Consider the following 140,000-nt stretch of genomic DNA (forward strand, 5'->3'; position numbering starts at 1 on the left):
ACATGTCTCTTTCGCAGTGAGGTTCAAGACCATTTAATCTTGTTGTATGGGTCCGAATGAGAATGTAAATCCGGGGAGCGAGAGGGAAGAGTGGTACAGGCTGCTCACGCCCCACCAGCATCAAGCTGGAGAGCTGAAGTGCAGCTTGGGAAATAAAGATCCCCCCCCCCCCCAGAATCGTGCCTGTGCTGTCTTTGATTATCCACATCCATCCCCCCCACCACCACCCTCCCACCCCACGCCCAGCTCTCTTCCCTGCAGGTTCCCCCCCCCCCCCCCCCCCCCCCCCCCCCCCCCAAGTGTTTGATCAATTCCTTTTGAAAGTTGCGATTGAATCTGCCCTTTTCGGGCGACGGGTTCCAGATTGCGACTCGGTGCCGTCTTCACCACTATTTTCCTCTTTCAGATTGTCTTTGAAGCGATCCGCGGTGGGTCGATACACAGCGACATCGCGATAGACGACGTGTTATTTCAAAGCGGACCGTGTGAAGGTACACTGTGGAAACTGTATTCGCCAATTTAATCTGTGCAAGCCTTTTGATGTTGAGGGTTCACAAACCCCAACGATCGTTGTGGGTGGGAGGTGATCGGCAACCGAGATCACAGAATTTACAGTGCAGAAGGAGGCCATTCGGCCCATCGAGTCTGCACCGGCTCCTGGAAAGAGCACCCTACCCAAGGTCAACACCTCCACCCCATCCCCATAACCCAGTAACCCCACCCAACACTAAGGGCAATTTTGGACATTAACGGCAATTTATCATGGCCAATCCACCTAACCTGCACATCTTTGGACTGCGGGAGGAAACCGGAGCACCCGGAGGAAACCCATGCACACACGGGGAGGATGTGCAGACTCCGCACAGACAGTGACCCAGCCGGGAATCGAACCTGGGACCCTGGAGCTGTGAAGCCATTGTGCTATCCACAATGCTACCGGGCTGCATAGGGCGTCAGTTCCTGAAGGGAAAATGCTTAACAGGGGTGCGGAGGGAGGTGGGTGGGTGGGAGGGGGGGGGGGGGGGGGGGGCTGCTGAGGAAAGAGCAGCTGGGGAAGGGATTAATTGGGGCCAGTGTAGGCACAGTGGACTCAATGGCTTCCTCCTGTGCTGTGAGTTCCATGATTGACCTGCTTCTCAAATCCATCCAACTGCTTTGGTTCCTAACACTGAATCCCCCCCCACCCCCAACACAAATCCATCGCTCTCAGCCTTGACGTTCTCAATTGACCCTCAGCCTCGACAGCTTCTTGTGGGGGGAGGGGGGGGGGGGGGGGGGGGGTCGCGAGAGTTTCAGATTTCCATTCCCCTTGGCGTGAGCATGGGTGACATCAATCCCCAGCTCCTCTTTGCGTGTAAGGTCGCCTCTGGGTTTGGGAAGCCATTCTGTGTTAGGGGTGGGGGGGGGGGGGGGGGGGGGGGGGGCAGGGGAAACACATCAGGCATTGGTTTAAAAAGCACATTTCTTTGGACTTGCCCACGGACAGGCGATGGCCAATTTGGGGAGGAAAGTGGAGCCTTTGATTCCTGCAGGATTTCAGCCTTGGCTTTGCTTGTGGTGAATGTGCTGGGTCTTTACCAGCGATACTCTGCACTGAGGTGTGAGGCTGCAAACACACTTAGTCAGCTGTTACTTTTATGCCCGGGAAAGACACTGGGTCAGAGCTTTCCAGATTGGGGGGGGGGGGGGGGGGGGGGGGGGGGCGCAGATGTGGGGGGGATAGAGAGTAGCGATTCCTGCTGCTTGGGGATCTAGGACGAGGAGGCTACATCAGAAATGAGAGCTAGATCTTCCAGAGTGATACGAAAGTATAGTGGGCAGCACAGTAGCATAGTGGCTGGCATTGTTGCCTCACAGCTCCAGGGTCCCAGGTTTGCTTCCCGGCTTGGGTCACTGTCTGTGCGGAGTCTGCACATTCTCCCCGTGTCTGCGTGGGTTCCCTCCGGGTGCTCCGGTTTCCTCCCACAGTCCAAAGATGTGCAGGGGTAGGTGGATTGGCCACAATAAATTGCCCCTTAGTGTCCAAAAAGGTTAGGTGGGGTTACTGGGTTACGGAGAGAGGGTGGAGGTGTGGGCTTGGGTAGGGTGCTCTTTCCAAGGGCCGGCGCGGACTCGATGGGCCGAGTGGCCTCCTTCTGCACTGTATGTTCTATAACTGGAAATGGGATCAGATTTATACTGTTATTGGGGGTGAGGGGTGGAGCGCTGGGGCTGGATAGGGGGCCAGCGATAGGTAGAGATTGTCGTGGACAGAAAGACAAAAGGAATATAAATGGTGGTGATCAAGTCTAAGACGGGAGCTGATAGTGACACATAACGAGATTAGAATGTGTGAATGGCAGAACAAAGGTAATCAGTGTGTCAAAGAACAACAGGAGTCTGATGGCCCGGGGTGGGGGGTGTGTGTGTGGGGGGGTGGGGGGGGGTGTTGGGGGGGGGGGGGGGGGGGTGGGGGGGGGGTGTGGGGGGGGGGGAGACAGTAGTGAGGGGAAAAGCGGATCGATGGAAGAAATGAAAATGAATTGATAGAGATACAAATGGGGTGAAGGTGGAGGAGAGAGTTCACAGTCGGGAGTTGTCGAACTCGATGTTAAGTCTGGAAGGCTGTATAGTGCCGAAACCCATTGCTGGGATTGTCCAGCGATCCGAGACTCCACTAAGAGAATTCAACAGACTAACGACACCCCAAGGGATAATATTTCTCCGTCTCTTCGCTGTGTCCTCGAGGTCAGGATTTTGTTGATCCAATTATATCCTGAATTTGTTCAAGGCTGGGTTAGACAGATTTTGGATTGACAAGGGAGTCGAAGGTTATGGAGATAGACAGTCCATTTGCCTACGTCAGATCAGCTGTCAAATGGCCAGGCGGGCTGAAGGGGCCGAATGGCCAACTCCTGCTCCTATCCCATGTATTCTACAGATGATCAAACCGAATTGGACACTGTGCTCGGGAGGCGTGAACTGCAGCGATCTCAGAGGGTGATGAGGTTGGAGGACATTGCAGGCATAGGGAGGGGAAGAGTCATGGAGTGATTCGAAAACAAGAATGAGAATTTTAAACTGAAATTTGAATATAGATCGTGCCAACTTATGTGGATTTAATTGGCAAGGAAGGTCGATACAAACCAAAACGCTGTCTCACACTTGGCTGGGTCTTGCAAAGGTCCAATAAATAATTAAAATGACAGATAATAGGAGAACGCACAGTGTCGAAATCCCACATTTTTAATCCCTGCATTATTCAGTGAAAGAAAGACATGTTTGCATTTACATAGTGTCTCTCACAACCCTAAGATGCCCCAAAGCGTTGTCAGCCACTGAATTGCTTTTTGAAGTGTGGACGCTGCTGTAATGCAGGAAGCACTGCAACCAATTCATGCACAGCAAGATCCCACGAGCAGCAATGCGATAATGACGAGATCAATATTGGCCGCAGGGAAAATTCCCCGGGCTCATCTTCACAATAGGGGGACCTTCCTTCTATATCCTTCTGAAAGGGCAGAATGTTTTATCCCATCTATGGCCCCTCTGACAGGGCAGCACTCCCTCAGTACTGCCCTGGAGGGTCAGCTTTGAACGCATGCCCAAGCGCTGACGCAAGGTCAAAGCCACAACTTTCTGGCTCAACGACAAGTGCGCTCTGTGCTGGCCCACAGCTGGCTAAACATGTGCGATAGGCCTGTGGTGCATTGCAAGCTCCGCGTTCCTCCAAAGCTGGCCTCTGGCAGATTGCCTGAGTATAATCGCTCTTATCCTTATCCTTATCCTTATCCTTGGTGACTGTGTCTTCAGCTGCCTGGGCCCTAGATTCTGGAACTTAACCCCCACCCACATACCTCTTCTCGACTTGAAGAAGCTCCTTTTAAAACCGGCCTCTTCAGTCCAGCTTTGTGCTTACCTGCCCTAATGTGTCCTGGTGTATCTCGGTGTTCGGTGTTGTCTGACCGGCGCAGCGCCTTGGGATGTTTGACCGTGAAAAAGGTGCTGCATAAATGCAGGTTTGTTGTTGTTACGATGGGGGTGGGGGGGGGGGGGGGGGGGGAGGGAGCTGTCATTAACTGGGGAAAACAGGAATACCGAGAGAGAGGGAGACGGAAATAGAGAATTTCCCTTCGACACGAAGAGGCGAAAAGAGATTGGATGGGGAAGTGTCCGATTGAAGTGGTTCTCCCGTCTAAGGACAATCGATGAATTGCCTCGAGTGCCCAGGCAGCATCTGGACTCCCTCTAAACATTTACCAGGCTCCTGCTGGGGTTGATACGTTGCTGTCAAACCCGCCGTCCACTGCTACAATTGATGCATTTTCTAAGTTGGATGTACAGGGGCTGGTTTAGCACAGGGCTAAATCGCTGGCTTTGAAAGCAGACCAAGGCAGGCCAGCAGCACGGTTCAATTCCCGTAACAGCCTCCCCGAACGGGCGCCGGAATGTGGCGACTAGGGGCTTTTCACAGTAACTTCATTTGAAGCCTACTCGTGACAATAAACAATATTTTTTTCATTTCAGCATAAGAATCTGATGCATTAAAAAGATGAAAGCTTCTGCAATTGATTTTTAATCTAGAGTCTGTGAGCGTAAATGATGATCTGGTGGCTTCAAACTTTAAATTTCAAGGCGTCAGCAATATAAGGAGGCTGTGATTCTCCTTTGGCAAAGCCAGCAAACATCACGGCATTTGACAAACCATTTACGCCAAGGAAGCAGACCATTCGGCCCCTACCAGTCCATGCTGGGGTTTTCTGCTTCATCACAAACCTCCTCCCGCCCTACTTCACCTCACCCCACCAGCACATCCTTCCAGTCCTGTCTCCCTCATGTGTTTATCCAGCTTCCCCTCAAATATATCTGCATGTTTCATCTCAACCCCATATGGGAACGAGCTCCACATTCTCTCTGCTCTCTGGGTGCAGAACTCTTTTTTTTTTATCCTGAACTCCCTTTTGGATTTATCAGTGACTGTATTATATTGAGCTGTGTTGCCAACCTGGTAAATCTTTTCTGCACCTTCCTCGCTTCCTGCTTGAAGTGTCGTCCATGAGATTCTCGACCCTTGTTTTAATTGTGCCAAAAAGAGGCCAGAACGGTTGAGCTGCTTTGGCCCGCAGTTTCCCACCTTCACCAGCAGAGGCTGCTAAAGCTCCACCAGAAGAGTCTGCATCCAGAGAACCGCGTTTCGATCGAATCGCCCACATCTGTTGGCATCTCTCTGGAGTGCGCTGTATTTATTTTGCTGCCACTTGTTCCTGATTCTTGGGGTCTGGGTTTCTGTATCACAGCAGGAAAGACTCGGAACGATTCTCACTCGCCCCCCAGCACATTCAGACCAGAAAGTATGAACCCGCCCCCCCTCCCGCCCCTACAAACTCCAACCAGAGCTGACATCAGCAACTTGAAGGGCTAGATTCAACTAAATGGGAACAAAGTCCCATGGCGAGCACTTTTAGCTGCGTGTTTCCCGGCGACCCGCGTTGTATAAGGGGCCTCAGCGGGTAACGTGTGGCCGAGGTTGCATACACCACTGGAACTCCCCCAGTGTAGCAAGAGAAATGGCGTCCCAATCTCTGGGACCCCTGATGCAATCCTCAACCCCCCACAGCCTAAACCCACCCCCCCCCGCGCCCTTCCCAACACCCATGCAGGGTATCCCCGTCTTGGTCACGTGCACCCAAAACATGGACACATTGGCTGTTGCCAGAGTGCTCAGGTGGCACCAGCAGTCCAGGGTACCACCCTGCCCCACCACCCTGCTCAAAGGGAGATCCCCTGGGAGACTCCCACTAGTGCCGTTCCGTCCGGCCCCCGTTTGTGGGGGGGCCAGTGCTGAACGGCGCTCGCCCGAGGTCTCACAGCCTCAGGTACCTCGGGAACCTGCACATTACAGTGAGACTAGCTGTCTCGCCCAAATATGCAGAATTGCCACAAAGTGATCCCATCCACAATGGGCAGGATTTATACCGCAATGTCTCAGGAGATCGCGTTGGATCTCGCGAGGCATTGAGAGCTGAGTAGATCCCGGGAGTGAGGTCTCCCGGCTTCTACCGCCCATGCTGCGACGCAGCGAGCTGCTTTTCTGGCACTGCGTGGCCTTTCGAACGCGGCCGAAGTCTCTGTCTCCGGGAATGTTTACTTACACCTCCGTAAAGATATAGGGTGGGATTCTCCGCCCCCCACGACGTTGGGTGGGAGAATAGCGGGAGGGCCTCCCGACATTTTTCACGCCATCCTGCTATTCTCCCCCCCCCCCCCCCCCCCCCCCACGCCACGAATCGCCGCTCTACGTTTTTTGCAGCGAGTGGCGATTTTCCGAGGCCGATGGGCCGAGCAGCCGGGCCTTTACGCCCGTTTCAACACGGCAGCAAACACACCTGCTCGCTGCCGTCGTGAAACGGGCGGCAGATGCCCGTTTGGGGCATCTGGGGGCCCGATTTGCACGGCAGTGCCACGGCCCGTGATTGGTGCCCACCGATCGTGGGCCGTGCGTCCGCAACGGACGCACTCTTTTCCCTCCGCCGCCCCGCAAGATCAAGCCGCCACGTCTTGCGGGGTGGCTGAGGGAAAAGACGCCAACTCCGCATGCGCGGGTTGGCGTTGTCCAACCTGCGCATGCGCGGCTGACGTCATCGGCCGTGTCAGCCGGCGTGACGCTTGGCGTGCGGCCTTGACGACCGTCGTCAAGGCCGCACCGCCGTGACGCACGGGGCCGCGCTCCTAGCCCCACCCGGGGGGGGAGAATCGGCCCCGGAAGTGGGCGTGAAGGCTGCCGTGGGTCACGGCCTGTCCCACGGCAGCCTTTACTGCGGAGAATCTCGCCCATAGCGTGGGATTCTCTCACCGCAGAGCGGAGAATTGCCACCATTGGCGTCGGCACGGTTGGCGCGGCGCCGGCCGGAGGCAGCTCTATGGGGCTCCCCCCGGCTATTCCGCCGTGGCCTGGCCCGCGATTGGGGCCCACCAATCGGCGGGCCGGACTCTCGTGCTGGGGGCCTCCTTTGTTTCGCGCCGGCCCCTGTAGCCCTACTCCATGTTGCGTTGGGGCCGGCGCTCATGCACGGAAATTGCGCCACTCCCACCGCGCATGCGCGGACCGGCGGCGTCCATCTGATGCCGGGACTGGCAGCAGTGCTGTGCCGGCCCCCTGATGGGGCCAGAATTGCTGATCCTGAGGCCATGTTGACCCCAACGGGAAACACGACGGCGTTTCTGACAGCGTCAACACTTAGCCTCAGGATCAGAGATTACCGCCCATGCAGAGGAACCGGTAATATTGATGAAGCAGGCAGGCTGCAGAAGGACGTGGACAGGCTGGGAGGGGGGGGGGGGGCAATGAAGTGGCGGATGGATTACAATGTGGAAAGGTGTGAGGCTATGCACTTTGGCAGGAAGAATGGAGACACAGACTATTTTTTAAATGGGAAAAGGCTTTGGAAATCTGAATTACGGAGGGACTTAGGAGTCCTAGCTGAAGATTCTATAGAAGAATAGAATAGAATCCCTGCAGTGCAGAAGGAGGCCATTTGGCCCATCGAGTCTGCGCCGACCCTCTGAAAGAGCACCCTACCCAGGCCCAGTTCCCTGCCCTGTAACCCCATCCCTGGACACTTAGGGCAGTTTATCATGGCCAATCCACCTAACCCGCACATCTTTGGGCTGTGGGAGGAAACCGGAGCACCCGGAGGAAACCCACGCAGACACGGGGAGAACGTGCAAACTCAACCCAGACAGTCCCTCAAGGCTGGAATTGAACCCGGGTCTCTGGCGCTGTGAGGCAGCAGTGCTAACCACTGTGCCACCATGCCGGCCATAAGGTTAACGTGCAGGTTCAGTCAGCAGCTAGGAAGGCAAATGCAATGTTAACATTCATGTCAAGAGGGCGAGAATACAAGAGCAGGGATGCACTTCTGAGGATGTATAAGGCTCTGGTCAGACCCCATTTGGAGTATTGTGAGCAGTTTTGGGCCCCGTATCTAAGGAAGGATGTGCTGAGGCCTTGGAAAGGCTCCAGAGGAGGTTCACAAGAATGATCCCTGGAATGAAGAGCTTGTCGTATGAGGAATGGTTGAGCACTCTGGGTCTGTACTCGTTGGAGTTTAGAAGGATGAGGTGGGATCTTATTGAAACTTACAGGATACTGTGAGGCCTGGATAGAGTGGACGTGGAGAGGATGTTTCCACTAGTAGGAAAAACTAAACCAGAGGGCACAATCTCAGACTAAAGGGACGATCCTTTAAAACAGAGATGAGGAGGAATTTCTTCAGCCAGAGGGTGGTGAATGTGTGGAACTCTTTGCCGCAGGAGGCTGTGGAAGCCAAATCACTGAGTGTCGTTAAGACAGAGATAGATAGGTTCTTGATCAATAAGGAGATCAGGGGTTATGGGGAGAAGGCAGGAGAATGGGGATGAGAAAAATATCAGCCATGATTGAATGGCGGAGAAGAGTCGATGGGCCAAATGGCCTAACCCATGTCTTAGGGTCTAAAGCGACGGAGGGATTTGAACACGAGGATTTGAATTTTGAAGTTGAGGCACTGCTGTGGGGGCATTGGAAGGTGATGGGTGACGGGGACTTGGTGTGAGTTGGAATTAGGGACAGCAGGGTGTTGGATGGGCTGAAGGCTCAGGAGGGTGGAATGTGGAAGGCTGTGGCGCAGTGGTTAGCACTGTTACCTCACGGTGCTGAGGTCCCGGGTTCGATCCCGGCCCTGGGTCACTGTCCGTGTGGAGTTTGCACATTCTCCCCGTGTCTGTGTGGGTTTCACCCCCACAACCCAAAGATGTGCAGGGTAGGTGGATTGGCCACGCTAAATTGCCCCTTAATTGGAAAACATGTTTGAAACTGAATCTGGAAGGCTGGCCGGGAGTACAGGGCAGATTCAGAACACCAGCCACTGTAAGGCATTGGGAAATTGTCAAAACAATTTGCCAACATAAGCATACCATGAACTTGCCGAATTTGCAAACACCTTTGCGACTGTGTCAGATTGTTAAGTGTGCTGTCTCAATCTGTGTGTGCTGGATAATTGCAATGTGGAAAGTGACTAACGAGTGACACCTCTGACAGGCAATGCCTCAGCAACCGTCGCCTTGACCTCCAAACCCTTTTAGCGTCGGTGAGGTGAGAACGAGCTGTCACGCTGTTGGTTTGGTTGTGCACTTCCCAGGCACCGTTCTCACACCTCACATCACTGCTTCACTAACTCAACTCCATGCCAGTGAAATTCCATCACGGTTTGATTCTCCCTAACCAGACATAACCGCGATTGAAGTGACATCATGCGCGTGCTTGCAAATACGTTGTACTGTTGTTCGTCACGGTGAACTTGTACCTTGTGTTCTGTTCACTGCTTGTTTCACCTTTAATTAACCTCACCTTTACTGGGATCACACTTATACACTTGGGGGGTGGGGGAATTGACGCTCAAATATTTAAATGTCCTGCATATTGTCCCCCGTCAATTCTGAGTGCTGACATGGACCCTTGCTACTCTGTGATCGGAGAGGGGAAACGACACACTGGCTAATGTGGATCATAAACGGATGTTGGGAGGGAAACCGGGATTGGACGAGGGGGGGGATAACCCGCAGCCTTGATCTACCCCTCCCTTGCCCTGACCTTGGGCTATCCCGACAGAGATTGTACCTCTCCACCCGCAGTGTTCCCGCTCTGCGCACCAGTGCCAGACTCCTCCCCCTCAAACTCACAGGAACAGGAGGAGGCCATTCAGCCCTTCAGCCCTGTTCCACCATTCAATTAGAAGTCTGACAACAGCAGGTTAAAGCCCAACAGGTTTGTTTCGAATCACTAGCTTTCGGAGCGCGGCTCCTTCCTCAGGTGAATGGTCTGTTTGGAATCACTCACCTGAGGAAGGAGCAGTGCTCGAAAAGCTAGTGATTCGAAACAAACCTGTTGGACTTTAACCTGGTGTTGTAGGACGTCTTACTGTGCCCACCCCAGTCCAACGCCGGCATCTCCACATCATGGCTACCATCCGATTAAGTTAGACCTCATCTATACTGGTTTAGCACACTGGGCTAAATAGCTGGCTTTGAAAGCAGACCAGGGCAGGCCAGCAGCACGGTTCCGTTCCCGTACCAGCCTCCCCGAACATGCGCTGGAATGTGGTGACTAGGGGCTTTTCACAGTTACTTCATTTGAAGCCTACTTGTGACAATAAGCGACTTTCATTTCATTTCATAACATAACGCCAGTACAGACACGATGGGCTGGCTGAATGGACGTTCTATAATTCTGCGTGGTGCATTCTTTCATTCTAATACCCTTATCAAAGACACAGCAATGTTGTCTTGACAACGGCGGAGTTTAAGCTCCCTGTTACCACAGTTACGAGGAACCTCCAACAGTGCTCACCAGCCGCCAGTTCTCTTCCCTTCCCACTCAATTCTCCCGAGCCTAACTGTGTTTTCAGTTCCACTTTGGGAAACCTCCAGTTTTGCAGATGCAATCGGACAAATCCAGGAAGGGACAATTATCCGGGAGGCTTTGCCACTGAAATCAATGTAAAAACCACTTACCCTCAAAAACCGAACAGGGATTTTCACCCCCAGAGCCCAAAGATGTGTGGGGTAGGTGGATTGGCCGCGCTAAAATTGCCCCTTAATTGGGGAAAAAAAAAAATTGGGTACTCTCAATTAAAGAACATACACAGAACATAGAATGTACAGTGCAGAAGGAGGCCATTCGGCCCATCGAGGCTGCGCCGACCCACTTAAGCCTATCTCTGTAACCCTATCCCTGTAACCCAATAACTCCTCCTAACCTTTTTTTTGGTCACTAAGGGCAATTTGCCATGGCCAATCCACCTAACCTGCACATCTTTGGACTGTGGGAGGAAACCGGAGCACCCGGAGGAAACTCACGCAGACACGGGGAGAACGTGCAGACTCCGCACAGACAGTAACCCAGTGGGGAATCGAACCTGGGACCAATAACTCCTGACTTGAACCTTGTGGATGGTGGACAGGTTCTGGGGAGTCGGGAGGTGGGTTACTTGCCCCAAGAATTGCAGCCAATGACCCGCTCTGGTAGCCACAGTATTTATATGGCTAGTCCAGTTGTTTCTGGTCAAAGGTGGATGTGGGGTTTCAGTGATGATAATTCCATTGAATATCAAGGGGGAAATGATTAAATTCTATTTTGTTGGGGATGGGCATTGCTTCGACCACCCTTTCAGGTGGCAAGTTCCAGATTCTCGAGGTGAAAACACTTCTCCTCAACCATCCTCTAATCCTGCAACCAATGACTTTAAATCTGTACTCTCTTTGTTATCGTCCGCTCTGCTATTGATCTCTCTGCTTAGGGAGTTGATCCCTCGAAATGGTGTACACCTCAATTAAATCTCTCCTCTGTTCTCATGAAAACACTCCTCCAGTCTACCCAATCTTTCCTCGTAGCTAAAATTCTCCAGCCCGGGCATACACATCCTCATAAATCTCCTCTGTACCCTCTCTAGTGCGAAGCGAGTAACTCTCTCATGTGCTTTACTCTTGTTTAACCGCTATTTACCGTTTGTTACATCTGTCACTATGCAATGATCTCAATCTCTTCCGTCTTGTGTGAAACTGGAGCTGTCTGGCTTGAGGACAACGGGGCGGACATTAGTTATTCCCAATGCCCAACTACACACAAACAATAAATAGTGTTTCAGTAGCGTCTGTTGGCGCAGTATAAATTCCCAAGTGTGTTGCGCAGGAAGGCTAGCAAACAAAAATGTTAGACTAAGCCACGTAAAGAGCACAAGTGGCCTGAGGTTTGGGGAATGGCCACTGTCAATCTTTGGGTCGAGCAGATGACTGACTGGCTTCACTTAATGATTTTATTCCCCTTATATATGATATATGAGGACAGGGGAAGAATAACTTTTGTTGCGTTTTCTTCTTTCCTTGTTTATTTACAGATACGAGAAAAACGTTACCACATGACCCAGAATCTTCCAACCAACCAGATTGGTACAGCCTTTATGCCTGAATTGGGATTCGCCCGGGACAGACTGTGGAGAGATGGGGGACGATTGCATCAACGAGGAGCTTGACTTGGATCTCGTAGAAGTTGTAAATGATTTTTGACCTTCATCAGTCGGAAGTGTTCAATTGATTTGAATGACTCTTTGCTGAATGTTAAAACAGATATATGTGTCAATCCTGTTAGTGAAGATGTAGTAGCCACAGGCTCCTTAGTGTCTGCTTTAGTAGATGGAAATGTCCAACATTCGTAAGTACTGAAGTATTGTAAATATTCAACATTTCGAAATGATAGAAGATGGATCATTAGCACTGTTTGAGTTTTTTTTAATTATGAATGCGTTTAGCAATCCCTTCTTGGCAACACACCGTGAGGTCACGTGCCAATTGTGTTGTATATTTATCCAGTTCAAATAAAGATGTGAGAAAAACTTACAAAGCAATTTGTGAATGCCTGCCGCTCGGTGGTGAATCTGCAGAGTGACAACCAGCAACCTGTGCAGCATCTTCATGGTCCTAAAGCATCGTAAAGCGCTTCACAGGAGCGCGAGCGACCAACATTAGACATGGAGCAACATACAGGACAGGCTTTAAAAATGTCTTACAGTGGGGCAGGGGCTAGAGAGGTGGAGAGGTTTAATGAGGGAATTCCGCAACATAGAGCTCAGGCAGCTGAAGGCCCAGTCGCCCTTTGAGGAGTGATTACATTTGGCGATGTGTACCCAGCAAGTCTCTGCCTCTCCCTTGACTTATTCCCAATCTTGGGTGTGCCATTGGTTGTTAACTGTGCAGGCGTCTACACAAATGGGCAAATGTACCTCCTAGCAAATGCGACCAAAGGGAGCCTTGGGAACTAGTTGGCACTGGGCAATGGAGAGTTAGCACTGGATCACCCCCATCTCTGCTGCTTTGTTGCACAGCTGTATAATCCTGCAGCCAATGCTGAACCTAACACGCATTTCATTTCTCCCGTGGAGCAAACATGTCTGTAGAGCTGGACGCTCCGCGGTCTCCTACTTTCCTCTGGATGTATGTTAGCGACATGTGGAAAATACCTGTGAAACGTGAATGCAAATCACCATCAACGTTTGCCACAAATTAGAAAGTTCTAGATGTGCCGTTACTAGGCGGGAAAGCCAGTTGAACAATTAACAGATAACTCTTTGGGCGTGAGCTGCCCAAAGGGGAACAAAGTCCCCGGGCGAGCGCGTTTAACCGCGTGTTTCCCGGCACTCGCAGCGCTGAGAAACACGTGGCTATTCAACGTGACCCGTGTTGAATCAGGGGCCCTGAACGGGGAACGCATGGCCTGGGCCGCACATAGATCCATTTTGTACACTGGGGGGCTCCGCTCGCTGGAACTCCCCGTTGTAGCGAGAGATCTCTGAGGCCCCCCAAAAAATCCTCAAGCTCCACCCCCCCACCCCCCCCCCCCCCCCCCCCCCACCCCCTCAGCCCGAACACATATGGGTGGCCAAACCCCTATCGGCAACCCTGGCCCAATCACGCACTCGGGATGCCAGCTTGGCCGTGCCACCCAGGCACTGCCAGGGTGTTAAGGTGGCACCAGCAGTCCAGGGCATCACCCTGCCCAAAGGGCATGCAGCTGGGGGCCGGCAATCCGCTAGAGGCCCCCACATGTGGAAGCTTTGGAACGGGTGCAGAGGAGATTTACCAGGATGTTGCCTGGTATGGAGGGAAAATCTTATGAGGAAAGGCTGATGGACTTGAGGTTGTTTTCGTTAGAGAGAAGAAGGTTAAGAGGTGACTTAATAGAGGCATACAAAATGATCAGAGGGTTAGGTAGGGTGGACAGTGAGAGCCTTCTCCCGCGGATGGAGGTGGCTAGCACGAGGGGACATAGCCTTAAATTGAGGGGTAATAGATATAGGACAGAGGTCAGAGGTAGGTTTTTTACGCAAAGAGTGGTGAGGCCGTGGAATGCCCTACCTGCAACAGTAGTGAACTCGCCAACATTGAGGGCATTTAAAAGTTTATTGGATAAGCATATGGATGATAAGGGCATAGTGTAGGTTAGATGGCCTTTAGTTTTTGACTTCCCATGTCGGTGCAACATCGTGGGCCGAAGGGCCTGTACTGCGCTGTATCGTTCTATGTCCTATGTGCCATTCTGTCTGGTCCCCATTCATGGGGTGCAGTACCAAACAGTGTTCTCCCGAGCACCCCCAGGCAAAGGGATTGAATCCCAGAGCCTCAGGTACCTCGGGAATCTGCACGTTAGAGTGAGGCTGACTGACTCGCTTTAATACACAGATTTGCCAAAAAGTGATCAAGCCCGTTGTGGGCGGGCTTCACATCACAACGTCTCACGAGACTGCGTTGAATCCCGCGAGGTGCTGCGAGCCAGGTAGATCCCGAGAGCGGGGTCTCCCGGCTTTCACCGGCCACACTGCGCCGGGGCGAGCAGCTTTAGCGCCCAGACGATCGCGCCCGTTAGCTATTCCACCATAGCCCCCTGACCCTGGTGGGGGAGGTGGGGGGATGGAAGGAGAGAAAGAAATCTTAATTATTGAGCGGCTTTACCTGTGATTGAGGGAAAACAAGCAGGTTCCGTCAACTCAGAATGAGGAAACCTAAAGGGTAAAAGCCAATTTGGAAACGATGCCCTGTTGTAAACCAATCAGCGTCTTCTGCTAAAAATGGGAGATCATTTGAATTTTGTTAAAAGATTTGGAACTAGGAGCGGATGGGAACGAAAGCATCGGAGGGACTATTTCCCTTTGCAAAGAGGTCAGTAACCAGGAGGCTTTAAACTACACAATAATTACAGCAGCACATAAACCAGCCATTCGGCCAGACAGACCCATGCTGGTGTTGGTACTTGACGTGCACCTTTAACACACTGACAAATCCCAAGTAGGCTATTAAACAATAATTCAACATTGGGCCACATGAGATTTATGGGCAGGATTTAAAGGGTCTCACTGGAGGGGAGGGGGGTAGAGAGATTTAAGGAGGGAACTGCAGAGCTCAGGACCCAGGCAAGCTGAAGGCACGGCCATCCGGATAGAAATCAAGGATACAGACATACGATTGTACAGCGCAGAAGGAGGCCATTTGACCCATTGCGCCTGTTCTGGCTCTTCCAAAAAGCTGTCCAGTTAGCATCTCCCTCCCACCCACCCCTCACTCAATCGCCAAGGTCCTGCCAGCATCTCCCTCCCACCCACCCCTCACTCAATCGCCAAGGTCCTGCCAGCATCTCCCTCCCACCCACCCCTCACTCAATCGCCAAGGTCCTGCCAGCATCTCCCTCCCACCCACCCCTCACTCAATCGGCAGCATCTCCTGCACGGTGTGGCGCAGGAGCCAAGTTACCGAGAGAGAGAAAACCAATCAGCAAATGGGCTCCCGCTTTCCACTGTAGGGCGGCAGGGTAGCACAGTGGTAAGCACTGTCACTTCACAGCTCCAGGGTCCCAGGTTCGATTCCCGGCTTGGGTCACTGTCTGTGCGGAGTCTGCACGTTCTCCCCGTGTCTGCGTGGGTTTCCTCCGGGTGCTCCGGTTTCCTCCCACATTCCAAAGATGTGCAGATTAGGTGGATTGGCCGTGATAAATTGTCCCTTGGTGTCATAAAAGGTTAGATGGGGTTACGGAAATAGGGTGGCGGTGTGGGCTGAAGTAGGGACCTCTTTCCAAGGGCCCGTGCAGACTTGATGGGCCGAATGGCCTCCTTCTGCACTGAAATTCCATGATTGATTGATTGATTCTGTCGTTGGCTTAGACACGAAACAATGCAGACATCGTCCTCTTCTGATAAGTTTTACTAATTATGATTTCCCTTCTGTCCCAATATTTCCACAAAATTAACAAAGGTGAACGCCACAATTGCATTTTCAGCAAAATCGCATTTGTATAGCACCTTTCACAACCTCAATGTCCCAAAACACTTTACAGCCAATAAAGTAGGTGCTGAAGTCTGATCGCTGATGTCATGTAAGAAACCAATTTGCACACAAACATGCGCCCACAAACACCAATGAAATCAATCTTTTGGGCCATTGGTTGAGGAGGGACGAATGTTGGCCAGGACAATAGTAACAAGAATGTGTCTCAAAATGCGCTTTTAACACTGGGGCCACATGAGCAGATATTAGGACAGGTGACCAAAAGCCCAGTCAAAGAGGTGGGATTTGGGGAAGGTCTTGAAGGAAGTTCGGGGGGGGGGGGGGGGGGCGTTCTTGAGCTTAGAACCCAGGCCACTGAAAACACGACGGCCAATGGAAAGAGATAGAAAGTGAGGTAGAACGTTTAATTGGGGATGCTCCAAACACCGGACTCTGGAGGAGAGGTGATAATTTGGATTCACCCCCACAACTCAAAGATGTTCAGGTTAGGTGGATTGGCCACGCTAAATGGATTGGATTGGATTGGATTTGTTTATTGTCACGTGTACCGAGGTACAGTGAAAAGTATTTTTCTGCGAGCAGCTCAACAGATCATTCAGTACATGGAAGAAAAGGGAATTAATCAAAATTCAAGAAAATACATGAGAATACATAATAGGGCAACACAATATATACAATGTAACTACATAAGCATTGGCATTGGTTGAAGCATACAGGGCGCGATTCTCCGCAAATGCGGAGAGTCATGAAGGCTGCCATGAAAACGGCCGTGTTTTACGGCGGCCTCCCTGCCCCCGCTCGGGACCCAATTCAGCTCCCCGGTCGGGGCTAGCATCGCAGCCCCGTGAACTATGGCATCGCGGGCTTAACGAATTTCGCTAAGCCCGCGCGCCAAAGTTAGCGACGGCTGTCGCATATGATGACGTCAGCCGCGCATGCGCGGATTGGACGACTCCAACCCGCGCATGACGTCATCCGCGCATATGCGTCAGACCTGCGCATGCGCGGTCCGTAATGCCCCTCAGCCTCCCCGCGGACTGATCCAGCGGGGCGGCGGAGTAACAAAGAGTGCGCGGGGTAAGTACCCGCTGCCCGCGATCGGTGCCCACCGATCACGGGCCCATGCCACCCTTGGCACGGCCGTGCCAATCGGTGGCATGGTTGTGCAGAACGGCACTTTGACGCCATTTTCACGAACTTGAATAGCAGGTGTATTCAAATTCGTGAAAACGGCCGTAAATGCCTTGGAAATCGGCCCATCGGCCAGGGGAGAATCGCTGCTCGCCGTAAAAAAACGGCGAGCAGCGATTCGTGTCGGGGGTGCGGGCGTGGGGGGGGGGGGAGAATAGCGGGAGGGCGTCGGACCAGCGTCGCCGTAAAAATTTGCGCTGCCTGCTATTCTCGGCCCCGTCGTGAGTGCGGAGAATCGCGCCCACAGGGTGTAGTGTTAATGAGGTCAGTCAGTAAGAGGGTCATTTAGGAGTCTGGTGACAGTGGGGAAGAAGCTGTTTTTGAGTCTGTTCGTGAGTCTGTTTGCCCCTTAATTGGCAAAATACGAATTGGGTACTCGAAAGAAAAAAAAGCCATTGAGAAGGGGGATTGGATGGTGGTCCTGTAGCAGCTCAGAGAAGATTGATACCTGGGCTGGGGGCGGGACTATCTCTATGGGGCGGGGCCGAGCACCGGCTGCTTGGCGGGACGAGAGGGCACGTCGACCGCCGTGATGACGCACGCCGCCCGACGTGATGACGCAAACCCCCCTCGCGCGCGGGAAGGAGCCCTGGCAACCGTCAAGATGGCGGCGCCGAAGCGCAAACTCTCCGGCGGGCAGCGGGAAGCGAGCGGGAAGCGGGGAGCCAGCGGCCGGCCGGCTGCGCAGGAGGCGGCCGGGGGCTCCGCAGGGGAGCGGCCCGGCAACCAGTTCGTGGAGGGCTCGATCGTCCGGATCAAGATGGAGAATTTCCTGTGAGTGAGTGAGGCCCCGGGGGGAGGGAGAGGCCCCGGAGGGAGGGAGAGGCCGAGGCCCCCGGAGGGAGGGAGAGGCCGAGGCCCCCGGAGGGAGGGAGAGGCCGAGGCCCCCGGAGGGAGGGAGAGGCCCGGGGTTACAGAGTCTCTGCTCCTCCAGCGAGAGACTGCAGCTGTTCACTGGCACCCAATGGGGCTCAATGTTCAGAAGGGGCTGCACGCAATCCACAGGCCGTTCGGCCCGTCTGCTCCATGTTGTTTGAACTCCACACACACCTCATGCACAAAGCCTCCTGTCCTCTCTCCCTCCTGTGTTTATCCAGCCTCCCCTTCAATGCATATCTCTCTCTCGTGTGATTATTGATTTATTGTCACATGTACCGAAGTTGCGTGAAAAGCAATTTTAGCAGCCAGAGGAACGTACACAGTAGACACGAGAATTATCAACAGAGAACATTGACAAATGGCACATTGACAAACAGGGCAGAACAAGGGGCCAAACAAAACAAATACATGAGCAAGAGCAGCATAGAGTGTCGTGAATAGTGTTCTTACAGAGAACAGATCAGTCCGAGGGGGAGTCTTGTAGCTGTGTGGAAGAAGCTGTTCTGATGTTTGGAAGTTCGGGTCTTCAGACTTCTGTACCTTCTGCCTGATGGAAAGGTCAGGAAGTGGGCAAAGTCTGGGAGGGAGGGGTCTCTGATAATCCTGATTGTCTTCCTGAGGCAGCGGGAGGTGTATACAGAATCACCTGAGGAAGGAACAGTGCTCCGAAAGCTCGTGTTTGAAACAAACCTGTTGGACTTTAACCTGGTGTTGTAAGACTTCTTACTATACAGAATCAATGGGAGGATGGCAAGCTTGTATGATGTGTTGGGTTGAGTTCACCACACACTGCAGTTTCTTGCGATCTTGGACCGAGCAGTTGTCATACCAGGCTGTGATGCAGCCGGATAGGATGCTCTCTATGGCACACCTGTAGAAGCTTGTGAGAGTTGATGCAGACATGCCAAATTTCTTTAGCTTCTGTAGGATGTGTGTGGTGTTTGTGAAAGGGACTCTGCTCTCATATTTCTACTGTATGTCGCCATGACCACATCTGTAACATAACATTTTATTAAAATGTTCACCTGAGGAAGGAGCAGTGCTCCGAAAGCTAGTGATTCGAAACAAACCTGTTGGACTTTAACTTGGTGTTGTAAGACTTACTGATTTTAATAAAAAGGCTGTAGATGGGCTTCACCTGCATCCAGGAGTCCCTATTGAGCGAGGCTGAAAAGGTGGCTCAGCTATCGGGTTACACAGCCACCGAGATTGCCAGATGGTTCAGTTTGGAGTCCCATTAATCCCAAAAGGACTGTACTCACTGATTTCTCAGCCCACCCAAAGGAAGGAATGACAGGCGCAGGTTTCAGCTCCCATGAGACATATCAAAGCTCTTCACTAACTTAATCTGTGGAGAGAGAGCATACTTTGTTCTAATACCAAATCCAAGTACAGTGGGTGCTGGAAATACTCAGCTCATCTGTGGAGAGAGAAAACAGTTAACATTTTGACTCAATATTTCAGAATTAGAAAAGTTAAGAGATGTAACTGGTTTTAAGCAAATTCAGAGGCGTGGAGGGGAGAAAAGAACAAAAGGGAAGATCTGTGGTAAAGTGGAAGACGGGTGAGATTAAATGGCATGATGGTGTGAGGTCAGAGGAGATGGTAATGGGACAAGTAAAGAAACAAAAGATGCATCTGGAGGAGATATGCATAACAAAAGCAGAACCATTAACAACAACTGCTGTGTAGAAAAAATGGGAGCAGTGATTGTGAGCTGAAATTGTTGAATTTGGATGTTGAAGTACCTGATGGAAGCTTGGGGTCACAGTTGAGGCCTGAACAGGAGTGTTCCACAGAATGACTGCCAATCTGTCTTTAGTCTCAGTGAATACAATGTACTATATTTGGAGGTCTGTGAGGAAAAGGTAGGGGAGTGGCACCAGGTGAGCTGCTATTGCAGAGTGCCTGCATGGACATGGCAGGCTGACTACCTATGGTACTAAATTGAAAGAAGTACAATTGAATTGCTGTTTTGCAGAAAAGTGTTAAACTGGTAGGTGTTGTAGGGGAAGGTGCTTTGAGCTGGGGAGCGGTTGTTGAAAGTGATCAAAGAGTGGACCGGGATGTTGTGGAGCATCCATTCAGAATGCTCCTGCATTCTAATTTTGAATTCTTTCTAGATTCTGAGTTTTCCTCTATATGACTCTGCAGAGCAATGAATACTGAAATATGAAGTAAAAACAAAAGTGAAGGAAATACATAACAGGATTAACAGCATCTTATCGAGAGAACCGGATAAAATTTGAGGTCAAGCACCTTCCTCCGTTCTGTTATGTGAAAGTCTTTCTCAGACATTATCCTATTCTTCCAAGTGCTGATAGATCTGTCAGTTTTCTGCATTCTCTGTCTTTCTACTGAAATCATTTACACCTTAAATGTATATGTTTGCTGCAAATTAGTTCTATTTTTATCAATATGGTATCACTTTGGTTTATCTGTACCATGTGATTTAAAAAGCAGCTCGTTTTTTTGTCTTTTACCATGCCCTTGCTGTATGTTTCTGTGAGTGAGAGTAGAGCAGTTTGCATAGAGAAGTTTAACACATGAGCATGGAGGACAAATATGGTCCAGAATATTGTCTGAATATATTCAAAGAATTATATAGCGTGTGCAGCGTAGGAAACTGGCCCTTCGAACACACTGGTTCATGCGCCCCACAGGCCTCCTCTACCACCTGTAGCATATCCTCCGATTCCTTTCTCCTTCGTGTTGATCTCGCCTTTCCTTTATATATACTTGGGTATTCCCTGAGGTTCCAAGTTCCATCATCTTGCATAATCTCCTTAAATTGCTACTATTTTAAGAAAATAATTTTAGGTCAAAGAAAATTTATGATGAAAAAAGACAGATCCATCTGATCATCTACCATTCTGAAAGAGGCTTGATACATTGATAACAAGTTATGGTCATTAACTTCGATGAACTAGTGGTGAGGAAAACCTACAACGGTGGAAAGCTTTGGGGATCATGGGTCCTAAGTCACCTCCTTCCGAGCATGTTGCAATTAGCATAACACTTGTCTCAAATTACTCATATTGTATCTCATCTTTTGGAAGATAGCTAGTAAATTTGCATTTGATTTTGCATTACTTGTGCCGGTCCAAGAGGCATCTAATGTTGCATATATTTATTTGCTTGTTTGGGTTTTGTTTTGTTAAAACTTGCTCCAGAATGAACCAAGCTTGGGACGTTATTGAAAACAGCTGTAAACTGGCTTTATTGTAATTCTCTCCTCCCTCTTCCCCCCCTCCCCCCATCTTTGCAAATAAAACCTTCCACGTGTGTCTACTTGTAGTAACTGAGCCACATAATGGCCCAGCAATTGTAATATGACAAATCTGGCAGCATTTGTTGTCATTACCGTGTAAAATTGACAGCAACTTCTGGTGTCTGCACCTGCACGGTTAAATACGGAAATCTAGATGTCACTGCCAATGATACCACAGGAAGCACTGTTGCAGACTTTACAGTGAACCTCAGCTTTTTACACATTATTTTCATTGTAGAAATCATTGAAAATATGAAGTCATAAGTATTGTTGAACAGCTTCTCTGACCCCGAAGTCTGGAGGGTTGTTCCCTCCATTCCATAATAAAAATTGCATTGATTTTTAAAATAGTAAAAGTGAATTTTTGGTTACTTTTTAAAGTTTGAATCTGATATTTCAGTATGTGCCTTAATCCCATGTGGTCTGTGCCGATCTTAATTTTGCTTTCTGTAAACTGACTGGTTTCTGTCTGAGCAGAGCTAAGCGATTCCACAGCTCAAACATCAGATCTAAGCTCTTGCAGTCCTGCCACATCCAGCCGTCAATGGTGGTGACAATTAAACAACTCATTGGAGCAGGAGGCTCCACTAATATCCCCATCCTCAACGATGGAGGAGCCCAGCACATATATGCAAAAGACAAGGCTGAAGCATTTGTAACAACCTTCAGCAAGAAGTGCAGAGTGGATAATCCATCTCGGTCTCTTCTGGAGGTCGCCAGCAACACAGATGTTGGTCTTCAGTCAATACGATTCACTCCATGTGATATCAAGAAACGGCTGAAGGCACTGAATACTGCAAAGGCTATGGGCTCTGACAATATTCCGGCAGTAGTACTGAAGACCTGTGCTCCAGAACGTGCCGCACCTCTAGCCAAGCTGTTCCAATACAGCTACAACACTGGCATCTACCCGGCAATGTGGAAAATTGCCCAAGTGTGTCCTGTACACGAGAATCAGGACAAATCCAACCCAGCTACTTGCCGCTCTACCAGTCTACTCCATCATCAGCAAAGTCATGGAAGGAGTCTTCAACAGTGATATCAAGCGGCACTTACTCAGCAATAACCTGCTCACGGATGCTCAGGGTCACTCAGCTCCTGACCTCATTGCAGCCTTGGTTTAAACATGGACAAAAGAGCTGAATGCCAGAGGTGAGAGTGACCTCCCTTGACATCAAGGCAGCATTTTACCGAGTATGGCATCAAGGAGCCCTATCTAAACTGGAGTCAATGGGAATCAGAGGGAAAACTTTGCTGGTTGGAGTCATATCCGGCACAAAGAAAGATGGTTGTGGTGGTTGGAAGTCAATCATCTCGGCTCCAGGGCATCACTGCAGGACCTCCTCGGGGTCATGTCCTAGGCCCAGCCATCTTCAGCTGCCTTATCAATTATCCCCCTTCCATCATAAGCTCAGAAGTGGGGATGTTTGTGGATGACTGCACAATGTTCAGCACCATTTGCGATTCTTGAGATAATGAAGCAGTCCATGTCCAAATACAGCAAGACCTGGACAATATCCGGGCTTGGGTTGAGAAATGGCAAGTTACATTCACGCCACACAAGTGCCAGGCAATGACCATCCTCTACAAGAGAGGATCTAACCATCTTCCCTTGACATTCAAAGACATTACCATTGCTGAATCCCCCACAGTCAGCATCCTGGGGGTACCATTCATCAGTAACTGAACTGGACTAGCCATATTAATACTGCCGGCACCAGAGCAAAACCAGACTAGGAATCCTATCACGAGTAATGCCTATCCTGACCCCACCCAATGCCTGTCCCCCATCCACAGGGCACCGGTCAGGCATGTAATAGAATACTCCTCCATGTGCCTGGATGAGTGCAGCTCCAACAACACTCAAGAAGCTAAACATCATCCAGGGCAAAGCAGCTCCGCTTGATTGCTCCTCCTTCCACAAACATTCCGAACCTCCACCATCGACGAACAGTCGCACTGCAGTAACTCACCAAGGTTCCTTAGACAGCAACTTCCAAACCCACTACCACCTAGAAGGACAAGAGCAGCAGATACTTGGGGACCCCACCACCTGGAGGCTTCCCTCCAAGTCACTCACCACCCTGACTTGGAAATATATCGCCGTTCCTTGACTGTCGCTGGGTCAAAATCCTGGAACTCCAGCCCTAGTAGCAATCACCTCAAGGACTGCAGCTGTTCAAGATTGGCAACTCGGGTTAGGCAATAAATGCTGGCCGAACCAGCGACGCCCATGTCCTGTAAATTAATTTTTAAAAATCTTCAATCTGAATTGCTGATGAATCTATTTGATGACCCCACTTTTCCTGGACATTTTACAGATCCACTAAAATGGCACCAGATTGAAACTGATGTGATAGAGGAAATCGCACCACAGAACCCGCTCGATTTTTGTGGGCAACTTCCCTTCAGATTGGTGACGCGTGTTGCTTCTTGACTGCTGACTGTAAAACCCAGGTCAATGCATTGTATATGTGCCTTTTTGCTAGAATCACTTCTCCAGTTACTGCCTTAATAACGCACTACAGCTTATTATTGTTCACTGAACAGTATTCACTATTGTAGCATTGCCCGGTTAAACCGTAAGATATAATACTTCCGTTCAAATCCCAGATTTCATTGTGAGAGTTCGTCAAACATCTGTGTTAGGCAAGGAGAAATGAATGTAAACAATGTTTGGATTATGTTAAATTATAATGTTATAAGGCATTTAGTACATCTCGAGCTTCACACCTGCTAGTTATTCTCTTGTAACTCAATATGTAGTCTTTCGGAGGTGAAGGGATAAACACTGGGTATTGCAATGTGCAGAAACATTAGTGAATGATATTTCCTTTTAGAATACTTCTCGTATTTGCTGTGAAGTATTTTGCTTATAATAGCTGCTAATTTTTGCGCCTTTGATCTGTGAAGTAACTAATTGCAAATTCCTTAAAGAGCTGAGATACTTCCATGGAACAGAAAGTTAAAGGATGATCCAGCAATTTTCAAAATTATTAAAAGATTGGATAGGATAGATGTGGAGAAGATGTTTCTGCTTATGGGGTTGATGTAAACTAGGTGCCATAAACATGTGACAGTACCTACTAAATCCACTAGGGAATTCAGGTGAAAGGTCTTTACCCAGAGAGTGATGAGAATGTGGAACTCACTACTAATAGTTGAGGTGAGCAACATTGATGTGCTTGAAAGTGTAAGCGAGATAAGCATTTGATGGAGAAAGGAATGGGTGGGCATGTTGTTCTGGTTGTATAAAGTACGGTGGGAGCAGGTTATTGTGGAGAGAAGACACTAGCATAGACCAGGGTCTTTCAAACTCCAGGTCGTGACCTGCAGGTGGGTGTCGGGAGGGTCGCGGAAACATCGGTTGTGACATTAAGTGTCTCAACGACTGCATCCGGCATTTTAAGATTACTGGCGACGACCGGCTTCTCAGTTGAGAATGCTGTCTGTGACCAGCCTTTAAATGCAAACAATGCAGTCTACCCGCCAGAAGCGGTGCCATAGAACAGATCACGCACTGTATCTCTGTGCTTTTGGAGCAAAATCACCATTTTCTAGCTGTCAGCAAACAAGGCAACAGGACTGTAAGAACTGAAGATGGATCATTTTGTTACAAGAAAGAGAGGGCCAGAGTGAGCTGTTTTCAGACCTTGAGGGCCTCTGGTGAACAACTTACTAAGAAGAAATTGCAATTGGGAACAAAGCAGTATAAAGCTGATTTTTTTTAAGGTTTGGCTTTGTTAATTGTGCCAATGCAAATCATGATGCAAAGCCCATGTGTGTCATATGCAAAGAAATACTGGCAAATGAGAGTTGGATGCTCACTATGTCTACCTTACCGACATCTTTTCAATTCTAAACAAACTGAACCTCAAATTGCAAGGGAAGGATGATGATTGCTTTTGACGCTGAAGAAATAAATGCTTTCCAAAAGTCATCGAAAGTTTGGCAGTGCGAGTACAAAGCCAAAACTACTACTTGTTCTGCAACTACAGGGTGGCACCGTGGTTAGCATTGCTGCCTCACTGCCTGGGTTCAATTCTGGCCTCGGCAGTCTGTCTGTGTGGTGTTAGTATTTTCCCTCTGTGGGCGTGGGTTTGCTCCGGTTTCCTCCCACGGTCCAAAGATGTACAGTTAGACTGGGTTTGAGGGGCTGTTTGTCGCGGGGGAGGGGTGGGTCAAAAAGAAGAAAAATCTGTACAGACTGTATAGTTGATTGTAGGGAAGCATGTTTCCCAGGGTGTTTGTTCGCTGTAACCTGTTTTGATACATGTTTGTAATAAAATATATATTTTTTTAAATGTGCACGGCAGGTGGATTGGCCATGCTAAATTGCCGCTTAGTATCCAAAAGGTTAGGTGGGTTTACTGGATTACGGGGATCGGGTTGGGTTGTGGGCCTAGGTAGGGTGCTCTTTCCAAGGGTTGGATGGTCTCCTACACTAGGGATCTTATGATTCCCCAGTCTGCAACGACACATCAAAGAGAATAGTATCTGACGGAACTGTCATCAGACTGGCAAGCCCTTATTCAGTCGCATCTGGCTGCGCAATTAACCGTTTTTGTCACTACTTTCTGGTGAAGTTACCACAACCACCTTCCTTTGTGCCAAGTGTGAGACCACCCAAAGGAGAGTTTCCCCTCTTATCTCCAATTACCTTGGGTTTAGTGAAGGTTCTTTTTCCTCGTTTCATCACATTCTGAAATAAAAACAATGTGCTGGAAAACCGCAGCAGTCGAGCAGCATCTGTGGAGGGAGAAACTAGAGTTAATGTTTCAAGTCCAACATGATGACTCTTTGGAGATGCTTTTATTTGGTCAAATGCTGCCTTGATGTCAAGGGAAGTCGCGCATCTTCATTCAGAAATTCTAACTCTTGTCCATGTTTGCACCAAACCTGCAATGGGATCTTGAGCTGAGTGTTTTTGGTGGAACCCAAACTCAGCATTGTATCACCCATCGCACTGTTAACTTCACCTTCCGTCCCTTTGCCAAAGATTGAGGTTGACCAATGAGGTGATAATTGACCAGATTAGATTTGTCCGGCATGTTCCTGGGCAATTTTCCACAGTGTCAAGTCGGTGCCAGTCTTGTAGCTGTACTGAGGAAGAGGCTCAGCTTTCTCTGAGGCAGCAAGTCTTCAGCAGGACAGCCAGGATCTTGTCTGGACTCATTGCCGTTGCTGTATCTTTCAACAACAGCAACATAAGCAGCTTGTATTTATTTAGCACTCTGAATGTAATGAAACAGCCCAAGCTGCTTCACAGCGCTATCAGAGAAAAGTTAACTTTCACATCCTCGGAAGATCTCCGAGTGCTTCATTGACAATTAATTACTTATAAAGTGGAGTCACTGTTGAAAGTATTTTAAGCAGGTGTTTTTTTTTTAATGATGTGGAGATGCCGGCGTTGGACTGGGGTGAGCACAGTAAGATGTCTTACACCAGGTTAAAGTCCAACAGGCTTGTTTTGAATCACTAGCTTTCGGAGTGCAGCTACTTCATCAGGTGATACACCTGAGGAAGGAGCAGTGCTCCGAAAGCTAGTGATCCGAAACAAACCTGTTGGACTTTAACCTGGCGTTGTAAGACTTACTTTTTTAAAAATGTCATCTTAGTACATGAGGAGACTTTCAGATGTGCTGCTTGCTTTATTCTCGCTTGCTGTTTGTCTGCACTTTGAAATAATTCATTAGATATGAAATATTTTAGAGGACGCCCTGAGGATTTGATGAGGTGCTATCGGAGAATCGAGTTCAATGTAGATCCAAGATTTCATTGACATTGAATTTTTGCACCCTTTTCTGGATTGAATTTGATGTGTTAGCATAATAACCTGACCGTAACAATGTCCAAAGCTAGCTGTATAAAAGTTTCCTGGCATGGTGCTTGAATTTTTATCCAGTTTCCAATAAATATAAAGAGAGACAGCAGACAGCGACTTGTTTTAGCATCACAACCTGGTTGCTTTAACTCCTGGCTCTGTTTTTTTTTGAAAAGGTCAATTAAATTGTGGAACATTTTCCTTAAAGTATCCATTTGAAACACTTATCTGCATTGAGTGTCAGAACTGCTCAACAGCCTGTACATAGGAGATTATCAAAATACGTTTAAAATAATTTGTCATAGTTGCAATGACTGAAAAAGTTGGACAAATGACACAATAGTTTAGATTTTAGTGCACTGATTTATAATTGATCAGTGCAGTGCACTGATTAAGCAAATAATCCATTCTATGGATTTGTAATTTCAATTGTTAAAGATAATTTTAAATTGAAACCACGTTTCCTTCTGGATTTGTTTTCTATTTTCTGAATTGAATAGTTGTCCTCATGATAACTATGTACAATATGAAATTATTTTTATTTTCCTTGCTTAAAAAAGAAAATCACTGCTGTACACGTGTTTCTCGGAATAATTGATTTTTCCACTTAATGCAAACTGTAAATGATGGAAACCTGACCTTGTACCAATTCTGGGTTGTGCAATGCAAGATGGTGCATTGGTTATACTGTAGTGGCCTGGACTCAGTGGTGTGTAGATGGTCTGACCTGTGACAGCAACATTTCTAGCGTTGCCTTAAGTTGAATCTTACTTCTGGATTAATTGGAAACCATGGATGTTGACAGGGAGAAATATCCTCTTGGGTAGTTAACTGAGACATAATGAAGCAATATAATAGGAAATAGTTAGGATGCAAAATATGTTTTCCATAGAAAAACTTATAGTTTTCCAGGTATTCCGTTTGAATTAGGTAAGATCACTGGACGTGAGCAGAGAGCTACAGCAGATTTCAAATTTTGATGACATTAAACTATACAATCTTAATTATTGTCATTTACAACAGTGGGACTTCTCAATCTTTCTACACATTGATACGCTGTTGGGCTTCGCTGATTCACGATTATGCGAATGAGCCTCCTCATCAGAACCCAGAATTAAGCTCTTGGAACTCTGATTATAACATTTGTATTGTTTGATATGACAAACCTGGCAGAACTGCTTCGGTTGCAAGTGACAAGGTTGAGCTTTTGTTTGAATTTAGTGAATATGTTGCTTTTCAGAACTTACGATTCCTGTGAGATTTTCCCTGGGGCCAATTTGAACATGATAGTGGGGGCCAATGGCACTGGAAAGTCCAGCATCGTCTGCGCAATTTGTCTGGGCTTGGCAGGAAAAACCTCCTTTATTGGCAGAGGGGACAAGGTGAGTGCTGATACTGTTTTGTGTATTTAGTCTGCCTTGATTTTACACCAGGTTCTGTTTTGGTAAATTGGACAATTATATATCGAGAAGATTCCTTGTAATATTGTTTTAGTCTGGAGTATACTTTCTGATCAGCTGCTTAATGCCAGTTGTGGCTCAATTTGTAGCCCTCTTGATGTAGAGTCAGATAGTCATGGGTTCAAGTTCAGATGATGGGATTTAAGCAGGCGATATAAGCTGTTACTCCAGCGTGGCACCGAGGGAGGTGCCAACGTTTGGGTGAGGCATTTATCCGAGGCCCTGGCTGCCATCTCAGCTGGGCACTGTTTTGAAGGAGAGCAGGGGAATTCTCTCTGTTACGGCCAAAACTGGGCAAAAAGTGGCTGAGAGGTTCTGTGGGACATTCTGGGGTTGTGAAAGGAGCAACGTAAATGCAAGTTGTTTCTTTACTCCTTGTCCTGATGTTCAAGTCAGCCCTATTTCGCAACAGACCCTTTATCTCAAACAAAACTGCCATATCAATTATTTTAATTTATTAGTTTAAATGGTACCGTTGGGTCGGCATGGTAGCACAGTGGTTAGCACAATTGCTTCACAGCTCCAGGTCCCAGGTTCAATTCCCGGCTTGGGTCACTCTCTGTGCGGAGTCTACGCGTTCCTCCCGTGTCTGCGTGGGCTTCCCCTGGGTGCTCCGGTTTCCTCCCACTGTCCAAAGATGTGCAGGTTAGGTGGATTGGCCATGATCAATTGCCCTTGCGTTAGGTGGGCATGATTTGATTACCTGCTGTAATTTGATTTTGCTGAAAGAAGAGTTTGCTTCAAGGCTGACCTCTGTATGACCTTCCCTTGGCAATCGTATAGTAATGTTTCTGTGTAGGGAGCCCTGCAAAGGTCTAACTTTGTTATTCATTCAACTTCAAGTGAAGCTATAATGGGCTGGATTTTGCAGTCGGTGTAACGGTGAGGCTAACAACGCTCACCATCATTCACCTGAAAATTGGGCAGTAACTTCCAGTGATTGCGCATGTACAGTTAAATGCACAAATCAGGCATTTGCGGTCCCGAGGTGCTGTACACCTCCAAATGCTTTGCTGTAATATTTCACTGAGACACTCTCCATTCAGATGCAGAAAATCCACATCATTTAATGTACTTGCCTCGTATGTAAGCACTAACCATTGTCTGTTTTAGTGCAAGTATCTTTTTAAAGGAGTGATCAGCCTGAATTAATCTTTCTGACGGATAAATTAACTTAAACAAATGTGGAGACTCATTCCTTCAAAAACAATATAATTATTTAAATATCTGTAATTAACATTTTAAGAAAAGTGACTCCAAACTTGTTAAAGATGATTTACCTGCCAGGGCGATTGTTTGGCAGTAATTCATCTTTTGGGTTGGGCAGGGTGGTTAGCACTGCTGCCTGTGGTGCTGAGGACCCGGGTTTGAATCTCAGAAGGGTAGGTGAATTGGCCATGCTAAATGAAATGAAAATCACTTATTGTCACGAGTAGGCTTCAAATGAAGTTACTGTGAAAAGCTCCTAGTCGCCACATTCCGGCGCCTGTTCGGGGAGGCTGTTACGGGAATCGAACCGTGCTGCTGGCCTGCCTTGGTCTGCTTTCAAAGCCAGCGATTTAGCTCAGTGAGCTAAACAGCCCCTGATTGCCCCTTAATTGGAAAAAAAAGTAATTGGTACTCAAATTTAAAAAAAAAATTAATCTTTTGGGTCGTTTTCATATTTCATTTGTAAGGGCAGTGTAAAAAAGCCTTTTTAATTTTTTTACAGGTTGGCCTTTATGTGAAGCGAGGATATAACAAAGGATATATTGAACTTGAACTGTAAGTATGATCTAATGAAAACTATCCATGTAAGCCTGTTTTATGAACTCCGGTAGTTCTAAATCTGTTCTAATTCCTCCTCCAGTACTGTATGGAACTCCGAAACACCAAACAACCCTACTCCCCAAGCTCCCATCAATTTTGTATTTAAGCAGTGCTTTAAAGCAGTACACCTACAGAAACTTCTGCAGGATTGCTGGAAAGTTTTGTGCAGAATCTGTGACGTGGTTTTATTCATCTCTGGTCTGTGGTTGCTAAAATAGATTGTAGCACTTCAATCTACGATAAGCAAAACATTTTTGAGACACTTTTAAAGAGAGACCTTCATGGCTCCATCCACCCCAGCAATTGGCTCACATTGATGTTTGCTCATACGTACAAATCAAAAATGCTAGAAATTACTGAATATGATGGAAAATGTTAAAAGCGCAAACTTTCCCATGAAAGCAGGCAAGCTATTTGATATACATGCAGATAGGAAATGAAATCCAAAATACTGGAAATGATGTCTATTTGAAGGGCAGAGTCAGTTAGCAGCAACATAACCTGTAGAGTAACAAGGAATTGTTTTGGGTTGCAGATGGTAGTGCCATTATTCCTGTCCAGAATGGAGATGGTGATGATGAATGGGTCATTTCTCTGTCAGTTGCAACTGGAGGACTGCACTGTGGTCTTGTGTAGCTATCCTCCATTTGTGGCATTTTGCTGGAGAAGTTCCCCCTTTTTCAGGAGGATTTGCTCCCGTTTTGGTGTCGGAGACTCTTTTCAAATAGACTTTGTGTGGCTTAAAATAAATTGCTTGCTGTGTATCCTGCCTCCAACTCCAGTGCACCTTAGACCCCATGGCTAACACATTGGCTGATGCAGAGGTAACAGTAGACACTTTGTTCTGATGTGTTGTAGCCTCCCATCAAATTATAATCCTGTTCCTCAGTTCTGTTTACCTGCCTGATTCCATTTTGTGACATTGCAATGTGCTATCTGAACCGTGCACCATGTTGCATTCATTAAACAAATAAAACCGCCAAGATTCTGTGTTCTGTTATAATGTTACAGAGAAGTTTAAATATTGTGCAAGTCAAATGTACTGCTATATTGTTTTATTTCTGTGAGCTTGGCAGATGTGATCTTGGTATGTTGTGTTCAGCCATTCGGGTTGCAGTATGTATTGGGTGACTAGGGTGAATCTCGTGATACTTAGAACAGATATTTGGATGATTCTTCATCCCCTAGCACAGAACCGACCTGTGGTATGTGTTTCATATAGATTTGAGTCCGCTATTGGAAACTGTTATCTACATTGAAGACAGAGAATTGGGAGACATCCCTAGTGCAACGCCCCTCGTCCCAAAATCAAATGTATGCAGCACTGACAAGTAGCTGAACCTGGGATCTCTCGTTGGGGGAGCCTCTAAATAACAACTTCTCAATTTTAAAGTTTTTGCACCTCATAAGTTTCAAAATAGTTAAACTTGTGTTTTTTTGAGCATCGAAGATTAAGGAGTGATTTAATTGAGGTGATTACGATGAGTAATGGCAGGCTTTTTCAAAGCGCGGATTGCAACCCATGGGTGGGTTGTGATCAGGTATCTTGAGGGTTGCGCTCTGCACTTCTGTTTAACAGGGAAGTTCATAGGGGAGTTGGAGAGAAACTGTTTCCTCTGCTGGGAACTGTGCCGAAAAAAGGGCATAATCTTAAAATTTGAGAGGGTCTATTTAGGTCCCTTGTCAGGACGCATTTTTCAGAGTAAAATAGAAATCTGGAATTTTTCCATCGAGCTGTTGAGGCTGAGGATCAATTATACATTTCAAAACTGAGATTGATAGATTGCGAACCAAGACGGGTAAATGAAGTTGTCATGGATCGGGCGTGGTCTAATTGACTGGAGGAACACGTTCAAGGAGCTGGATGGTCACTTGTGTGTAAGAATGAGCCAGTTGAAGCAACATTGGCTCCTGTTTATTTTCTAAATGTTGTCATTCAATTTTTTAGTGATTAAATTTGTGTGACGTAAATAATTGGCCTCTTACAGCTACCGACGTCCGCGCAACCTTATTGTTAGCCGAGAGATTTCGGTGTTAAACAATCAATCTGTCTGGCAAATAAATGAAGAACATGCAACCCAGAAAATGGTTGAAGAACAGACTTCTGCTTTGAACATCCAAGTGGGGAATCTCTGCCAGTTTTTACCTCAGGTGTGTAATAAATGGAAGAATTGATGTACTAAGTTTTAATCTGGGTGAACATTGTTCAAGTTCCTTATTTAACCCTCGGAATCACGACCAAGATTGGTTGCAATCCTACTTTAAGAAATATACGTTTTACCATAGGCTATTTGTATTCCAGGAGTGTACTGAACAATAATATTTAATTTTTTTAAAATTTAGAGTACCCAAGTAATTTTTTCCAATTAAGGGGCAATTTAGCGTGGCCAATCCATGTAGCCTGCACATTTTTGGGTTGTGGGGGCGAAACCCACACAAACACGGGGAGAATGTGCAAACTCCACACGGACAGTGATCCAGAGCCGGGATCAAACCTGGGATCTCGGCGCATGAGGCAGCAGTGCTAACCACTGCGCCACCGTGCTGTCCTCTGAACAATAATATTAACTTGCATTTTAGATCAATAACCATTCCTCTAAACTAATGCTGGCATTGGTTGACATCACGCTCAAACCTTTCATTTAACGGGGTATGCATGTTAGTGCGTAAAGTAATATTTTCTCTGAAAATGTTGGATATTTTCACTAGTTCATCCCTGATTAACAATTTGGGCCATTGATATGTTCTATGTGTGAAGTCCTGTACACTGAGCCAGCATGATTGCTTGGTTTCTCATTGAAGTTTCCAAGCTGCCTTCTGTCTGAAAGGCAGACACTAGGGGCTTGAAATAATTCGCTACAGCTTTGGCATGTTGTTAGGAAACTAGGTCACATCAAGATGGTTTGAACTTCTTTTTTAAACGCCTTATTGTTTTAGATGTCTATCACTTGTACCGTCTCCTGCCTTCTTACTATTGTCTTTTTTTCTGTGTCACAATCTTCCTGTGTTTCTTTATTTTTCTGTTCACTCACCCTTTGTCAGCCCAGAGGCACAGAGAGCAGCAGGTGCCATGTACAAAGGAAGAACTAGAGGAGGGAGGGTGAAAAGTAGCTGAAGATAAACTCTGGAGATTGCGAGGAATGCAATTATTTTATGTGTGGCTTTGCATGACACGCGTACATTTCTTTACATCATATCTTTTGATGTTGAGTTTGAGGTGGACCTGACTGACTATGTAGGACTGTGAGCGAGTCTGGTACTAGATTTGATGGAGCGAATGGCCTCCTTCTGCACTGTAAATTCTATTATTCTGCATAATGGATATTGCCAAAGTTGTGGCTGTTAATATTTCTCTTTTTTTAGTACAATGCTGGAGTGCTTTTTGGTACGGAGGTGGGTGGTAGTGAGATACTCACATAGTACCCAAAAGCACTGAAGGATGTAAAGATTGGGACATAGAGTTGTAGAACTTTGCTTTGGCAGGATGAGACTAAACCATGGACGAATTTGTAAACAACGATGAGGCTTTTGAATTCCGTACAATTCTAGAAAGCAGAAGTTGACAACGTCGTGAGTGATCAAGGTTTCCTCAGCTGCTCTTTTCCATTGATCTCCTTCCACATGATCTGTACTGCACTAGCTGGCTAAAAGACCATGTGTAGAGTAGCATTAAAGGGCAGCTGTTCAGGGTGGCAGAAGGTGGGAAGTGGGGTCACCCAAGGATCAGTACTGATCACTGCAGTATTTGCAATTTATATTAACAATTTTGACTAAAGGAATTCACCTAGGAGTTTTGATATAAACTTTGATTCCTGGGTGAAGCTCGCCCAGGATCGATGCATGGCCAGACTGAAAGTGGTGCAGCCTCCTTCGAAAGCAAGTGCATATCAGAGAAAGAGAGAAAATGCAAGGAGAGGAAATCCCAAATTCATTCATCTGCAGTGTCCTGCCCTACTTACAGCTGAACCTTCCAGGCGCCGATCACAGTCTTAGGAGTCTCCTACATACACTCCTGGACCCTACCAAACACCCCAGATGCTCAACAGCTCAAAACGATGAACAGAGATATTAACATTTTAATTAAAAGCACAATTTCCATATTTGTAAATCCACCAAATTACAGGTTTGTGGGGAAAACTGTCAATACTCAGGAGGACATTATCAAAAGACATGATAAACTTGTAGAATGGGCATGTAACTGGGATATGAATTTCAACACTGGGAAGTATGAGGTATTAACATTTTAATCAGAAAAACAAGATCACGTGCTACTTGGATATTGGGAAAGGCAGAGTAAAGGGATCGGGAAGTATAAATGCAAAAGTCGCTAAATTTAGTGAGACTGGCTAGTAAAGACATAAAAAAAGGCAAACTAAGCATTATGGTTTATTTCAAATGAAAGATAATTGATGAGTGGAGAACTTATGCTGAACTTGTATTGAAACTTGGTCAGACCACATTTGGAGCACCATGTACAGTTTTGGTCACTATATTGTGAAAATAATGTTGGTAGAGAGGATACAAGAAAGGTTGACACAGATAATGCCAAACTTTATACCTGTCGGGTCGATGAACCGGTTGGGAAAAGATTGGTTGAGGTAATAGAGGTTTCTCAAATTATGAAAGGTTTTGATTGAATAGAGAGAGGGAGATACTTTCAACTGGTATGCAAGAGCAGAGCTATAGGCCTTTAATTTAAGATAATCATCAAGAAATCAAATGGGAAATGCCCCCCCCTCCCCACCCACCACCACCACCTCCTGATATAAAGCTCTCTGGGCAATTAGTAATTCAGGTTATTGTGGAATCAATCTGAAAGGACAGGATAGAAATTGTCTTTGTCAGCTTTGACAAAGTCATCGGACTCGAAACGTTAGCTTTTATCTGTCCCTACAGATGCTGCCAGACCTGCTGAGATTTTCCAGCATTTTCTCTTTCGTGTAGAGATTGTGGTGGATTCTGATTAATTGAAAGGGCATTGTTTGTTGATTCTACAATTTACATGTGAGAAAAGATTGCAATTGTGCATTTTGCATTCGCAAGATTTTTGATGGTCTAGGTCAGTGCATCTCAAACTATCTGATGCGGCGGACCGGCAGTTTTTTTTTTCAATGTGCCAGGGACCGGTGAGCGAAACATGCCAATCCAGGATTACTGTCTCTTTCTTTTCTGGAAACACCCCAAGTACCGGCAGACGATGGCGGTACGCGTACCACACTTTGAGAAGGACTGGTCTAGGTTACAGTGCGCATGGGAGAGAAATGCTCGATATTGTGAGTGCCTCACCGTAGAATAATCTTATTTTCTAGCTGCCCGTCAATGCTCCCCCACCTCCCCACACACTAATTGTCAACTGATTTTTAACTTTGGAAACTCTTGAATGAAACCCATATTCAAAGGGTAATTTAAAACATGGCACACCCAAAGAGCTGGTCAGTTTAGTCAAAGTTATGCTGCCAGAAGAGGGAGAATTGTAGGGGCATGGGCCAGTCGAGTGAAGAAACTATTACTGAGCTTTTAATTATATTTAAATGAGGATCCTGGAATGCCTCAACTTTCCGAATGGAGGGGTAAAGAACAGATCTAAAAAAAAGAGCCATTCAGGATTTCGGCGAGGAAGGATAAATGCAATCATTCCTACGCCGTTCTCCAAATCCTGCACTTCATCTCACTAAATTAGCGACTAAGATGATTAACAGCTGCTTAGAACCCCTTGCTAGGAAGGAGTACATCAGCTGTAGATTATCTCAAAACGGACAGGAGGATTACTTGACCACTTTTCAAGAGCGAAAAACTATTCACGTTACACAAAAATGTTGCAGAATTAGTGCCAAATATACTTTCCTTTTTATTGTTCCTCTTCAGAAATGTTAATAAATCTCTGAGCAAGCACGGTACTTTTGTATAAAATTGCCGAATGGAATAGTTTAATCTTTATGTATCTATTATCATTTCTTTTTTTTTTTCGGCGAGTTTATGACTGGTGTTTCCTTTTACAGGAGAAAGTTGGGGAGTTTGCAAAAATGTCCAAAATTGAGCTGCTGGAAGCTACTGAAAAATCAGTTGGCCCGCCAGAAATGTACAAGTTTCACAGCGATTTAAAGAATTATCGCGAAAAGGAGAAGGAACTTGAGGTATGCGGAGATGTATCTTTGTCATTGCGAGCACTGTCTGGCTCCTTCCTGGCAGCGTCCAAAATGATTTTTTTTTAATGCATTTGTAGAATACGTGTAAAGAAAAATCGGCTGCCTTGGAGAAAATGAAGCAAAGGAATGAACGCAATGAGCAGGATGTGCAGCGCTACTATGAACGACAGCGACATTTAGATAAAATAAAGATGTTGGAAAGAAAGAGGCCGTGGGTGGTAAGTTATGATGCTTAGATGACGTGAGAAAGCGTTTTACTTTGGTGCTGCAGGATTGACCAAAATTCCGAGTCATAAAACAATTGTGGAGCTGTTGGTTTACAGTGAATGTAAATTCCTTTGAAACCACACGATGGATAGAGAACATCTGAATGTGCCAACCTGTTTCTGTTGGCATCTTTTTACTGGGGTACACTGGATAACCATCTGGCAGCTGCCTCAAGCAATTACATTTTAATTTAGGTTATTAAATCCCTATCAATAGGCTGCCAATTCCACTTTACGATTCGAACAGAGCTGAGCATATGATATGTAGGTTGCACCCAGTATAAATTGCCGATCCAGCTGAGGGGGCAGCAAAGGCAAGTCCTCATTTATTTCAGATGGGGTTGAGAGGAGCTGCAGAGGACCAGGCTACGCAGAATTATCCTGAGATGCTACTTGAAGTTGCAGTAATAGGTGCCCTGACCAAAGCACCAGAGGGGAGTGGGGTTACCGAAAGAGGAAATTATTGCTTCAAAGTGATCATTTTATAAAAATTCTTGCTAGGCCAGCATTTGTTGACCATCCCTAATTGCCCTTGAGAAGGTGGTGGTGAGCTGCCTTCTTGAACCGCTGCAATCCTTGTAGTGTAGGTGCACCCACAGTGCTGTTAAGGAGTTCCAGGATTTTGACTGAGCCACAGTGAAGGAACGACAATATATTTCCAAGTCAGAATGGCGTGTGGCTTGGAGGGGGTGGGCTTTGTGGGAACACTTTTAATGACTCAAACCCCTGTAGTTCCTGGTTGGATGTTGAACTTTGAAAGAATAAAGTAAGCTCCAGTAAGATCTGTATTATCCAGATTAATCAAAAATGTTGGTCAACTGAGATAGCCATTTATCAACAGAATCCAGCACTGCACTTGTAGCATGAATTAATAGACAAATATTTATGAAATAAAGAACAGTATTCTTTTTACTTCTGATCTTCAACAGTACATTAAAACACAAAGTATGCAATAATACAGTATACAGGTATGGGATCTGGATAACTTTGTAATTGCTTCCAGTTGGTAAAGTTCTTATTAAGGGAGCATGAGAAGTTGCGGCTGTAGAGAATTCTGGACGGTTGAGTGCCAGTTTACGGTCCTTAGTTTGTAGATAATCTAGCATTTTTATCGTTATTGTTTTGAAACCTACTTGCTTTATTAAACGTCTGACTGTTGCCCTTTTTTTTGGAGGAATACGAGGTTGCTCGACAGGAGCACGAGGAAGTGAAGGGTGTCCGTGACCAGCTAAAGCAAGAACTGAAAGTACTGAAAGAAGCCCAGGCTCCCATGACCAGGAAGATTCAAGCAGTTGAAAGGCAATGTAGGGAGCAGGAAGCAAAGACAAAAGAAAAGGTTAGAAGATCGCTTGGTTCCGGAAAGAGTTTCTGATTTTAGACAGAGAGCAGCTATAAATAGCATTTCATGGAGTTGTGTGAGTGTTGTGTGCATCTGAGCTTTAACTTTGGGTATCAATTAGGATGCTTAATTATGGAGGACCGGAGCAGAATTGGTCAAACTGCTATGTTATCATTTGTTGAGAATTTGTTCTTCAAGTGTCTGGTGGTTGTTTGCCTCATTTGGGCAGCACGGTAGCATGGTGGTTAGCATAAATGCTTCACAGCTCCAGGGTCCCAGGTTCAATTCCCGGCTGGGTCACTGTCTGTGCGGAGTCTGCACGTCCTCCCTGTGTGTGCATGGGTTTCCTCCGGGTGCTCCGGTTTCCTCCCACAGTCCAAAGATGTGCGGGTTAGGTGGATTGGCCATGCTAAATTGCCCTTAGTGTCCTAAATAAATACGGTTAATTGTGGGGTGGGGGGTTACTGGTATAGGGTGGATATGTTGGCTTGAGTAGGGTGATCATTGTTCGGCACAACATCGAGGGCCGCAGGGCCTTTTCTGTGCTGTACTGTTCTATGTTTCTAGTTCACTCACCCAGCAGCACCAACCCCAATCATGACTTCTAAAAGTTTAGCAAATGATGAGCCACGGGCACGATAGATTAAATTGCCTCCTTCGGTCAACTATCACTCTACTGTTGCAGGGTTTTGTCTCCATTTCACCCTGGGAATTCTATTCAAGTGGCTATCCCTCTTAAATCCTAAATTTGGCTTTTACTAGTTGTTTAGAACGTTTGATCTTGCTAATTTCCTCTTCCCCTGCTTTCCCGGTGGTGCTGACTATTGTTTGTAATTTAGTCGCACAAACCCACCCCCACCCAAACCAGACTGTCACCTGGAGGCTGTCTCCATTTCGTTGGCAGTCTGCTTGCATGCCAGGGGTCAGTCCACTATCAGCAAAATGCCAACGGCATAGTAAAATCACCCTTAATTGGGCGCATATATTTGTCAAACTCCCCGCCAGAGGGACGTGGTCGGAAGCTGATCTATCGCAGCTCCTCGCAATTTTACCGACCCTGTACCTCCGTCTCCTCTTTCCTCACCCTCTCCTGAGGGTTGGTAAAGTTCAGCCCAGGAGTGTTGCTTGAGATCAGTCATGTCAGCAGGGAAATAATTGACAGGAATGTGGAGAAATCACAGGGGAGTGGGATTGGATAGTTTTACCAAAAAGGCGGCACAGGCACAAAGGGCAACGCAGCCTCCTACCATGCTGTATGATCCCACGAATGACTGTCTTTGTGCTGTAAACTCGAGATAATAACAGCAGTCTTGATATTATAGCACTAATTTGGAATAAGCTTGCATTGACTTTTTGTGCTTTATGCTTGCGTGAATGAAGGGAGAGAGTTCCGGGGAAGGTTTTTCTCCCACGATATGGGAAGTTGTGTAATGAAGTGTTGGAGAGATTGTCCCATACTTTCTTCACTTGCGTATGCCAGAATGATGTCCATAAAAGTCTTAAAGTAATCAGCAATGCCCGCTGTGGCATCCACCGGTCCTAATTTGATGAACATACCCTGTCCTTACACTGTAAGGTTTTTCTGTATTAACAGACTCAATGGAGTGATTGTAGTTGCCTGTTTTTGTAGGGGACAGAAATGAAGAAAATCATTCAAGAATGCAAACAAAAGCAAGATTATTTGGAACGGAAGGACAAAGAGGTTGGTATTACTGTACCTTTAAACATTTTTGCATTCTTTCTGGTCCTCGATTTGAGAAATAGTATTGCAGAAGAAATGAAAACACCTCTTCATTAGCAATGAATTGCCGATATCAAACACTTTTAAGGCCAACTATCACACAATCCGACAAATTGAAATGACTTCTCCAACCTGTGTTATCAGAATGACTTGTATGCAAAAAATTGATATTGGCAACTTGGTGGCACAGTGGTTAGCACTGCTGCCTCGCAGTGCCGGGGACCCGGGTTTGATTCCGGCCTTGGGTGACTGTGTGGAGTTTGTACGTTCTCCCCGTGTCTGCGTGGGTTTCCTCTGGGTGCTCCGGTTTCCTCCCACAGTCCAAAGATGTGCAGGTTAGATGGATTGGCCATGATAAATTGCCCCTTAGTGTCCAGGAATATGAAGATTAGGTTTTGGCTTTGGGGTGGAGTGGAATTGGGTGGAGTACTCTTTCGGAGGGTCAGTGCAGACTCGTTGGGCCGAATATCCTCCATCCTGCACTGTAGGAATTCTGTGATTCTAACACCAAACGCCTCCTCAGCCATTCTGAAAATTGTGCTTCTCTAATAAATTTAGCTGCATTTCAGACTCACCAGAGCTGTATTGGAGCTATATTAAAAAAAACCACAGGCTCCACAGCCTCGGATTAAAGTCCATTGAGTACAGAAGTTTAAGGAATGATCCAACTAAACAGTTTAAGATAGTTTAAAAAGCTGTTAGAATAATTAGAACATGGTTCACATGGTGGGCTGGAGGAATCCAGAACAAGGAGCCATGACCTTGAAATTGGAGCAAGGCCATTTTGGGATGATGTCAGGAAGCAGTTCTTAATTTAAAATGTAGAACACTTCTGCCCAAGTTAGCTGAACTTAGTCAGAATTGTTTTTAATTCTCTTATGAGATGTGGGCGTTGCTGAAAAGTCTGGCATTTATGGCCTGTCCCTAACTGCCCTTGAGAAGGTATTGGAGAGCTGCCTCCTTCATGCGTAGGTACACCCACACAGTGCTGTTAGGGAGGGAGTTCCAGGATTTTGACCCAGTGACAGTGATGGAACGGTAATACATTTCCAAGTCAGGATGATGAGTGACTTGAAGAAGAAATTTCAGATAGTGAGGTTCCTATGTGTCTGCTGCCCTTGTCCTTCCAGGGGTTAGAGGTCGCGGATTTGGAAGGTGCTGTCAAAGGAGCCTTGGTGAGTTGGTGCAGTGCATCCGGTAGATTGTATACACAGCTGTCACTGTGTGTCAGTGGTGGAAGGAGTGAATGTTTAGGTTTGTGGATGGGATGCCAATCAAACTGCTTTGACCTGGATGATGTCAAATGTGTTGTACGTTATTGAAATTACACTCACCCAGGCGAGTGGAGATTATTCCATCACACTCCTGACTTGTGGATGGTGGACAGGCTTTGATGGCCATAAGAACTAGAAACTGGAGTAGGCCATTCAGATGGTAGACGGGAGGCAAGTTATTCATCGTTTAAGTCCCAGCGTCTGACTTGTGCTTGTAGACATGGCTGATCCAGTTCAGCTTTTGGTCAATGCTAGTCCCCTAGCAGGTTGATAGTGGGCAATTCAGCATTGTTTAATTGCATTCATTGTCCAGTGGAGATGGTTGGAACTTCACTTGTTGGAGATGGTTATTGCGTGCTACTTGTGTGGCATGAATGTCATTTGGCCCTTATCAACCCGAGCTTGAATGTTGTCCGAGTCTTGCTGCACAAGTACACAGACTGCTTCAGTATCTGAGGTGTCGTGAATAGCACTGAACACTGCAATCATCAGCCAAAATCTCCACTTCTAACCTTATGATGGAAGGAGGATTATTGATGAAGCAACTGAAGAGGTTGGGACTAGGAGAATCTGAGGAACTCCTGCAGCGATGTCCTGATGCTGAGATGATTGACCTCCAACAACCATCCTCCTTTTATACAAGGCGTGAATCCGACCAGTGGAGAGTTTCTGCCAGGGCTCCTTGATGTACTTTCACCTTGCTTCTGGAATTCAGCTATTTTGTCCATACTTTGGCCAAGGCTGTAATGAGGCCATGAGCCGAATGGTCCTGGCAACCTGGCAGTAGAAATGTTGGAAGTGGTATCGAATCACTGGATTAAGAAGAGAAGATCAGGCAGGAATCCTCACTCCTGACTAACGTTGGTTAGGCATCAGTTAGAATACTATGTGCAGTTTTGAGAGTCTCAGTTAAAAACGGATATTATGACACGCGCTCTGGCTTTAGATTCACCTGGTGAGGTCAAATGCCAATGTAGGAAATAGCAATTATAAAGAAAGATTTGAGACACTGGATTATTTCTATTGGAGCAGGAAGAGCTACGGGTGAACTAAATTGAGTTTTTGTAATTGAATCCAGTAAACCTCATATGGTTCACAATAAGAACTTTGCTCCTTGAAGCTAACTTGACCGTAGCGATACAATTAATTGTTGCACATTATTTTTTATTTGACTACAATTATTACATTTCTAGTGTCCATAAATTAATGCAATATTGATGATGTGAAGCAGTTTTCAAGTTGGAGAAGATCTAATTCTGTTTTTTAAATTTGGCTATTATTTTGGTTTAATTGAGTTAAGGACTCTTTTTCTTCAAGGTCGAAGAAGTTCAGCAGCGCTTAAGAATGAAAAATGATGAGGAAATTGACCGCCAGAAAAGAATAAGCAACACCAAGAAAATGATCGAAGATTTGCAGAACGAGCTGAATGCAACCATGAATTATGACCACGTGCAACCGGAAATAGAACAAATCAGCAGTGCCCTCCGTAAAGTTCAACAAGATAAGGGAGCTGTTGACAGTGAAAAAATAGACTTGCGAAGGGAGAAGGAAAATCTGGAGAAAGAGAAGAAGAGTGAGTGCGTTCTGGAAAGATTGTAAATTCCACCGATTAAAGATGTAGGGGCAGGAGCTTCAAAATCTCATGAGCCTGGATCAAGCGATTATAATAATCTTTATTATTGTCACAAGTAGGCTTACCTTGACTCTGCAATGAAGTTACTGTGAAAATCTCCTGGTCGCCATATTCCGGCGCCTGTTCGGGTACATGAGGAAGAATTCAGGATGTCCTCTTAACCTAACAAGCACGTCTTTAGGGACCTGTGGCAGGAAACCGGAGCACCCGGAGGAAACCCACGCAGACATGGGGATAACCTGCAGACCCCACACAGCCAATGACCCAAGTGGGAATCAAACCCGGGTCCCTGGTGCTGTGAAGCAACAGTACTAACCACTGTGCTATGGTGCTGCCCCATTTAAACTGGCGTCACAATGCCTGTCACTATAGAAATCTTTCAGATTGCAGCAAAATAGATCCAGTTAAACAGGTTTTTCTAATAATAACTAGCCAGAATTTAATCAGAGAATTTAAAGGAGGCAAGGGTGGTACTTTATACAGAACGAAGAATAAAATGGTTCAAATGCCTTAAGGCCATAAGAACTAGAAACTAGAGTGGGCCATTCAGTCCTCAAAATTGTTCCGACATTCACTAGGATCATGGCTGATCTGACGTTCCTGCCTCCACTTTCTGTCCTTTCCCCATAACTATTGATTCCCTTACTGATGGATCTTTGTGTCTATTCGGAACCTGGATATCCGTTAACCCTTCTCAGGGAGGTCAAGTCTGTGCTTTTTGGCAAAGTCCACTGGAACTTTATTAGTCAGCTGTAGTGTCCACTGGTAACTTTATTTGTCAATGTAAGATTAGGTCAGATTGATTGTTTTTAGTGAATACAGTGGTTGAGTTTTAAAATACAGATCGTGGTAATTCTTCAAATCATAATTCACAATATAAAATGACTCAGTGATTTAAACAAAAGAAAGATGGCTGTAGCAAAGGCAGCAGCAAAGACATAGGTTTCAGAAAGAGAGAGAGTGTGATTCTGGAATGGATTTTTCCATCCCGGCAAGTGATTCTTAAGAATATTACTATCTTATGGTTTTCCTTCTTTACAGCTGTGATTGGCTTTAACTAATTTATAATCCACTCAATTCGGCCAATCTGTCTGTCAATTTAAGCGAGATATGTATTTAAATATATTGATACAGGGCAGCACGGTGGCGCAGTAGATTAGCCCTGCTGCCTCATTGCGCCGAGGTCCCGGGTTCGATCCCGGCTCTGGGTCACTGTTCGTGTGGAGTTTGCACATTCTCCCCATGTTTGCGTGGGTTTCGCCCCCACAACCCAAAGATGTTGTGGGGCTGGTTTAGCACACTGGGCTAAATCACTGGCTTTGAAAGCAGACCAAGGCAGGCCAGCAGCACGGTTCAATTCCCGTACCAGCCTCCCCGAACAGGCGCCAGAATGTGGCGACTAGGGGCTTTTCACAGTAACTTCAGTTTGAAGCCTACTCGTGACAATAAGCGATTTTCTTTTCATTTTTTCATTTCATGTGCAGGATAAGTGGATTGAACACGCTAAATTGCCCTTTAATTGGGAAAAAAAGAATTGGATACACTAAATTTATTTTTTAAAATTAAAATATATTGGTACAAACTTTCCCATACCATCGCCTGACAATTCGCTAGGACATATCACCCTAGACTGGTTGTTACCATAGAAACGGTACTGGGACATCAGCCCAGTTCTTTACAACGCAATGGGGTCTTTTAGCTATTTGACGCATTGACCTTCAGTCCCTAAAGTCTCAAGCAATTTGCAAAATGTTCCCAGCTATTAGGCTTTCCTCACTCTCATGGTTAATATGATTTAGTTAATTACTCAATGAGTTATCAATTAAACCTTTTACCTATATCATCCATAGCTAACTAGAAAGCCAATTTCGATCACTGATCAACAATCTATCTATCTCAGCCTTAAATATGCCCAAGGGCCCTGTCCCCACAACTCTCTGTGGCAAGGAGTTTCAAAGGTACTCAACCCTCTTAAGAAAAGAAATTCCTCTTAAATGGGTACCCATTTATTCTGAGAGTATGCCTTCTGGTCCGAGACTGTCCCACGAGGGGGAACATCCATTCCGCATTTACCCTGTCAAGCCCCTTGAGACTGCTATATGTTTCAATGAGATCACCTCTCATTCTTCTACGTTCCAATGAGTAAAGTCCCAACCTGTTTAACCTTTGCTCATAAGACAATCCCTCCACACTGGGGATCATCCTTGTGAATCTTCTTTGAACCATCTCCAATGAAATACCTTTCCTTAAATAGGGGACCAAAACTGCTCACGGTACTTCAGATGTAGTCTCGCGAATACCTTGTACAGTTGCAGCAAGACTTCCTTACTCTTGTACTCCAACCCCCTTGAAATAAGGGCCAACATTCCATGAGCCTTCCTAGAATCCCTTCAATGCACGAGGGGGCTTTTCAGCCTATTGAGTCTGCACCGCTCCTGCGAAAGAGCACCTCACCAGGCCCACTCCCAATCCTTGTAACTCCACCTAACCTGGACATCTTTGGTGACTAAGAAATTTAACATGGCCAATCCACTTAACCTGCACATCTTTGGACTATGGGAAGAAACCGGGGCACCCGGAGGAAACCCATGCAGACACAGGGCGAATGTGCAAACTCCACACAGTCACCCAGCCAGAGTCCCTCGCACTGTGAGGCAGCGCTGCTAACCACTGAGCCACCGTGCCGCCCTGATTACCTGCTGAACATGTGTGCTAACTTTCTGTATTTTGTGCACAAACACCCCAAGTCCCTTTGTCTTGAAGCTTTCTACAGTTTTTCTCCATTTAAGTAATACTCTGGTCTTTTGTTCTTCTTTCCAGAATGAACAACACATTTTCCAACATTATGCTCCATTTGCCATCTTTTTCCCCGCTTAATCAATATCTCTTTGCAAACTGTTTGTATCCCTCCCGCAACTTTTCTTTTCACCTATATTTAATGCTGTCTGCAAACGTGGCTGCAGCACATTTGCTTCCTTCCTCTAAGTCATCAATACACATTGTAAACAGTTACGGTCCCAGCATTGATCCCTGTGGATTGCCACTGGCTACAGGTCGCCAACCTGAAAAAGGACACCATGTCCCCACTCGCTGTTTCCTGCCCACTAGCCAGTTCTCTATCCATTTCAGTGTACGGGCTCCAACACCATGGGCTCATGTGACTTGACCTTTGGTGAGGTACCTTGTCTGACACCTTCTTGAAGTCCAAATACAGCACATCTACTGGTTCTCCTCTATCCACTCTGGTTGAGATTTCCTCCAAAAACTCTGATGAATCAGTCAGACACGATTTCCCTCTAATGAAGCTATGCTGACTCTGCATGATTAAATTGATTTTCCAAATGTGCTGCTATTACTTCCTTAATTGATCTAACCATTTTCCAACAATAGATGTTACGCTAATCGGCCTATAATCACCTGCTTTGTGCCACCGTCCCTTTTCGAATAGAGGTGTGACAATGGCAGTTTTCCAATCCTCCGGTTCTTCTCCAGAATCCAAGGGCTTTTGGAAAGTTGCAAACGATGCCTCCACTATCTATCTACATCTTTTAGGATCCTAGGTTGCAAACCGTCAGGGCCAAGGGACCTATCTGCTTTTAACCCCGTGAATTTGTTGAATACTACTTCTCTAGTGATGGAATTTAATTCCTCCACCATATTCTTTAGTTATAATGGAATGTTCAAAGTATCTTCCACCGTAAAGACTGATGCAAAATATCTGTTTAACTCCTCTGCCATTTCTATGTTCCCCATAACTTTCCCCAGATTCATTTTCTAACGGGCCTATGTTCACAAAAGCACATGGTCAGATTTAAATTACATGATGAAAAAGATATAATTTAGGAACCTTTTTGTTAATTTGTAATGGGACAAATATTTTGGTAGGGCTGTTTCCAATAATTCCTGCCGATTGACATTTGTATTAATGTTATACTCAGCTTATGGCATCATGTAGCAGCTATTTATGCTCACTTACAACCACTGTGGTGACCCATTGAATAATGTACCGTTATTTGAAACACAGATGTTATGGCTAATATCAAGAGACTTGAAGACATGATGCACATTAAAGAAGCGAGTCTTCGGAATAGGTTCAAAGATACATACAATGCTGTCTTGTGGTTGAGGCAGAACAGGAATCGATTCCGTGGACACATTTATGAGCCAATTATGCTTGAGGTAAGTTTCTCTTTTCAAATAGCTACGGGTGAATTGGCGATGCCATTATTTTCAGTTGGTCAGAGAAAGTGATATATACTTTAGTTGTGTTTGTGTTCCTGCTTTGTTTATGCACTGTTGTCCAGAGCGTCCATTAATAGCAGGTTAAGGGATTGCAGCAGGACACAGAGCAAAGCATCAAATTTGCATGAAAGCACAGTTTAATTCTTCCACTGTCTGTTTAAGCATTGGACTGCAGCAACCAGTTAATATTGAGGGTCTCTTGTGAGGAAGTGTAACCAAAAGAACTCGTGACTGAAACTGCCGCGATCTTTGTAAAAGCAGGGTGATCTTTGCAGCAAAATGCAATGAGTGAAGGATAGTTAGACAAGTTATAACAACATGTCTTTATAAGCATCTTTAACATTAATAAAATGTTATGAGACTCTTCAACGGAACACCGTCAAACAGAATTTGACACCAATCTAAATAGGGAGATACTGGAACAAATGACCAAAACGTGGTTAAAAAGGGTCATTTTTGTCTTCGGTCTTGGGAGTGAGGCAGGAGGGAATTCAGGAGCTTATGATCCAAACAGCTGAAGGCATTGCTGCCAATGATGGAGCAATTAAAATTGGGGATGGTTGAGGCGCTAGAATGGGAGGAGTGCAGAGATCTCTGAAGGGTTTTTGGTTGGAAAAGACTATAAAGATAAGGGAGGTTAGGATGCCTGAAGGCATTTGAAAACAAGGATGAGAATTTTAAATTGAGGCATTTTTTAACTGGGAGAAAATCTAAGTGAGGAAACACTAGGTCTCTGGGACTTGATGCAAGTTAGAATCGGGCAGTAGAATTTTGCATGATCTCAAGTTAACAGGGGATGGAAGTTGGAAGACCTGCCTGGATTGCGTTGGTGGTCTGGAGCCAACAAAGACACGGATGAGAGGTTCAAAAGCACATGACCTGAGGCAGAACCGGGCAATGTTGGAGGAGTGAGTAGGTGATCTTAATGGTGGATATGTGGTCAGAATCTCAACTCTATGTCCAGTAATAACACCAAGGTTGCAAACAGTGGTCCAGCCTCGAGCGGACGGATGAAGAAGAGTTTTAGTGGCGACTGAAGACTGTGGTTTCAGTCTTCCCAACATTTAACTGGAGTAAATTTCTCTTTATCCAGCACTGGATGTCGGATAAGCAGTGAGAGACGTTGAGCTGACTGGAATCTGGCTTTTTGTTTGGCTGATTTCACCAAGGGTGTTAAGGATAGATCCACCTGACGTATCTGTGCAGGAATGGAAAAAGGAGTCATTAATGGTGATTCACCAGTTACATTTATGTAGATATGAATGAAACCAGGTGGCTATCGCCCCACCCTGCTGGACAACAGTGGAGAGGTGTTGGAGAAGGATAGCGTGAAAAGCTGTCAAAAGCTGCAAATAGATCTCTAAGGACGATGGGGGGTAGTTTGCTTTTGTGCCCATCAAATCTGTGCTGGCTCTTTTGAAGTTAGTCTCACTCTTCCACTCTTACCCTTCCACTCTTTCCCTGCGCCCCTGCAGCGTTTTCTTCCTTCTTCCAAGAATTTATTTCATTCCGTTTTGAAAGGCTCTATTGAGTCTTTATCCTCCACTCTTGAGGCTATGCATTGCAAATCATAACAACCTCCCTTCATGCTGCTTCTGGTTCTTTTGCTGATCACTTTAAATCTGTACTGTCTGGTTTTTGACTGTCACTTAAGGTGGGAGGGGGCTGTTGTGGAGCATGAATATTGGCCTGTTCCTGTGCCTGTAATTCTTTATTTTGCTGCTTGTTTAATTATGCTGTTTAACGATTGCTGTTTTTGTTTATCATACAAGCTTTATAAAGCTCCCCCCACACTCTACTGCCTATTCCCTGCATCCTCTCCACATTAGGAGTTATTGCACTGTCACCTACTATATTTGGGGCAGCACGGTGGCATAGTGGTTAGCATTGCTGCCTACGGCGCTGAGGACCCGGGTTTGAATCCCGGCCATGGGTCACTGTCCGTGTGGAGTTTGCACATTCTCCCCGTGTCTGCGTGGGTTTCGCCCCCACAACCCAAAGATGTGCAGGATAGGTGGATTGGGCACGCTAAATTGCCCCTTAATTGGAAAAAAAATTGGGTACTCTGAAGGAGCAAGCTCATTTGCAATCCATTCAACAAAAACAAAAGGGCAGTGGATGTTGTTTGTACGGACTTCAGTAAGGCCTTTCACAAGGTCCCTCATGGTAGACTGGTACAAAAGGTGAAGTCACACATGATCAGGGGTGAGCTGGCAAGGTAGATACAGAACTGGCTTGGTCACAGAAGGCAGAGAGTAGCAATGAAAGGTTGCTTTTCTAATTGGAGGGCTGTGACTAGTGGTGTTCCGCAGGGATCAGTGCTGGGACCTATGTTGTTTGTAGTGTATATAAATGATTTGGAGGCAAATGTAACTGGTCTGATTAGTAAGTTTGCAGACGACTCAAAGGTAGGTGGAATTGCAGATAGCGATGAGGACTGTCAGAGGACACAGCAGGATTTAGATCGTTTGGAGACTTGGGCAGAGAGATGGCAGATGGAGTTTAATACGGACAAATGTGAGGTAATGCATTTTGGAAGGTCTAATGCAGGTAGGAAATATACAGTGAATGGTAGAACCCTTGAGTATTGAAAGTCAGAGAGATCTAGGTGTACAGGTCCACAGGTCACTGAAAGGGGCAACACAGGTGGAGAAGGTAGTCAAGAAGGCATACGGCATGCTTGCATTCATTGGCCGGGGCATTGAGTATAAGAATTGGCAAGTCATGTTGCAGCTGTATAGAACCTTAGTTAGGCCACACTAATTTTTGTGTTCAATTCTGGTCGCCACGCTACCAGAAGGATGTGGACGTTTTAGAGAGGGTGCAGAAGAGATTTACCAGGATGTTGCCTGGTATGGAGGGCATTAGCTATGAGGAGCAGTTGAATAAACTCTGTTTGTTCTCACTGGAACGACAGAGGTTGAGGGACGACCTGATAGAGGTCTAAAAAATTATGAGGGGCATAGACAGAATGGATAGTCAGAGGCTTTTCCCCAGGGTAGAGGGGTCAATTACTAGGGGGCATAGGTTTAAGGTGCGAGGGGCAAGGTTTAGAGGAGATGTACGAGGCAAGTTGTTTACACAGAGGGTAGTGGATGCCTGGAACTCTCTGCCGGAGGAGGTGGTGGAAGCAGGGACGATAGTGACATTTAAGGGGCATCTTGACAAATACATGAATAGGATGGGAATAGAGGGATACAGACCCTGGAAGTGTAGAAGATTTGAGTTTAGACGGGCAGCATGGTCGGCGCAGGCTTGGAGGGCCGAAGGGCCTGTTCCTGTGCTGTACTTTTCTTTGTATATTCATAATCGTAGTTGCAAATATGCCTTCAAACGGTCGTCTTCCTACAATCTTCCAAGAAACCAAAATTTGGTGACATGTAGTCGTCTTGTTTCCTACGGTGCAGAAGGAGGCCATTCAGCCCATCGATTGCACCTTCGAAAGAACACCCTACTTAGTCCCAATCCCCATTCTAGCCCTGTAGCCCCACCCAACCTTTAGATATTAAGGGGCAATTGATCATGGCCAATCCACCTAACCTGCACATCTTTGGACTGTGGGAGAAAACCGGAGCACCCGGAGGAAACCCACGCAGACACGGGGAGAAAGTGCAAACTCCACACAGTCACCTGAACCCGTGTCCCTGGCGCTGCGAAGCAGCAGTGCTAACGGCTGTGCCACCATGCCGCACCTATTTTGCGGTCCTGTTGGTGGTACTGTACCTTGCTAAACTTGACCCTTCAACTTTGCTTTCCAATGTTTCAAAATAATGACCCACCTTTTTGGAAGTGCAATGCCATGAAATGCATAAAAGTTACTTGCAACGCCAAAAAAGTAAGAACTTGAGGATTATCCGTGTGCCCTCCTTTAGCAGCAAAAATTGTAGAAAAGTGTTTTACCCATTTTTACCTTTGTTCTTAATTTTTGTTTGTCTTTTTATAGCTTAATATGAAGGATTCGAGAAATGCCAAGTACATTGAAAACCACATTCCAATGAACGATATGAGGGCTTTTGTTTGTGTGAACATGGATGATATGGGTGTGTTCCTTAGTGAGGTCAGTACAAGCACGCACTTCTACAGGCTGCATTGGCTTTAGTTTTCACAAGCAGATTTAAGAAAGGAATCGAAAGGAATTGTCTCCATGCTGTTTTAGTTAAAGTGAGTTAAACCTGTTAATTTTCTCAACTGTACTCTTTCAATCCTCTTTTGTGGGCCCACACCATGCACCTGTTCATTTCATAATGCTCTTGTTTATCTGCCACCCAATCTGTGACCAGAGCTCTGCTGATCTCTGCAGTCATCCAAACCTGAATTGGTACCCGGGCAATCAAATTACATCCTTTACTTTATATTTCTTTTATAATTAGAAGAGTACCTCATTTACTCTCATCGAAGAATAAGTAATTAATCAAATAGTTAATAAAAGTCGCATTTTATCTATTACTGTATTTTTGTGCTAACCTTCCTATCTGTATTTTAAACCATGCTGTGAGAAAGGAACTGCACTATCCAGTTGAGACCTTGATCAAAAACAAACTGTCCTTGACTAGTCCAGTACTAGGCCTAATCAATAGCACGCTTGTGCAGTATTGACATAAAGAATACATATTAAAATTATTTATTAGAATAATTTTTATTAGTGTCACAAGTAGGCTTACATTAACACTACAATAAAGTTACTGTGAAATTCCCCTAGCCGCCACACTCCGGCGCCTGTGCGGGTACACTGAGAATTCAGAATGTCCAGTTCACCTAACAGCACGTCTTTCGGGACTTATGCGAGGAAACCGGAGCACCCGGAGGAAACCCACACAGACACGGGTAGACCGTGCAGACTCCGCACAGACAGTGACCCATGCCGGGAATCAAACCTGGGACCCTGGCACACCTCAGAGGGAAGTAAGAGACTGCTGTGTGCTCTGTTTCACAGAGACATGGCTCACCCCTGCCTCACCGGACTGCCATACAACCTGAAGGCTTCTCAATTCACCAGGCGGACCGCACGGCGTCATCAGGCAAAGCAAAGGGTGGAGGGGTTTGCCTGCTCATCAACTCCTCCTGGTGCTTGGATGTGGTGACCCTGGCAACCTACTGCTCCCCGGACTTGGAATACCTGACCGTGAAATGCTGCCCATACTATCTTCCACGTGAGTTCACTTCAGCCATTATCACAGCGGTCTACATCCCACCCCAGGCAGAAATGAGGAAGGCGCTAGACGAACTGTACACAGCTATAAACAGCTACGAAACAGAACACCCGGAGGCCTTGTTCATCGTGGTCGGAGGCTTCAACAAGCCCAACCTCGAGTGCACTGCCAAAATTCCACCAGCACATCTCCTGTCCCACCCAGGGCGACAACACTCTTGACCACTGCTACTCAATAATCAAGGGCGCATACCGTTCCATCCCCCCACTACACTTTGGGAAATCAGACCAAAAGATGGTGCTCCTTCTCCCGGCATAAAAGCAGATAGTCAAGTGGGAGAATCCAGCTAAGAAGGTCATGCAGTGCTGGTCCGAGGAAACAGAAGAGCTCTCACGTGACTGTTTGGAGACAGTGGACTGGTCCATATTTAAGAACTCAGCGACCAACTTAAATGAGTATGCCACCACCGTCACAGACTTCATCAGCAAATGTGTGGACAATGGCGTGCCAAAGAAAGCAGTGCGTACGTTCCCCAACCGGAAACCACGGCTCTATCGGGAGATTGACTCCCTACAAGGTCAGGTCTGAGGTGTTCAAGTCAGAAGATCCTGACCTATACAAGAAATCCAGGTACGACCTCCGCAAAACCATCTGAGGTGCCAAGAGAGAATATCAAACCAAGCTGGAGTCACAGACCGACTCTTGGTGGTTGTGGCAAAGACTAAACAACATAACGGGCTACAAAGCGAAGCCGAGCAGTATCTCCAGCAGCAGCGCACCCCTCCCCGATGAACTCAATGCATTCTATGCTCGATTCGAGCAGGAAGCCAATAATCCGCTGTAAAGTGCCCCAGAAGACTGAGAACACACATGAACTGACTCAAAAACAGCTTCTTCCCCACTGTCACCAGACTCCTAAAGGACCTCCTTATGGACTGACCTCATTAACACTACACCCCTGTATGCTTCATCCGATGCCGGTGCTTATGTAGTTACATTGTATACCTTGTGTTGCCCTATTATGTATTTTCTTTTATTCCGTTTTCTTCCCATGTACTTAATGATCTGTTGAGCTGCTTCCAGAAAAATACTTTTCACTGTACCTTGGTACACATGACAATAAACAAATCCAATCCAATGAAGCCACAGTTCTAATCACTGTGCTACCGTGTCTTCATGTTTAAGGCATTGTGTGCAGATAGACAAATCTAATTAAATTAATTCTTACAACGTTATTGACCAATTGTTAACAGCTTACGGCGAGGGAATGCCAGAATTCAATATACAATAGGATTTTGGGAGCCACTTTGTCGGTGTACACAGTGTAGGGAGACTGGGTGTATTGTGCATTCTCAGGGAGGAAAGTAGAATTCTTATTGGCACAGGAACAGGTGATGTATCATCGGGCCCAAGGACAGAGACTGAATTCCTATTGGCCTGCACCCTGGATAGTGCAGTTTTCCTCCGAGACGGGCAGAATTCCTTTTGGCTGGAAGCATGGAGGTAATTTTCGACGTCTGGACTGGCCATCCATTTGAAGTTGTCAAGTCTGTAGTATTATTGATAAGTATACCTTTTGCTGATTTAGTTAATTGATAAGTATTATTGTTTTATTTTATCTTGTGTGCAATAAACTTTGATATTATTTGCGAATTTAGAGTGAGTTTTTGCATCTGAAGCTAAAACAATTGGAAGGGTTAATTTGGGAATCAAGTAATCAGGTCGTGCACAGTTAAATTAAACAATCTAAATTTGTCAAAATATCCTTTTTAAACTTACAGCAGGCAGAAATCCAGGTTCTTCCTGTCCACTGAGGCGTGTGTGCATGCATTCGATAAAGAGGGAATTGGCAAATGTTGGAAAGATTTTGTGGGAGGCAGGAGTTGAGGAAACCGGAGGCAACGTAAACTGAAATGATTTTCCCAAATAGGTTGATTGACACAAATGTTCCACATGCAGGTTCGTGATAAACAAAGGCTAAAAGTGAATGCAGTGTGTGCTCCTTCCACCTCAGCTGCAGGGAGACAACCTACCAGACCAATTCAAGAACTTCAGTAAGTAATTAACATTTTTAATTCCACCTGCTTAAAATTATTTACTTTTCAATTGTGAAATAATAACGAAGCTAAGTATGTTCATTTACAAATTTGGCATTTCTGCAGTCTTGTCCTTGACATATGGCAGAAATAAGTTCTCGCTCAAGAAGAACTATCAGCTAACCATTAAAAAAAGTTTGTGGGCGGCACTCTCTAACCCGACGCCAAAGTTGTGTTCTACGATCGGACAGAGAATGCACTCCGATGCCGGAATCGGGGTCGGTGCCGGTTTGACGCCAGTCTGCCATAGTCCACCCCCTCCAAAATCATCATCGTGACGTGCACCGTTTCAGCACTGTTGCCACAACTTCGGCCGGCCACCCACTATGCTCCGCCCCTGATGGGCCAAATTCCCGACGCAGTGGGGCACCTGCGGTCTGAGCCGACGTGCCGGCTGCAGGCTGTGTCCAGCGCCATCACACTCAGCCAGGATCCATGCCGCTGGCCGGGGAGGGGGCGTCTGCTAGGGCTCGGGACTGGTGGGGGGTGGGCTGTGGGGGTTTGCGAGTTAGGTTACGTTAACGGCCGGCGCCATGTTGTACGCCGCGAACGGTGCAGGTGGTCAGCCGTGCACATGCATGGCCCGGGACCCACCATTCTCTGCCCGTTTTCGGCGCGGGCAGTGGGTGTTTCTGTCAATGTCGGTGCTAGCCCCTCGCCGGTACCGGAATTGGTGAGGGGTCGACGTCGAATTTCCTGTTGTGAAAGCCGACACATTCTATTCTAGCACTTAGTCTCCAGAACGGGGAATCCAGCCCTGTGTTTTTTTACATTCTGCCTTGTTTGTTGTACTCGGCTAGTTTTAGAAAAGGGCTGAGAGATTTGCCCTACTACTTTGTGCCACATACCCTGAATGCTTATGTCTTTATCTGTATATGTGCATAATTCTATTAATGGATTTGCAATTTTCCAACACTACTGCTATTTTGCATAAACTTCTTTCCATAATAATCAAAAATGGCAGCTTATTTTATTTATCCATTTAATGTTTTAATAGATCTATTTTTGATCATCTGATTTGCAAGCAATGCATGCAGGCAAAAATAGCCTGAATTTAGACCTGTGCACCGTCTTTGCACCATTACGTTCTCTGCATGGGATCTTGCAATATTAATAATGTTCGTCTTGTTTTGTATATACGTCTTAGAACATTTCACTCTTGACTCACACCACATTACAATATGAGTTTCATTGTATGTGTGAGTGGGTGTGATTTGCTTTGTTTTACTTTCCATTTTGCTTTCATTCATTTCATAATCTTGTTTAATAGTCAAAGTAACTAACAGCTTTTTTTTTTTAGCCTTTATACTGTTTAAAAACATATTAATGTGGACTGTTAACACGGCAGCAATCCTTACTACTCATTAGGTGGATTTTGTTTCCCTTTAGTGACAAGTAATTTGCACAATTGAGTTCCCTCACTCCTTTGTAAACGTTACTTTTCAATTTTTTGCTTTAAGGTACCCATTTAACAATAACCTGCCTTTTATTTTAAACAGAACGTATGGCTTTGTATCCTATTTGCGAGAGCTGATTGATGCACCAGAACCTGTAATGAGCTATCTATGCGATCAACACAGAGTTTACGATGTTCCCATAGGGACATCAAAGACCAAAATGATGATCGAAAAGGTAGGCCTTTTGAATTGTTTATTATTTTGATTTATTTATTTTGAAAGGATATGAAAATAGTTGGTCCATTGAGACTGTCCCGTTTAGCCGAGGCATCGTGATGCTCCACGCCACCCGCTGGCTAGGGGCAACGTTGCTCCTTGGGGGAGGAAGTAATGAAAGAGTTTTTGAAAAATCTTAGTCTAGTTCAAAGAGAGAATTCTGGTTAATTCCGCTTTCAACCCATGATTAAAACCAAGTTTCGGGGTAGCGGTGATGGCACCGAGTTTACATTGAGCCTGTTCCAACTACCTACTGCAGAAGCTGCTAACCTATTGCAAAGCAAGTGATCCTGTGAGGAAAGATATACCTGCTGACATCAAACTCTATTCTATCTGGCGTAACTAGCCCACATGTCCGTTTGCTCTGCTAATCTATCTAATTCAATTAATCTGTTTTTGTGTGCACAGTCTGGATTCTTTGTCGTTTGAAATCATAGAATAGAAATGCAGCCGATTTCCCCCTCCAACCCAGGATCTGCCCTCTGCACCCACAGGATTGTCTTGTGTTGGAACTTGTATGGTACCTTATCAAAACATTTCTGAAATCAAATGGCATTTAGAATTCAACCCAGTAGCACCATTGCACAGTTCAACCAGGTTGGTCAGAAAATACATTTTTCCAGCTATAGCGTTGCTCCGACAGCACGCTTTCTATATAGATGGTTATGCAGCGTATCAGGACCTCTTCTAGCAACTTTTCCTGTAACTGATGTCCTGCTGATGGGTCTATAATTTGCCAGTTCAGACCTGCTTCACGTCTTTAATATCAGCAGGACATTCAGCCAGTCTTCAGAAACAATCCTACACTCCCAGTGAGTTATTAAATATGCAAGAAAGGGGTTGAATTACCTCAGCTCCCATTTCTTTAAGTAACATCAGATAAATGCAAAAGTTAAATACTACATTCGCTGGAAGTCTGGAATAAAAATAGGAAATGCTGGGACTACTCACCAGCTCTGGCAGCCTCTGGGATTATTGCCTCAGGTCAAATTATGTTTGGTCAAACCCGAGGAAGGTTAGAGATGTAGCAGCTGTCATGCAAGAACGGACTCCGTGAAAGGCAGGAGGAGGAAAAGAATAAAAGGGAAGGTCTGCTGAGGTGGAAGCCAGGTGTGATTAAATGACAAAGTGTGAGGCAAATGGAGATGGTAATGGGGCAAGTAAAAAAAAACCTAAGATTCCATTTGCCTTCTTAATTACTTGCTGTACCTGGAAATCAATCTTTTGCGATTCATGCACAAGAACACCCAGGTCCCTCTGCACAGCAGTATGCTGCAATTTTTTACCATTTAAATGATAAGTCCATTTTGCTGTTATTGTTACCAAAATGGATGACCTCACATTTATCAACATTGAGCTCCATCTGCCAGACCCTTGCCCACTCACTTATTTGCCACACCTGAATTCCCTCTTGGATGTATCAGTAACTATTTCGTATTTCTGACCCCTCGTTTGATCGCCCACAAATGGAAACATCTGCCGTAATGCATTCATAAGTGGAACTCTTACGATCAGCTGATGTACTCGTGATTATATCTGGTAGACTATCTGTAATCAAATTAAGTAAATTGGAGATAATGAAAAAGCGAATGCTTTTGGCAGCAAATTTATTTAGTTAAGAGTCAAGGCTTTCCAATCGATGTAAGAATAGATTTTACGAAATGGCTACTTAGCTTTTTGCACTGACCCATTTTTACAGTCATGAAGCACGTTACTTTGAGATGTTGAAGGGATTTTGTGATGATTGATAGTTGTGGTTGCACAATTCCATTTAGTCATGTACAGGTTTGATGTAAACCATGCTAAAACATATATGTTGAATTTCAGGAAGACCATACTGGTCCACGGTTTATTTTCACCAACATTCTTTGCTGTTTTGTTTAAAGCAGAATGTTGCTATACGTGGAGCCCAGAACGTCACGGTGAAAGTGGAGCAATCTGTACCACAGCACTCACCAACGGCATTGTTGATTTTCTGCAGGTAATAAACGAAACACAACTGCGCCAGATCTACACAGGAGAAGAACGCTACACCGTAAAGAAATCCGTTTATTCGAATAAAATTATCTCGAGCAATACGCAGCTGAGGGATGCAAGGTTCCTCACTGTTAAGGTGGATGCCGAGGGAAGACGACGGTTGGAGGATCAAGCAAAAGTAAAAATTTTGTACAATTATATTGTTTTTTGGTATGCCTGTGGAAGGAGGAAAAAGTCATTCTTGTTCTGTGTTTAGGGTAATGGGTCCCATGCACTTTGTGCTCTAATTACTTGATCTTGGTGTGTCGGCATTGTAGAGGGCTTAACAGGGTTGATGCTGAGGGGCTGTTTTCCTCGGCTAGAAAGTCTAGCCCTTTTTGTGTGGTATGTTTGCTGCAGAAAAAGGTGGCTTATTTGGGTAAAATTAAAATCCTGTTCCCTTCCATTGCTACTAATTGATTCCTTATTTTGGCAAATGATTCAAGATTGTTTGGACCTGAATGTTCTCCCCAGGAGTTGGGTGTGGGTGGGGGGCTGTTGTGGCCCCTTAGGCATCCATGAGCAGGTTTCAAGGGTTCTGCCAAAAGTAACATTATGAATTGTGTACAGTGCATTGCTGGTGTCTCCCCTGAGTAGATACAATTCTTTCAAAGCTGCATTTTCTGATCTTTGCTTTTTAAAAATACTTTCGGAGTTGAATTTGAATTGCAAAGACATTTCCTTTCAGATAAGAGTTTGCAAGATAAAAATATCTTCTCCTTGCCTCCCGGGTGTCACTGAAAGATATCTACTTCAAACAGTTGACCAGCTGTGCAGAGCAACACTTGTGTGAACCAACGAGACTGGGGTGGTCAGATTTGAATACGCACAGTGGCTCGGGGTAAGGAGTTTGGGTCCCCCCGGAGATCAGATTGATGATACTGAGGCAATTGGGTAGGAGATGTGTGATCAAGGTGGGCCCCCTGACTCCCCTCACTGTCTCTTGGCCGTTTGTTTCACCCTCGCAGCTCAAGGCCTCCAAGCCCTTCCCATTTACATCGGTTTTTGCTGCTTCACTTTTTTCCCTTAAGCGAGCGTTAGGTGTATCACCTTGTCTCTTAAAGGATCCTTTTCAACCTGTATCAACCTGATATGGAACTACCCTGGTTAGCACTACTGCCTCACGGTGCTGAGGACCTGGGTTCGATCCCAGCCCCGGGTCACTGTTCGTGGGAGTTCTCAGATTCTCCCCGTGGCTGCGTGGGTCTCACCCCCACAACCCAAAAAGATGTGCATGGTAGGTGAATTGGCCAGGCTAAATTGCCCCTTAATTGGGAAAAAAACAATTGGCTACTCTAAATTAAAACAAAACCCTGCCCTGTCCCATTCACTATACCGTAAACAAGAAGGTCTCTTCAGGTGCGCTGGAAACACGCTAATGGTTAAAGCTGGGGTGTGAGGCCAGTCGAGGTGTTGTTGGTTAATGTGGAAATGCTGTAAAAGAGGGATTTCACTCGAGATCCACTATTGTTCAAACTCCGCAGATTGTGCTTGGCGACTCATCCAAAACTCTGCTGTCTGTATATTATCCCACACCAACTCCTGCTTGCCTTCACTGATTTTCTGTCGCCCCTGCTCCTCATCCTCATGCTTAAATCACATTGTACCCCAGCGCTCATCCCCACCCTCCTGTCTACTTACCTGTTTCCTCACCTCCAAATGAAGGAAGCAAAATGGGCAAGAGACCAGAGTTGGAGGAATGCAGGGTTTCTGGTGAGTTGTAAAGCTGGGAGACTGTGACGAGCACTGGAGGGCGAAGCCATGAAAAGATTTTAAAAGATAATTTTAGACGTGATGTGGTGTTGAACATGCACCCTCAGGGGGACCACAAGAAGATTCTGGGGAGTTTGCTCATAACGTATGGAATACAAGCCCCACACAATCCATACATGCCCCCCCTCTAATCAATTCTTAAACTCATGATTGAGTGCCATGACTATTCGATTCAGCTAATGATCTGTAACTGAGCTTTGCCGTCCACGCAGGTACAAGAGCTGCAGCACGTTACAACACCCCCTCGCTTAAGCCTCGCTCAGCTGCCCATGTTCCACACGTGATTCTCAACCTGGTGCTCAGCACCAGCGACAAGTTTCACATTTAAGTAGGGCAGCATGGTGGCGCAGTGGTTAGCACTGCCGCCACACAGCACTGAGGTCCCAGGTTCGATCCCGACTCTGGGTCACTGTCCTTGTGGAGTTTGCAATTTCTCCCTGTGTCTGTGTGTGTCTCACCCCCACAACCCAAAGATGCGCAGGTTCGCTGGATTGGCCACACTAAATTGCCCCTTAATTGGAAAAAACAATTGGGTACTCTGAATTTATTTTTTAAAAGTTTCACATTTAAGTAAAACAAAAATAATAAATATACGGTTAATTTTGGAGCTTTGTTTTACATAAAACAGTGCTCGTGTTACAGGAAGTTTGTGGGGGTTTTATAACATCGATAGGGGATATCAGACGCAGAAATCTTGAGAACCCCCGTGTTAGACATTTGAACAAATCCAGAATGTGAAACGACTGCTCATCTCTAGCATTCTGGCTCACTTAGCCTTGCGCCCAATCGCAGTTCGAGCTCTGCTAATGCTTTTGACTCTGTCACCACCTTACTTTGTGGATAGTGCAGAATATTTAGTTCTTCATGAGTAAAATGCCTGTTGCCTCGATGTGGCAATTTGAATTTTACCTGAGTTGCCCGAGTTAGATTTTTAACACCATATTTGTCACGCCACATTCAGAATGTGATTTGTTTCTCAGCAGTAGAGTTACGAAGCCGGTGAGAGTGACAAATTAGAACGTTACTGAGCTCGTTACTCTGAGACGATCAGTACAGTTAACCTCAAAATGTTTTGGGTGATTGTGAGAAGGTGGCATCTTGTCACACCTGAGGGCTTGAGTGTCAATCCATTTTGCTGGCTAAATCCTGCTGGTGGGGGCATCTCTGGGTACATACCATCAGTTAGACTTTTTTTAAATTCACCCTTCAACTCGAATATCATTTGCACCGTAACTGGCTGAAGAGCTTGTCCACAGGGAGCCAAGTATGTGTTGAGGGTGACTACAAACGAGCTGTGCTCTAATGAAACAGTGTCACTGTTCTTTCCTCCAGTTAGACGGCTGCCTTTAATTTGAATGGGAAGGTTAAACATACAAAGAACAATAAATCAAAAGTAGTTACATAAGACTGTGGAATATAATGAATGGGTCTTGTGTCCCATTCACAGGAAGTAACCACAAATCTGCATGAAGTGGAGACACGCCTTGATGAATTTTCCGAGAAACAGAGGCAGCTTGAGCGTAAAGATAATGAGCTGAGGACAAAGAAGAAAGAACTTTTGGAGATGAAGAGTAGGAGAAGGCAACTGGAACAGAAAATCAGCACAAAAAATGATAGGTATGGGCTCGCTGCTTCCAGATTAGTTACCCTAACCTAGTGACAACCATTCATCGCTATGTAACCGAGATACCAATGATGTCCATTCACATCATTGAACAGAAAGAAGAAAGCAACCGTACAAAGTTTGAAACTATAATTTTTTTTAACTGCTCTGTAAACCGACCCCAGCCCAACAAAGCAAACCAAATGAGGTGTGCAGATATCTGGCTAGGTGTTTTTGACGGGACCGGTTTCGGAGAAGGATGTTTTATTACCCTGGTGTAATTTAGTGCTGGATAAGTGGTAGGGGTTTATAAAATATTACAATATGAGGTAATGCTCTTTGTGTGTAAAATCAAATAACATTTTATGAAACAATTTAGTTAAAAGAATTTGCTACCTTACGCACAGCATGGTAGCACAGTGGTTAGCACAGTTGCTTCACAGCTCCAGAGTCCCAGGTTTGATTCCGGCTTGGGTCACTGTCTGTGCGGAGTCTGTGGGTTTCCTCCTGGTGCTCCGGTTTCCTCCCACAGTCCAAAGATGTGCAGGTTAGATGGATTGTCCATGATAAATTGCCCTTCACAGTAACTGCATTGCAGGATTCATGTAAGCTTACTTGTGACAATAAAGATTATAAATATATAAAAAGGTTAGGTGGGGTTGCTGAGTTATAGGAATAGGGTGGAAGTGTTTGCTTAGGTAGGGTGCGCTTTCCAAGGGCCTGTGTAGACTCATAGAGCCGAATGGCCTCCTTCTGCACTGTAAATTCTATGTGGAAAATATACACATTTCATAAGATTTTTTATATTGAGGTTGGACACACTAACATTTGAATATTCCTTGACTTTACCCTTCAAGTGGCTGCTTAATTACATTTCAAGGAACACTTTCAATTACAAAATTGCTAGCAGTAATGTGACGACTTCGCTGCTGTCATTTAAAATCAAAGATGATCTTAAAAATCTGGAGTTCCACTTGCATGTGAATTTCTATTTTCTATTCATTTGTCACATGCACTGCTTAACTGAGGTTTTTACTCTCAATTCTGGTTGGCCACTCTTTGATACAAGACTGCCTCCAAATACAATTGTATGGCTTATGACCCTACCTTGAATTATCCAAAATCCACCCCAACTAAACCTCAAATTGCATAATATCCAATGTAAAATAAACCTTGAATTGTACACACTATGGCATCAGACTGTATTGTTGGAAGCAAACACTGCCCAAAGCTGGCATCTGAGGGGTGCACATCTCCAAAAATCTGTCCTGGTCCACCCACGTCGACGCTACCACCAAGAAAGCACAACAGCGCCTATACTTCCTCAGGAAACTAAGGAAATTCAGCATGTCCACATTAACCCTTACCAACTTTTACCGATGCACCATAGAAAGGATCCTATCCGGCTGCATCACAGCCTGGTATGGCAAATGCTCGGCCCAGGACCGCAAGAAACTTCAGAGAGTCGTGAATACCGCCCAGTCCATCACACAAACCTGCCTCCCATCCATTGACTCCATCTACTCCTCCCGCTGCCTGGGGAAAGCCGGCAGCATAATCAAAGACCCCTCCCACCCAGCTTACTCACTCTTCCAACTTCTTCCATCGGGCAGGAGATACAGAAGACTGAGAACACGCACAAACAGACTCAAAAACAGCTTCTTCCCCAATGTCACCAGACTCCTAAACGACCCTCTTATGGACTGACCTCATTAACACTACACCCCTGCATGCTTCATCCGATGCCGGTGCTTATGTAGTTACATTGTATACCTTGTGTTACCCTATTATGTATTTTTTTCTATTCCCCTTTCTTCCCATGTACTTAATGATCCGTTGAGCTGCTCACAGAAAAATACTTTTCACTGTACGTCGGTACACGTGACCGTAAACAAATCCAATCGTTAGCCAAACATTTTCTGTTTTTGAATACGCTATCAGGCCTGAAATCTGCTTTATTAGCTTTATATGCCTTCAGAAGGAGGACTTGTTACAGCTTCAGATAATGGATTCAACAGAGGCAGTGCCGACATAGGAATCAGTAACAATTGAAATGGGAGGCGTAGTGGTTAGCACTGCTGCCTCACGGTGCCGAGGAGTCCATGTTTAGGGGTTGTTTAGCACAGGGCTAAATCGCTGACTTTGAAAGCAGGCCAGCAGCACGGTTCGATTTCCGTAACAGCCTCCTCGAACAGGCGCCGGAATATGGCGACTAGGGGCTTTTCACAGTAACTTCATTTGAAGCCTACTCGTGACAATAAGCGATTTTCATTTCATTTCATGTCCACCCAAAGATGTGCAGGCTAGGTTGATTGGCCACGCTAAATTGGGTACTCTAAGTAACAATTGAAACAGCATCTAAATTTCGGCTTGATAATTCTGCATTGACTTTGACCTTTTTTCAGTAACTTATGTCAGATATGAACTTGAAATGGATGAATAGACTATAAAAACCATTGGTCTGGGAGACTGAGTTGGCAACTTTAATCAGGCACTAGGGTTGCAATTGTTATTTTAGTTATCAGTGCATAATGCATGAGCATACTGTAATTACTTGATAACACTGTTAAGTAACAAAACATTTTGCTGAGGCGAAGATAGCCTTGGTATTGGAAGCACTTGAATATTAACAGATGATCTACTCTTCCTCCCCACCCCCCATTTAACGACTTGTTCTCAGTCTGAAACAGATGGAGATGGATGCTATCAATCTTGAAGTGGAAGAACGAAAAGCTAATGTAAAAATGAAAGCAATCTATGCTCAAAAAGCCAAACTAGTTTCGGAATTAACGCAGCTTATTAGGGTGAGTCTTTAAGTAATTTTTTTTTTGTCGCTCAGTATTTCCACAAACCACATTGTCCTGATCTCTCCTCAGTTCAATTGAATAAGCTCTCTCCAGCAAAATGTGCTGGAATATTTTTTTTATTTGTGAAATTATTTTTGTAAAGAGAAAAATCACTGCCTTGCAAAATATTCAGCAATATGTGCAAATCGCAACCTGTACTGTTTAAATGAAAGAATATACAAGATCCTAAAGGAGCTCTGTATGCAGAAATATGGATTTAGTTTTAAACTTTAAAAAAAAAACACTTTAAAATTACGCCTGGGATGCTCGCTTCTAAATGCTACGCCTCGACTTTAAAATTCTCGTCCTCCAAATATTTATATATTTCCTTTTGAAAGTTATTGTTGAATCTGTGTCCACAATCCTTTCAGGAGCACGTTTCAAATCACAGCCACTCGTCCTTTTAAACAAAAATCTTTTTTGTCTCCTTTTCTTCATTCGTCGATTGATTTAAATTTTCTAATCACTCCAAGGCCTCCCCGTTTCTGTAACCTCCTCCAGTTCACAACCGTCTGAGTATCTCTGTTCTCCTCCAGTTCTAGCCTCTTGTACATTCTAGATTTTCAACACTTCATCTTCAACTGCCTAAACTTTGAAATTCATTCCCTGAACCTCTCCAACCCCCTCTCCTATTTTAAGATGCTTCTGAAAGGATGAGGTTTTAAATGGATTTCCTTTTCACCTCAGTGAGTTAAGAGAACAAGAAGGAGGGCAGCACGGTGGCGCAGTGGTTAGCATTGCTGCCTCACGTCGCTGAAGTCCTGGGTTCGATCCCGGCTCTGGGTCACTGTCCGTGTGGAGTTTGCACATTCTCCCCGTGTCAGCGTGGGTTTCGCCCCCACAACACAAAGATGTACAGGGTAGGTGGATTGGCCACGCTAAATTGCCCCTTAATTGGAAAATCTGAATTGGGTACTTTAAATTTATTTTTAAAAAGAGAACAAGAAGGAACAATCAGATGGTGTTGCTCGCGTGCTAACTGTCGTGTCAGGTTTGGAATCATTTTAAGAGGAGCTTTGTAAGAGCAACTAGTTGGCCTTCACCTCCCAGGTCAAATTATCTACCAAGATCAGCATGCTGGGGGCCACTGTTGACAAGAGCTTAACTGGACCAGTCACATACAGATCTTAACTGGACTAGTCACGTACAGAACGTAACAGGACTAGTCACGTACAGAACGTAACAGGACTAGTCATGTACAGAACTTAACTGGACGAGTAACGTACAGTTCTTAACTGGACTAGTCACGTACAGAGCTTAACTGGACTAGTCACGCACAGTTCTTAACTGGACTAGTCACGCACAGTTCTTAACTGGACTAGTCACGTACAGAGCTTAACTGGACTAGTCACGCACAGAGCTTAACTGGACTAGTCGCGTATGGAGCTTAACTGGACTAGTCACGTACAGAGCTTAACTGGACTAGTCACGTACGGAGCTTAACTGGACTAGTCACGTACAGAGCTTAACTGGACTAGTCGCGTATGGAGCTTAACTGGACTAGTCACGTACAGAGCTTAACTGGACTAGTCACGTACGGAGCTTAACTGGACTAGTCACGTACAGAGGTGTACTGGACTAGTCACGTACAGTTCTTAACTGGACTAGTCACGTACAGAGATGTACTGGACTAGTCACGTACAGAGGTGTACTGGACTAGTCACGTACAGTTCTTAACTGGACTAGTCACGTACAGAGCTTAACTGGACTAGTCACGTACAGAGCTTAACTGGACTAGTCACGTACAGTTCTTAACTGGACTAGTCACGTACGGAGCTTAACTGGACTAGTCAGGTACAGAGCTTAACTGGACTAGTCACGTACGGAGCTTAACTGGACTAGTCACGTACGGAGCTTAACTGGACTAGTCACGTACGGAGCTTAACTGGACTAGTCAGGTACAGAGCTTAACTGGACTAGTCAGGTATATACTGTGGCCACGAGCAGGTCAGCGGCTGGGTTTCGGCACAAGTACCTCACGCCTTGACTCCCCATAGCCTGACTGTCATCTATGTGGCACAAATCTGGAGAGAGATGAAATTCTCCTCATTTGCCTGTTACAGCTCCAACAACACTCGAGAAGCTCAACACCAATCAGGGTGGAGCTGCCCATCTGATTAGCACCCCATCTACTTATTAAACATTCACTCCCTCCAACAGCAGTGGCAGCAGTGCGCACCATGAGCAAGCTGCCAAGGCTCCTTCAACAGCATCAATTCTAACCCTTAAAGAACAAGGGCAGCAGGCAATGGGGTCATCAAATCCAGGTTTCCCTCCAAGTCTCACTGAGTCAAAATCCTCCCTAATAGCATTATGGGTGCAACTACACCACATGGACTAGTGCTTCAAGAAGGCAGCTCACTACCACCTCTTCCAGGGTAATTAGAGATGGACAATAAATGCTGATCTTCCAGTGACGCCAACATCCCATGAGCAAATACAAAGAAAGCATTTTATTTATTTTTTTTTTTTTTTTATAAATTTAGATTACCCAATTATTTTTTCCAATTAAGGGGCAATTTAGCGTGGCCAATCCACCTACTCTGCACATTTTTGGGTTGTGGGGGCGAAACCCACGCAGACACGGGGAGAATGTGCAAACTCCACACGGACAGTGACCCAGAGCCGGGATTGAACCTGGGACCTCAGCGCCGTGAGGCGGTTGTGCTAACCACTAGGCCACCATGCTGCCCCTAGAAAGCATTTTATAAAGGTTTAATGTAATTTCCTGGATTATGTACTCTCTCTCATGATAAAGCCTGGGATGCTTTAATAACACAGAATCTTTTTTGCATTTCATTTTATTGTTTACTTCCTCCCCTCCATTTCACTTTTCCAGTGAACAGGCTGGAGAGGTAGGACATTGAAATAACTGTTGCACAGGTTGCTCATGTAAATTAGTTAAGATTAGGGGTTACACATCAACAGCTAACATTTCATAACACTACCACGGAAATATTATTTCCATGCCTTGCTGTGGAAATTCGAAACACCATGGAATACAATGTTGACAAATGTGAGGTTATCCATTTTGGTAGGAATAACAGCAAACAGGATTATTATTTAAATGATAAAATATTAAAGCATGCCGCTGTTCAGAGAGACTTGGGTGTGCTAGTGCATGAGTCACAGAAGGTTGGTTTACAAGTGCAACAGGTGATTAAGAAGGCAAATGGAATTTTGTCCTTCATTGCTAGAGGGATGGAGTTTAAGACTAGGGAGGTTATGTTGCAATTGTATAAGGTGTTAGTGCGGCCACACCTGGAGTATTGTGTTCAGTTTTGGTCTCCTTACTTGAGAAAGGACGTACTGGCGCTGGAGGGTGTGCAGAGGAGATTCTCTAGGTTAATCCCAGAGCTGAAGGGGTTGGATTATGAGGAGAGGTTGAGTAGACTGGGACTGTACTCGTTGGAATTTAGAAGGATGAGGGGGGATCTTATAGAAACATTTAAAATTATGAAGGGAATAGGTAGGATCGATGCGGGCAGGTTGTTTCCACTGGCGGGTGACAGCAGAACTAGGGGGCATAGCCTCAAAATAATGGGAAGTAGATTTAGGACTGAGTTTAGGAGGAACTTCTTCACCCAAAGGGTTGTGAATCTATGGAATTCCTTGCCCAGTGAAGCAGTTGAGGCTCCTTCATTACATGTTTTTAAGGTAAAGATAGATAGTTTTTTGAAGAATAAAGGGATTAAGGGTTATGGTGTTCGGGCCGGAAAGCGGAGCTGAGTCCACAAAAGATCAGCCATGATCTAATTGAATGGCGGAGCAGGCTTGAGGGGCCAGATGGCCTACTCCTCCTAGTTCTTATGTTCTTATGTTCTTATGTCCTATGAGGGTGTTGTTTATTTAATTTGCCATAGCTGTTCTCACGAGCGGCCAATTGGTGGAAGTTTGGTGCTAGGGAAGAATAGAAGAATTGGAACCTTTCCGGTCTAAAAGTTGCAGCATTTTCTTTCCAGAGCTGCCTGACACTGAACATGGAGAAAGTTGGCCTTGTTCTTGAAAACACATCATTAACTTATCAGAAGAACCGACTGGAAACAGAATGCAAAGAATCAGCTGCAGAACAAAAGATGAAAGAGGTATCGTCTTCAATTCTGTTACATATTCAGCTCCGCGACAGAGCATTTGGTTCAAATGGTCCATATCAGTGTGTATGTGCCAACTGAGCCTCCTCCCACCTTACTTCATCAGCTCGCTCTGTCAGCATAATCGTCTAGTCCTTCCTCCAGCTTCTCCTTCAATGCATTTGAACTTGCAGTTCAAGTTAAGTATGTATATTGAATGGATATAATCCATTCCTCCCAGTGTTTTAACTGAACTGGATCAAGCACTCCCTTAGCCTTTTACTCAAATGAAAATCGGTCCAGTCCCGCAAACGTCTTTTCATAACCAAGAACTCTGTCTAATTGCTCTTTGAGCCAAATCCAAACCACGAAGCTTCCTTTCAGACCAAGGTGCCTGACAATGTAAAAAGTATGTGGCATTATTAATAAGCATTGATACTAGTGGAAGAACATTGGATTCATTTATTAGCATGTAACATGCATGTACTTTGTGAGATGTGCATGTTGTTATGTGGGTTATAAATCTAAGAAAAAACACACATTTGTCTGTGAAATATGTTGATTAATAGCATGTGCAGAAGTTTGCGTTCCAATTGTTTGAGCTTGATTTCAGATTCTTGTGCTTCTCCGCATCCATAATTGTAATTCAGTATTTCAGTAATTCAGTATTTCTAAATTTTATATACGCTCGCCAGTGTGGGTTTAGCACATGGCTAAATCGCTGGCTTTGAAAGCAGGCCAGCAGCACGGTTCAATTCCCGTACCAGCCTCCCTGAACAGGTGCCGGAATGTGGCGACTAGGGGCTTTTCACAGTAACTTCATTTGAAGCCTACTTGTGACAATAAGCGATTTTCATTTCATTTCAGCAAAATAAAGTAGTACGGTTAGTCGTGTATTCAGGAGAAAATATAGTGCTGGAAATTCATGGGGGAAGAAAGATGAATTGCTAATAACATATAACATAACAAATAACATAAAGTGTAAGAGTACTTGGTGTGTTTGGTTTAAAGTGCTCATTAGTGGAAGAATCGTGTAATTGTTTTTGTAGTCCCGTGAGCTAAAATCTGAGATTGAGCATTGGCGAATTCTTGCACTCGATAATTACTGGACTAGTAACTTCGTGCATTGCTGCTTTATTTTCAACTGAAATAATTTTGTTGTGGACCGCAGAAACAATATGCAGAGCTGGATGAGAAAAAACGCAGGCTCCTAAATATGTGTAAAGAGCGCATGAAAGCAGCCAGGCAGACCTGTGGCCTGGATCCGAATCAAAATGATATCCCTCCAGAACTGATGACAGTAAGTAGAAAAGAACTGCTGGATTATAACAGAAATGTGGCCATGGCTTTAATCTGTCTGAAATGGTATTTGTATGACCACGTTTGCCATAATTTATAGATACAATCTGCATTTGTTAATGGAATTTCAAGAATTGCAGGCATAAATATCAACAGTAATGAATCTTGTTGACTGGTGTTGCTGATGCACATAATGTAGTATTGATTGTTATACGGGGTGGGAAAGTGTTGCTAAATGGATTAACTCCAGTTTAAACTGAATGATGTGCAAATCCAGTGGTTCCCAGAACGTACAGCCCTAATTAACTTTCTTTATTGATAATGAAAGGTGCAGTGAAGGGCAGCACGGTGGCACAGTGGGTTAGCACTGCTTCCTCACAGCGCCAAGGATCCGGGTTTGATCCTGGCCCCGGGTCAATGTCCCTGTGTCTGTGGGTCTCACCCCCAGAACCCAAAGTTGTGCAGGGTAGGTAAGTTAGCCATGCTAAATTTCCCCTTAATTTGAAAAAATTAATTAAATGAAAGGCGCAGTGGTTATTTGACTGGACAAGTTAAAGTTTAGCCAAAAGATGTAAAAATAGTTCATTTTCAAAATTTGTGCAGGTGCTGCCTCAATATTAAAATTGCAGAGTACTTGGAGAAGGTGGGTATCAATTTCAGTTCGTAGTATGCACGTGCTAACGATTTGGGAAATTACTACAAATTAAATTTTCTAATCTTGTGTAAGGATAAATTAATTGGGTGAACTGGAGTAAAACCATGATTTCTTGACATGAACATTTCTTGGAAATAATAGTTGTCGTGCAAATGGAAAGGAAGTTGTCGGGTGAGCACCGTTCAGTACTGGTCTCCATAAACGGGGACTAGATGGAACGGCACTCGTGGGGGTCTCCCAGGGGATCGGAAACACCCAGGTGCATGCCCTTTGGGCAGGGTGGTACCCAGGCATGGCTGGTGCCACCTGAGCACCTAGGAACGGCCAGCCTCGCACCCTGGCAGTGCTGCCTGGGTGGCATTGCCAGCTGGCATGGGCACTGTCAGGGTGCCAAGCTGGCATTTTTTGTGGGGACCCCTCCCATAGTCCACGGGGCGGGGTGGGGGGGGCAGCCGTGGATCGCTTTGGAGGTTCCAGAAATTGGGATGCCATTTAGAAATGGTGTCCCGGTCTCTCGCTGCGCTGCAGAGACCCGGTGGGCAGAGTATGCCACACGGCAGCACAGTGGTTAGCACAGTTGCTTCACAGCTTCAAGGTCCCAGGTTTGAATCCCGGCTTGGATCACTGTCAGTGCAGTGTCCGCACGTTCTCCCCCTGTCTGCGTGGGTTTCCTACCACAGTCCAAAGATGTGCAGGTTAGGTGTATTAGCCATGATAAATTGCCCTTAGTGTCCAAAAAGGTTAGGTGAGGTTACGGCGATAGGGTGGAGGCATGGGCTTAAGTAGGGTGCTCTTTTCAAGGGCCAGTGCAGACTCGATGGGTTGAATGGCCTCTTTCTGCATTGTAAATTCTATGATTCTGTCGCGTACAGTGACATTTACGGTTGCATGCACAACAGCAACTATACTCTCTGAAGTGTATGGATGGGACAGAGCGAAGGAAGGTCAGCACGACTCCTTTGAGGAGGGTGGCATGCCACTGCATGGGGTAAATGGGGTGGCTATTTCCCTGGCTACCAAAGTGGCCCTGGCTAAAACTGCCCTTTGTTTTTGTCCTGTGAGTACTCTAGGATAAAAGCTGTAGTCTTGGATTGCAAATACGCATCATTGTAACTGACTGCTCGATCTATTATTGAACACTAGTGCTTGTTTTTAAATTGCCTTGAGTCGGAATGAGCCATTTCAATTCCTATGATCTTATAATTTGATTGTTTGTTCTCTCAGGCATTTCAAAGTCTTCCAAATACACTGGATGAAATAGATGCTTCGCTTAATGAGGAAAAATCAAGAGCATCCTGTTTCACAGGCTTGAATTCTTCGGTAAGAACAGTTTTTTTCGAAACCACCAAATGAATCATAAATGAACTCAGCCAATGTAATTAACCCAAGTACGCCTTTGCGATTCTCCTGAACTTGGGGCAAAAACGTAACATTGGTGTTCCTGTGCGTATCTGTAGTGGGGACAGAACAGGTTCCAATCCTAATTTAAGGTGTAGGTGTCGAAAGAATTTGGAAAGAGTCAGTGTTTTTATAGCATCCACTGTTCATGGCCTTGGGGTGCCCTGAAGTACTTCACAGACAATTAACTACTTTTTCAAGTGTTGGCAGAGTTGAAATACAGAAGTACTAACTTGTAAATAGCAAGGCCCCACAAACAGGATTAAAATAATTGACAAAATAATCTGTTTTAGGTATTGGCTGAAAATTGTAGTCAAAAATATGTAGTTCAGTTTATTTTTTAATTTATTCATGGGATGTGGGTGCCTCTGGCTAAGCTGACAATTTTTGCCCATCCCTAATTGCCCTTGAGAAGGTGGTGGCGAACTGTCATCTTGAACTGCTGCAGTCTTTGTGGTGTAAGTACACCCACGGTGCTGTTAGGGAGGGAGTTTCCGGATTCTGACCCAGCGATAGTGAAGGAATGGTGATATATTTCCAAGTCAGGATGGTGTATGGATTGGAGGGGAACCTCCAGGTGGCGATTTTCCCATGTGTCCACAGGCCTGCCATTCTAGATGGTAGAACTCGTGGGTTTGGAAGGTGCTGTCTAAGGAGCGTTGGTGAGTTGCTGCAGTGCATCTTGTAGACGGTACATACTGCTGCTACAGTGCGTCGGTGGAGGGCATGAATGTTCATGTGTGGGGTGTCAATCAAGCAGGGCTGCTTTGTCCTGGAAGCTGTCAAGCTTTGAGGGTTGTTGGAGCTGCACTCATCCAGGCAAGGGGAGAGTATTCCACGAAAGAGAAAATGCTGGAAAATCTCAGCAGATCTGGCAGCATGTGTCGGGAGAGAAAAGAGCTAACGTTTTGAGTCCGATGACTCTTTGTCAAAGCATCCACAGTAATTTGCTTTTATGGAGAGTATTGCACCACGCTCCTGACTTGTGCCTTTCTAGGTGGGGGGCAGGCTTTGGTGTATCGGGAGGTGAGTTACTCGCTGCAGGTTTCCCAGCCTCTGATCTGCTCTTGTAGCCACAGTACCTTTCTGGCTAGTCCAGTTGAGTTTCTGGTCAATGTTAACTCCCAGGATGTTGATAGTGGGGATTCAGCGATGTGACTGTCAAGAGGTAATAGTCAGTGCCTGACACTTGTGTGACGCAATGTTACTTTTCATTTGTCAACTCAAGCCTGGATATTGTCCAGGTCTTTGCTGCATTTTGACATGGACTGCTTCAAACATCTGAGGAGTCGCGAATGGTGCTGAACATTGTGCAATCATCAATGAACATCCCCAATTCTGACCTTGCGTTGGAAGGTCATTGATGAAGCAGCTGAAGATGGTTGGGCCTAGGACACTACCTTGAGAAACTCCTGCAGTAATATCCTGGAATTGAGATGTTTGACCTCCAACAATCAGAACCATCTTCCTTTGTGCTAGGTATGAGGTCCAATCAGCGGAGTGTTTTTCCCCCATTCCCATTGCCTGCAGTTTTGCTCGGGCTCCTTGATGCCATATTCGGTCAAATACTCCGTTGGAGTCAAGTTGAGTGCACTATTATTACATTTCTGGTGACCAAAGGGAACTACTGTCATTAGCTGTGCTAAATATCTGTCTTACTGGATGTGAATGTACTGCGTAGTAACTTCATTAGAAACACTTAAAGATAGTTCTTTATCAGATCCAGGGGGAAATGCACAGTTATTAACGTATCGCTGCATTATGATTCTGAAGGAGCTGAACAGGGTAGATGCTGAGAAGCTGTTTCCCCTTGTAAGAGGAACCTAGAACTCGTAGGGCCAGTTTCAGAATAAGGGGCCTCCCATTTAACAATGGGATGAGGAGGAATTTCCTCTCTGTGAGGATCTTTAGTCTTTTTCTTCGTGAGCAGTGGTGGCTGGACCGTTGAAAATATTCGAGGCCGGTGAGTTTTCCAACATTTTCTGTTTTATTTCGGACATCTGCCGTACTTTACTTTTATATTAGATTCATGATAGTCAGAGGGAGTTGCAGGTTGAGGGGGCACAGGTGGGAAAGCTGTGTTCAGAATACATTCAGCCAATCTTATTGAATGGCAGAATAAGCAAGACGGGCCGAATGGCCTACTGCTGCTCCTATCTCTTGTGTTTGTTGTGTCTTTGCAAAATGATAGTTGCGTGTTGATGTATCCATTATAATTGATGTGCTCCATAAAATAACTTCTCTTTTAGGTTGTGGATGAATACAAGAGGAGGAAACAAGAAATAGAAAATTTATCTGAAGAGCTGAATAGAAAAAAAAGTGAATTGGAAAATTATAAGCTGAATATCTCACAGGTAGATGAAGAACTGTTTTATTTGAAACTGTAAACGTTCACTCCAACATTTAAATTTGACATTCTTAGAATCGTAGCATCTCGGCAGCATGGTGGCGCAGTGGTTAGCGCTGCTGCCTCACTGCGCCGAGGTCCCGGGTTCGATCCTGGCTCTGGATAACTGTCCGTGTGGAGTTTGCACATTCTCCGCCTGATGCATGGGTTTCACCCCCCCGACCCAAAGATGTGCTGGGTAGGTGGATTGGCCAGGCTAAATTGCCCTTTAGTTTAATGAATTGGGTACTCTAAATTTATTTTAAAAAAAGAATAATAGAATCTCTGAAGTGCAGAAGGAGGCCATTCGGCCCATTGAGTCTGCACCGATCCTTGGAAACAATATCCTACCTAGTAAACCCTTTTTGGACACTAAACGACAATTTAACATGGCCAATCCACCTAACCTGCACGTCTTTGGACTGTGGGAGGAAACCGGAGCATCCGGAGGAAACCCACGCAGCCATGGGGAGAACGTGCAGACTCCGCACAGAGGCAGTCACCCGAGGTCAGAATCAAACCCGGGTCCCTGGCGTTGAGGCAGCAGTGCTGACCATCTTGCCGCCCACTAGGTGTCAGTGTGACTCAATTGTGTTTTTCTGTGATAAATTTATTTTCCACTTCCAATAGGTGAAAGAAAGGTGGCTAAATCCTTTGAAACAACTTGTCGAACAGATCAATGAGAAGTTTAGCGAGTATTTCCGCTCGATGCAGTGCGCTGGAGAAATTGACCTGCACACAGATAATGAGGTACGGTGTTTTCCAGCTACATTCGGACATTGACATTTACGCCAATAATCTCCCCAGTGCTACTTGTCCGATGGTTCTACTCCCAACTGAGTCATCAGTAAGTTGTTCCCTTCACCCCAGCACCCCAGATGGAAACTGTTGACTGTAGATCATTGTTGACCTGGCTTTATGGAGTTCACTAGGCCTCTAAGTGAGCTAGAACTTGCATTAACCACAATTCCAGAACTTTTAGACACTGGTGATAAAACTTGCTTTATCCTAAGAAGTCTCCACTATATTTGACCCCAGTCTGACAATTCGAATCTGACATACTTAATATGGAATCCAATGTATCCACTTGTCGTTTATGACCCAAGTCCTTGAAATGCCTTGCGCAGTAGACATACAAAGATACAATGCAATTCCCCCATTGTTCCCTGGGTAGAAGTATACGGTTCTTTTGATTGTTTCGGATCTTGACTTTCTACAAATTGTTAAGGAAAGCTTAAGCTTGTTAGGAACCCAAATCGATGCGCACTGTCTTGCTGAATCAGTACGATATGGCAGCTGTTGTTGTGAACGGGACCACCAGAATTGAGAGATTTCCTACAAGACATCAGGTCCCAATTTGTTTACTGTCCTTTCCTAATGTCCGACCTCAAGACTGCTTTAGTTATCTCATTTCACAATGTGGCCACAAAACAATAAGTGACACATGTCAGTCAGACACGGGGAGAACGTGCAGACTCGATACAGACAGTGACCCAAGCGGGAATGGAACCTGGGACCCTGGCGCTGTGAAGCAACAGTTCTAACCACTGTGCTACCGTGCCGCCCTCACAATGAAAAGCATAACCATAAATCCGTAAGCCATTTATAAGCATAAATGAGACCCAATCAAATTCTCAACCAATATAAATATATATGCATGACTTGTGTATCTTGTGCAACCTCCTTGCTGGAATGGGACCAGTCCCTGAATCTACTGTTGCCTGTTTAAATACTGCTCGTGTATTTTGCATGACACCGCAGTGGAATCACTGTCTATTTACTCTGAGATTTGTTCTGCAATTCCTTTCCTTTCATTGAAGCTACGGCTAGTGGCATTATACTTTATGCACCTTTCAAATCCTTGTCATTCATGCTGTACGTCTTTCCACCTGAGCGAAGAAACTTTTTAAACAATGGACCTTGCCTTGAACTCCTTCGCTGAATTTAAATAATCTGTGGATTCTGTAAATGTGGGTTTGTTTCTCTAGTTAATGCTGGGTTCCTTTCTATTTATCAAAGAGAATCAAGGTGTACACCTTTTCATTCAGAACAGCAGCAGTAGGAAGAGGAGTCAATGTAGGGTGATGTGCAACGGTTTTACTGGTTCCTCATCAGCTATCCTAATATCTCCTTATGCAGCTCCGTGTCAAGTTGTGTTTGCAAATGCTCCTGTGAAATGCCTTGTGACATTTTCCAACCAACATCCCCACCGACTTTGGATGGTGGGAAGCTAGATCGTGTCATGTGAAACGTTTAGACCCATGAGTCAATTAACGTAAGCATGGGAATCGAAAACTATTTTGAAGTAACCAGATTAGACTCGCCAAATCAAAGAATGAAGAATAAGTGATGAATCGAACTAGATGGGCTGAATGGCCACCTCATCATTCTGTCCATTATTGTATCCTACAGGAAGAATATGATAAATACGGTATCCGAATTAGAGTGAAGTTTCGCAGCAGCACTCAGCTCCATGAACTCACCCCACATCACCAGAGTGGCGGGGAACGAAGTGTTTCGACAATGCTGTATTTAATGGCTCTGCAGGAATTAAATAGATGTCCATTTCGAGTTGTGGATGAAATCAATCAGGTACTTTTATCATTGCAGCCTTTGGGGAATTGGTGTGTAATGAGGCAGACTTGATTAGGGATCTTAAGGTGAAGGAACCCTTCAAGAGCAGTGACCACAATATGATAGAATTTACCCTGCAGTTTGAGAGGGAGAAGCTGGAGTCAGATGTGACGGTATTACAATTAAATAAAGGTAATTACAAAGACATGAGAGAGGAGCTGGCCAGAGTTGATTGGAAAAGGAGCCTTGCAGGAAAGGCAGTGGAACAGAAATGGCAGGGAATTTTGGGGATTATTCGGGAGGCACAGCAGAAATTCATCCCAAGGAGGAGGAAACCTGTTAAGGGCAGGACAAGGCATCCATGGTTGAAAAGGGAAGTCAAGGGCAGCATAAAAGCAAAAGAAAAAACATATAAAGTGACAAGGATTAGTGGGAAGCCAGAGGATTGGGAATCATTTAAAAGCGAGCGGAGGACAACTAAAAAAGCAATAAGGGGAGAGAAGATGAAATATGAGTGCAAGTTAGCTAGTAATGTAAAAGAAGACAGGAAGAGTTTCTTTCAATATATAAAAGTTAAGAGAGAGAAAAAAATAGACATTGGACCACTGGAAAACGTGGCTGGAGAAGTAATAATAGGGAACAAAGAAATGGCAGACGAACTGGATAGTTACTTTGCATTAGTGTTCATGGTGGAAGACACCAGTGGGATGCCGGAGCTCCAGGAGAATCGGGACGGAGGTGAGTGCAATGGCCATCACTAAGGAGAAGGTTCTGGGGAAACTGAAAGGTCTGAAGGTGGATAAGTCACCTGGACCGGATGGACGACACCCCAGGGGTCTAAATGAGATAGCTGAGGAGATTGTGGAGGCATTGGTGGTGATCTTTCAGGAATCACTGGAAGCAGGAAGGGTCCCAGAGGGCTGGAAGGTGGCTAATGAAACACCACTGTCTAAGAAGGGAGAGAGGCAGAAGAGGGGAAATTATAGGCCGGTTAACCTGACTTTGATCATTGGTAAGAATTTAGAGTCCATTTTTAAAGATGACATCGCAAAGTCCTTGGAAGTACATGGTAAAGTAGGACTGAGTCAGCACGGCTTTGTCAAAAAGAGGTAATGTCTGACAAATCTGTTAGAGTTCTTTGAGGCTGTAACAAGGAAGTTAGACAAAGGAGAACCAGTGGACGTGATTTATTTAGATTTCCAGAAGGCCTTTGACAAGGTGCCGCATAGGAGACTGTTAAATAAATTAAGAGTTCATGGTGTTCAGGGTAAGATCCTGGCATGGATAGAGGATTGGCAGAAGGCAGAGAATGGGGATAAAGGGGTCTTTTTCAGGATGGAAGCCGGTGACTAGTGGTATACCTCAGGGGTCGGTACTGGGACCACAACTTTTCACAATATACATTAATGATCTGGAAGAAGGAACTGAAGGCACTGTTGCTAAGTTTGCAGATCATACAAAGATCTGTAGAGGGACAGGTAGTATTGAGGAAGCAAGGGGGCTGCAGAAGGATTGGAGAAGCTAGGAGAGCGGGCAATGAAGTGGCAAATGAAATACAATGTGGAAAAGTGCGTGATTATGCACTTTGGAAGGAGAAATTTAGGCACAGACTATTTTCTAAATGGGGAACTGCTTCGGAAATCAGAGGGACTTGGGAGTCCTTCACGACTCTCTTAAGGTTAACGTGCAGGTTCAGACAGCAATTAAGAGGGCAAATGCAATGTTAGCATTCATGTCAAGAGGGCTAGAATACAAGACCAGGGAGGTACTTCTGAGGCTGTATACGGCTCTGGTCAGCCCCCATTTGGAGTATTGTGAGCAATTTTGGGCCCTGTATCCAAGGAAGGATGTGCTGGCCTTGGAAAGGGTCCAGAAGAGGTTCACAAGAATGATCCCTGGAATGAAGAACTTGTATGAGGAACGGTTGAGGACTCTGGGTCTGTACTTGTTGGAGTTTGGAATGATATGAGGGGATCTTATTGAAACTTACAGGATACTGTGAGACCTGGATAGAGTGGACGTGGAGAGGATGTTTCTACTTGTTTGAAAAACTAGAACCAGAGGACACCAACTCAGACTAAAGGGACAATCCTTTAAACAGAGATGAGGAGGAATTTCTTCAGCCAGAATTTGGTGAATCTGTGGAACTCTTTGCCGCAGAAGGTTGTGGAGGCCAAATCACTGAGTGTCTTTAAGACAGAGATAGATAGGTTCTTGATTAATAAGGGGATCGGGGTTATGTGGAGAAGGCAGGAGAATGGCGATGAGAAAATATCAGCCATGATTGAATGGCAGGGCAGACTCGATGGGCCGAGTGGCCTAATTCTGCTCCTATGTCTTATGGTATTTTCCGATAATGCTGTACAGTTTACTTGGCATTACAAAAGAAGCAAATTCTCCCTTCAGGAATTGTCTTTTGTTTAACTTTGCAGAACTTGGTCTATAAATTAAATATTTCAATATGGGAAAAAGGTTAGGGTTTATGTGAGAAATGTGAGACTTTAGTTTCTTTTGTCATTGCAGGGAATGGACCCAACCAATGAGAGGAGGGTTTTTGAAATGGTGGTACGCGCAGCTTGCAAGGAGAACACCTCTCAGTATTTCTTTATCACGCCCAAGGTACACGGCTAACCATTCAGTCAAATGATACTCTAACTTTGATTAAATGTTGAGCGGATCTTCCAGTATGAAGGTGCATTTGAATTGCTGATTTTCTATTTGTGGTTTAGCTGCAGCTGTGATACCATATAGTTCATCACAACAGCATGTAGTTTTGGAGTACAAGGAGATTAAAGGTAGTGGAGGAAATGGAGGCCATCTTAAATGGCACATTGCTGTTTGATAGTAAATGGTCAAGAGAGGAGGAATTATACAGTTGCTGTCTGGCCTTCAGACTTGCAGAGGTCTCTGCACCACAACAAAATAAACACACATCCTGTTGGCCACAGGAGTGGTCACATGAGCTTCCCTTCCCTACTTGGCTCGTCTTTATTGACAGTGACTCAGAGCCAGACCAATCAGGCTTATTACCTGATTAACTGTGGCCAATGGGATTGTTGGAAAGCGAGTGTGGCCGCCTGATCATGGGCCAATGGAATTGCTGGAATGCTGCCTTCGGTCACATGGCCACCTGCACTCCAATCCTGTACAAGATTTGAAATTAGGCCATGGAGCGAAACAAGTTGAAACCAGCACTAAACGAATTAGCTGCGCCAACCTCTTGAATCTGGTGTCATATTAACGGAAAGTAAACCTTGAATGTGTAATTGGCCCATGAAGAGTTTGTGAAAGGCGTACAAAGGATTGAGCAGTAAAAGCTCAAGTGCGTGAAATTTGTCATTGTGTGTGAATGAAAGTAAGAGCGTTTTAAAAGAGTTTCGACTTCTTTGTAGTACAAGACTGACCATGTTCGATTATTGCTGACGTGCTACAATTTGGTTTTCCGTAGCTATTGCAGAACCTGACTTATGCCAACAACATGACGGTGCTGTGTGTTTACAATGGACCACACATGCTGCCACCAGGCAAGTGGAATCTGAAGGCCTTTTTCCGGAGACGGCGCAGAGTACAAGTGCATAACTGAGGAACTTGAGGACAGTTCACTCTTGGTTACTGATCATATGTTTACGTGTAAAGCACCGATTCCCGGCATCTTAGGACCATTTCCTTTATTGCTTCAACTTGCAACTTGGGAGTCTTTTTAAAACAAGAAAAGAACCACCAGTGCTTTTGGATGGGTTGGGGTGGAATTAGAAGGAACCTCCATGCCACGGTGTATGTGCCTGGGAGTGCACCTTGCGTCCAATTTCTGAAACTGGTGATTAACCAAGAGTTATCAGAATCTTGTAATTCATGATGGCCTTTGTGCAGGAGGCTCCTGTGGCCTTTCACACATTTGACTTCAGAATGCTTATTATATGAGCAGAGAAATGGCAACACATTATTGCAAGAGCGATATCAACTACGGTAAACTTATTTTTTGCCAGATATCACTCCCATATGTGCAACCCACAGCGCTCGGATAGTGGTATGGTTTGGTAACTGAACTGTTGTACAGAGCTGTAAAATAATGGGGAGTCTTGTTTGTATTACTATAAAGATAGATTGTTGTCTGCTGGGCAAATACCTAATACCTGCTCTTCTAAGGAAATCGTTATCAATATATTGCTGCAGAATGTCGTATTTCTGTGATGTGTGATTTGTCGTGACAGATTATTGTGAAGTTGGCGCATCCTGTGCCGTTCTGACCCCCCCCCCCCCCCCCTAAAACAGGAGAGCAAAGACTACTGTTTCTCAAATTCCGTCATTGCTTTTTTAAAAGCTGTCGACTATCCGCCAGAGCAGTTAGACAGAGCACAGATGAGTTGTGATTAAGGTGGGTGGAAAGGAAAGCCTTTCTGCAACCAGACAGCCAGCTGTAAACAAAGGTGGGGAGCCCTCGAATCATTCGGCATCTGAGGAGAGAGAAAAAAAGGGCTCGTTTGGGTTAGCCACCCAACCCATGATAAGCGGAGGGTAATGTGTTAACAGGAATCATTATTCTTGTAGTCCGCTGTACTTGCATTTTGTCTAGTGTGCATAGCACACTGTTTTTAACGAATCACCACGTGTCCTTTGCGCCAGTGTCTCGAGGTGGGTGGGGTGATTTCCTGGCCCCACCTCTGTCAATGTCACCTGGTCTGTCTGTTTGAACACGACGTTCCACGAGCCGAGGTGAGCACCTCCACTTGCACTTTGGCTCTGTGGGCTCCTGTGAAATAGAAATTGTAATTTTAACCCATTCCACGCCGTTGTTCGGATTTATGTTGGGGGGGGGGGGGGTGGTTAAAGGGATGGCTCTGTAAAAGGCTGTGCTGCTCTGCTTTATTTTTGTGAGATAACAAAATGGTTTGTGCTCTTGTGTCAAGTTTTTTATTATTATTGCAAAAGCCGTGAAAGGACTTGCAGTTTTCACAATGCAACTTGGGAGACTGCATCCTTTTGTGGGGGGGGGGGGGGGGGGTGTCCATATTCAACAGAGGCTTCTAGAATCCTGTCTTCCCATAGCCAACATCTTGACCCATTATCACTTTGAAAGGAATGTGATACGCTGCCATATTTATATCTCTTACTAATTCCTTGCTACGGTGATATTTGGAATATTATCGTTGGACCTGTGCACTGTAATTGAACCAGTTTAATTCATCATCATCATCCCCCCCCCAGGGCATTGGCTTTTAATTAAATGTCTGAGAAATCAATATATTTCCAATTGCGTTTTTGTAAAACTTTTATTCAAAAAGTTTTGGTTTTATTATTTGAAAACTTGGTCTTTGTTTTGTATCGCTGACTATTTTCTAATGGGCATTCTCGTTATTTTGTTAAAAAAGAGTAAAAATAAAATCACCTATTGAGATGCTCTATCTAACTCTGGGTAAGTTTATTGCTGTTTCTTTGTGAATTGAAATAAATAATCTTTCATTTTAAAACATAACTCATTTTTGTGCACCGTAGAGTTTCGTTTTGTGATAATTGCATCAGTGTCATCGGGACCTAAAGCAGGGGGGTGGACAATAACTTTCACGGGTGGGGGGGGGGGGGGGGGGGGGGGGCACATGAGAATGGTATGTCATCAAGGTCCACGTATCTGTTGTAATGAAAATTCCTCGCCATCTGAAAGTCTTCTGTGGGCATCAATTAAGGAGGTGAAGTCAGGTGTCATCTCTGATGGTGGATCTGTTCTTTGATTCGTTGAATTTCATGACAGAAAATATCTGCGCTGACATAAGTTGACCGCAACAGTGCGCCCATCTTTTGATCTTCAGAACGTGATGCCCACTGAGAGATGCATAAAACGTCTTGAAGTTACATTGATTTGAATCGTACTGTAAGTGAATAAGCCCGGGTTGCAGATGACTTGGAGCGTTGTCTACATTGCATGTGAAAGAGGAGATCAAAGCCATGTCATCTTCTATCCTAAAACCCTTGAGGTGGCGAGTAAATTCAACAGGCAAATCTACCAGCTGGATCTGATTAGATATTGTAATTGTCGCAAAGTGGGGGAGTGTGTGGACTTATTATCACTTTGACAGGAGTGTGAGTGTCTGGATCTGATTAGATATTGTAATTGTCGCAAAGTGGGGGAGTGTGTGGACTTCGTACCTTCAGTTTGACAGGGGGACAAAAGAGCAACTTTGTCACAAAGGTCTTGTCAAGAATGTACATGTCATGAGCAAAAAGCCCCCTTGTAGGTTAGAATTCAGTTAATTCATGTAATTCGTGACATCAATGGCAAACACGAAATCGGCCAGCCAGTTCACGTCATTCAATTGAGGAAATTCCATGTCTCCCTTTCATTTGCACCCTCCTTTCAGAACTTTTCCCAAACTAAGCCATCTTAACATTTGTACGGTAGAGAACATCCCTTCACTGAGACTCCAAGTCCTCTAACAGAGAAAAAAAAACACCTCTGGTTTAATGCTCTGGCTCTAATAAAGTTGACAAGTTTTGTAACTCTGTCCCACAACGTTGCTTAGTTTCAGAACAATTCTGCAAAGAACCTCGTGGTGAATAATGCAACAAAAATGATTTGTCTGTTGGGATTTGTTCCTTCCACTTGGTCCTGAATTCTTCACCAGTCGTTGTGATTTTCATTGACTGCAGCGAAGCCCGTACTTCGGTAAACTCAAAAGTTTGTGGCAATGCCTCGTCCGTCTGAAAATCGACAATTGGGCTGTGTCTTTTGTGTCACAGCTCTCATCGAGTGCCAGAGCGAAGTAAGAAAAATCATTTGCCTGACTTTTCAGTTGTTGGTCCAGGTTCTCCCAAGATTTATTCTACCCACCTATACACAGTTCACCTTGATGGTGAAACTTTTTCAAACTGTTTTCTCCTCTGGACACAGTATTGCAACAGAGTCAACAAAGCATTCCTTGGTGAATTCTCCCTCGTGTGACTGGCTTGCTGCTTTTATGTGCAATCGTGTGGCTTGTATTATGGGCCAGGGTTTAGAGAGCCCCAAAGTGTATCGTGGAGTTCACCTGACCCACAACTTTGAATAGATTGTGGTGTAGCCACCTGGTTTGGCCACTTCCCGACTTTAAAATGGAGATCCGCTAAGAATGCAGGGAGAAATGGCCAAACGCAGGAAAACAAGCAGGTGCAAAATCTCCTGAACATAGAACATTACAGCGCAGCACAGACCCTTCGGCCCACGATGTTGCACCGTCCTGTGAAACCCCTCTAAAGTCCATCTACACTTCCCTTATCGTCCATATGCCTATCCAATGACCATTTGAATGTGTTTAGTGTTGGCGAGTCCACTACTGTTGCAGGCAGGGCACTCCACGCCCTTACTACTTTCTGAGTAAAGAACCTACCTCTGACATCTGTCCTATATCTATCTCCCCTCAATTTAAAGCTATGTCCCCTCGTGCTGGACATCACCATCCGAGGAAAAAGGCTCTCGCTGTCCACCCTATCTAATCCTCTGATCATCTTGTATGCCTCAGTTAAGTCCCCCCTTAACCTTCTTTACTCTAACGAAAACAGCCTCAAGTCCTTCAGCCTTTCCTCATATGATCTTCCCTCCATACCAGGCAACATTCTTGTAAATCTCCTCTGTATCCTTTCCAATGCTTCCACATCCTTCCTATAATGTGGCGACCAGAACTGCACACAATACTACAAATGTGGCCGCACCAGAGTTTTGTACAACTGCAACATGACCTCATGGCTCCAAAGCTCAATTCCTCTACCAATAAAAGCTAACACACCGTACGCCTTCTTAACAACCCTCTCAACCTGGGTGGCATCTTTCAGGGATCTATGGACATGGACACCGAGATCTCTGCTCGTCCACACTACCAAGAATCTTGCCATTAGCCCAGTACTCTGCCTTCCTGTTATTCCTTCCAAAATGAATCACCTCACACTTTTCTGCATTAAACTCCATTTGCCACCTGTCAGCCCAGCTCTGCAGCTTATCTATGTCCCTCTGTAACTTGTAACATCCTTCTGCACTGCCCACAACTCCACCGACTTTAGTGTCATCTGCAAATTTACTCACCCATCCTTCTACGCCCTCCTTCAGGTCATTTATAAAAATGACAAACAGCAACGGCCCCAAAACAGATCCTTGTGGCACACCACTAGTAACTGGACACCAGTCAGAGCATTTCCCATCAACCACCACTCTTTGTCTTCTATCAGCTAGCCAATTTCTGATCCAAACTGCTAAATCACCCTGAATCCCATGCCTCTGTATTTTCTGCAATAGCCTACCGTGGGGAACCTTATCAAACGCTTTACTGAAATCCGTATAAACCACATCAACTGCTTTACCCTCATCCACCTGTTTGGTCACCTTCTTGAAGAACTCAATGAGGTTTGTGAAGCACGACCTACCCTTCACAAAACCATGTTGACTATCTCTAATCAAATTATTCCTTTCCAGATGATTATACATCCTATCTCTTATAAACCTTTCCAAGACTTTTCCCACAACAGAAGTAAGGCTCACTGGTCTATAGTTACTGGGGTTATCTCTACTCCCCTTCTTGTACAAGGGGACAATATTTGCTACCCTCCAGTCCTCTGGCACTATTCCTGTAGACAAAGATGACTTAAAGATCAAAGCCAAAGGCTCAGCAATCTCCTCCCTAGCTTCCCAGAGAATCCTAGGATAAATCCCATCCGGCCCAGGGGACTTATCTATTTTCACACTTTCCAGAATCGCTAACACCTCCTCCTTATGAACCTCAAGCCCTTCTAGTCTATTAGCCTGTATCTCTGTATTCTCCTCGACAACTTTGTCTTTTTCCTGTGTGAATACTGATGAAAAATACTCATTTAGCACCTCTCCTATCTCCTCGGACTATACGCACAACTTCCCACTACTGTCCTTGACTGGCCCTACTCTTACCTTAGTCCTTCTTTTATTCCTGACATACCTATAGAAAGCTTTAGAACTTGCAGAAACCCAGACAGCACTGAAACTGACGACCATCTATATATTGATGAGTGATCCCTGGGAACAATTGAAACAGTTAAGAGCCAAACGAGACTCCTCGGCGCCAGCGGGAGCCAAAACAAAGGAAGGCCAACGGACACTTAGGAACCGCCCAGCGATCAAGGAACAGCTCCAGTATTGGAGAAATCGATCCAAGTGATCAGAACTCAGTCCAATCACTTGGAACCAGGAACGGGGCCCGCCCAAAAGGGCGCGAAGGCCCTGGGGACTATAAAGTAGAATCCCCAAGTTCAAGTCATCCTTCTTGGCAGGGTCTCTCAGCAGCTCGAAACAACTCTTGACCGTGACCTGCCTAGCAGCTGCACCAACCAAGTCAGTGTCCAATCAACGCACGCTACGAGATGGGCGCTCCTAACCATTAGTCCATACCAGCTGGAAGCCTGCAGACTCTGGATCGAACGAGAGGCCAATTGTTCCCCTGACCTAGTGGGTCCCTTTTCCAAAGTATTGGCCTGTTAGTGTTAGAAATAGTCTAGTGAGTAGTATTTTATGCATGAGTAGCGATTGACTGTGGATATAATAAATATGTTTTGATTTGAACCTTACTAACTGGTGTATTGAGTTATTGATCAGCACTTGAACTTGAACCTCGTGGTGGTATCATAAAGATACCTGGCGACTCTAGAGCAAGGTGATTAAACAGAGCAAATTAAGTGTAAAGCACACTTAGCAACATTTAGCAACAGTGGTTATGGGGAGCACACGGCTTACTCTACAGGTGTGATGCAACACAACTCAACAGTACTTTTAAATTAAAACAATGTTTATTTATGAAACCAGTTACCACTTTATAAACCCACAGTAAACATCTTAACGACTATCAACACCAATAAATCCCCCAAAAGAATACAGTATTTCTAACTCTAAATCTTTCCTTGCAACATCCATAAGACTAAAAGAACCCTCTTTACAGAAAGACATCAGGTTTAACTTTGCTACTGAGAACAATTACCACTTTGAAATCACCAAACGGACATTCATAAGCTTGCAGAGATTCATACACATCTTGCTGTGACTGCAGCTTCTCCAAAACTAAACACGCCCAAAGCGAAAGTAAAAGCAGACAGCCCAGCTCCACCCACACTCTGACATCACTGATAAACACCCATTTCTTAAAGGTACTCATGTGACACTTGCTCTGGTAATTCCGTGGTGTGTATATAATGTGCTTTTTTAATTTGAGCAACCATCTCATGTCATTATCTAGCTTTCCCTTCCTCGGGCATGTCCTTATGTTGCGTGTTTGCTCTCAAAGTTGTTGGTTCAAGTTGTATTTGAATACAGCGACACATTATTTGCAAACTGCGCACACAGCATTCCCTGCTACATTCGTAAAGAAATATTTGGAAGTCCACTCCTTGTTCTCAACACTCGGCATCCAGTGCCTACTCTTCTTCAACAAACTCATGTTTGGATTGTATTCCTCCACTGAAGTGGGCCAAATTTGGATTGCTGTAAAACTGGAAACGGTATCTAACTTTTGTGCAGCTCCCATTGGTTGCTGTGATTGGCAACATGATCGTAGCGACCAATCATAGGCTCTTCCTGTCCCTTGCGTGCAGACATTGCATTGTTTCCTGCTGTACAATGTTTGCAATAAAGTAAATTTTGATGAAAACACAAGGATCTATGTTTTTGTTTTGCCTGGTCTTGCAATCATGGCGGGCCAGACAGAAGCAATATACTGCCTGTATCCAGTCCACTGGCTGTATTTTTGCTCACCTCAGCCTTAAGGTCAGCATTTGAGTATTGCTTAAAAAAATAATTGGTTTGGATTTTACAGTCAACAGTGAATGAGCACTCATTGTTCCTTACAATAGCACAGTGGGGGGGCAGCACGGTGGCCTAGTGGTTAGCATAACCGCCTCACGGCGCTGAGGTCCCAGGTTCGATCCCGGCTCTGGGTCACTGTCCGTGTGGAGTTTGCACATTCTCCCCGTGTCTGCGTGGGTTTCGCCCCCACAACCCAAAAATGTGCAGAGTAGGTGGATTGGCCACGCTAAATTGCCCCTTAATAGAAAAAATAATTGGGTAATCTAAATTTTAAAAAAAAAAAAAATAAAAAAAAAACAATAGCACAGTGGTTAGCACCATTGCTTCACAGCTCCAGGGTCCCAGGTTCGACTCTGGCTTGGGTCACTGTCTGTGGAGTCTGCATGTTCTCCCCGTGTCTGTGTGGGGTCCTCCCACAAGTCCTGAAAAACATGCTGGTAGGTGAATTGGACATTCTGAATTCTTCCTCGGTGTACCCGAATAGGTGCCGGAATGTGGAGACCTGGGTCTTTTCACAGTAACTTGATTGCAGTGTTTAATGTAAACTTACTTGTGACAATAAAGATGATTATTTGCTGTGGACGGCTACACCAGAAACTGCAGTAATTCGAGAGCTGATCTTATACAGGGCGTCTTGCTTCTGTGAATGGAGCAAGCAACGTCATAACCCTTCAACCTATCAGATTGAAGAGTTGGTACTGAAGCTAAACCAGTGTATGGAAAAATGGCTAACCAGCAAGTAACATTCAGAAACAAAATTGGTGAAAGATTTGGTTGAAGAAAAGAGGAAAAAATTTAAAGAAAATTACATATTTTAAATATCCAACAATAATTCATAGCTGAATTTTCTTTCACACAAGTGAGTTGTGATCTGGAATGTGCTGTCTGAAAGGGTGGCGGAAGCTAATTGAATAAGAACAATCTAAAGGCAATTGGGTGGGATTGCGGGAATAGGGTGGATGGGGAGTGAGCTTGGGTAGGGTACTCTTTCAGAGGGTGGGTGCAGACTCGACGGGCTGAATGGCATCCTTCACTGTTGGGATTGTATTGAAGGGGGGGGGGAGTATTTCAGGGTGGGGGAAAATGGGGACATTCAGGGTTATGGGGGAAAATGTACGGACAGTGGCACTAACCGGATCGTGTTTTTTTTTAAAGGGTGAGCACAGACTCGATGGGCCGAATGGCCTCCACTGTCAGCATTTTATGGATTGAAGAGGGGTGGGGTGGAATTCAGGGCCATGGAGAAAATGTAGGGATACTGGGACTAACCAGTTGGTTTTTCAATTGGCCAGTAGAGACTCAATGGGCCAAATGGGCTCCTTCTGCCCTTTAGGGATTCTGTGGATTGAAGAGGAGGGGAATTCAGAGTCATGGGGAACATGTAGGGACCGTGGGACTAACCAGATAGGTTTTTCAAAGGGCCACTACAAACTCGATGGGCTGAATGGCCTGCTCTGCAGTAGCCTTGCCCCAGACAGTGACTCTCCCTCCTGCCCGGGCGGCTGCTGCACGATCGGGCGGCTGGAGATGGAGAGCAGGCTCTGGGCGGCCCGGTAGGCAGCGGCTGACATGCCTCTGGCTGGGAGTGGGCTGACTGGACCGGCAGCGGCCTCCCTCCCCAGACTGCTCCATGGGGACTCTGCTCCCTTCCACAATCTCACCAACACGTGGCGGGTTAAGATCTCACTCCCACACGGCAACACCAAACGCTAATGGTAAAAATGAACAATGTTTATCCCTGTGAAACACAAGGTGGCTGAGTTTGGACAAGAGGGTAAACACTGACCCTTTCCAATCCAGAAATAAACAAGCCAATTGGGGGTGATGCAGATGAGTTCAGATTACTTTGAGGAAGGCGGGCGCACAGTGCCCTGGTTCTGAATGGTGAGAGTGATCCTGGCTGGAGACAATATCAGGGATATAGTACCAGGGTTGGATACAGTATCAGGGTTGGATACAGTATCAGGGTTGGATACAGTATCAGGGTTGGATACAGTATCAGGGTTGGGTACAGTGTCAGGGTTGAATACGGTATCAGGGTTGGGTACAGTGTCATGGTTGGATACAGTACCAGGGTTGGATACAGTATCAGGGTTGGATCAGTATTAGGGTTGGATACAGTATCAAGGTTGGATACAGTATCAGGGTTGGGTACAGTGTCAGGGTTGGATACGGTATCAGGGTTGGGTACAGTGTCATGGTTGGATACAGTACCAGGGTTGGATACAGTATCAGGGTTGGATCAGTATTAGGGTTGGATACAGTACGGGTTGGATACAGTATCAGGGTTGGATACAAGTATCAGGGTTGGATATGGTATCAAACCCTGATACTGTATCCAACTCTGATACTGTATCCAACCCTGATGCCGTATCCAACCCTGATACCGTATCCAACCCTAATACTGTATCCAACCCTGATGCTGTATCCAAACCTGATACTGTATCAAACTCTGATACTGTATCCAACATTCTGTTTATGCCGTGATTACGTTAGTTAAAAGTGTTGTCTCTGCATGGACTTCAAAGTGTATGCTTGTGTTTTCAGTAGAAAGCTTTGTTCACTTGCAACACTGTGAAACCCAAGAAATAAATTCTGCCCAGAGTGTGGGGGTTGGGGAGATTTAGGGACTTTCAACTCGATCTTGAGTCGTGTCCCTTTTAAGTAGGAGTGGGTGTGTGAAGTTGTGCCGATGTGTAGAATATGTCAGTGCATAATAGTTCAATGAGGGCATGTTGTTATTGAGCAGTCCCATCGCTGGGTATAAGCCATTCTCTTCCATGAACTGCAATTTAACCTTCAGCTCTACAGTTCGGGGAACAAAGCTCTTTGAAAACAAGACACTTTCTTTATTAATTGGGCCAGTAAGCCCATGTACAAACGCTTTAAGCACACGTTTATTAACCCTCTGGTCCCAGGAAAAGTAATTACAGTTGCATGTGCACTAGAGGTTGTATTTTTATGCAGGTATAAACTGTTAATGGGTCAAAATAGTTTGCCGTAACACTGCAAAAATATGGTTGGAAGCTTTAAAAAACCATGAGCAAATTGTTCATATCAGAGCTTAAGTCAGCTCAATGGAATGGAACAGAGACTGAGCACTGTAGCAGGTATAATATAATAATCTTTATTAGTGTCACAAGTTGGCTTACATTAACACGGCAATGAAGTTACTGTGAAAAGCCCCTAGTCGCCACATTCCAGCGCCTGGTCGGGTACACCGAGGGAGAATTCAGAATGTCCAAATTACCCAGCAGCACGGGCTGGATTGTCCAATTTGGAGACTATGTCCCCACGCTGGCGTGGCAACGGCAGGAAAACTGGCGCAAAACGGCCACCAATTCCCCGTTTTGCTGGGGGTTAGCAGGGAGGCAGCGTAGATCACCCGGCTCTAGCTGCCGATACGCCCCGGAGAAATGCTGGGTCCGTTGCCGCGCATGCGCACTGTGGCGGCCTGCAGTGGCCGCGCTGTGCTTCATGGCAGATGCCGCTTGCTGACCTAGCCCACAAAATAGTCCCTCTCTTCGGCTGGCCCATGCGCCCCATTCCACCCTGTGGTGATCTGCATCACTGTAAATACACAAGGGGTTAATGCAAATGCACTAAGACTAAATAAACACTAGAGGGAGCACCAGAGACATCATGACACGCATACATTCAACCAATAGGTCAGTAAGATAGGGTACGACCAATGGGCAGTCAAGACACACCCAGAGGTGAGACTACCACAAGGGGGCTACCCATATAAAAGGACAGGGCACACATGCTCTTTCTCTTTTCCACAGGTGACACTCAGAGAGAAGGGCAGATCGGAAGCATCACACGCACCACGTGGCTTAGAGCAGACTGGTTAGTTAGACTGAGTTACTATAGTTAGATCAGCAGGAGAGTCGAACTCAAGTAGGAGAATTGTTAACTGTTCAATAAATGTGTGAAACCTATCTCCAAGTCTGAACCTTCCTTTGTCAGAGCAGACATCATGGAAGCAGCTTATGCTACATGAAGAAGCATAACACAACACACCCGACCACAGTGCCCCCAGCCCCAGATAATATCCCTCCTGCCCACAGACTGGCCCTCCCCCGACTGTGGCGGCGCTGGACTGAGTCCGCAGCCGCCATGCCAAGTTCCCGACAGGTGAGACCATGAGAGACCCACACTGTGGGGAACTCGGCCAGTCGGGGGCGGAGCATTGGAGGAGGGGGGCGAGACTCAGGCAATGACCTGAGGCCGGGGATACGTAGCGAGTATGCCACTTTGGAGGGGGCGGCACATCGCGGAAGCGGTGCCACCCCCCGGATTCTGTCGAGATTTGGATTCTCCGGCCCGTCACCGAATGCGATTTGGGCGTCGGCGACCGGAGAATCCAGCCCCATGTCTTTCGGGTTGTTGAGCTCTTTGGTAACAAGAACATGGAAAATCCTTTTGAAATAAAGAAAAATGCTGTATTTATAGCGTCTTCGGTACAGTATGCATCGGGTGGGTGGCAAATTCACGTCAAATTGGTGAACAATTGAGGGACATGCCAGATGTGTTCAGGGAAGATTATCTCTCAACCCTCCCATTCTCCACCAATACACACACATATGCCGAGTTACCCTTTGATGTCCTAATCCAGGCTGACAACTCCCGATGCAGCGCCGTAGGGAGGGAGTGTTGCACTGTTGGAGGTGCTGTCTTTCGAGTGAGACGTTATCCCTCTCTGGTGGATACTCAGTGCTTCTATTCCGGAGTTCTCCCTGGTGTCCTGCAGCCAATATTTATCCCTCCATCAATGCTATGAAAACACAGACGATCTGGCCATTCTCACGTCGCAAATTGTGGGGTCTTGCTGTGCGCAAAGTGGCCCCTGCGTATCCTACGTTACAACAGTTACTACACTTCCAAAAGGTGGCTCTCAAGTGCTTTGGGATTTGCTTTGGGTGGTGGAGGACGTTATAGAAATACTAGTTGTTAATTATTTGGATTGAGGGGTGCAGCTTTGTGTCGGTATTTATATTGCCAACTGTGAGGAGGTAGGTATTCAAAGGCCTAGATGGGTTGGTGGAATGGGTAGACAAGTGGCAATGAAATTTAATGTAGAGAATTGCGAAGTGATTCATTTTGGTAGGACGAACACGGAGAGACAATATAAAATGGAAGGTACGGTTCTAGAAGTGGTGCAAGAAATCTGGGTGTGTATTATTCATAAATCACTGAAGGTGGTCGGACAGGCTGAGAGAGTGGCTCATGAAGGATATGGGACCCTGAGCTTTATTTGGGGGGGGGGGGGGGGGGGGGGGGGTGGCGAGCACCAAAGCAAGGTGGGTGTGATGAAATGAAAATCGCTTATTGTCACGAGTAGGCTTCAAATGAAGTTACTGTGAAAAGCCCCTAGTCGCCACATTCCGGCGCCTGTTCGGGGAGGCTGTTACGGGAATCGAACCGTGCTGCTGGCTTGCCTTGGTCTGCTTTCAAAGCCAGCGATTTAGCTCAGTGAGCTAAACAGCCCCTTGAACCTTCATCAAACACTGGTTCAGCCTCAGCTGCAATATCGCATCAGGTTCTTCGCACTTTAGGAAGGATATGAACGTGTTAAGAGAGCGTGCAGAAAGGATTCACAGCAATGATCCCCAGGGATGGGGGTCTTCAGTTATGTGGATAGGTTGCAGAAACTGGGGCCGTTGCCCTTGGAGATGTACTTAGTCGATTATTCTTTTTCTCTACTGAGTACGTACGTGCCCTTGGCCGCTGGAAAATACTTTTCACTGTACTTTGGTGCCTGTGACAATAACTCAATCAGTCAATGGAGAAGAGAAGGTTGAGCGGAGATTTGAAAGCGAGATTCTGCCCATTGTGCCTGTCCTGGTTTTTTGAAAGTGCGATCCAATTAGGCCCAAACAATAACCCCCCCCCCCCCCCCCCCCCCCCCCCGCCCCGCAATTCAAGTATTTATGCAACTTCCCCTTGAACATGACTATTGAAACAGCTCCAACCGTCCTTTCAAGCAGCGGGTTCCACATCACAACAGTCCATTTCAAAAAATTGTCATCTTTGTTGTTTCTGTGTCGATGACCTTTAACCTGTGTGATCCAGTTATGGACCCTCCTGCCACTGTAAACCAGGGATGGGGGTATTCAGTTATGTGGATAGGTTGCAGAAACTGGAGATGTACTTGGAGATGTACTTAGTCGATTATTCTTTTTGTCTACTGAGTACGAATCAATCCCACCCCACAGCGATGACCCATCAATCGTTTGATTGCTGAATGGTGACCATCAACATGTCTGTCAACCGTAAACATTGGGTTCACACCAGATGGGACACAATAAGGAATTCTAAACAACGGTCCCTTTCATTTCAATGCTCCATCTTGGGTGAATCGTTTGCAATAAATATGTCAAAGCATTTTCCCTGAGGATAAAGTTGAATAACCCATAAGACCATAAGACATAGGAGCAGAATTAGGTTACTCGACCCATCGAGTCTGCTCCGCCACTCAGTCTGAGTCTGAGATGGTGCCCTTAGGTTCTAGTTTTTCCTACAAGTGGAAACATCCTCTCCATGTCCGCTCTATCCAGGCCTCTCAGTATCCTGTAAGTTTCAATACGATTCCCCCTCATCCTTCTAAACTCCAACGAGTACAGATCCAGAGTCCTCAACCGTTCCTCATATAACAAGCTCATCATTCCAGGGATCAATCCTGTGACGCTCCTCTGGACCCTTTCCAAGGCCAACACATCCTTGCTTAGATACGGAATACAAAACTACTCACTCTACTCCAAATGGGGTCTGACCAGAGCCTTATACAACCTCAGAAGTACATCCCCGCTCTTGTATTCTAGCCCTCTCGACATGAATGCTAACATTGCATTTGCCTTGTTGTAAAACCTTTACTGTGTTTAGTTCAATGATCCATATAGGACTAATTAGGCAGCTCTTCCAAAGAGCTGACCCAGCGAGATGGATCGAATGGCCTCTTTCTGTGGTGTAGGATTTTCTGATTGAATGCCTAATGGTCCCTAACGGTGATAGTACAATACTTGGGAAACCCTGGGTGGGATTTTGTGGCCTTGCACGCTGGCGGGCTCTTACTGTGCTCCCGACGGCGTACCCCCCGCCGCAGGTTTCGCGGCAGCGAGGGGTGCGTTCAACGGGAAACCCCGTTGACAATAACAGGATGAGAAGACCCCGCTGCCGGCCCCTGGCGAGCCACGCTCCGCCGCCGCGGAACGCTCCGCGGAGGGAGGGGAAGATCCCGCCCCCTGTGTGATATCCCCAGACCATTGAAACTATTTTCGGAAAACTATTGCAATGGGTGAACAGGATAGACAGAGAGAGAAACTGTTCCTGATGGGGGAAGAATGAAGAACCAGAGGGCAGAGATTTAAGGTGATTGGCAAAGGAAGCAATCAAGCCAGGAGGACAGTCATTTCCACACGGCGAATGGTTGGGATCTGGAACGTTCTGCCTGGAAGTGTCTCGGAGACAGATCAATAATGGCTTAAAATTGGCTCGTAATCTGAAGAGAAGGAAAATGAAGGTTGCCAGGAAAAGGCAGGAGAGTGGGGCTAACCGATTTACTTGCTCAGGGAGCCAGCACAGATTGGACAGGCCGAACGGCCTTCTTCTGTGCTGTCGCCACCCTATGATTTGACAGCTGACTGACTTGTTCACTGTGCATTAATTTAACTCCGGTAACATTGCCAGTAACAGGGGCTGGTTTAGCTCACTGGGCTAATCGCTGGCTTTTAAAGCAGACCAAGCAGGCCAGCAGCACGGTTCGATTCCCGTAACCAGCCTCCCCGGACAGGCGCCGGAATGTGGCAACTAGGGGCTTTTCACAGTAACTTCATTGAAGCCTACACGTGGCAATAAGCGATTTTCATTTTTCATTGCCATGAAAGCGGCGGTCAATAAAACCTTAAGTGACCATTGGCTGAAGTCGAGGTTTATTCGCTGTGCAATTCAGGTCTGAGAAAGTGCTAAATAATAGAGAAGGTGGCACGTCAGGCTGTCAGGCACAGCAACAGATGGTTTTCAGTCCAAGATTTCTTTCCCTTAGCAGCTTGTGCCTCTATTCAACTAGCCTCGTTTCAACGGTAGCAGCAGAGGTTTTTTGGATGGGCTCAGTGGGGAACACTGACACCTCTCAAGCAGGAGGCTGTGGGTTCAAATCTCCATTGGAAATCTAAGCAACAACCCGCGCGGAACGAGCATGGCGCAGGTGGAGGTGTCATCGGCTGGGGGGGGGGGGGTGGATTTTAACCTGAGGTCCCACCTGTCCTGTCAGGTGAACCTGCGGCCACTATTTTGAAAAAGAAAGATTGAACAAAAAATCATACAGCACAGGAACAGGCCCTTCGGCCCTCCAAGCCTGCGCCGACCATGCTGCCCGACTAAACTACAATCTTCTACACTTCCGGGGTCCGTATCCCTCTATTCCCATCCTACTCATGTATTTGTCAAAATCCCCCTTAATTGTCACTATCGTCCCTGCTTCCACCACCTCCTCCGGCAGCGAGTTCCAGGCACCCACTAACCTCTGTGTAAAAAAACCTGCCTCGTACATCTCCTCTAAACCTTGCCCCTCGCACCTTAAACCTATGCCCCCTAGTAATTGACCCCTCTACCCTGGGGAAAAGCCTCTGACTATCCACTCTGTCTATGCCCCTCATAATATTGTAGACCTCTATCAGGTCGCCCCTCAACCTCCGTCGTTCCAGTGAGAACAAACCGAGTTTACTCAACCTCTCCTCATAGCTAATGCCCTCCACACCAGGCAAAATCCTGGTAAATCTCTTCTGCACCCTTCCTAAAGCCTCCACATCCTTCTGGTAGTGTGGCGACCAGAATTGAACACTATACTCCAAGTGTGGCCTAACTAAGGTTCTATACAGCTGCAACATGACTTGCCAACTCTTATACTCAATGCCCCGGCCAATGAAGGCGAGCATGCCGTATGCCTTCTTGACTACCTTCTCCACCTGTGTTGCCCCTTTCAGTGACCTGTGGACCTGTGCACCTAGATCTCTCTGACTGTCAATACTCAAGGGTTCTACCATTCACTGTATATTCCCTACCTGCATTAGACCTTCCAAAATGCATAACGTCATTGGGGAGTTGATCCTGGAGTCCTGAACAATATTGATCCCTAACCCAATATCACTAATTAAAACAGATTATCTGGTCACTATCGCATTGCAGTGTGTGGGTGCTTGCTGCGTGCAACTCACTGAGTTTCCTACATTAATAATAATAATATTTATTAATAACCTATTGCGTTGGAGCACGCACTCTTCATAATATCGCCTGACCTACCCCTCATAATCAAATAACAATTAATGCGCACTCTATAAAGAGTGAATAATTCACCTCATTTGGTTAATGCCTGGGTAGTGGAGATGAAAGTCTCCCCCTATTTGTTTATCGAGCATGTACATGAGATTTATTGCTATGCCTCATATTACAGCGATTTACAGTGGCACACACCCTACCTGGGCACAGGGCCCAGACCAATGGGGCAGAGGCTGTCCGGCCAGTGTCTGTGGGCACCAGTCAGAGCCCGGTAACTTATAGGCTCTTCGGTCGAGTCCCCCTTCGAGTGTAAAAACCAGACTGGTCTGAACGTTGAGGCGCGAGTGCGAGGAACGGGAGGCGACTAGACGAGGAGGGAGAGAGGCAGAGGCAGAAGTTTCTGACAAAAGGTTTCTAAGTGTGGTAGCGAGCGGGCGGGGGCTGCCGCGAGCGTGCCGGCTCTCGGCCCGGTGAGACTGTCACCGCACTACATCGTTAATTGGACCACTTAACGATGCCCCACAGGCTTCGCGCCATAAACTAAAGTTCGCCAGTCCCCCCTACCAAGGTAGAGCAGCACTTGCCAACCCCACTCAGCTCATAGCCGTGGCATGTGACGACCGGCCCCACGATTTGGGGATGAAGACCTGGGGAGGCTCAGAGAGGCGGTCGAGGCCAGAAGGGATCTCCTGTCCCCTCCGGGGGTCCCGGAGGGTAAGCCACATGGCAACCAGTGCTGCCTGGGAGGAAGTGGCAGTGGTACCCATGCCGCCCACGCTGCCCCCTCCCCAAACCCCTACCCAAAATCTTCCCCCCCCACACCAAACCCTCTCACCAACCAACGGCCACCCCCCTGGGCTGAATCATGCACGCGGCAAACAATGCCCTCCCTGTGTCTCCACAGGAGACGTTGTCCCACAATCGCTGTGAGAGGTGCCCTGACTGACGGTGGGGTGCCGGACATCCTCACCACCTGGAGGTTACGGAGGTGACCGAGGACAGAGCGGCCACCAATGCGGAGGTCGGCGCCTGCAGCAGAGGTGACGATGCACCGGGCCCCACCCGGATGGACTGTCACATGTGAGTTGTTATTGCCATACTGAACGATCCATCCCTCCCATTGACCACATGACAATTCTCCAACAGGCCCTCTAGCTGATGGCATCGACCCATCCGGGGTTGTCCCAAGGTGAACCCCAGGGCCCTATGGGCATTGACCAGAAGGAGGGAGCACTGGGTGCCAAGCTGGACCCGTCACATGGAGTGGAGATGGTGGCCACCAGCTCCCCCCCCCCCCCCCCCCCCCCCCCCGAGTTCCACCCCTCTGGCGAAGCTGGGCCTCGCAGCCTGCACACGGAACAGGGCGGCTTGCCTGTGCATGTCGCAGCCAGCACACGGAACAGGGCGGCTTGCCTGTGCATGTCGCAGCCAGCACACGGAACAGGGCGGCTTGCCTGTGCATGTCGCAGTCAGCACACGGAACAGGGCAGCTTGCCTGTGCATGTCGCAGTCAGCACATGGAACAGGGCGGCTTGCCTGTGCATGTCGCAGTCAGCACACGGAACAGGGCAGCTTGCCTGTGCATGTCGCAGCCAGCACACGGAACAGGGCGGCTTGCCTGTGCATGTCGCAGCCAGCACACGGAACAGGGCGGCTTGCCTGTGCATGTCGCAGTCAGCACACGGAACAGGGCGGCTTGCCTGTGCATGTCGCAGCCAGCACACGGAACAGGGCGGCTTGCCTGTGCATGTCGCAGCCAGCACATGGAACAGGGCGGCTTGCCTGTGCATGTCGCAGCCAGCACACGGAACAGGGCGGCTTGCCTGTGCATGTCTCAGCCAGCACACGGAACAGGGCGGCTTGCCTGTGCATGTCTCAGCCAGCACATGGAACAGGGCGGCTTGCCTGTGCATGTGCCGTCGTCAAGGGCTGAATCGTTACCCCCAATGTTTTACTTTGGTGAAGAAAGGCACAGCCAGCAGGTTTTGTGAGTCAGGGCTGAGGGCAGGCCAGACAGCAACAGCGAGGTGCGAGGGCACTGAACCAATCCTTACCAGCACGAGGAGATGATGAGTGAGGCAGGAGGTTCCCTTGAAGACCCCAGACATGTGAGGTTAATGAGATTGTGAAAGTGTGAGTGGTGGGGGAGGGGGGGGGGGGGGGGGGGGCGACTGTTAGTGGTGGAGGGACTGGGGGGATTGGGGGAGGAGGGCATGTAGGGGTGGGGTTAGCCAGGGTTGCAGACTTGCACTAAAATAATAATCACTTATTGTCACAAGTAGGCTTCAATGAAGTTACTGTGAAAAGCCCCTAGTCGCCCATTCCGGCGCCTGTTTGTGGAGGCTAGTACGGGAATTGGACCGTGCTGCTGGCCTTGTTCTGCATTACAAGCCAGCTGTTTAGCCCACTGTGCTAAACCAGCCCCTCATTAAATGAATGATAATTTGTGTATTTTTGTATCTTACGCCTTTGAGATCTGTGGGGGAGGATGAACAGGGCGGGAGGGGTATGACACCATGGGGGGGGGGGGGGGGGGGGGGGGGGCAGAAATAAAGGTGAGCACGGGCCCTACGAAGTGTAAATCCGCCTCTGTTTATATTCATTGGGTCCTGTGCTATGGGTCTCCACTTTAATTTCTCTACATGTATAAAGAAGCAATTGTATTGGAATACTCTCCAGTTACCTGGACGAGTGCGGCTCCAACAATCCTCAGGAAGCTCAACATTATCCAGGACAAAGTAGTCCACACGATCAACACCGCATCACCCACCTTAAACATTCACACCATGACCGGCTGCAGCGGCAGCCGTCTGCACCATCTACAAGATGCAGCAACGCACCAACGCTCCTTCAACAGCACCTTCCAAACCCGTGACCTCTGTCTCCTAGAAGCACAAGGCCAACAGATACATGGGGATGCCACCACCTGCAAGTTCCCCTCCAAGCCACTCACCATCCTGACTTACAGATATGTCATAGTTCCTTCATCATAACAACATTAAAATGCTGGAGCTCCCTTCCTAACAGCGCTGTGTGCGCGCCTACACCGCATGGACTGCAGCGGCTCAAGAAGGCGGCTCACCACCGTCTTCTCAAGGGCAATTTGGGATGAGCAATGAATGCTGGCCTAGCCAGCGATGCCCGTACGAACGAAAGAATTAGGGGAAGGAGTAGGCCCAGATCCAATGAACAAATAAAGAAAGAAAATTCACCCATTCATTCAGCAAGTATGCTTATGGCCCTCTTTCATTCTGTTTTCTTAAAGTTCAGCTTGGCGGGGAATAAATTAGAAAAACACATTCAATTTTGATCAAAATGCATCTTTTAAAAAAGATTTGCTCTGCAGAAATATTCCATTGAATCAATAGTTTCATAGAATTTACAGTGCAGAAGGAGGCCATTCGGCCCATCGAGCCTGCACCGGCCCTTGGAAAGAGCACCCTACCCAAGCCCACACCTCCACCCTATCCCCATAACCCAGTAACCCCACCCAACACTAAGGGCAATTTAGGACACTAAGGGCAATTTAGCACGGCCAATCCACCTAACCTGCACATCTTTGGACTGTGGGAGGAAACCGGAGCACCCGGAGGAAACCCACGCACACACGGGGAGGATGTGCAGACTCCGCATAGACAGTGACCCAGCCGGGAATCGAACCTGGGACCCTGGAGCTGTGAAGCAATTGTGCTATCCACAATGCTGCCGTGCTTGCAATAGTATTCCAAAAATAGTTTCAATCATTTTAGGATTTCGCACAAGGGGGCGAGGTCTTTCTCTCCTTCAGGGTGTTCTGCTGAAGCGGGATCTTCAGCTCCTGCCGTTGCCAATGGGGAGTCCCGTTGAACAGTTTGCGGTGAGGGTGTGCCGCCCGGAGCACAGTAAGATCCCGGCAGCGTGAACGGCCATAAAATCCCGCCCAGGGTTCCAGCAGTATTGTCCTATCAGCGTTAGGGACCTGCACTGAATCACAAAATCTTACACCACGGAAAGAGGCCATTCGTCCCGTCTTGCCTGTGTCAGTTCTTTGAAAGAGATACCCAATTAGTCCCATATAGATCAATGAACGAGACACGCAGGTAAAAGTTTTGTACCATGGCAATTTACAGGTTATTCAACTTTATCCTCAGGGAAAATGCTTTGACATATTTATTGCAAATGATTCACCCAGGATGGAGCATTGAAATGAAAGGGACCATTGTTTAGAATTCCTTATTATGTCCCATCTGGTGTGAATCCAGTGTTTACGTTTCACAGACATTTTGTTGGGCGTTCAGCAATCAAACTATTGATGGGGCATCGCTGTGGGAGGGGTTTGATTCAAAATGAGGTGAAATTGTTTACAATACCAGGAGGGTCCAATACTAGATCACACAGGTTAAAGGTCATCGATACAAAAACAACAAAGATTCTATTTAAATTTAGAGTACCCAATTATTTTTTTTCCCCCAATTAAGGGGCAATTTAGCGTGGCCAATCCACCTACCCTGCACATCTTTGGGTTGTGGGGGCGAAACCCACGCAGACACGGGGAGAATGTGCAAACTCCACACGGACAGTGACCCAGGGCCGGGATTCGAACCCGGGTCCTCAGCACCGCAATCCCAGTGCTAGCCACTGCGCCACATGCCGCCCTCCAAAAAAACAACAAAGATGACATTTTTATGAAATGAACTGTTGTGATTTGGAACCCGCTGCCTGCAAGGGCAGTAGGAGCTGTTTCAATAGTAACGTTCAAGGGGGTAAATGTATAAATACTTAATAAAGGTGAGCCCCGTGCTCACCTTTATTACTTCCAACCCAAAAGATTGCAGTGCGGTGGGAAAGGAGCAGGGAGACCAGGCCTAATTGGGTAGCACTATCAAAAAGCCAACAAAGCGGCAATGGGCTGAATGGCCTCTGTGCTGTGTGGCTGTACGACTCGACACGGTTCTACGTTTCTGCGATAATAGCCTCCAGTCTATTACGCTCACAAATGGAGCACTCTACTGAGGAATCAACTCTGAGCAAATGGAGTTTGGCTTTTGAGGTGAATTATGAATAAATGAGGATGACATTTGAGCTGAAACTATCTGCAAGCGAAACAGCATTATAAACTGCGTCAGATTACAATTAACAGGTCAAACATATGAGGTGAAACATCAAATAAATTAGACAATTATGTTTAGAGATGATGCCGATGATTGGCTATAAGCTTTCTATTTTTCATCAGAACCATTATCTAAGGATGACAGATTTCTGTTCGATCCCATTTTATATTTTCCCAGTAAATACATTCTCAGAGCTACCAAATTGTGGATTTTTGGCGCAGATCAGTGCGCCTGTGTTGGGAATGGTTCAATGTACAACACCATCTTGTTATATCCGGGGAGGTGGTGGCGTAGTGGTATTGCCGCTGGTTTAGTAAACCAGAGAACCATTGTAATGGGCGTCCGGCTTCACTGCAATTGGTGAAATTTACATTCAATAAAAATCTGGAATTAAAGTCTAATGATGACCATGAAACCATTGTTGATTGTCGTAAAAACCCACCTGGTTCGCTAATGTCCTTTAGGGAAGGAAATCTGCCGTCCTTACCCGATCTGGCCTACATGTGACTCCAAAGCCACAGCAGGTTGACTCTTAACTGCCCCTCAAGGACAATTAGGGATGGGCAATAAATGCGGGCACAGCCTGCAACACCCATGTCCCATTAACAACTTTAATGCCATAAAACCTTCCGAGGAGCGTTACCAAACAAAGGGCTAAATCTTCCGGTCTTACCCGCCGCGGGATTCGTTGCGGGTGGGACGGACAATTTGACAGACCAATTTGAAGCAGCATTGACCTCGGGCAGGAAGTTCCAGTCTCGGGGTGGGCGTGACTGGAAATTCCCGCCCAAAATCTTTGACACCAAGGAATGTGCGGGGATATTGGAACAGGTGACCAAAAGTTCAGTCAAAGAGTTTGGTTTTAAGGAGCATCTTAAAAGGGAAGTGAGAGAGTGGGTAGCACGGTAACGCAGTGGTTAGCACTGCTGTCTCACGGCGCCGAGGTCCCGGGTTCAATCCCGGCTCTGGGTCACTGTCCGTGTGGAGTTGGCACATTCTCCCCGTGTCTGTGTGGGTCTCGCCCCCACAACCTAAAGATGTGCCGGATAGGTGGACTGGCCACGCTAAATTGCCCCTTAATTTGAAAAGAAATGAATTGGGTACGCTAAATTTATATTTAAAAAAAAGAATTCTCTGATTCTCAAATTCTGGCCTCTCCCGTATCTCCAGTTTTACTCGCTCCACAATTGGCGGCCATGCCATCAGCTGCCCGGGGCCTAAGCTCTAGAATTTCCTTCACAAATCCATCACGCATATGTACGTGCTCATGCCGACACATAAGGACATACGCACACACGGCCACACGCTGATCATTGTGTTCTCAAGACGCGAAAATGAAAATCGCTTATTGTCACGAGTAGGCTTCAATGAAGTTACTGTGAAAAGCTCCTAGTCACCACATTCCGGCCCCTGTTTAGGGAGGCTGGAATGGGAATTGAACCCTGCTGTTGGTCTGCTTTAAAAGCCACCTATTTAGCCCAGTGTGCTAAACCAGTCCCTGGGAAGATGAGGGAAGTGTTGCTGCAAATTAAGTCCCTTTGTCTTAAATTTTGGGGAAAAAAAATCTTCCAAAGGCAGTGCAGAGTCCCAGATGACCAGAGGCTGTTTTCCCCTCTGAGGGGGGAGAGCTGACCGGTGGTGATTTAACCCGAGGGTCACCACACCTCAGGCGAGGGGCAAGGCTGGGAAGGCGTGAATAACCTCAGCCGGTACGGGAATCGAACCCACGCTGCTGGCTTTGCTCTGCATCACCAACCAGCTGTCTCGGCAACTTTGAATTTGGAGGTTCCACTCGTATTTCCCCCTGGATCCCAGTGCAGTTGGTCAAATCTGCATCAAAGGCTGAGGTACGACAAAACCAATTAAGTGCGTTTGGTCCCTGATGCTTTACACTGGTTCCAAATCCTGTTCATCATGATCAGGCCCCACGCAGTCAAAGATGGGCAGGAAATGTTGGCTTTGCCAACCACGCCTATTTCCTGTGAAAGAAGTGTTTAAAAAAATTTTTTAAGTACCCAATTATTTTTTTTTCCCAATTAAGGGTCAGGTTAGTGTGGCCAATCCACCTACCCCACACATCTTTGGGTTGTGGGGGTGAAACCCACGCAGACACGGGGAGAATGTGCAAACTCCACATGGACAGTGACCCGGGGCCGGGATTGAACCCGGGTCCTCAGCGCCGTAGCCAGCAGTGCTAACCACTGCGCCACCGTGTTGCCTTAAGAATAAGTGTGTTTATAAAGCAGGAAACTGGGCACACCCTCCAGCTTGACATTGCTAAATTCCACTGAATCCATTGGTTTGGGACCAGTCTTCTAACCATATTCAGCTTCTTACGGGCGCCAGGAGGCACAATTTTAAAGTCTTTTCATATCAAAGATATTGAATTTCTTAAGAAACTGACTAGTTCGCACCGATTAAACTATGAAGTGGTTCAATGTGGTTGTGCGAAGTGGAGTTCAGTGATTTTAAATCAGGTTACTCACAGCTGGTAGGCTGGACGCCCAGACTGAAAATGCCTATCTTTGTGATAAACAACCGCGTGTTCAGCTGCATTCATAAAACCGCACCAGGTTACCGCTCTTGACCACATCACGCAAAAGGTTTTAATGCTGATTAAATTCATCAAAATGCTTTATCACATTTGCTTTATTGTGTTCCCTGTCTATGGTTTATGGAAGATTTTAGGGCTGTGAGTGTAGGAAAATACATTTTGGAGAAAACCTGAAATGTTTTCACCAGCACGGTAGCATGGTGGTTAGCATAAATGCTTCACAGCTCCAGGATCCCAGGTTCGATTCCTGGCTGGGTCACTGTCTGTGCGGAGTCTGCACATCCTCCCCGTGTGTGCGTGGGTTTCCTCCGGGTGCTCCGGTTTCCTCCCACGGTCCAAAGATGTGCAGGTTAGGTGGATTGGCCATGATAAATTGCCCGTAGTGTTCTAAAAAGTAAGGTTAAGGGGGGGTTGTTGGGTTACGGGTATAGGGTGGATACGTGGGTTTGAGTAGGGTGATCATGGCTCGGCACAACATCGAGGGCCGAAGGGCCTGTTCTGTGCTGTACTGTTCTATGTAACCTAACCACTGAACAATGGGTGAAATTTCCCTGTGGAAAATCTACATCCGGAATTCCTACTTTATCAAGGAATTGTAAAACAACACACAGTTTTGATGTGTTAGGCAGGTTGCTTCGATGTGGACTCGTTGCAGGGAAGTTAGAAACAGACGTCTAACACTGGAGAAGATCCAACACTGTTTTATTCAACTATAGAACTGCTAACATGTTCAGCTGTGGGTCGACACTATACTGACCTGACAGGTGACCTTGTAGTAGCCTGACCAGACTTACTAGCTACCGCATGGTGTTTGCACTGGCTAGCTCATGGACTCTGACTGTCTCAGTAGCTGGGTCCCGAGAGAGGTAGCCTGACCAGACTTACTAGCTACCGCATGGTGTTTGCACTTGCTAGCTCATGGACTCTGACTGTCTCAGTAGCTGTGTCCCGAGAGAGCGGGAAACCTAGTGCCCTCTGGCTTTATAGTGGTAGTGTCCTGTCTGGTGATTGGCTGTACTGTGTTGTCTGCTTACTAGTCACCCGATGTGTCAATCACTGCCTGTCTGCATCTCGTTATATACATGAGTGCATATTATGACAAGGCACTACAAAAAAGACAAGATGGAGGCAAGGTATTGGATGTAAAATCTTTCCCTTTAATTGGCATTAATATTATCTAGTGCGATAATACGACATAGCATTGTTTTAAAATATATACCATGGACAAATAAAATTGGATTTGTTCCCACAGTGTTTACAATCAATCGGCTGCACAAAAGGACACATTTTCTCAGTCAAAGCGACCATTTTGTTATTGGTGGACAGGGGGAATCTCATATAAAGTTCATGCCTATTTCTCATACACATGTCCTTAAATTGTATCAGGACACACATTTGTAACTCTTCAGCCCCATGACCAGGAGCTTGAAGAAATCATTTTCAAACTTTGCATCGTTACATTAATGTTAAACTCAAATCATCTTCCAAGGGTAACAGTACGAAAGGATCTACTCCTTTTGAAATGGCCAAAATAGACCTTTTGCTGTTACACGGTGCTGCGGGAACATCCAAGATACCTGATGTTGGCAGAGGCTGGGGGAAATTCAGCGACAAATGCTGATCAACGCATTCATTTGGGCAAAATACCCCATTGCGTTTGCACTGTATTGCCAAAATGACCACTTAACCAGTGGATTTTGGCATTGCAGTAGGTAAGTATTGCACTTTGAGAATACAACATCTTTATACCCTCCGGTTAACACATTCGCTATCAGTAAGAGAACACTGTATTAACATTTTCATATCAAGTGGCTGCATGAGCGGGGATTATATTCAGACTTTGACAAATCTACTTGACTGGACACAGGCAACCCAAGTTTGATGATTTTCTGTTGTGTGAATCAGCAGCGTGTTGAAGATCTGATTGGCAACCTTTAATTTACTGGCATTTCGAATAAGGAAGGAGCGTTGTGTTTCAAACTTACTGTTTCTATCAGTTTTGAGTTTTAATTTTAGCCAGTCAAGCTTCCTGAATGACCGTAAATGAGGGAGGAATCAGTGAGGACCAGCTTGAAGAGACTGACTGTGTTGTTATATATCCAACTCCAATTCTTGGTTGGGTCGAGACATGGGTGGATTTCAAGGTAGGCTTTCCCCTTTGGTCAGCTGGCTCATAGGGATGGACGGAAGGTGATAACAAACCCCCCTTTCTCGTGGGTGCAGATACAGGTAAGATGCAAGGTCAGGTGGTGAACTTGAGGGGGCTCCAAGGAAAATGGCAACTGCCCCTTGCATCTATTCCACCTGCACGGAGGTTGCAAAATGATGTTTGGGGGGTGAGCGAATGTACTCAAGACTAGCTGTCAAACACATGTTTACTTGCGAGGGGTGGGGTTGGGGGGGGGGGGGGGGGTGTGCCTGTTGCCAGTGGGTGGGGGAAACATGCTGGTTTGTGCAAGTTTTGCTCAACTTTCGAATGTTGCTTGTGGGAGAGGAAAGTGGATCCCTAACCTTTTTAAAAGTTACATTTGAAAGGAACTTACTTTCCAACCATACCATGTGTTCTGCTCCATAAGTAGTTTGGATGACTGTGTAAAGTACAGTGCACTAGAATTGGAGATAGTTTATTCCACTCCCTGTTCTCAGGACTCTGTGACACAAGTAGGTTTAATACTGTACTTGTCTCGACTTGACCGGTTAGTATCTGGTGACGGGACAGTCGGCAAGTAGAGGACACAGAGTTAATGCAATTGTTTTTTTTCACTCAATGAGCTGTCGCGATCTGGAAGGCGCTGGCTGAAAGGGCGGTGGAAGCAGATTCGATAGGAACTTTCAAAAAGGGAACTGGATAAATAGTTGAAGGGGGGAACATTTGCAGGTTTACGGGGAAAGAGCAGGGGAGTGGCACTAATTGGATAGCACTTTCGAACACGAGTAGCTGGGGCGAAATGGGTTCCTTCTGTGCCGGATAACCCAATGAAACTTAGAGGCTGGCCTTTGAAAACCAATGTGCTTGTTATCTGGTGACTGTGGGCGGGATTCTCTGGCCACGCTTGCCCGCCGACTGGGAATTCCTGCCCGACGTCAATGGACCATCACATGGTCCATGTCCTGTCCGTGACGATCTTGCGGTGGGCGCGGCCGAAGAATTCAGCCCCGTGTCTTGCAAGGATCATGGGCTCAACCCTTAAGACCCAACTAACTTGGACGTAAAAGCCCAAAAGAACCAATGGCCGTTGCTATGGCTACCATCCATTTGCATTTGACACATGTAACACTAGTCCAGGGCGACCACTGACGTTCCCCAATCATGCCCAGTACATTTCAGCAAAAGCAGCCTTATTTTAAATGCATGCGATGCGAGAGTGTTAAACTTAAGTTTGGACCAAGGGATTGACATAATTATTTACATCCTTATTGCAACAGTGCACATGCTTTAAAAATAAGAGCCAGCAAATAGATTTTCAGCGACAATATAAACACTCGATGAAGAATCGGACTCAGAATCACAAAACTACAGATACTTGCAAATTATTTTTAAAAAATACTGTACAATCCTTCCTTAAAAGGCTATCAAATATTAACAAACAGCAGTTAAGACAAAATTCACCAGTGTTTGGTATCAAAATTATTTCTCCCCTTTGTGCTGTTAATCTCACTGTGTTGTGATCGTGTTTACCGACTATCCTTTCAATTCAATCTTTGAAAAATGAACAAAGGGGGCCATGTCACCTGGAGTTTAGGCTTAGAGCGTCTCCTTTTCTAGCGCCTGTTTGTGATAAACTCGCAGAAGGACCGGCCATTATTCTACCATTGATCGCTGTTGATCGTGCAGCATCCAATCCAACAGGGTCAAAGGTTATTGTGAAGCATGCAAGTTTGTCAAAATGTTGACCCTACTTTTCTTCAAACCGGTTTCGGAAGCGTAACCATTCGGATCACAGGAACAGGAGGAGGCCATTCAGCCCCCTCCCAGCCTGTTCTGTCATTCAATTCGATTTGATTACGGCACGGTGGCACAGTGGTTCGCACCGCTGCCTCACAGCGCCAGGGGCCCGGGTTCGATTCCGCCTTCGGGTGACTGTCTGTGTGGAGTTTGCACACGCCCCCCCCCCCCCCCCCCCCCCAGTGTCTGCGTGGGCTTCCTCCGGGTCCTCCGGTTTCCTCCCGCAGTCCAAAGATGTGCGGGTTAGGTGGATCGGCCAGGCTAAATCGCCTCGAGGTGAGGTTGTGGGGATAGGGTGGGGGATTGGGCCTAGTTAGGGTGCTCCATCAGAGGGTGGGTGCACAGTCGATGGGCCGAATGGCCTCCCTCGGCACTGGAGGGATTCTATGAATCTGTGATCTTGAAATGTTCATTTGATTTCGCAGAAACCGTTTTACTTTCTTTTAGAGCCCGGGACACCTGGGGTTGACCTCCTGGGAACGGAGATAAGGGGAGGTCCACAATAATGAAGGATTTCAATGGCGTAAATGAGGAAAAACTGTTAAAACTGTTCCCATTGACTGAAAGGTCACCAAATTTAAGGTAAGCGTAAAGAATCTGAGGAAAATCTTTCCAGTTGAGTTGCTGGAACGCGCTGCCTGAAAAGACGGCAGAAGCAGATTCCAGAGTAACTTTCAAAAGGGCAATTGGATAAGTACTTGGAAAGAATAAAAACTTGCAGGGTTACAGGGGAAAGGACAGGGTAGTGGGACTAGTTGGATAATTCTTTCAAAGAGCCAGGCACAGGCACGGTGGGCCGAATGGCCTCCCTCTGCGGCTGTATTTCAATAATTCAACGATTCTGACCTTCGAAACCCTCGAATGATCTATTTTTCCAATCATTGCCACTGTTGACGGCACGGTTCCAGAGATCTGTGGGGTCGAAGGGGTCCAGCATGTTGGCATGCCAACTTGCCCAATGTCAAGGAGGGCAGCACGGTAGCATTGTGGATAGCACAATGGCTTCACAGCTCCAGGGTCCCAGGTTCGATTCCCGGCTGGGTCACTGTCTGTGCGGAGTCTGCACATCCTCCCCGTGTCTGCGTGGGTTTCCTCCGGGTGCTCCGGTTTCCTCCCACAGTCCAAAGATGTGCAGGTTAGGTGGATTGGCCATGCTAAATTGCCCTTAGTGTCCAAAATTGCCCTTAGTGTTGGGTGGGGTTACTGGGTTATGGGGATAGGGGGAGGTGTTGACCTTGGGTAGGGTGCTCTTTCCAAGAGCCGTGCAGACTCGATGGGCCGAATGGCCTCCTTCTGCACTGTAAATCCTATGATCTATGATTACCATTGAGAAAGAGTTTTTGTCGGGCAGGGCATGTCGTCCGTACTCCTGGCGCAAGATTCCCAAAGTAATTCCCTGCTCCGAACTCAGGAGACTCCCAAGAGGGCCGCTGGAACGCTTTGGGAATGTCCCGGACGAGGTCAAACTTACTCGCCGACTCAAGGGGAACCCTGCTCGCGACCGCCCGACACGGAGACGGTTCGTTTGGGAAAGTACGGAACCCATCGAGAGACTTTATTGGGAGAGGTACAGGGGCAAAGCCAGAGGGAGTCACAAACCTCTGAACGGACCACACCCCCCCCCCCTTGCCCCACCCACCCAACCCTTTGAGCATCACCTGCCCCACACGTGGCACAGTCTGCAGATCGTGCTGTGGACCAATCAACCATCTCGGAACCCTCGAATCATCCTCGATCCCGGGGGGCTGCCTAAAGAGAGAGGACCCCCCCCCCCCTCCCCCCACCCCCAGCCCAGACGCGAATTGGAAGTATTTTGACGTGAGGGTAATGGAGAGGGCAGTCCTCAGGAGCAGGCGCCCCACCATCACCTGGGACTATTGGCTGCATGGACAATACTCTACTGACCCTACCGCAGCCGTGTGCTGTCACAGACCCTTTAATATCTGTGATGTGGAGATGCCGGCGTTGGACTGGGGTGAGCACAGTAAGAGGCCTTACAACACCAGGTTAAAGTCCAACAGGTTTGTTTCAAACACGAGCTTTCGGAGCGCAGCTCCTTCCTCAGGTGAATGAGTTCTTTCAAAGAGCCAGGCACAGGCACGGTGGGCCGAATGGCCTTCTTCTGCGGCTGTATTTCAATAATTCAATGATTCTGACTTTCGAAACCCTCGAACGATCTATTTTTCCAATCATTGCCACTGTTGACGGCACGGCTCCAGAGATCTGTGGGGTCGAAGGGGCCTTCCTCAGGTTCACCTGAGGAAGGAGCAGTGCTCCGAAAGCTCGTGGCTGAAACAAACCTGTTGGACTTTAACCTGGTGTTGTCAGACTTCCTACTTTAATATCTGAACAAGGAAGATAACTGTGCCAAGGAATACCGACACCTGGAGAGTGTTTCAAAGACGGTGGCTAGACAAAGATTACAAACTCGGTGCCAATAAATCACACACACAAAAAAAGAAACAAGCACACATTTTGGTCCACAGTAAGGGATGGAGAGGAGGCAGTGGTATTATTATGTGAAGCTGTGTTTGCTGCTGTCAAAGCTCCTAAAAGCTGTCGTTCTTGCCAAAGTTTTCAAGGAGATGCCGCCGTCCGGCCGGGAGGAGAGGCCTCGCTGGAATGGAGACTGGAAAGCTGGAGAATTCCGCTGCCTGTCCAGCTTGTCGCTGATGGAGCAGCTCTTCCTGGTGTGCGGGCCCAGCGCGTTGGGCTCCGAGGCCGTGTAGCTGTTTGCCCTCTCCAGCCGGCAGAGGGGAGACGGCTGGTTGGGGCCGCCCAGCAGGATGCTGACCACCTCCGGCCCCTTGTCCGGCTGCCTCTCGCCTTCCTTCTCGTCGTTGTCCGAGCTGGGGTGGCTGAGCTCGGCCTCCCTCTCCGGGTGAGAGGCGGAGACTTCGTCCAGGCCGCTGGAGGGCTCGCCGTGGGAGCCGCTGGACAAGGGCGAGTGCTCAATGTTGAGCGGGGGGGCAGAGACACAGCGGGTGTCAATGCAGTCAGTGATGCTGGTGTACTCGGCCGATTTCACTGGAACCCCCAGGCAGCCGTAATAACCCCTGGAGGGGAAGACAAAACTGTGCGATTTCACCATTGAACACTCGTCTGAGTAAAGGCTGGAGGTGGCCAGATACCGGCTGCTCTTCGAGCGCTCCAAGGTATGGTACATGGGAGGGTCTGTGTCCCATTGCTGAAGACATTCAGCTGTCTGCAAAGTCTCCGGGCCTGAGGCCTCCTGGGCTGTTGTTGAAGTCCCCGGGGCTGCCATCAGCCCATTGGAGATGAACATCTCCTCGTATGCCCCGTTCCCCTCTGGCCACTGACCAGGAGGCAGGGCTGACCCTTGGCTGCCCAGCATGACCACCATCATTTCGGACGGGCCAGCAGCGGCGGGAACTTTCAGGCTGCTCTCGGCTACCTCCTCCTCCTTCCCCATTGCTGAGACGTAGATGTCGATGCAAGACGACGGTCTCTTCTCGTCTGGCAGGGCGGGAGAAGGGGCAGGCGCTGGGCCAGGCTTTAAGTCCTTCGCCAGTGCCATCATTTGCGAGCTGCTTGTCCTCTGCAAGCTCAGGGACCTTTCCTTGAAGGTGAACTCAGTTCGCTCCGTGCCTGCCTTCAGCTTTGGGCTCACTGCGTAGAAGGAGTGGCTTCTCATCCTTGGTGTGATGTTGGGTGAGGTGGGAGAGATGGACTCCTCTCCTGCCTGCTCCCCACACTCCGGGAGTTTGTAACTGTTGCCTTCCTGGCTGTTGAAGCTGCTCTGTCTCAGAATGTAAGCTGTATCCGTGCAGTCGGAGGAGGTCCTCGATCTTACCTTGCCCGCCTCTCCCTTCTCCATGCCAGCCAGCTTTTCCAAGGCGGATGCCATGCGTCCCGTCACCTCCTCCAGCTGCGCCAACCTGACGTCCATGGTCTGAAGGGAGGCCTTCATGAAATGTTCCCTCTCATTCACTTCCTCAAGCCTCATCGACATGTTATCGACCCTACTCGAAAGAAAATGGAGAAGAAACTGAACAAAAGCTCTACAGAGTCAAATTATTGAAGCTTTCTGTCTTGTAATCGCGAGGGCAAATGTAAGAATGCAAAATATCAAACGATCACAGCGATTTATAGGACAGGAACCTGGGGCGGAATTCTCCGGCCCCCCCGCAGGGTCGGGGAATCGCCCGGGGCCTTCGTGAATCCCGCCCCCGCCATGGCCGGAATTCTCCGCCACCCGGGAATCGGCGGGGGCGGGAATCACGCCGCACCGGTCGACGGGCCTCCTGTGGCGATTCTCCGGCCCGCGATGGGCCGAAGTCCCGCCGCTGTCAGGCCCCTCCCGCCTCTGGTGCCAGCGGGAGCAGGCGGCGCGAGCGGGCACCGGGGTCCTGGGGGGGGGGGGGGGCGCGGGGCAATCTGACCCCGGGGAGTGCCCCCATGGTGGCCTGGCCCACAATCGGGACCCACCGATCGGCGAGCGGGCCTGTGCCGTGGGAGCACTCTTTTTCTTCTGCCGCCGCCACGGCCTCCACCATGGCGGAGGGGGAAGAGACCCCCTACACAGCGCATGCGCCGGTGGTGATGTCAGCAGCCGCTGACGCTCCGGCACATGCGCGGACTCACGCCGACCGGCGAAGGCCTTTCGGCCAGCTCCGATGCCGGTTGGCGGGGCGCCAAAGGCCGTTGGCGCGGGTCGGCGGAGCGGGAGCCACTCCGGCGCGGGCCTAGCCCCTAAAAGTGTTGAGAATTCCGCACCTTTGGGGAGGCCCGACGCCGGAGTGGTTCCCCCCACTCCGGTACGCCAGGACTCCCGCCCCGCCAGGTAGGGGAGAATCCCGGCCCTGGTCTCTGCAAACAAAAGGAACATGTTCAAGCCTCGTGCTTTTTTTGAATTACCCAGAAGCTTAGGGAGCCTATAGTCCCTAATCGCTTTCTCCACAGCAATGCCTTGGCCAATCAGAGTCAACTTGACAACCAATCCGCACTCTTTTCTCCTGTAGTATTGTAAGAGTCCTTCCTGTTTTTTTTTCACTTTGTACCCATTTATTTTATTTTATTATTTTGGTTTATGGACCTATAATGAGGATGTACCTTTAAGCAGAAGACTCGAGATTGAAGCAGGCTGCTTGCCAGGACACTGTGCTCCCAGGTTTCATATCCTGGAAAGGAGAAACCAGACTCCTCGGCACTGAGTGAATTTAGGAACCAGGTTGTGGAGGGAGTCGGTCCTATTAAAAAAAAATTTAGAGTACCTAATTTATTTTTCTAATTAAGGGGCAATTTAGCGTGGCCAATCCACCTACCCTGCACATCTTTGGGTTGTGGGGGCGAAACCCACGCAGACATGGGGAGAATGTGCAAACTCCACACGGACAGTGACCCAGAGCCGGGATCGAACCCGGGACCTCGGCGCCGTGAGGCTGCAGTGCTGAGTGAGTCAGTCCTATTGGTTGACTGGCAACCAGTGAGCTGGCCGGGGGCCGTCCTTACCACGGGTCAGCGATTGGTTCCTGCGTGATGCTTTCGGAGAGAACTTGGCAGAAGTTTTTAGACCTTGGAAGTGAAAGGAAGTCTCTCTCTCTCCCCGCTGGCTGAAGTGAAAGAACTGTTCAATTGTTCTGAAAGCAGTGAGTGTCTAATACTCTTCGCTGTAAATCTGAAATGGTGCCGAGTCTGCAGAGAAAGTAGACAACCTTGCCAGAGAAAACCCCCTCAAGCCTAGAAGGAAATACCAAACCAAAAGCCTGAACTTTGTGTCGTGACAGTATAAGTCATTGTGATTGCTTGAAATTTGCCATTCTTGTGTTTGCCCTGATGGGTACAAGACAAAAAGCTCCAGCAACATGTCTCACTTTCCATATTTCTGGTACCCGAACCCCATTAGAAACATTTCCAATCTTTCTGCAAAGGAAATACATATGAATCCGAATTGAAGGATGGTAATTGGGAAAAAACCCCAGTGAATTGTGAGCTGGAAGATGCGGCCAGAAAGGCCGGTGGAAGCAGATTCAATAGTGACGTTCAGCAGGGAGGTGGCTAAACACCTGAAAGGGAAACGAGCGGCGGGACTGTGGGGGAAGAGTAGGGGAGTGGCACTAATTGAATACCAGGATCAGGAATAGAAGCAAGGGCTGGAACAGGAACTAGATTGGGATCGAGAGCAGGATCGGGAGCAGGTTCAGGATGAAGGGGGTTCGGCTCAAGCCCTCCGAAGCTCAGAGCAGCAGAAGCACTGCCAGGGTGGGTAGTGCCAGGCTGGCATTGCCAAGGCTCAGGGTCTGAAAGAGGCCATGCCCATGAAAGGAATGTTGAGGGCTGGTATTAAGGGTGGGGGTGGGTGGGATGCAGGGTGGGTATGAAGGAGCCTCTGGAAGGTTGGCGAGGGGTGAAGTGTGGGGTCCTGGAAGGGGCTGGCCTGTAAGGGAGTGTGGGAAGACATGAAAAGGGGTTAGGCCCTCAGCGACCCATAGCGGGGTGTCCTCACTGGGGAGGGTGTGGGGTAATGCCCATGTGTGTGTGTGTGTGTGTGGGGGGGGGGAGGGTAACATTGCCTGAGGGGTGGGGTATGGGGGACTGATGCACTATCAATTACCACAAAGACGATAGTGGAATAATCAAGGCTTTATTGAGCAAGATGTGGTGCCTCCTGTAGCTGGAACCAGAATGGCTGCAGCACCGGCGAGCACACACATTTATACTCCACCTACTGGGCGGAGCCAGCAGGCAGGGATGTACCCATGTACCTCTATTATATGTGTCTTACCGTAATACATATAATACTGCTAGTGGTGACTACCACAGGGACCCTCAAGCCCACTTAGAGATCAAGGCATCCTTTCAAAATGGCGGCCCGATCTCTGAGGAGCTAGTCTGACCAGCGAGTTTCGCTCCCCAGCGACGTTAAAATTCTGAGTGTGGTTCCAGCCCGGGGAGAAACTCCCCACAGCCCGAAAAAGTGACCAGGTGCGGTTAGATAGCGGTGGGGAATTCACCGACAGAACCAGGGAGACACTGTCAGCCGAACCCGCCTGAAGTGACACTTGGAAACCTTTCCGTTCGATCACACCCGCTGGCTAAAGAGCCCAAACACAGCCTTGAAATATCACTGAGTCTGAACTGAAAATTCCGTTTAAAAATAAGGCAGAAATGGTGATAACGCACCGTTCAGCGGTAACTCTGATTCTTTCATCATTTGAGGAGTTGAACATATCGTCCTTTTCTCGAAAATACTCCTCTATGCACTGTTCCTCAAAGTCATGGAGCTTCTTTAGTTCGTCTTCAGTGATGAAGAGCTCTAATCAACAAGGAAAGGGGGGAAAAAAAGGAGGAACAATTAATGGATTTTATTGCAGAAATATCATCAAATTGTAACATGGGGCAAAATTCTCCACCTCGTGTTGCCGTAAACGGGAACCGCGATCGAGTGTCTCCCTCGAGATGGGGGTGACCTGGCTCAGACCGTCATTGCTGCAGGATGTCTTTTAAACCCCTTTGGTGCTACATACAGGCTCCTGGCTGCTCACACTGCTGAGTGCTGCCTGTGTCCCTTAAATGCTCAGAAGGCCTTCTGGTCATCTGGGAGCCCACCCAGGCTGCCCCTCTGGACACCCTCCTACCCCAGCCGTATCTTCAAGGACCAATCTCAATCCAGACCCACCAGCTGTTGGCACGCCGCAGAAGCGCTGCCCCATTGCAGAGGAAGCAGGTGATCAACAGAGCTCACCCCAACCAGAGGACAGCTGCACTAAGCCATTGGAACCCTCCCTGGTTCTCTCCTCACCAGTGACCCCCCCCCCCCCCCCCCCCCCCCCCCAACCCTCCGGCTCACCGGCTGTGTCCTCCTGGTGAGACTGGCAGTGCTGACTGCCTCTGACCCCCCCCCCCCCAGGCAGTGTTCAGGAGAGAGGGTTGGGTCTGTGGCCCATGCTGGGGAAGAGGGTATCCCTCTGCTCCTCACTGGCATGGATCTGTAGACCCACCTCGGACTCCCCTCAGTGGGGGGGGGGGGGGGGGGGGGGGGGGAGAGTGTGTGGTAAGTGGAGCTCCAGCTGCCAGGCACTAACTCCGACCCCAGCGGTTAGAATGCCCACGGGGCTGGAAATAATGCCCCCAAAACGAACGCAAATCAGCCCTGATACCGACACTACAATTGGAGAATTTCAGCCCGGTCTAATACAAATTTAATTTCAACCAAATGTCCTTAGCAGCACCCAATGAGTTGGAGGCAGTGCAGTACTGAGGACAGAACACATAGTAAACTATCTAATTAACAGCAAAGTAAGTCCATTTGAACTGCATGCTACAGCAAACAGCACCTACCCACTCAGCAAACAGAGTCTATTTAAACAGAGTGACTACAAACTACAGTGATTGCTTATACTACAGCAAATCTCCCAATAAAAGCAGGATTATTTTTTCAGTGAAGTGAAATAAAAAGATTGTTACATAATTCAAACCGGGGTGTGAAATCAATCGCGGTCACTTACCGCCGTGATTGACCGGCTACTTTACCCAATCATCTCCATGGTGAAGTCAGGTCTTGTGGGCTAATATGTAGCCTAATTTAAATGTATTATTTTGGTTGGGCACATTTTTTAACCTGGTCCACTTTTTTGTAGCAGGTTTCCTGCTGGTAAGATTGTGAGTTTGAATCCTGCTCCAGGGGCTTGAGCACAAACTCTAGGCCGACGCTGCCACTGCAGTCCTGAGGGGACGCTTCACGGGCAGATGGGCTGTCCTTGACATGGGACATTTAACCGAGACTCTGCCTGCCCTCTAAGGTGGATGTAATAGATGAGCAGGTGAATTCTCCCCGTGTCCTGGCCAATATTTATCCCTCAATAGCACGGTATCACAGTGGTTAGCACTGTGGCTTCAGGGTCCCAGGTTCGATTCCCCGCTGGGTCACTATCTGTGTGCAGTCTGCACATTCTCCCCGTGTCTGCGTGGGTTTCCTCCTGGTGCTCCGGCTTCCTCCCACAGTCCAAAGACGTGCAGGTTAGGTGGATTGGCCAGGATAAATTGCCCTTAGTGACTAAAAAGGGTAGGAGGGGTTATTGGGTTACGGGGATAGGGTGGAAGTGAGGGCTTAAAGTGGGTGGGTGCAGACTCGATGGGCCTAATGGCCTCCTTCTGCACTGTATGTTCTAATCAACTCATAAAAAATGATCACCTCGTGATTACCACTTTGCTGTTGGCGAATTGGCTGCCATTTATCCTACTTTACAATAGTCACAACACTGCAAAAGCTGTAAAGCACTGAGATTTTGGCCGGTCGTGATATACATACAAGTATTTTTCTCTGAGTTCTTTGCTGGATTTGTTAGTGACCACCTTATTTATAATGATGACCCCTAGTTTTGTTCTCACCCTACAAGTGGAAGCATTTTCTCAACGTTTAGCTTATCAATAAGCCTCTTTGTAACATGGAAGACCTATAGCTATCAGGTCATCCTATTGCCTTTTCTCTCCTGCGCACACGCCTGGCTATAACTGCAGTCAGAATCCACCAGGATGGCTGGAAACCAGACCGGACCACTCGAAAGTCATGACCTTACGTTGAGGTATCCAAGATGCCCTGTTCGGGGGGTGAAGGTTTGTCCACAGCAAGGCATGTTCTAAAGACACCTTAAATTACATTTATAAATGGTCACTTATTACCGAGATGGATTAGTGAAACAAACGGCAGCCTTGCAATGGAACAGACGGTCCCGGTACAGAGGCGACTTACTGAGTCCGTAATCTTTGTCTTCCTGGTCAACCTCTTGCTTCCGCCAGCGGCAACATATGAGTTGGCAGACCATGGTCATGTGGCTGAACGTGATCAGTGGTGGGGGCAGGACAGGTCTCTCGTGGAAGGTCATTATCAGCTGGTACCTCTGAAACTTCCAAACCTGGTTCGATATCGATTTGACTTCAAAGAATGTGTTGCTGCGAAGGAGAGAAAGATGGAGGCAGAGAGCAGAAACGAATCGCGACATGAAACAAAGATCTTTCCCCCCCCCCCCCCCCGCGCCAAAAAAAGCTGCTTCTTATTTCACCGAGCTACGCTTCAAGGGGACCAGAGTTTTACATTTTAAAAATTTTTGGAGAGGGTCCAGAGGAGGTTCACAAGAATGATCCCTGGAATGAAGAGCTTGTCTTACGAGGAATGGGTGAGGACTCTGGGTCTGTACTCGTCAAGAGTTTAGAAGGATGAGGGAGGGACCTTATTGAAACTTACAGGTTAATAATAATAATCTTTATTGTCACAAGTAGGCACACATTAACACTGCAATGAAGTTACTGCGAAAAGCCCCTAGTTGCCACACTCTGGCCACTTCGGGTACACGGAGGGAGAATTCAAAATGTCCAAATTACCTAACAGCCCATCTTTCGGGACTTCTGGGAGGAAACCGGAGCACCCGGAGGAAACCCACGCAGACACAGGGAGAACGTGCAGACTCCGCACAGACAGTGACGCAAGCCGGGAATCGAACCTGGGACCCTGGAGCTGTGAAGCAACAGTGCTAACCACTGTGCTACCGTGCCGCTCATTACTGCGAGGCCTGGATAGAGTGGACGTGGAGAGGATGTTTCCACTAGTAAGAAAAACTAGAAGCAGAGGTCACAGACTCAGACTGAAGGGACGATCCTTTAAAACAGAGATGAGGAGGAATTTCTTCAGCCAGAGGGTGGTGAATCTGTGGAACTCTTTGCCGCAGGAGGCTGCGGAGGCCAAATCACTGAGTGTCTTTAAGACAGAGATAGATAGGTTCTTGATCAATAAGGGGGTCAGGGGTTATGGAGAGAAGGCGGGAGAATGGGGATGAGAAAAATATCAGCCATGATTGAATGGCGGAGCAGATTCGATGGGCCGAGTGGCCTAATTCTGCTCCTTTGACTTTTGGTCTTAATGAAGAAAACCATAAGACAGGAGGAATGGGGTTGTGATTGGCTGAAATTGTATTGATAGTCAATCAAACACCCCCAATGTTGCAACACAAAATTGGAAAAGGGAGGAGAGGGTGGAGAAAAAGCCAGATTTAAAAAAAAAGTGAAGGGAAGAAAGGATGGAACTTGGGAACAGAAGGAACGAGCTTGTTCCACATTGAATTAGATCGTGGCCAATCTGCATCTCAACTCCACCAACCCCATTCATAACCCTTCACCCCTCATCGAACATAACACCCAGAAAGTTCCAATCAAACTACAGCCTCAACAGCTCTTTGATGGCGAGAGTTACAGATTTCCACTACTCTTTTTGTGAAGAGATGCGTTGCCAACTGTGATTAAATGTATTGCTGGAGGCTTCGGCACGTGACTTTCCCACTGCCAATAGTCGGCCGACACATCCGCCCTTGTGACGTACTGACTTCCTTCGCCAATTGTAAAACAAAAAGACTTTTAGGATTATGCCCACCTTCTTCTGGACTCGCCCCTCCACCAGAGGAAATTGATTCTCTTTTTCTTTTTTTGAAATAAATTTAGAGTACCCAATTCTTTTTCTTTTTCAATTAAGGGGCAATTTAGCGTGGCCAGTTCACCTAGCCTGCACATCTTTTTGGGTTGTGGCAGTGAGACGCACGCAGACACGGGGAGAAGGACAGTGACTCGGGGTCGGGATCAAACCCGGGTCATCGGCGCCGTGAGGCAGCAGTGCCACCTGGCCACCCTAGATTCTCTCTTTCTACCTTGACACTCCTTCAATGATCTTAAACACCTCAACATGATCATTCTTTAATCTTCTATATTCAAGTGAGAACTGAAGAAAAGGGAAGTTGGGAAAGAGGAGTCCTCGCTGGTACAGTGGGCCAGCACACTGTGCTTTGACCCCTGAGGTCAGTGTGCAAGTTCAATGCACCCAGATAGGGTCCCTCATCTGGCTCTAAGATTCCTACATCCTCAATGCGTGCAGGCTTGAACTATATGGTGGCTGTCATGGGAATGTCCCTTTAAGAAATGTGTGTTTATCAAATAGCTTCAATGATGTCATTGTGTGGGTGGTGCTGGGCTGTGGCTCTGGTTTTTACTTTCGTTTTGAGCTGGGAGCTGGATTGTGGCTCTGAGTTTTACTTTTGGTTTACACAGGTTGGAAGCTGAATTCAGACAAAGAAGGTTTATCTTCTCTCTCTCTATCTGCATGCTAAAAGGTGTTCGGATCACTTGATAATTTAAAAGTGATAACTATTTTCTGGAAAGAATTCTAACCTATTGTTTTGGTAAAAGGTTTTTTTCTGGTTTATTGAATGTTGTTATCAAATTGAAACAGTTGAAAGGGAAGTTATTAAGGGTTATATATAGAGAACTGTAGCTGTGTGGGGTATTTATGTTTGTAGTTGATAAAAATGCTTACTGCGTGTGTTTATAGAAATAGAACATAGAACATAGAACAGTACAGAACAGGCCCTTCGGCCCTCGATGTTGTGCCGAGCAATGATCACTCTACTCAAACCCACGTATCCACCCTATACCTGTAACCCAACAATCCCCCCATTAACCTTACACTACGGGCAATTTAGCATGGCCAATCCACCTAACCCGCACATCTTTGGATTGTGGGAGGAAACTGAATTCATAGAATAAACTTTGTTTTTGATTAAAAGTGCTTCAGGCCTCTGTTGAATAACAGCTGAAAGGCAGGCCCTGATGCACCTCATTACCAAAATCTATAAACAGTTGTATGTTAGGTGAACTCCATGATATACTTTGGAGTTCTCTGAACGCTGGCCCATAACAGCGGCCAAAATTCCATCAAGGTGAAAAAGGCCAATTATTTTACTATTATTTATAATTGTTCTGCTTTCTCTAAAAGAGCACAGGTGTAGACTATGGAGGGGGACTGTTTACTATTCTGTTATTTACAAAGACCTGGTGGTATACTCTCCTCTCTGAATGTGAAGGTCATGGGATCCACTCCCACTTCATTACCCTGAGGGCTTAATCTCGGCCGAAACTCATCATGGAGGGAGTGCTGTACTGCCCGAGGAACTGCCATTCGGGTGGAATGTTAAACGGAGCCCCCCCACCTGCCTTCTCGTGTGGATCCGTGACCCCCCTTTGAAGACTCTCAGGGGAGCTATTCCCGGTGTTGGGGCCAATATTTACCCCCACACTCACCCACATTCTGCATTGGCAGGCCAATCGCACTGTCTCTGGGATCTTGCTCTGCGCAAACGAACATTTCGGCAGGGAACACACTTCGCTGTGAAATGCTACAGGACACCCTTGTAGCCGAGAAAGGAAAGGTGCTAAATCGGGCAGAATATTTCCGACTGGATTGTATTCCGAATAATGGCCTCGGTTCCGGGTCAGGAACACGGAAGTGACGGGAAGTCAATTGTGATCCTCCCAATGGGAGGCCGGTTGAAAAGCTGCCTTGGGGGCTCTGTCCAATGAAGGACAGTGGGCGGCGGAACTGGGAATTTTAAGGCCAATGCGGAGGGCCCCGTTGCAATGTCTGAGCGGCAGCTGCAGCGGGAGAGGTGGCCACTGTTGAAGTCGGCAGGTGACCGCAAGAACACTTCAAAATCGAGGCGCTCTCTGCAACGTTGTGAAAAATTAAAAATCTCGCCTTGCCACAGCTGTCAGGGAAACATTGCGTAGGGGGGGGGGGCTGTCTCAACAGGATGGCCTATAGTTGCCACTGTGGCCCTCGGATCCCTGACTCTCTGTGCTGAGGTGATGGTGAGGGGGGATTGATAGATCCACAGCCTACCATTGGCAAGTTGCCTCCAGTTACTTACTGAGCTCCAAACTCAATGGGGGCTCACCTTCCCCACATTAATGGCTCTTACTGGCTACCCATTGCTGCTGGGTCGCCTATACTGCATAAGGCCCTGCCCCCAGAAAGCCCACTCGGAGACAGAAGCACATCGGTTAGCCGATCCAACAAGTTACTTTCCAAGTTTGCTTCCAGTCCCTCCTCCTAACCCCCGGGACAAGGAGAATTCAGATAAGGTCAAGTTATGCAACATCAACCTGTCAAATAAAAGCTTTCTAGGGCTCACTAAACCTGGTGTTTGATATGGGTTTAACGTCCCCACTTCACTACGTTGCCCGTCCCGGTCACCTCCAGATTCTTCTCATGCAGCGGAAATCTGACCTCGGAAAAATCCGGAGCTTTTCCACGATGAAACGATAGCATGCAAACGAAGGAGCGATGTAATTATTGCTGACGAATTATTGAGGCTCTAAAGACAAGCATTTCTTCATGTTAATCGTAATCCAGTCTGATTCCTCCCATCTGAATGTTATTCTTTTTGTTTTGAACACCTCGTACAAGCATTGTCGGCCAATACTCACTTGAACACAGCTATCAGGAGATTCACCAGCAGAATATTTGCCACTAAAAGGTAACAGGCCATTATAGCTGGAATGATCCACGCTCCAGTTATGCAGGGGGGCAGGGGTCTTCCGTCTTCTGTCAAACCAGCGCCACAGGGAGCTAAAAGAAATGGAAAAGGCACAATGACAAAGTGATGTTCACCGCCAGGGCTTCACGCATTGATACAGCCGGTGACCAAAGTAGATTGCAACTTGTGCCAGGAGACCATAGATAGAAATAGTCACACGGTGGTTCAGTGAACAAAAAGAGACATGGGCCGGAATTCTCTGGCAGTTGGGATTCCCTTTTCCCGCTGACAGCGCACCTCCGCCCTTGGGAATCCCGGCAGCGTGGGGTGGCTTCAATGGAAACCCCACTGACAAGCAGCGGGAGGAGGGAATCCCGCCGCTGAGAAACACTCGGCTGGGGGACCGGACAATCCCATCCACGTTGTCAAAGCTTTTCATCTTGGACTCATCAGGACAAATTGAAGAACGCCAAATTTCAAAGGAAGCAGCAATTTATGCTGCATGTAAACAGAGAGGGTGGGGGGGAGAGCAGGGAAATAGTATTGGGCGTTCACGCCGGCAGACTCTTCTGGTCCCATCGACAGTGCACCCCTGCCAGGGGGTTTCCCGACGGCAATGGGTGCACCCAATGGGACCCCTGGTGGGCAGCCTCCTGCCACTGCGGCGGGTTGCTTGGTAAATCCTACCCACGGTATAAATTGGTGCCCCTTTTGAAATTTGCCATTCATGACTCTGCCCTGATGGGTGCAAGATGAAAAACTTTGACAGTATGTCTCTTTTTCCAGCAATGTGAGGATAGGAGTCCACATGACATGCATGGAGCGGGAGGATAAGCAGAAAATGGAGGGTAACCATGAAGGAATCTTGTGTCATGTCCTTAAAACTCAAGCTCAGCTGGTTGCTTTACTTGCACAAACCCAGATTGAAGAACGATTGAGTGTACAGGCCGTAAATCTCCTCTCTTATTCTTCTCCGAACAACATGCAGGTGAAGTGTAAAATTATAAAACAATGCAGCACAGAAGATGTCCATTCAGACCATCATTACCACATTGGCTCATTCGTAGAATAATCCAGTTAGTCGCACTCCCTGGCTCATCCCCATATCACTACAATGGGACAGCGTATTCCAAATCCTAACCACTCACAGGGTCAGAACGTTTTCCCCTCATGACGCCTCTGGTTCATTTGCCAAATACCTTAAATATATTCTCTCTGATTTATCGATCGTACAGCCACTGGAAATAATTCTCTTGGCCTACTCTGCTCCAAGGAGAACCACCGTAGCTTCTCCGGTTCAATTCTTTTTTCTTTAAATTTAGAGTACGCAATTATTTTTTTCCAATTAAGGGACAATTTAGCCTAGCCAATCGAGCCATAGGCAGCAGTGCTAACCACTGCGTCGCCGCGCCGCCCTCTCTGGTTCAATTCAAACCTGAAATGTTAAATCTTTCTCTCACTCCAGAGACGCTGCCAGACCTGCTGGACGCTTGCAGCATTTTCTGTTGGCATTCCTGCTTCCCCAGTCCATCCCCACCTCTCCAATTCCTCGTCCATGGAACCTTCCCACACTCTCAGCGATTTACTTTTTAATCCCTGCTATCGCTGGACTCCCACCCACCACAAAAAGGAGGCCATTCGGCCCACTGAGTGTGTGACAGTTCCTTGACACTGTTATCCAGTTAGTCCCACTCCCCCTGTTCTCTCCCTGTAGCCTTGTAATTTTCTTTTTCCTTTTCTAATGTGAAAGAGTTCCCTTTGGAAAGTTATCTACCTCCAAAGCCCTTACAGGAAGCGCGTTCCAGATCGAGACAACTTGCCGCGTTAAAAAGGTTCTCCTCCCCAGTTCTTCAGCCGATGACCTTTCAAGTCCCTTCATTTACCTGAAATCCTCTGGTTACTGACCCTCCTGCCGTCGGAAATAGTTCCCCTCGAGTTACTTACTCAAAATCTTTCTCAATTTTGAATATCTCAGTTAAACCTCTCCCCAAGACATATTTATTTACAATACAAGTTGGAAGGAAGGTGAAATTTCCTGTCATGATATGCAGGCATGCAGATAATGATATACAGACAGGCACAGACAGGCAGCTAATGAACACAGAGAACAGGACATGACCAATGAGCAGGCAGGACACTCAGGGGTGGTATCTCACTATAAAAGGCACAAGGCATTCACTCCGCCTCTTTCCACTGATGAACACCTACAGAGTGAGTCAGGGTGTATGTACATTATCACACCTCCAGCACGTGGCTAAGAGCTAGTCTGGTTCAGTCAGACAGAGTAACCACACTTAGGTTAGCAGACAGTCAAACTCATAGAGAACTGTGCTAACTGTGCTACTGGTTCAATAAATCAGATTGAACTAACTTCAAGGTCTGGAGTATCTTTTGGTTAAAGCTGCATCCAGTTGCAGCCTGTGTTATCCCAGAGTACATAACAGGACACCACCCTGTGAAAGGATATTTAATTTGCAAAATTACATTTAGAAGTTAAGTGGTCAAAAGCAAGAGATGGACTCTAACTGTGCTCCTTCTTTTCTTAAAAAAAGTGCTGGAAAATCATTAATTTGCACCGAGTGTGGGTTCCATTGTTAAGAGGACTGAAAAAGGTGCTTGCTGCACTTTTGAATATATGATAATAACCATAGGAAAGTCAGCTGGCTCACTTGAGGCTGAGCCACACCATCATGGCTGGAGCATTGCAACTAAACTCCTCTTGCGCATTGCTGTGAGGGAAGAGAATGCTAAACAATTTATACCTCATCAGAAGAGTCATCATTGGTTGACAAGTGAGCTCTGATTGGCAGAGGCGTTGCCATGGATAATGCAGCAGAGTAGAGCTAACTTTTTACAATAGGGGCAGCACGGTGGCGCAGTGGGTTAGCCCTGCCGCCTCACGCTGCCGAGGTCCCAGGTTCGATCCCGGCTCTGGGTCACTGTCCGTGTGAAGTTTGCACATTCTCCCCGTGTCTGCGTGGGTTTCGCCCTCACAACCCAAAGATGTGCAGGGTAGGTGGATTGGCCACGCTAAATTGCCCCTTAATTGGAAAAAATGAATTGGGTACTCTAAATTTATTTTTTTAAAAGAAAGAAACTTTCAACAATAGTTTGTCAATTCTCTGCCGCAGTCTCCATGGCAATGCCTCCACCAATTGGAGACCTGGCCAACCAATCAGTACTCTCCTCCCATGCAGTATAAATTGTTGACGGTGACTGCAAGTTGAAAAGCTTCGATATTGTGTCTCTTTTTTTCAGCAATAAACACTTCTCCCCTCCCTTCAATCTTCTCCTCTCCTGTAACCGTCCTCGCTTCATCGGACAACACAGGAACACAAGGAACAGGAGCGGGAGTAGCTCATTCAGCTCTTCGAGACCGTTCAATATGATGATGGCTAATCTCGGGCTTCAAATCGCCCCCGCTCTTAAATCCCTGAGACCCCAACCATCTGTCTGTCTCAGACTGAAGTGTGTTGAACATGAAGCATCCACAACCCTCTGAGATACAGCATCCCAAAGATTCACAACCCTTTGAATGAAGTGATTTCTCCTCATTTCATGCCAGGATATTTGGCCCCTTATCCTGAGATTGTGTCCCCCACATTTTAGATTCCCCAACCAGTGGAAACAACCTCTCGACCCAACTCTCATTCTTGTAAACTCCAGAGAACGTAGGCTCAATTTAGTCATAGAATCCCTACACCGCAGAAGGAGGCCATTCAGCCCATCGAGTCTGCACTGACCCTGCACATCTTGGGACTGTGGGAAGAAACCGGAGCACCCGGAGGAAACCCACGCAGACACGGGGAGAAAGTGCAGACTCCACACAGACAGTTTCCTGATGTCAGAATTGAACCCGGACCCTGACGCTGTGAAGCAGCTGTGCTAACCACTGTGCCACTGTGCTGCTCTTCATCAAACCTCTCATCAAAGGACAACCCAGGTGCCAATTTAGTGAACCTTTGCTCCAGCGCAAGGGTGGGGCAAAAAACAGAACAGAACCACAACCCAGGGGCTAAAAGGGGGAAAAAATAGTCTGAGAATTCGCCTACAACCACCCCTAGCCCCCGGCCGTCAATACCAGTCAAGGAGATGGAATGCAAAATTAAAACCCATCGGCCAAATGGTCCAATCGATGACTGATGTAAATTGCAATGAAATGCAACGTGATATCGCTAACATCTGGCCTGGCTCTGATGAATAGGATGATGCATGGGTTCGCCAAATGTTTCTCAAGCAACCCACAAGGTTGCAACCCTGGCCCCTTTCAATATCACTTATGGTTGAACTGAAATTCCTTCCTGAATATACACCAGTTCATGAGGAAACAGAATCTAACAGCAGCCTTGAATGGGTGGGTGTTGTGCAGCGGATATACTGGCCTTTGGCACATCACTGTGAAACCAGAGATAACATCAGACGGCCAGCACAAATCAAATTCATTAGGTGGTGGTCTATGAGGGTGAGGGCTTGCAGAGCAGTGGGTAGCATCACCACCTCGGGACCAAAGCTCTGGGTTTGAGGCCAACTCCAGGACTTGACAGCCATGGAAGGTGCGTCCGTAACTTGGCCAAATAGGTTGATTGTCCTTCCTTCCAAAATGACCGAGGGCAGGCAGTAAGTGGAGACTTCCCTGGTTGGCCATATTGCAGGAGACAATGGCAAACCACTGCAGTACTTTGCCAAGCATTATCATGGACCAATCCAATGGACATCCATGGCCAATGCCCTCTTAGAACCTGGTACCGGTGCCCAGGCTATACAAGCCCTGTTCTCATCATTGAACTCTCCTAGCCCCGGTATCATCCTGTGTGGGCAGCAGATCTTGGGGGTTGGGCTAAAATTGGGTTTGGAACCTTATTATGCCATCCCTCAACCATGTACGCTGGTGGTGCATTTACTCGGCCATTGAGGATAAAACAAAGATTTATTTTCAGGAACCTATTTATTGCCACCATCCTTGTTTTCCAATCTTCTTGCTCCAGTCTTTCCCCGCCCCACAACTCTCTGAAATATCCGTGCTCCTCCAATTCCAGCCTGCTGGCCTTCCCTGATTTTAATGGCCTCCCTGTTGGTGGGTGGTGGTATCTTCAGCAGTCTGGGCCCTAAGCTCTGTAATTCCTTCCACAAGTTTCTCTGCCTCGATCTCCTTCTTTGAGACACTCCTTAAAACCTAGCTCCTTGGCCAAGCCTTAGGTCACCCATCCCTAATATCTCCCTCTGTGACTTGGTGCCTCCTGTGAAGTGCCCCTGGGGGCGTTTTACTCTGTCGAAGGTGCCGCATTAATGCAGGTGGTTGTTCTTCTCATTGGGCCCAGAGTGTCACCCACCGACACCACTAATCCATTTCAACCATGACCCTGACTCATTCCAGGCGGACTAGTTTACAATACATCTAACTAATTCCGGGGCAGTAATTCTTTTCCAAGTGTTGTGGGACAGGCTTTAGAGAACCCCAAAGTGTATCATGGAGTTCACCTGACCCACAACGTTTAATAGATTGTGGCATAGGGAGAAAACGGCCCACTCTACAGATGTGGTGGAGCAGAAATGGAAAAGTATTTTTAAAACAAAACAATGTTTATTCTATGAACTCAAGTTAACCTTTTTAAAACATACAGTGAACATCTTAGCAACCATCAATTCAAATACAACCCCCAAAGAATACAACACTAAGTAATCCTTAATAACTTCCCAAACAACATCCAGAAGACAAAAGAAACAGCTTTTAACAGAAGCACATCAGGTTTACATTCACTACTGAGAACATTTAGAATTCCAAATTCACCAAATGATCAAGAGATAGTCTTTTCATGGCAGAGAGGTCAATAGTACACGTGCTTAGTCTGGCTTCAGCTCCAACACTGAAATTGAAACTAAAACACACCCTGCAGCAAACAGCCTAAAACGAAAGTAAAAAGCTGACAGACAGCCCAGCTCCACCGACTCTCTGACATCACTGTAGTAGTAAACACGCATTTCTTAAAGGCACTCTCACTACAGATATTTATATACACCCATTTATAAACACCCATTTCTTAAAGGTACTCTCACTACAGATATTTATATACACACATTTATAAACACCCATTTCTTAAAGGTACTCTCACATGACACAAGTGTAGACTAAGGTTTCTGATTTAACTGTTGCTGATGGGTTTCAGAATGATACACTGCAACACTGAAAGCAAACTTTAGTTCAAAACAAATCGGGCCTGTGACTGGGACATCAGCTGTAAGCAGGCCACACGCCCTCCACCGCCCTCCCTTTTGGCCACCCGCACGCACTCACGATCGATTTGATCAGCAAACACTTCTCCGTAAATCATCCAGTAAGGCATGTAGAAAATGTTCCTGGCCAGCCGCCAGGAAGGGTCCTCATTGGGGTGAAGAATTGCCTGCCGTGCCACTCCAAAGCTCATTAAAATCACCAGCATGATGATTACGAAATACATCATGTCAATCATCTGCACAGAAAGAGGCAAAGTACAGATTAATAGTCAGAGAGGAGTCCGGGGAGGAGAGTTAAAACAAATGGTTCATTACCAAAGTAGCGTGTTGAAATTGAAATTTTCAATTGATCCTCAGCTTCAGCAGCATTTTGTGGTAGAGAGTTCCTGATTTCCACCCCCCCCCCCCCCACCTCCCCCCCCCCCCCCCCCCCATTTGCATATTTAAGTGGGCAGTTGGGCACACTTGAATACGCAATCGCTGGATCTAATCCCTCGCCGAGGTGATGCCAGCCGGGCACCGTTTAGCGCTGGGCTCCACAAACGGGGACCAGGCCAAATGGCACTTGGTGGGGGGGGGGGATGGGGGGGCGGTCTTCCAGACGATTGGAGACCGACAGGTGGTTGGCATCTGGGAAGGGTGGCACCCTGGCACTGTTGAAGCCACCTGGGCACCTTGGCACTGACACCCTGGCAGTGTCACTCAGGTGCCAGCCATACACTGCCAGGATGCCCAGGTGGCACTGCCAGGCTGAGTGGAGCGCTGACATGGTACCAGGCTAGCAGTGTCATGGTGCCAAGATGGCATTTTTCCCATGGAGTCAATTGGGCCCGGGGGGTGGTGCCCTGCCCTTATGGGCTGGGGTGAGGGGAGCTTGAGGACTCCTTAATTAGTAAGTTGGGGCATTGGGCGATCCGGGGGTTACGTTTGGGGGTTCGAGAGATCGGGGCGCCATTTAAAAATGGAGTTCCTCAGTGCAGGAAATGGAGGTAATAATAATAATAATAATTGCTTGTTGTCACGAGTAAGCTTCAATGAAGTTACTGTGAAAAGCCCCTAGTCGCCACATTCCGGCGCCTGTTCGAGGAGGCCGGTACGGGAATTGAACCCACACTGCTGGCCTTGTTCTGCATAAGCCAGCTGTTTAGCCCACTGTGCTAAACCAGCCCCGAGGTAAGTGGGGCCTCAGCAGGGCCTTCGCCACCGAGGCCCCCCAAAAAATATCAGAGTCCCATTCGATAGCGGGGTTCCACCCTGCTGCACCCGCCCATATCGGGCTCTGGTTTTATAATAATAATAATAATCGCTTATTGTCACAAGTAGGCTTGAATGAAGTTACTGTGAAAAGTCCCTAGTCGCCACATTCCGGCGCCTGTTCGGGGAGGCCGGTACGGGAATTGAACCCACACTGCTGGCCTTGTTCTGCTTTACAAGCCAGCTGTTTAGCCCACTGTGCTAAACCAGCCCCGAGGTAAGTGGGGCCTCAGCAGGGCCTTCGCCACCGAGGCCCCCCAAAAAATATCAGAGTCCCATTCGATAGCGGGGTTCCACCCTGCTGCACCCGCCCATATCGGGCTCTGGTTTTATAATAATAATAATAATCGCTTATTGTCACAAGTAGGCTTGAATGAAGTTACTGTGAAAAGTCCCTAGTCGCCACATTCCGGCGCCTGTTCGGGGAGGCCGGTACGGGAATTGAACCCGCGCTGCTGGCCTTGTTCTGCTTTACAAGCCAGCTGTTTAGCCCACTGTGCTAAACCAGCCCAGGTTACTTTGTTAAATCGCGCCCAATTTCTCTCCCTCTCCCCTTTTAACTTTCTTGATTTTCTCAGAAACCTTGGGCGGGATCCTCTGGTCTCCCGTGATTCTCGGCGCTGGGCTGTTCCCCAGCAGCGTGATTCCCTACTCCTGCCGCTTATCAGCGGGATTTCCCATTGAAGCCGCCGGGAAAATCCACGGGCGGGAACGTGCTGCCGATGGGAAAAATGAATCGCAACGGCAGGAGAATTCTGGCTCTTGATCAGACCACCCCTTCATTTCCTAAACTCAAAGGGATACAAACCAACTCTATTCGACTTGTCTACACAATGTAACCCTTTCAACTCTGGTATCATTCCAATGAATTTGGAGTGCGTCCATTCCAACGTCAATGCATGGATGGTTAAAAGAATCAAAACATCTTAATGACATGTTTTGTATTGTTGTGCGTTCCATGAGAGAAGGATACAATTCCTATCTATTTGGGAAAAAATTGATTTTTCAAGTCTCATGTATTTACTTGGTGGAGACAGGATAGAAACAGTCCACTCGGTCCATCTGCTCCATGCTACTTCACTTAACCCACCCCCCACCCTACCCCATCAACAGAACACTCAATTCCTTTCTCCCTATCTGCTTACCTTGCTTCAGCTTAAATGCATCTACACTAGTCACCCCCAACCACCCTCTGTGATAGTGGCTTCCATAATCTCACCACTCTCTGTTCTTCTGAACTCGCTTTGGGATTTATCATTGATTCATTTATAACTATAGCCCTGGATTCCCCCAGAAGTGGAAACATCTTCTCTATGCCTGTCCTATCAAACTCCTCCTTCATTTTAAAGATCTTGAGTACAAAAGTAAGGAGGTCTTGTTGAACTTGTAGAAGACACTAGTTAGGCCTCATCTGGAGTATAGTGTCTGTATAGAACCTTAGTTAGGCCACACTTGGAGTATAGTGTCTGTATAGAACCTTAGTTAGGCCACACTTGGAGTATAGTGTCTGTATAGAACCTTAGTTAGGCCACACTTGGAGTATAGTGTCTGTATAGAACCTTAGTTAGGCCACACTTGGAGTACAGTGTTCAATTCTAGTCGCCACACTATTCGAAAGGATTGTTATCTGAAAAGAAAGAAAGTGCAAGTTTACGGGGATCAGGCAGGGGAGTGGGATTAGACAGAATGCCCTTTCAGGGACCCAGCGCAGGCTTGATGGGCCGAACAACCTCCTTCTGCACTATCACGATCCTGTGATCTTTTTATCTCTTTGCTTGTCCCAATACCATCTCCTTTTTCCTGGTGCCACCATCCCTTTTGTTCTCTGGCATTCCCCGTGCCCCTTATCCCCTGCCCCTGTCCTGGCTTAAAACCCGCTCCATCTCAGATTTCTGTCAGTTCTGCTGAAAGATCATCGCCCTCTGTTTCTCCCTCCACAACCCTGCCTGACCTGCTGTCCAGCGCTTTCTCTCTTTATTTCAGATTTGCTGCATCTGCGGAATTTTGATTAAGGAGGTTATTCATCTTACCATTTTTCCAATCATCATGACATAAGGCCCCAGATACTTGTTGACTCCGAAAATGTCCAAGAGGCGAATATACCAGTAAATGATGTTGACGCAGTAGATAACCCGGCCATAGCTCATGAAGGGCTGCTCCTGCAGGCGCAGCACCATCCCAACAGAGAAAAGCAGGATAGCCATGAGATCCGTAATATTCCAGTATTCCTGCAGCCAGACCTTCACCTTCTGCAACAGCTTCCCAGGCTCTGACATCAGGATCTGATCGAGTCAAAACATTGAATCAACTCAGTGGGAAAATAAAACCCTCAAGGGGGCGAATCACGACAATCCTGCTCGGTCAACACGGAGTCGTATCAGCACTTGGCTCTACGGAGTACGAGGATGCAAGTGATAATGTCACTGGATTAGCAGCCCGGGGGCCCAGGCTGGTGCTTGGGCAACATGGGTTCAAATCCACAGTTCAGACGGAGTGGCCTTGCCTGGTGTCCCATGCTTATCTCATTCACATGTTCCACCTGTTACACCGTACGAGGCTCTTAAACCTCCACTGCCCCTTCCCATTGAATTGAGCCGCGACTCAGCATGAAGAACTTTGCTAACATCTAAAGGGTTACGACGAATGTACACAAATGCGAGTGTGGTGAGAAAGGTCGGTGAGTTACTGGCACAGATTGCCATGGGGAAACATGATGCTATGGCGATAACAAAGACCTGGCTCAAAGAAGGCCAGGACTGGATATTAAATGTTCCTCAGCTCAGTTGGCTGGACAGCTGGTCCATGATGTAGAGCAAGGCCAGCAGCGGGGGTTCAATTCCAGTACCGACTGAGGTTATTCATGAAGGCCCCGCCTTCTCAACCTTGCCCCTCGCCTGAGGTGTGGTGACTCTCAGGTCAAATCACCATCAGTCAGCTCTCCCCCCTCAAAGGGGAAAGCAGCCCATGGTCACCTGGAACTGTGGCGACTTTATTCCTGAATACAGGGTATTCAGCAAACTGAGGAAAGGAAGGAAAGAGGGTGGAGTGGGGATATTAATTAATGAGAGCATTGTAGTACTTGGGAGAGTGGATGTCCCAGAGGGTTCAAAGACAGAATCAATTTGGTTAGAGTTAGGTAATAAGAAAGGTGCAATACATTTCTCGGTGTAGTCTGCAGGCCACTGACAAATTTGCAGGGAAAATATAGAGAGGTGCAAACAATTCATAGTTATAATGGGGGACTTTAATTATCCGAATATCGACAGGGATAATAGGGCAGAAAGGGGCAAGGATTCTGAGAGTGTTTTCAGGAGAGGTTTCCACAGCAGTATGTTTCTAGTTTGATGCACCGTCAATTACCACAAGACGGGAATGGTGGAACAATCGAGGCTTTATTGAACAAGATGTTGTGCCTCCTGTAGCTGCAACCAGAATGGCTGCAGCGTCGGAGAGCGCACACTTTTATACTCCGCCTGCTGGGCCGAGCCAGCAAGCAGGGATTTACCATTGTACCTCTAATATACGGGCAGTGCCGTAATACATATAATATACCACTAGTAGTGTTCACCACACAGTTCAATGAGAAAGGAGGCACTGTTAGACCTGGGGCTGGATTCCCCACTGCCCCACTCCAAAATCATATTCGGCGCGGGGCGGAGAATCCAATTTCACGCCGAACTCTCTGGGACTCGAGAATTGGCGTGATCGCGGAGTACGCCGCGCAGTTGGGGGCCCATTGCCAGAGGCTCGCCCAGCGATCCTCCGCTCCCGACCGGCCGAGTTCCTGATGGTGTGGAACTAACCACCCATTGCCGGTCGGGATGCTGGCGGGGCGGCTGCGGACTCAGTCCGTGGTTGCCCTGGTGGGGGTCAGGGGGATTGGGAACATTGGGGGAGGGGGGCCCTTATAGATGGCCGGGGAGTTCTTGCGCACGGTTAGATGCTCGGGCGCGCGGCTGATTGTGGGATGGTCTAATTTGTGCGTCTGGCTCCGCGGTCCGAGTCCGCCATGGAGCTCGGCGTGGGCCGCTGGAGGCCGCTGCCGTTTGCATGCGCGGACTCCAAACCGGATGTACGGGGGCCCGTATCTGTAGCTAAAGCTGCGAGATTTACTCCGGGTCCCTGCTCGCCCCCTGCAGGGCATTGAATTAGCTGAATTTTTTTACAGGAATCTCTGGAGTAAAACTCCAGCATTTTAACTCCGGCGTGGGGACATAGTCCCATTTTGAGAGAATCCAGCCCCTGGTTCTTGGTGACGAGGTGGGCCAGGTAGATCAAGTGTCAATTGGGGAACATTTAGCGATCATTGTATCATAAGGTTTAGACTGACTATGGAAAAGGGCAATCTGGAGGAAGAATAATTAACACGGCAGGGGGGGGGGGGGGGGGGGGGGGGGGAGCCAACTGCAATGGGGTAAGAATGGACCAATGGACCAATTACACTGGAATCATAGATTGGCAGGAAAAGAGTGGGTGAGCAACGCTTCACCTCCAGACAGGAGATAGTTCAGACTCAGTCAAGGCCTCAAAAGGGAAAGGGAGGGCAAACGAACCCAGAGCCCCCTGGATGACAAAGGAGACAGAAATGAAGATAAAGCAAAGACTTATGACAGATGTCAGGGGGACAATATAATCGAGAACCAGGGTGAATGTGAAAGGGTTCAGAGGGGAGGTGAAAAAGCAAATTAGAAAAGCAACAGGGAGGATGAAAAGAGACTGACATTAAAAGGCAAGTCGTCAATAGGCATATACAGAGCAAAAGGGTGGTAAAAGAAGGAGTAGAGTCAATGAGGGGATTTACAAATGGAGGCAGAGGGCATATGGTACAAAGAGGTATGAGGTACAAAATCAATACTTTGCATCAGTCTTTACCAAGGAAGAAGATACAATCCAGGCGAAGGTGACAGAGGGGGTAATTCAGTCACTAGAAGGATTTAAAATTAATAAGGAGGTGGTATAATAACAATCATTATTAGTATCACAAGTTGGCTTACATTAACACTGCAATGAAGTTACTGTGAAAAGCCCCTAGTCGCCACATTCCGGCGCCTGTTCGGGTACACAGAGGGAGAATTCAGAATGTCCAAATCACCTAACAAGCACGTCTTTCAGGACTTGTGGGAGGAAACCGGAGCACCCGGAGGAAACCCACGCAGACACGGGGAGAACGTGCAGACTCCGCACAGACAGTGACCCAAGCCGGGAATCGAACCTGGGACAGCTGTGAAGCAACTGTGCTAACCACTGTGCGACCATGACGTCCAAGATTGTCTGTAATCAAAGTTCATAAGGCTCCAGGATTGGATGAGAGGCATCCTGGGACATTTAGGAGAGTGAGGGTGGATATTGCCGAGGTATTGGCAGTAATTTAGTCTTCCTTAGACTCGGCGGGGGGGGGAGGAGGACTGGAGAATTGCAAATGTTACTGCCTTGTAACAGTGTGTGCTTAGGCTCACCAGAAACTCAATAACAACCAGAGCATACTTTATTTTCTGCTGTTAGCTTACCTCTCGCATCTTCTCTATGCCAAGTGTGAAGATATAAGAGATGACAATCCACTCCTGCACCGAAGGCCACCGTTCCATCTTCACCAGAACAATGTAGTTAAAAAGCATCAGGTAGCCAAAATAGGCCAGCTGTTTGATAGAAAACACAGAGTTATATCAACGGCAGGAGGTTGGCCGAATTCTCGGGCATCCAATTGGCGCTGCGGCCTTGGCATTTTGGAAGAAAGGGGAAACATCTCCATTTACGTCCAGCAAAGCTCTCAGCTGCCTTTGGCTGGAGTTTGTTGGGTCAGGGGTCGGGGCAGCTCCATGAGGAGCTTTCCTTTGACAGTCTGCAGTCATTCCAAGGTGCCAAAATAAGAGAAATGTAGGAACAGGAGGTGATCATTCAGCCCCTCAAGCTGGTTCTGCCATTTAATCAGTTAATGGCTGATTAGTAATCTATCTCTCCAGTCTCCACCCGGTACATGTTGGGATTCATACTCTCTGGTGTCCTGATGCTTACCCCCATAATTCCCTTTTCTCCTCTCCTCTGCCATTAGCGCAGAAACTCTTATAGTTGGGTCTACTCTTGGGGACCTTCTCCACTGAACCCTCCACTGCTGCTACCCCATCTCACTGCCTCTAAAAATTATCTTTTAATACATGCTTTAATTCGCCTCGCCTAAATCTCTACGATTTGCCTTGGCATGTTTGATTTGTTAAAGGAACTAATTAAATCTACCTGACAACAGAGACATGTTGCCAAAGCTTTTCATCAAGACAAACACAAGAATACCAAATTTCAAACAATCACAACAATATATGCTGCACAATGAAAGGGTGCTGATTGGGTGACAAATTGATCCTGATTGGCTGTGGCGTTGCCAGGGAGAAAGCAACAGCGGACAATAGGCTCCTAAAGTTGCCTGGTAATTCGAAAAAGGTGCAAGGCTTGAATTCTTAAATCGTTGCCTCCATTATTGCTTCGATATTCATTATTGCTTTCTGGAACTCCCTCCCTAACAGCACTGTGGGTGTACCTACACCTTATGGACTGCAGCGGTTCAAGAAGGCGGCTCACCACCACCTTCGCAAGTGACATCTGGGGTTGGGAAATACAGGGAGGGATTCTCCAGCCGCGATCACCTGCCGACTGACCGGACATTCCCGCCAGAGTTTGATGGACCTCTATATGGTTCGCGTCCCACCTGTGGCGATCTATGTGGTGGGTGGGGCGGAAGAATCCATCCCTTATACTGCATTTACCAGCAATATCCACAACTTGATTTTTTATTCAAATCTGGTGATATAAATAATAACTGACCAAAGTACCCAGCTGAGATAGTTGGATTTGAACATGTTGAAGTTATAGTTCTTTAAAATATAGCCCAGGAGTTAACAGTCAGTCACTTCTTCTGCATAAACCACTACCAATTGGATTTGATGTGAGTTGTCCATCTCATGTTATTTTGGATTAATAGTTCTCTGAGAAAAGTCCATGTACCGAGGTCATTGACACTTGTCCTTTAATCTTGACTGAGGAATTACCAATAACTAACAATGTGAAAATTGCACCGTTATTATATGATCCACAATCAACTGTCTGTTATATTGCTTACCGTATGAAACCAGAATTTAACAATTGGAGCATTGTAGAATTCATAAATCTTTCTCCCAAAGGGAATCATCCTGTGTACAGTTGGTACTTCTTCTTCATTTTTCTTTCGAACTGATTCCCCATTCACCCCATCCAACATTGCCTGAAAGCGACAGAATTCCACAGTTCTGAATCATGACCTTTGACAGCCCTGTCTTACAACCAATGGCAAACAATCCGAATTTCCACAAGGGGCTCGTCCACGCTCCGGCTCCTACTAGAGCTTCAGCAGAAGACGACCTCTTGGGCGAAACGGCGTGAATTGGGGCAGGCGTTCTGCTGAATTTGAGCTCGCGTTAGGAAAGGGTCAATGGAAACGAAATTCTGCCGCTCTTCCACGGGGAAGTTTCAGCCGAATGATTTAACGGTTATTAGATCCCAGTCTCACAATGCAGATTCCGAACAGGATCAGAAATGGGAACTCTGGCTCACTCTAATCAATAACAGCTTGCATTTATATACTGCCTTTAACATAGAAAAATCCATAGAATCCCTACGGTGCAGAAGGAGGCCATTCGGCCATCGTGTCTGCACCAATTCTCCGAAAGAGCATTCTACCTGGGCCCGCTCCCCCACCCTATCCCTGTAACCGTGTGCATTGATCATGGCCAATCCACCCAACCTGCACATAATAATCTTTATTAGTGTCACAAGCAGGCTTACATTAACACTGCATTGAAGTTACTGTGAAAAGCCCCTAGTCGCCACATTCCGGCGCCTGTTCGGGTACACAGAGGGAGAATTCAGAATGTCCAAATTACCTAACAACACGTCTTTTGGGACTGTGGGAGGAAACCGGAGCACCCGGAGGAATCCTATGTAGACACGGGGAGAACGTGCAGACTCCGCACAGACAGTGACGCAGCGGGGAATAGAACCTGGGCTCTGGAGCTGTGAGGCAGCAGTGCTAACCATGGTGTCACCGTGCCGCCCTAGGTACCAAATGTCCCAAGGTGCTCCACAAGAACGTTATCAAACAGAATTTGAGATTGAGCCACATAAGGAGATATTAGGACATATGACAAATCGCTTGGTCAAAGACTTAAGAAGTGTCTTCAAGGAGAAGGCGGAGGCAGAGAGTTTCGGGAAGGAAATTCCAGAGCTTTGGGCTTCGGCAGATGGAAGCATGGCTGCAAACATCCGGGCAGCACGGTGGCGCAGTGGGTTAGCACTGCAGTCTCACGGCGCCGAGGTCCCAGGTTCGATCCCGGCTCTGGATGACTGTCCGTTTGGAGTTTGCACATTCTCCCCGTGTCTGCGTGGGTTTTGCCCCCACAACCCAAAGATGTGCAGTGTAGGTGGATTGGCCATGTTAAATTGCCCCTTAATTGGAAAAAAGGAATAGAGTACTCTAAATTTATTTTTTAAAAATGGCTGCAAACATCCAGAATTGGAGCAGGGCAGAGATCTCAGAGGGTAATAAGGTTTGAAGGGCTCACAAGAGAGAGGGATGGGGCAGGACCAGGGAGGTATTTTAAAACAAGGACCAGAATTCATAAATCATGAAAGTTTGGAGTCAACTGGATTAAACCTGAGACTATCCTGGAATTTTTGGTTCTGTTCCAGATTAAAGATGCAGCAAAGGCTGGGAAATGGGCCTAATTGTCTAGTTCGTTCAAAGACACAATATATGCACAATGGACCTTCCAAAGGCTTCCTTCTGTGCTATATGATGCTGTGAAATATTCTAATCCTTTAGGTGGGGATGATATTGTCAGGGGTTGGGTTGGTTGGCAAAGAAACACATATCCATGTTTTCCTTCAATCCATTTTATTTATTTATTTGTTTGTTTATTAATAACTTTAGAGTGCCCAATTCTTTTCGTCTAATTAAGAGGCAATTTAGCGTGGCCAATCCACCGACCCTGCCCAACTTTGGCTTGTGGGGGTGAGACCCAGGCAGACTCAGGGAGAACGTGTAAAGTCTACACGGACAGTGACCCAGAGCCGGGACTGAACCCGGGTCCTCAGCGCCGTGAGGCAGCAGTGCTAATCCCTCAAAGCATTTTCGGACCATTTTGTCTCGCATCCTTCCTGAACCTTTACTGGATTCAATTTTAACACATGATACAAGTAGAATACACTGTAAAGACTCTAGCCATCTTGTGACGTTCACCGATCTTGCCGGCTGCTTTCACGTTTCTCAGTTATTGGGTCAGCTCAGTCTTAGCCCATTCAGTCCTCCCTACCTTGTTGTTTCAGGAACAAGCCTCAGTCTTTTTGGCTGTGTCAGCCTACACTCAGTGGACGGGACTCTTGTCTTTGTCAGAAGGTTTTGGGTTTAAACCCCCTCCAGCAATTTGGTCACATAATCCCAGTTGACATTCCCGCTGCAGTCCCAAGAGAGTGCGGCATTGTACCGGGAGTGCTGTCTTTCGGAGAGACTTTAAACTCGTTCTGCCCTCCTCGGTGGGCGTGAAAGGTCCAAGGGTGCTATTTTGAAGAGAAACGGGGGCGAGGGAGTTCTCCTGCCTAACATTTATCCTTCAATCAACAACACTAACCTGGTCATTATCACATTTCTCTTTGCGGAATCTTGCTGTGCGCATATTGGTTGCTGTATTTCCTACATTACAACAGTGATTCAAAAGTATTTCATTGGCTGTAAAGTGTTTTGGGATGTCCTGAGGATATAAAAGGCACTATATAAATGCAAGTTCATTCTTTAATTTGTTTCACGCTGAACTAGAGAATCTTTTAAGCGTTATCTTTGCAAACTACACAGCTTAAAGGTCTGTAGTGTTTTCTTACTGTGAACTCCATGTCCTCCTCATCCTTATCTTTGACGGGTTTCTCGGGCTCCTCCATTTCCTTCCCCAGTAAGGCCGACTCCTGGCTGTGTGGCATATACGACATCTCATTCTTGTTTTTAAATTCCAGGCTCAGGATCGATGGAGGCAGCAAGATGCCGAGAATAACCTTGGGAATAATCGAGAGACAGACTT

The 140,000-nt window shown here is 46.8% G+C and overlaps 3 protein-coding genes across 8 annotated transcripts in view; 2 read left to right on the plus strand and 1 right to left on the minus strand.

The window, feature by feature from the left end:
• mamdc2a (MAM domain containing 2a) overlaps window positions 1–12,415 on the plus strand; it is a 125,155-nt gene extending 112,740 nt beyond the window's left edge. For both annotated transcript variants that reach the window (XM_038804093.1, XM_038804094.1), the window contains exons 13-14: window positions 407–491; window positions 11,913–12,415. In XM_038804093.1, the coding sequence (XP_038660021.1) occupies window positions 407–491; window positions 11,913–11,983 (156 nt within the window). In that variant the 3' untranslated portion in view covers window positions 11,984–12,415. The remainder of the gene's footprint in view (window positions 1–406; window positions 492–11,912) is intronic.
• Window positions 12,416–17,614: 5,199 nt separating this feature from the next.
• Window positions 17,615–80,724, plus strand: smc5 (structural maintenance of chromosomes 5). The gene is made up of 24 exons (XM_038804095.1): window positions 17,615–17,811; window positions 28,252–28,393; window positions 30,183–30,235; window positions 32,269–32,431; window positions 36,280–36,414; window positions 36,504–36,644; window positions 37,867–38,028; window positions 39,662–39,733; window positions 42,364–42,619; window positions 46,704–46,858; window positions 50,865–50,978; window positions 54,031–54,125; window positions 55,667–55,799; window positions 57,822–57,995; window positions 61,077–61,246; window positions 63,913–64,036; window positions 68,041–68,163; window positions 69,320–69,448; window positions 71,327–71,422; window positions 73,750–73,854; window positions 74,517–74,636; window positions 76,299–76,478; window positions 78,984–79,079; window positions 79,909–80,724. Exons 1-24 carry the CDS (start codon window positions 17,642–17,644, stop codon window positions 80,041–80,043), a joined length of 3,243 nt encoding a protein of 1,080 aa, XP_038660023.1. The 5' UTR covers window positions 17,615–17,641; the 3' UTR covers window positions 80,044–80,724.
• Window positions 80,725–109,889: 29,165 nt separating this feature from the next.
• The window catches only part of trpm3 (transient receptor potential cation channel, subfamily M, member 3), a 345,827-nt gene continuing 315,716 nt past the window's right edge, over window positions 109,890–140,000 (minus strand). For 4 of the 5 annotated variants that reach the window (XM_038804097.1, XM_038804096.1, XM_038804098.1 and 1 more), the window contains 9 exons: window positions 139,807–139,974; window positions 137,018–137,158; window positions 135,417–135,545; window positions 131,940–132,191; window positions 128,717–128,891; window positions 122,375–122,516; window positions 117,822–118,021; window positions 115,253–115,385; window positions 109,890–112,092 (listed from right to left, as the gene is read on the minus strand). In XM_038804097.1, coding sequence (XP_038660025.1) covers window positions 110,625–112,092; window positions 115,253–115,385; window positions 117,822–118,021; window positions 122,375–122,516; window positions 128,717–128,891; window positions 131,940–132,191; window positions 135,417–135,545; window positions 137,018–137,158; window positions 139,807–139,974 — 2,808 coding nt within the window. In that variant the 3' untranslated portion in view covers window positions 109,890–110,624. Of the gene's footprint in view, window positions 112,093–115,252; window positions 115,386–117,821; window positions 118,022–120,710; window positions 122,263–122,374; window positions 122,517–128,716; window positions 128,892–131,939; window positions 132,192–135,416; window positions 135,546–137,017; window positions 137,159–139,806; window positions 139,975–140,000 lie in introns of those variants that run through there. The other variant, XM_038804100.1, reaches the window with a different exon arrangement.

Source organism: Scyliorhinus canicula, chromosome 8 (genome assembly GCF_902713615.1).
Source record: "Scyliorhinus canicula chromosome 8, sScyCan1.1, whole genome shotgun sequence".
Lineage (NCBI taxonomy): Eukaryota > Metazoa > Chordata > Chondrichthyes > Carcharhiniformes > Scyliorhinidae > Scyliorhinus > Scyliorhinus canicula.

Excerpts from the sequence above, each read along its gene's own strand:
- smc5 (XM_038804095.1), top strand. The coding sequence starts at position 17,642 with ATGGCGGCGCCGAAGCGCAAACTCTCCGGCGGGCAGCGGGAAGCGAGC. Across the intron at positions 55,800-57,821 it reads CCAAAATGATGATCGAAAAG|GTAATAAACGAAACACAACT; the intron begins GTAGGCCTTTTG and ends GATTTTCTGCAG. Across the intron at positions 61,247-63,912 it reads ATCAGCACAAAAAATGATAG|TCTGAAACAGATGGAGATGG; the intron begins GTATGGGCTCGC and ends ACTTGTTCTCAG.